At 34.1% G+C, this 144,179-nt stretch overlaps 2 protein-coding genes and 2 long non-coding RNA genes across 4 annotated transcripts; 2 read left to right on the top strand and 2 right to left on the bottom strand.

The window, feature by feature from the left end:
- Positions 1-5,597: 5,597 nt before the first annotated feature.
- LOC138337140 (uncharacterized) lies at positions 5,598-7,822 on the bottom strand. The gene is made up of 2 exons (XR_011210566.1): positions 6,073-7,822; positions 5,598-5,921 (listed from the first exon to the last, which is right to left on the bottom strand). It is a non-coding gene; the product is annotated as an uncharacterized lncRNA (long non-coding RNA).
- Positions 7,823-53,364: 45,542 nt separating this feature from the next.
- LOC101252502 (probable sodium/metabolite cotransporter BASS4, chloroplastic) lies at positions 53,365-84,630 on the top strand. The gene is made up of 14 exons (XM_004242830.5): positions 53,365-53,661; positions 58,421-58,520; positions 64,634-64,741; positions 64,809-64,876; positions 71,511-71,589; positions 73,659-73,717; positions 73,820-73,888; positions 74,739-74,852; positions 80,295-80,316; positions 81,818-81,885; positions 83,226-83,311; positions 83,918-84,047; positions 84,218-84,319; positions 84,392-84,630. The coding sequence occupies exons 1-14, from the start codon at positions 53,467-53,469 to the stop codon at positions 84,455-84,457; spliced, it is 1,266 nt and encodes a 421-aa protein (XP_004242878.1). The 5' UTR covers positions 53,365-53,466; the 3' UTR covers positions 84,458-84,630.
- Positions 84,631-87,275: 2,645 nt separating this feature from the next.
- LOC101252788 (phospholipase A2-alpha) lies at positions 87,276-91,014 on the bottom strand. The gene is made up of 4 exons (XM_004242831.4): positions 90,578-91,014; positions 89,691-89,733; positions 89,475-89,600; positions 87,276-87,609 (listed from the first exon to the last, which is right to left on the bottom strand). The coding sequence occupies exons 1-4, from the start codon at positions 90,701-90,703 to the stop codon at positions 87,434-87,436; spliced, it is 471 nt and encodes a 156-aa protein (XP_004242879.1). The 5' UTR covers positions 90,704-91,014; the 3' UTR covers positions 87,276-87,433.
- Positions 91,015-134,954: 43,940 nt separating this feature from the next.
- LOC112941893 (uncharacterized) lies at positions 134,955-136,814 on the top strand. Its single transcript, XR_003247547.2, has 3 exons — positions 134,955-136,017; positions 136,300-136,418; positions 136,519-136,814. It is a non-coding gene; the product is annotated as an uncharacterized lncRNA (long non-coding RNA).
- Positions 136,815-144,179: the final 7,365 nt, after the last annotated feature.

The raw sequence follows: 144,179 nt of genomic DNA, 5'->3' as shown, positions 1-144,179 counted from the left end.
TGAACAATACATTTGTAGTACATATTACAAACTTCACTCTTTTTTCCTGATATAATTTAAGCAACACACTTATAATACATGCACAATACATTTTTAATACATATTGCAAACATCACTTACGTTCTTAGAGATACAAACCAAAATAATTTTAAGACACATATAATACATGTTTTATTCATGAATGATATAAGTTTAATTCATTTTATAGATCGTTGACTTGTCTTTCGTTAGTTACGTTTTTCATTTATTCTTAATTTTCTTTTATAATTCAACTTTAATATTGTGTAATACAATTTTAAAGTAAATTTAATTTATTTACTTGTTTAATATTAGTGTAATACACTTTTAAGAACAATTTTAATTGAATTTATAATTTATTGGTTGATTTTTTACGTTTATTTACTTGTGAAATTCATTGTTTATACAATTTATTCAGTTTACAGATCATAGAATGCTCTTTCTTTTGCTACATTTTGCATTCATATTAATTCTCATCTAATCAACTTTAATGTGTGTAGAACACATTTTTAATTCAAGTTTAATTCATTTTGCAATTTATTATGTCTTTTTACTTGTTATGATTAAATTACTTATCTAATTAATTAATTATTGATACAAATTTATTTAGTTTATAAATCATTAACTACACTATGAAAGAAAATAGAGAGAGAAAGATTTTTAAAAAAAACAAGAGAAAGAGAGACAGAATGTGCAACAAAAAGAAAAAAGAAAGAAAAGATAATAGAAAGAAAGCAAGAGAAAAAAAACAACGGGAAAGAAAACAACGAAAAAAGAACAATATAAATGAAGAAAGAGTGAGAAAAACATATAAAAACCAAAAAAACGAGAGAGAAAGAGACAAAAGAGAAAGACAAATCTAATAAAATGTATAGTATTGTTATATATTGCTCGAAATGGTAATAATTAAAGAGCATATTTAAAATAAATAATTATTTTTTAAAAAGAACTCACTCAATTAATTAATCCTACTAAAAATGCCTACTTTAACATAAAAATTCATTACTTGAAGACATAGTTAATTATTTTCACCTTTATTTCGACTCTAATTAATATACCTGAAAAGAAGTAAGTATGATAAAATTAATAATATATATTATATTGAAATTAAAGAATAAATAAAATTAATTCCAATATATTTTTTAAAAAATATATATATTTTGAAAGATGTTAAAAAGTAACTTTACAAATAAAAGGAACAGGATGATATATTTGTATTTAAAGTAAATTAAAAATGTTTACTAGATTATAAAAGTGTAGTTCTTCATTAAGATATATAATCAAGTTTGTACTTTTACTTGATTTCAAACATATTAATCTTAATATGTGAACTGATGAGTTTGATTTAAAAAATTGAGGACGATCTAGGTAATATGATCATTTCATATACATTTCGTTTGAAAAAGAGAAAAAACATAAAATCACCATTGAAGTTGTTCTGAATTTTCAAAAAAACATCTTAACTTTGCGGGTGTTTTATAACCCCATTGAACAACTTCACAATAGTATGTATACGTCATTTTTCACCTAATACCACTTATACAAAAATATTTGTAAGTCACGCATGAATAGTCACTTGACACGTGTTAAAAGTAATTTTACATTATTTTTATTTGATTTCTTTTATTTTCTTTTAATTTTCTTTTTCCTTTTTTTTTCTTTTTTCCTGTTTCTCTTTCTTCTTCAACCTCATTCTCTTTTCTTAACTTTTGTCATTACTTTTGTTGTGTAGAACAACCGCCAAAATCGCTGTGGCAGGACAAATTTTCGACAACATTATTAATTATTTGTCAAACTACCACCAATTAATTTATTATGAAAATAAATATTGGTAAATAATCAAAATCTAAATACTCAAAATATCACCAAGTCAAAATATGACATTTAAATAACTTCCTTCTTCAACTTCTTACTCTCAAATTGAGTTTTTCATAGTTTCGCTATTTTCTAAATCTAAAACTTGATTTGTAGGAGGAATAAAATCACTAAACTAATTGATTTTTCAAAAAACAAAAAAATAAGAATGAACACAATAACATTAGCTTTTTTTAAAAAATGGAGGAAGGCATAGATAGGGAATATGGGGGAAAAAATTGAAAAGTAAAAACTATTCATAATAAAGCTTTAAAAAAATCAAACATGGGTTTTTATATTTTTCTCAAAATAAGTCAAATTGGGAGTGCCACATGGCAATTGTACGTTGGTCTGAAGCTGTATCAACAGTCCTTCACGCGCCCAAATTTTGTGACAACACGAGTGGTGTTAAAATTAATAGCAATGGCATGTTTATTGTGAATTTAGATAGTTTGTGGGGGTAATAGAACACACGCAAAGTTAAAGTGTCTTTTTAAAAATTAGATACAACTTTAATGGTAACATTATGTCTTTTCTCTTTTAAAAATTATAAATTGTATTTTTAAACTTCATTAAAAAAAAATTCAAGTGGTAAATTTCCTCCACAAGTTATGCAACTTCTATAAAAACTATAAATTATAGTATTTTTCTAGAACTAAGTCTATGACACAAATAAATAGACATTAACTCATTCTTCATTTTATTCACTCCTCAGTTCTCTCTCCTCCCATGTCTTAAACCAATAAATTTATCGCCCTTTAATTTTTATTTGCGTCCTAAATAATATACACTCTGGTATAGAATCTTATTAGAAAAATCAAAAATGCAATTTTTTTTCAACATTAAGAACTACATTTCAATCAATTCTCAATATAACAACCCTACTTTTGTAAAATAATTATAAGGCAAAAGTAAAATTTTGCTATTTCTTAGTAAACACATAACTTCTGAGACTTGCTGGGAATAATAATTTTAAGACACATATAATACATGTTTTATTCATGAATGATATAAGTTTAATTCATTTTATAGATCGTTGACTTGTCTTTCATTAGTTACGTTTTTCATTCATTCTTAATTTTCTTTTCTAATTCAACTTTAGTATTGTGTAATACAATTTTAAAACAAATTTAATTTATTTACTTGTTTAATATTAGTGTAATACACTTTTAGAAAAATTTTAATTGAATTTGTAATTTATTGGTTGATTTTTTACGTTTATTTACTTGTGAAATTCATTGTTTATACAATTTATACAATTTACAGATCATAGAATGTTCTTTCTTTTGCTACATTTTTGCATTGATATTAATTCTCTTCTAATTCAACTTTAATGTGAACACATTTTTAATTCAAATTTAATTCATTTTGCAATTTATTATGTCTCTTTACTTGTTATGATTAAATTACTTGTCTAATTAATTAGTTATTGATACAAATTTATTTAGTCTATAAATCATTAATTACACTATGAAAGAAAATAGAAAAAGAAAGATTTTTTAAAAAAAAAAAGAGAAAGAAAGACAGAATGTGCAACAAAAAGAAAAAAGAAAGAAAAGACAATAGAAAGAAAGCAAGAGAAATTAAAACAACAGGAGAGAAAACAATGAAAAGAGAACAATATAAATGAAGAAAGAGTGAGGAAAACATATAAAAACTAAAAAAAGGAGAGAGAGAGAGAAAAGAGAAAGACAAATCAAATAAAATGTATAATATTGTTATATATTGCTCTAAATGGTAATAATTAAAGAGCATATTTAAAATAAATAATTATTTTTAAAAAAGGACTCACTCAATTAATTAATCCTACTAAAAATGCCTACTTTAACATAAAAGTTCATTACTTTAAAACATAGTTAATTGTTTTCATCTTTATTTTGACTCTAATTAATATACCTGAAAAAAAAGTAAGTATGATAAAATTAATAATATATTATATTGAAATTAAAGAATAAATAAAATTAATTTCAATATTTTTTTAAAAAAAATATATATTTTGAAAGATGTTAAAAAGTAACTTTACAAATAAAAGGAACATGATGATATACTTGTATTTAAAGTAAACTAAAAATGTTTACTAGATTATAAAAGTGTAATTTTTCATTAAGATATATAATTAAGTTTGTACTTTTACTTGATTTCAAACATATTAACCTAAATATGTGAACTGATGAGTTTGATTTAAAAAGTTGAGGACGATCTAGGTAATATGATCATTTCATATACATTTCATTTTAAAAATTATAAATTGTATTTTAAACTTCATTAAAATATTTTTTTAAAGTGGTAAATTTTCTCCACAAGTTACGTAACTTTTCTAAAACTATATGTCGCGCCCCATTTTCCCAGAAAACGGGTTTTGTGCACGACCTAACAACTCTTTTGGGATTTTGAGTTTTGGAGTCGCCACCTAACGAATTAAGGCGCGTTAGGGCATCTATCTAACCTAACTACGTCTAACTAAGGTCAACGAGCCAGAGATTAGGGTAAGAGTTCAAATTACCTCGAGGGGAAGGTGTTAGGCATCCCTCGAGGTCCACAAGTGTGGGTCCCGGCCGTATCTCATGCAATCTATGTGGGGGTACAAGTAGCAATCAAGGTCGTTTAATTTATTAATTTATTTAATCTTACTAAGTGATAACAAATATAAAACAATTAATACTATTAATTTAAGCATGCAAGGCTAGGTGATGACAATAAAAAAAAAAGTCTTATTTATATTTAAGCATGAGACTAAGTTATAAACAAAATTTATAAATATTAAACAATTAATATGTGAGAAAGTAAGGTTTTGAAAATTGAGCAAGTTTTGAATATGAATTTTTATTTTAAAAAAATGTTTGTTTCTTTATAGGGATGATGTCACGATATTATTGATCGCGCTCCTCCACCATAGAAACAATTTTGATTTGAGGTCGGTCTAAAAATAGTTATGTTTTGAAAAATGATTTAAAAGATTTAGTTCACACATAGGCAAATAAACATTTACATATAAATGCACATAATTCTTTTTGAAATTCATGGGTAGGTGGTACTTCCGAGGATGCGTTGGGTTTAAAAATTGGAACTAGACCTCGTAGTTCCTTTGACTTTTCCACTAACGATAGGTTAGGAGATAATGCTTATAATTTGTTTCAAAAATAATGTCACAATCAATCCAAAATTTCAAAGGAAGATTGAATAATGACTTTTAAGAAAATTATGTTGCAACACTTTGTAAAAAAACTAGTAAAACATTAAGATAGTAAATTTATTAAATGCAAAGGTTTTGATATGCAATATTCAAAAGCCAAGTAGTTTGTTAAATGCATGACTCTTATTATCATTATTTTAAGGAAACAACATATTGCAATAAATGCGAAAATTGTCAAGAAAACAAATAGGATTACTAATCAAATAATATTAACTAATTTTAGGGGGAGGGCACAAATATGCACAAACGAAATTTATTATCTTTTTATGGATATGTTAAGAGTTTATTTACAAGCCTATAGACATGATTTCTAGGTGTTCAAAAAAAGTAACATATATATGCCTAATTTTGTAAATTTAAATGTTATGAACAAATTAAACCTTAGACATGGTTTCTAAATGACAATATGATGCTAAATTATAACATTGTTAAAACACCTAATCAGCCTACTAAATTATTATGAATTTATTTTTAACATTAAAAAAAATAACGGAATCTAATTTATTATTTTTAGACTTTATTAACAAAAGTGTCAAGCAAATTGAAAATTGATTAGATTATAACACCTATAAACATTAAATCTAGGTGGTTAAAGACAAACCTATAGGCATGATTTCTAAAAAATATAACGAACAAATAAGCATATAAATCCCCCTCCCCTAGACGACCCCCAAATAAATTTATTATATGATCTTTAAAATTACAATTGTTACATCATTCGAATAAAATAGCGAGAAAAATAAAATATATATATATATATATATATATATATATATATATATATATATATATACATTCAAACAAATAAATAAATCCTTCTTCAGTTAATCTTCAACTTGAACTTCAAATATGAAACCTGTCAAAGTAATTAAATAACTACACAAGTAATCACACTTGTTAGTTAAGGTGAGACAATATGCAATCGTTTAATGACGAATTCTACATACAAAACAATAGCTTACACAAATTGTGAATGTAAAGATAGTATGAATGTTAAGAATACTAACCCGTTAAGCAAAACGAATTGATTCAACCTTTACTCGAACAAAGTAATAAGATAGCAAAGAAGAACCCTTCGAAACTTCGTCGGAGTATTAATGTTTTGTTAAGTAGCAAGAGAGCAAATGAGAGAAGGGAGAATGATGAGAGAGTTTTGTGATTGAGAGTGAATGAATGTCATGAATGAATAAAAGGAGCTCTTTATATAGTAGAGGAGGGGGAAACAAATAAGGGAAATAAATATTTAAAGAAATCAATTATAATACAATTTTCCTTATTTTAAAGGATATCCAAATCAGAAAATATGCTATTACCAAATATAAACAAGTAAGAATAAAAATTTAAAATAAAAAATATTTTTCTTTAAATAAAAAAAAGTTTAAATCAGATTTAATTTATTTTACCAAAATATGAGCAACTAAATATGACAAGGAAATAATAAGGTTGTCATAAACAAACAAGTAAGAATTAATCAATCCAAATATCAATGGGAGGAGGGATTAATTTTCTTTAGATAAAAATATTACAAAACAAAAATACCTTAATATAAATCATCCATAATTTTACCAAAAATAAAGCTAGTACGTATCTATTTTGATTTATTTAAGATAAGCAAGTAAACAATTAAAGAAAGCCAATTTATGCAATGTAAAATGATATAAGGAAAGGCATATTTTCATGCAGATTAGAGATTTATACTTACCATAATGGAAATATGTAATAGTCTCAAGAAAAATCAAAATTAGAGCTAATGAACGACATGCATATTAATATAAAAAAAATTGTAGAACCTTAGCATAATTAATTAATTCTGAATCAGGCAATCAATTATCAAATCAAAATAAACTACGATTGAGATAAATGTACCATTCATTCTAAAATTGATGAGCAACATAATCATTTACCAAGATATACACAAGAATTGATGAGTACTGCTTGATATCCAAGATATTCAACAACTTTAATCGTTCTAAAATTAGTGAAATAAGCAAATTCCGAATTTATTTAAACTGATATGAACATGTATGAGTTATCCAATCATATTAGAAATTAATTCATAATGATTCTCAAGTCAAACATATGAACAAAAATTTATAGAAAAAGGATCATAAAAAGTTGAACGAATTGAAAGTAAGCAAAGAATAATGAATGGAATGTATTACCTTTACTGATCTGCTTTGCATATAATAAAATAGGTTGCTACACGTTACCAATGACTGGTGGCCGGAGTTTCGCTGGCGGAGAAACGTTCGCTTGAGATCCCTTAGAGCTTGCTGCTGTTTCTCGCGGGCTGGCAGTCCTGCAAAAAGGATAGGAAAAAGGACGATGGAGAAGAGGAGAGAAAGAGGGGGGGGAGAAGAGAAGAGGGAGCGACGGGAGAGGGGAGAAAGACGAAGAGGAGAGAAAGAGGGAGAAGAGGGACGACGGGAGAGGGGAGAAGAAGGGGAGAGGAAGAGAATGGAGAGGGAGAAGAGAGAGGGAGTGGCTGGCGGCTGTTGTTGTCGCTGCTGCTGGTGTCGGCGTTGTTGTCTTCGCCGGAGAAGAGGAGAGACGGACGAATAGAGAGGGGGGGAACGGGAAGAGGAAGAGAGTGAATTGGAATTTTTTAGGTTTTAGGGTCTTTTTGTGTTGAAGAAAGAGAAAGGGAGATTTAATCACAACCGTTGGTTTAGATAGAGATGAAGGGTTAGGATTCGATCTAGGATTTATTTTTTAAGATGGACGGATGAGATCAAAAGATCAAGTCTTGAAATTAGATTGACAAAGATATAGACTGGCTAAAATTGGAATAACACTTGGCTAGAATTGGAATGAAAGAGAGGCTATGATTGTAATAAAACTCTAATTCAAGTGGCTAGAATTGAAAGAAAAATTGGAATAGAATAGGCAGAATTTAAAATTTAAGGAAAGTGTAGAAATTACTATTTAATTAAAATACTACATATATTAAAATATTTTTATATAATTGAAAATCATTTAAATTTTAACATTTGAAATTCATTAATAATTTTAAAATATTTTAATAATATATATGATAATTTTATAGAATAAAACATACTAAAATATATAATTTTCAAGCAAAGTCGATTTAAAGATTCTAAAATTTAAAATACGTATTTAATCGAATAGTATTCCTAAAAATGGTCAAAGGTCGGTCAAAATTGGGTGTCAACACTATAAATTATAATATTTTTCTAGAACTAAGTCTATGACACAAAGAAATAAACATTAACTCATTTTTTATTTTATTCACTCCTCAATTCTCTATCCTCTCATGTCTTAAACCAATAAATTTCTTGCCCTTTATTTTTTATTTGCGTCCTAAATAATATACACTCCGGTATAGATCTTATTAGGAAAATCAAAAATGCAATATTTTTTCAATATTAAGAACTACAATTCAATCAATTTTCCATATAATGACCCTACTTTTGTAAAATAATTATAAGACAAAAGTAAAATTTACTATTTCTTAGTAAACACATCACTTCTGAGACTTGTCCATATAGAGTCAATTTTTAACAAAATTCAGTTACTTAACACTTTTCAATCCAGTTAACATGTTAAATTCAATATCAATCACAATTGTTTTTCTTAAAATGCTTAATTCAAAAGGAAAGCAACCAGTGAGCAAGCTCTTCAAAAACAAAATTTCAAACAATTTCAAAATCATGTTATGTCCTTTCCATTGGTTCTCTTCAAACTTTTTAATTTCATAGCCTTTTTTTTTGGATTGTGGAGATAATTTTCAAGGTATCCAATTTACTTGACTTCTCTTTTTATGTATAATCTCAAAACTTTCACATAACATATTGTTAGGTAGTGGAGCCTGATTAATTTTAGGTTTTCCTATTTATTCTCTATTTTAGGTTTTCCTATTTATTCTCTATTTTAGGTTTTCCTATTTATTCTCTGTAACCAAAAATACTCTGATTTATTAATATAAATATACCTCATCGCCGTGGAAGTTTACTCACGGGGTTTTACCACGAAATATTGGGTTTTCTCTTTCTCTCTCTAGATCTCTCATCTCTTTCTCTTGAAAGTTCTTGTGTTCTTCATTCATCTAGTGTGTGTGCGTGAATTCGATCCTAACAACTGGTATCAGAGCTAAGGAGATTCAACACGATCACTGAAGATGGATAGTTCAAAGCTTGGAATCGAGAAGTTTGATGGATCCGATTTCAGTTTCTGGAAGATGCAGATCGAAGATTATCTGTACTAGAAATATCTTCACGAACCGTTGACCGGGGTGAAGCCGGAATCCATGACGGAGGAGAAGTGGAAACTCAAGGATCGCCAGCCTCTAGGGTTGATTCGGTTGACTTTGTCAAGAAACGTGGCATTCAACATCGTGAAGGAGAAGACTACGTCCGGTCTGTTGAAGGCACTATCAAACATGTGTGAAAAACCATCGGCTATGAACAAGGTATATTTAATGCGTAGATTGTTCAATTTACAGATGTCTGAGAATGGATCCATTTCTGATCATATAAACGAGTTCAATATGATTGTGAGTCAACTCAATTCTGTGGATATTAATTTTGAATATGAAATTAAGGCGTTGATTTTAATGTCCTCTCTGCCCGATTCTTGGGATACTATTGTTGCTGCGATTAGCAGTTCCCGTGGATCTGAGAAACTGAAGTTTGATGAAATCCGTGATGTTGTTCTTAGCGAAAGTATTCACAAACGAGAAGTGGGAGATTCATCGGGCAGTGCTCTCAGCGTTGATCGAAGGGGGAGAAGTAAGACGAAAGGGAAAAATCAACATGGTCGATCAAAATCAAAGAATCGAGGAAATCCCTGAACAGATCAAACGTGACTTGTTGGAACTGTGGAGAAAAAGGTCACTTTCGGACGAACTGTACAAAGACAAAGAAGAAACAGAATCAGAAATTTAGAGATGACAATGATTCTGTAAATTCAGCAGAGGACATTGGGGATGCTCTAATCCTTAGTGTGAACAGTCCGGTTGAATCATGGATTTTGGATTCTGGTGCATCTTTCCATTCGTCTCCAAGCAAGGAGTTGTTCCAAAACTTCAAATCTGGAAATTTTGGAAAAGTTTATCTTGCTGACAATAAAGCCTTAGAGATTAAAGGAAAGGGGGATGTTTGTATAAATACCACCTCAGGAAACCAGTGGACATTGGAGGATGTCAGATATATTCCTAGGATCAAGAAAAATCTGATCTCTGTTGGACAGTTGGATAGCACGGGATATGCAGCAGAGTTTGGGAAAGGTTCATGGAAGATCGTGAAAGGTGCTATGGTAGTAGCTCGTGGCACCAAATCTGGAACCTTGTACACCACTGCAGGGTGTATAAACATGGCCGCTGTTGCTGAAGGTGCTTCCGCTTCATGTCTGTGGCACAACAGACTTGGACACATGAGTAATAAAGGAATGAAGATGTTGGTTGCAAAAGGAGCATTAGAGGGTCTGAAGTCTGTTGATATGGGTCTTTGCGAGAGCTGTGTTATGGGCAAACAGAAAAGAGTAAGCTTCACAAAGACTCCTAGAGAGCCAAAGAAAGTGCGGTTGGAAATGGTCCATACAGATGTTTGGGGACCATCTCCGGTATCATCACTTGGAGGATCCAGATTCTATGTTACCTTCATTGATGATTTCAGCAGGAAGGTATGTGTTTACTTCTTGAAGCATAAGTCAGATGTGTTTGAAACTTTCAAGAAGTGGAAAGCTGAAGTTGAGAATCAGTCCGGTTTGAAAGTCAAATGCCTAAGGTCTGACAATGGAGGAGAGTATGACAAATCAGAGTTCAAGTCATTTTGTGCAGCTGAGTGATACGCTCAAACTTACTTCTCAAATGAGAAGTAAAGCGGTCGCGTCAAGAAAATAACCCAACTAGTGAGGTTGGGATCGTTCCCACGAGGAAAATAGTCTAGACTTAACTCCAACTTGTTATTACTATTGTTCGGTTGATGACTTTGTTAAAAAGTAAAAGCATAAAAGGGGGGTTTTGTACTTCATTCTAAAATAAAAATAACTAACGAACTTGATAGAGACACTTAACAGCTTTTAATGTTGAGTTTTAATCAAGTAATCAAAGTAACTAGGGTTTACGTGTTCCCCACAGGTTCATAACTTGATAATTCTAGCTATAACAATTCTTTCCTAGTATCTTGCATGCAAAGTGATAAGTTATGTATTTCTAAATCCTTGGTCCGACATCTAGAAAATCTCACTTCGCACCTTGGTCCGGCTACGTGTGTTGCTTTCCTAACCCTTATCCTTACCTCATATTAAGCATCATATTCGATATTTGACTCAGTTATTACCTCGTACCAATCAATACTAGCCTATTAGATAGTATACACTAAATCTATGTTAATAATTCTTTTCCTATTATCTACCTCCTTGGTTCGGCAAGTAGCATTAAGGCGAGTTCTAACGTTGATCATCCGTTAAAAAGACTTCTAAGCGAAAGAATTATTAATACATGCAAGACACTATTCTAGACTTGTTATTTTAGCTAGGGTTTATCTCATTATTTGCCTATGGTTCCCACAACCCTAGTTATAGAGTTTAGTTCCTCATATCCATAAACACAATATTCAAATATATTAAACAAGAAGTCATGTACTTACTTTGATGAGAAAGAATAAAGTCTGAAAATTTGCTTGATTAATCAATAAGAGTTACTTGTAAGAATCTCCAACAATCAAAAACTCATAAAAACAAAGTCTAATAATCTGATGTTAAATCTCCCAGGGTCTAACCTCAAAAACGAGGTTTTTTGAACTATTTATAAAAAAGTAAAAACCTAATTAAACAAGGATTCTAATTACTGGAAATCTGCCAAAACGCGGCTGGGTCGACGGACCACGCGACGGAACGTCGTGATCATGACGGACCGTCGTGGGCTCCGTCGCCCCATACTTGGGTGCAATTCTTCTGCTGCTTTCTTCATTTCCCTCGACGGCAAGTGTGACGGACCGTCACAGGCACGACGGTCCGTCGAGGGTCTTCGTTACAAAATACTTCAACTTTTGGAATTTGGGTACTGGGATCACTTCTCTGATCTTCGCGACGAACCTGCAGGACGGATCGTCATATCCATGACGGACCGTCACAAGCTTCGTAATCCCACACTTGGTCAGACTTCCCCCATCTTCCTTCAGCAGCTTCTCTACGCTGCCACCTACGGACCGTCACAAGCACGACGGACCGTCATAAGCTCCGTAGGTGGTCTCTTCTGCATTTTTCGCTCAAAATCTCCGCATTCATCTTTAGACAGATTTCCTGCAAAACAAAGAAAAACTTATATCAAAATTAGCACAAAAAGGGCTTTCGGACACACTAAACTTAAGGAAAAAGTATTAATTATACCGTGAAACCACGGTATATCAACACCCTCAACTTAAATTCGTTGTTTGTCCTCAAGCGATGCACTATGACTCACTACACAATCTTTGTACAATAGTATTCATGTTTTATCCTTTGCAATCATTTGGTTATCAATCCCGACTAATCCCATCAAATCTATGCATGCTATCACTATTAGGCTTGACTTTTGTGGGATTCGAACATGACACAGACTCACCATGCACTAACGCCTATCCTCTTCAATTGCTCACCGAGGTGCTAACAATTCCGATATTGCAACTAGTGTCCTCGCTTTGGAACAAAATCCTCATTTTTCACACAATGATTTCAGTTTGAGTATAAGGATTACATTTCAACACTCGCTCTCAGAACAAAGTCACACTCATTCATACCTATTGCCATAAGCTTGCCCTTATTTTCACTGCCTTAAGTTCGCTATACAACCCTTAGGATCACGATAGGACTTTTTTAGCTTGTAACGTAGGCTCAGAGTCAGGTAGGGTATATTTAGGTATACTTTAGTGACTTTTTGCCCTCCTTGACATGTCGGCTAAACCTTCCGCTCTATATCAATTTATCTCGCCCAGTTTCTCCTATTCTTTCACCTTGCTGTTTCCATTCTTTCTTCATTTGTGTAAGTGACTCGTTTCTTTTCCTGTTTGTAATTCTTGAATATTTCCCTCTTTTTTTTTTCAACGAGTTCTTGAGTCACTTTACTTTTGTTCTTTCTCTCTCTTTGTTCTTTCAACCCCACTTTCCAGAGCATTCCTCAAAACAGCCACCCTCAACTCATGGCTTTGCCATGAGTCAAGGTACACAATACCCAAAATCGGGTCAGGGCCATAACGAAGGTTGTTTATACATTAGCCACCCTCAACTTATGCTTTTGGCATAAGCTGAGGTGCACATGTCCAAGGAGGGACCAGGGCCAACATATTGTTCCCAGAAAAGATCAGTTGGGGTGAAAAAGAAAGGTCTAATTTTAAGCTCAAATTATTTGGATCAACGAAGGATAAATTTCATTTGGTTTCTTTTATTTAGGCTAGAAATGGGCTATATTGAATAAGGGCCTATGATCCTTTCCTAATTGTATGTTACAGCTTACTTTTAGCAGGACTAACCAGGCAAGTTCTAGCTCAGTATCAGTAGTGGACTATTCAACTTTCCTCACACTCACTTGACATCTCATCACTATACCAGATTATCAGACACCTAGTTCGACTTGAAGGTTTAGGGTAGTGCAATGGTGTAACTCTATTTCATGTTTAGATCCACACAATTATCAGTTACTACGCCTTTTCATGCAACCTTTTCCAGTTTTATCGGGATATCATTTCAGCCATCATGCTTCAGAGTTAAACTATGTACAAAAGATATAACGTGCCGGTTCAACAGAAAAAGTAATCAGTATTTTGGGGAAAAAGAACACAGGCAAGAAAACCCCAAAAGAGGATAGTGAGTTGGGCTACTCAGACTTCACCCTAACACTCACTTTCCATTTACCCCACCCCCAACAAAAAAGCATGCAATTGTCCCCAATGCATAAAAAAAATCTAAAGATTAGAGGGGTAGGTGAAGCAAACCTGTGGCGCATAGCGCCGTCGATCAACAAGCTGGTGGGTCTAGTTTCCTAGAACTCACATCCTCTGCAATCTGGACACCCTCAGTGATGTCCTCAGCAACAACTGCACCCTCAGTAGTGCCTCCTGCTGTCTCTACAGTGCGGGAGCTAGACGCCCCAGCCGCTATCTGTGATGCTCTGATCTGGTGTGCCTCCGCCTCAACAAGTAAGGCTCTCCTCGCGGCACTCTCTCTCGGGGAAGATGGGGGAATGTCTGGAGTAGAAAACAGAGCCGCCAATACAGTATCCTCAGCAGGCTCGACAGACTCTGACACTCTTGTCGCTAGGATCGTGTCGATGTCTGCACGAAGACTGGCGACTGCAGCCTGGAGAGTCGACACATCTACCGGAGGGGCTGTTCGAGCTAATACTCTCAATTCAAAGGCATCGAGGCGCTGGTTAACCTCAGCAATCTTCCGCTGCATCTGCCTCTCCATACGCGCCTCAGACTCAGCAATAGACTTCTGCATCCACAGCTGGATATGATACAGAAGAGTGGCCATTTGTGCCTCCAGTTTTTAGACTCGGGCAAGCGGGGCCGGTGTCGGTAGAGGGGCTGTGCTGCTACCCGGGATAGACTCGACCGGGGTAGTGTCCGTGGATGCCTGTGTAGCTGTACGAGCCTGGGCCACCGTATCCGCAAGGTCATCAGATAGTGGTGGCAGCTCTGGACGGGGCCCTCGATGTGGGGCCAACTCATTGGCCTCGTCTCTGATGAGGCCGACGTCAACGGTACCTGGCGGGGTCCTCAACTGATCTATGTGCCATATGGGCACACCTGCAGACCTGCAAAGGGCAAATATCATGCACGGAAAGGGGTAGGTGGTGGTGACCTTGAATGCCCTCTCGTGCATGACTGCCTGGAGAAGCCATGCATAGTCCACCTCGAAGCCGGCTATCATCGCCGCCATCAGCACTGCTCGATCCTAGGTGACTATGTTATCCGCAGCTGTGGGGGAAAGGCAGTGACGCACGAGCAGCCACAAGAACTTGGCGACGAACGTGAGGTTGGCCTTCTTGATGGCCCTCTTCGGCTCGGTGACCCAATCTGCACCCTCTCCGTCGACTGATAAGTGTAGGGCCATCCACCGCTTGGTGGTCTCCCTCAGTGCAGGCTCTCGCAGGAACTGTCCATCCTTCACTACCTGCCAGCGGTAGTCAAACTCGGCAGTGATAGGGGTCCGAGTAGCATCTACACTCTCGCCATATAGGAACCGGCGGATGGCGGGCAGGAAAATGTCAACCTGCACGCCCCAGACTAGAACCTGCTCCAATGGGGCCTGTTTCGCGGGAGCAGCCCGCCTGTCGATCTGTGATCGGAGAGTCGCTACGTAGGACGCGTAGAACTCTCGGACCATCTCCTCACTGTATCGTCCCAAGGGACGGGCTGTCCACTCTAGGCGATGCCTGGTGAATATGTTGTGGATCTCCGGCATCGAGGGGAGACTCCCTGTAAGTACCCGCCGCTCCAGGGTGAGTGTTCGAGTCATTACTCTTTTATCGGTCAAGAACTTCGCGTCGGAGTAAACCTGAAACTGGCCTTCAACGCACCACCGGTTTGGCTGGTCAGAGGCTGGGGTGGGGACCGGGGCTGGTGCACCGGATGTGGAGTCTGAATTGTCAGCCTCATCAGACGAGGCCGACGCTGCAGCAGTGGCGGGTGCGGGAACCTCAGCAGATCCTGAAGCTTCCTCGGACCAGGATGCTCCCAAGGAGCCATACGCTCCTTCCTCGTTTGTGGCCGACCCAAAGGGTGTGCCGGTCAGTGTGCGCTCCTCATCAGAGTGGGAGGCAGTGACTACGCCGTACGCCACCGTCTTGGGTGTGGCTCTGGGGGCACGTGTAGCACGGGAAGGAGCGGAGGTGCCTGGGGGCATGTATTCAGGGTCCCGCTCATTATCAGACCTGATGATCAAGCGTGCAGACGGGGCGACAGACTTAGATCGCCCGCGTGCATAAGTGCGGTCTTGCTTGGGTGCCATAGTCGATATTACCTGTAAAGGGGCAATGTTAGTATGAGTAGTGGCAATCAAATCAGGCAAGATCATATGACATGAAACTTTAAAAAAAATGTGTTAGTAATATTGAAATTGTACCACACGACGGGACCTATAAAGGCTCGTCGTGACTATGACAGACCGTCATGAGGTCCGTCGTGTTATACTTGGTATATGTATATATAAGGAATCCTGAAGGAGGGGTCGCTGACCATCATGACGGTTAAGCAGGACGAACTGTCGTGGGTATGACGGTCCGTCGTAAGGGTCCGTCGTTGGACACTTAGAAAATGATGGGAGAACCTCAGAAGAGGGTTCTCTGACTATCATGACGGTCGTGCAGGATGGACCTTCGTGGGTGTGACGGTACGTCGTTGGACACTTCGAAAATTTTTGGAGGCCCTTATCATAGGGGTCTCTGACCATTATGACGGTCGTGTAGGACGGATCGTCATGGGTGTGACGGTCCGTCGTAAGTGTCCGTCGATGGACACTTGGAAAATTTTTTTTTGGAGACCCTTATCATTGGGGTCTGACTATCATGACGGTCGTACAGGACGGACCGTCGTGGTTGTGACGGTCCGTCGTAAGTGGCCATCGTTGGACACTTGGAAAATTGTTGGAGACCCTTTTCAAAGGGGTCTCTGACCATCATGACGACCGTGCAAGACGGACCGTTGTGAAGACAATGGTCCGTCACAGGCGTCGTTGGGGAGGGTGCTAGGGCTTATGCGACGAACCCTACGACGATCCGTCGTGAATACGACGGACCGTCATCGGGGTCTCGTTCTGAATATCAGAGACAGAACTGTAGGTACCCTAAGCAACCCCAATGAACACATATGGTCGTGTAGTGTTGTGGACCTCTATGTGTCTATCCCAACTACCTAGGAAACTATTAATGTGAAATCATATCAAGGTAACAAGAGATGACTAGGAACGAAATAATAACTAATAAACAAAAATACAAGAGAAATGAGTACAAATTTAGAGACACATCTTGGAAATGGAGAAAACACAAGTGGGGAATGATTCAAGTGGCAAGGTAGATACCAAAAACAGCAGCACCGACAAGTAACCGATAGTAATAACGTTGGGGAGATTGTGGAAGTAATGATCAGTGGGGGAAGTGTGGAAGTGGAAAAGAGAAGGGAGATGAGAGGAAGTGGAAGTAATGGGGTGGAATATGGAGGGATGGGGAGTATAAACGGTCAAATTTTGAAAAGGGGTCCAGCCGGGTCGGGTCGGGTTAATTTCATTAATCGTGCGACGGTACCCCGACGACGGTCCGTCGCACATGCGACGCCCCGTAGTGGTGTCCGTCGTGTGTGCCCTAATTTCAAAAATGACAGAAATACGTACCTGGTGTGACAGTGCATACGACGGTCTGTTTCACAGGCGACGGTTCGTCGTTGTATCCGTCAGTGGCTATTGCGGAGTAGTTTTCTGCAGAATTTCCTGGTGATGTGCCTGCAAATTTAAAACCCATTTATAGAAAAATGCTACCATTATTAAAAAGACGACAAGTATTGGGTTGCCTCCCAACAAGCGCCAGATTTAACGTCGCGGCACGACTGGGGCCACTTGATTACTCAGACTTCATCAAGATGGCATGCCTCTATCACTTTATTCCCCGATGCTTTATGCCAAAAATAGAGTTTTATTCTATCTCTATTCTTCTTAAACCGCACTCCCTCCTTGGCTTTAACTCAACTGCCCCATGAGGGAATATTTGGGTAATCAAGTAAGGGCCAGTCCATTTGGACTTGAGCCTACCTGGAAGACAAGGCACCCCAGAACTGTCTACAAGTACCAAATCCCCAACCACGAACTCTTGTTTTGCAAATTTTTGTTCAGTCCCCTTCTTCATCTTTTCTTTGTGGGATATGGCAGATACCGATTGGAGCTCACCCCTCTGCCTCATGGTCCTACAAATGTTGAAGGTTGCTTCTTCATTATTCAACCGAAATGTCATCTGTCCCTTCTCCATGTCAACTAAGGCTCTACCTGTAGCAAGAAATGGCCTCCCAAGAATAATGGGCACCTCGAAATCGACTTCGCAATCAAGAATCACAAAATCTGCTGGAAAGATGAATGACTCCACTTTTACTAGCACATCATGGAGTATCCCTATGGGCTTTTTCACAGTCCGATCGGCCATCAGTAGCCGCATCGCAGTGGGTTTTGGATCCCCCAAACCCAACTTCTTGTAAATTGAGAGGGGCATTAGATTTATGCTTGCCCCCAGATCACATAATGTTTTCGCAAAATGTAATGACCCAACTGTGCAAGGAATAGTGAACGCACCCGGATCTTCTTTCTTTTGTACTAGGGATCTTGTAGCGATAGCACTACAATGTTGCAATCTATCATCATCCTCAAACATGACCGATCTTTTCTTGGTGACCAGATCTTTCATAAATTTGGCATAACCGGGCATTTGTTCTAGAGCTTCTACCAAAGGGACATTGATAGAGAGCTGCTTCAACATTGTTATGAAGCGGTATTTACCATCCTCAGTCTTTTTCACTAATCTCTGAGGGAAGGGTGGTGGTGTCCTAGGCATGGGGATTACCTTAATAGGTACTTCTGCATCTGTTCCATTACTTTCATCTGTTTCACCACTACCCTTTACCACATTATCATTATCCTTTCTTACATTTTTCTCAGCAGATGGCATGGGTGGGTCAATGGTTTGCCTACCACCCCGAGTAGTAATTGTCATACAGTGTGCATCATTCTTTAGATTTTGGACAGTGTTTCTAGGAAGAGTGCCCGGTTGCCGTGTGTTCACTGTCGCAGATAATTGAGCCACTTGCAATTCGATCTGTTTAATCGAAATTGCGTGTGTGTCCACTTTTTGCCCAATACTAGCTAACTCACCTCTTAATTCTTTAATGTGCTCATCACTAGCATCGAACCTCCTCATCATTTTGTGCAACATATCCTCAACTCGTGCCATACTATCTCCACCATCCCTAGGAGTAACTTCACGATTTTGAGGAGGAACATAGGGTCCACTCCTGTCGTTTCTATTACCATAGTTACTCCTGTTGAAGTTGTTGTCGCGGTTGTAGTTACCATCTCGGGCATAATGACCCTCACGGTTGTAGTTACCATAGTTCCGACCCTGGTTACCTTGACCTTGGTGCCAATTATCCTGATTTGAGCCTTGGGCGCTTAGTCGGAAACCCCCCATTTGTTCATTGACTGCATAGGAATCCTCCTCATAGTAACATTCACCGTTAGGGGGGGTGGTTTAGCCAAGTAGTTGACTGATTTAAACTTTTCTGCACCCCCAGTGACATGTTTTAGTACCAACCCAAGCTCAGTTCTCATCTGAGCCATTTCTTCCCGAATATCATCTGTGGCTGGGTTGTGAGTGGACTGCACTGCGAAGGTGTTTCTCCCTGTATCGGACTTCCTAGTACTCCAAGCTTTGTTGTTACGGGAGATTTTCTCTAATTTCTCAGCAATCTCAACATAAGGGCATTCTCCATAAGATCCACCTGCTATAGTGTCCAACACCGCTTTATTGTTATCATCCTGTCCCCTATAGAAGTATTCCTTCAGTGACTCATCATCAATACGGTGATTTGGGACACTTCTCAAGAATGAGGTGAATCTATCCCAAGAACTACTAACTGACTCTCCTGGTAGTGCCACAAAGTTATTCACCCTGTCTTTGTGGTTTAATTTCTTGGAGACCGGATAGTAGCGTGCTAAGAAGACATCCCGTAATTGGTTCCAGGTGAAAATAGAGTTGTATGGGAGCTCAGTAAACCACATAGCATCCTCTCCCGTCAGTGAGAGAGGAAACACTCTGAGACCTATTACATCTAGATCCAAATCAGGCCTCCCCACACAACTCTTACACACTGCCCTTACCTTAGCTATATGGGCATGTGGATCCTCAGAAGGTAGCCCTGAAAACAAACCTCTGGCAGTGAGCATTTGCATCAGACTACTAGTTACCACAAAAGTGTGGCCTGTAGGTAGAGGAGGCAAAACCAGTGGCCCGTCCGAATCTGCTATGTTATCATAGCCTCTGTAGTATGCTTGGGGCCGTGGAGCGGGATTCTGTCCCCTCTGTTGATGTTCACCCGGAGCATCGGGTAACATCTGACCATGAACATCAGCCGGAGCTGGGATGTTCTGGTTTGGATCCTCATCATTGATTCCCAAGTTACGATTCATGTTTCGCAGTGTACGTTCTAGCTCGTGATCGTAGGGGAACAACGGTTCTCTTCCTCTCCGTGTATTTGGCATACAAGGAGGATAATTCTGAAAAGGAATAAAAAACAATAAAACAAAGTAAAATCAAGAAAATATCAACTAAACTATAGTAAGAAGTTCAAGTTAATCTAAAAGCTAAATTCCCCGGCAACGGCGCCAAAATTTGATACGCACAAACTTACTTCTCAAATGAGAAGTAAAGCGGTCGCGTCAAGTAAATAACCCAACTAGTGAGGTTGGGATCGTTCCCACGAGGAAAATAATCTAGACTTAACTCCAGCTTGTTATTACTATTGTTCGGTTGATGACTTTCTTAAAAAGTAAAAGCATAAAAGGGGGGTTTTGTACTACCTACTAAAATAAAAATAACTAACGAACTTGATAGAGACACTTAACAGCTTTTAATGTTGAGTTTTAATCAAGTAATCAAAGTAACTAGGGTTTACGTGTTCCCCACAGGTTCATAACTTGATAATTCTAGCTATAACAATTCTTTCCTAGTATCTTGCATGCAAAGTGATAAGTTATGTATTTCTAAATCCTTGGTCCGACATCTAGAAAATCTCACTCCGCACCTTGGTCCGGCTACGTGTGTTGCTTTCCTAACCCTTATCCTTACCTCATATTAAGCATCATATTCGATATTTGACTCAGTTATTACCTCGTACCAATCAATACTAGCCTATTAGATAGTATACACTAAATCTATGTTAATAATTCTTTTCCTATTATCTACCTCCTTGGTCCGGCAAGTAGCATTAAGGCGAGTTCTAACGTTGATCATCCGTTAAAAAGACTTCTAAGCAAAAGAATTATTAATACATGCAAGACACTATTCTAGACTTGTTATTTTAGCTAGGGTTTATCTCATTATTTGCCTATGGTTCCCACAACCCTAGTTATAGAGTTTAGTTCCTCATATCCATAAACACAATATTCAAATATATTAAACAAGAAGTCATGTACTTACTTTGATGAGAAAGAATAAAGTCTGAAAATTTGCTTGATTAATCAATAAGAGTTACTTGTAAGAATCTCCAACAATCAAAAACTCAGAAAAACAAAGTCTAATAATCTGATGTTAAATCTCCCAGGGTCTAACCTCAAAAACGAGGTTTTTCGAACTATTTATAAAAAAATAAAAACCTAATTAAACAAGGATTCTAATTACTAGAAATCTGCCAAAACGCGGCTGGGTCGACGAACCACGCGACGGAATGTCGTGATCATGACGGACCGCCGTGGGCTCCGTCGCCCCATACTTGGGTGCAATTCTTCTGCTGCTTTCTTCATTCCCCTCGACGGCAAGTGTGACGGACCGTCACAGGCACGACGGTCCGTCGAGGGTCTTCGTTACAAAATACTTCAACTTTTGGAATTTGGGTACTGGGATCACTTCTCTGATCTTCGCGACGAACCTGCAGGACGGATCGTCATATCCATGACGGACCGTCACAAGCTTCGTAATCCCACACTTGGTCAGACTTCCCCATCTTCCTTCAGCAGCTTCTCTACGCTGCCACCTACGGACCGTCACAAGCACGACGGACCGTCATAAGCTCCGTAGGTGGTCTCTTCTGCATTTTTCGCTCAAAATCTCCGCATTCAGCTTTAGACAGATTTCCTGCAAAACAAAGAAAAACTTATATCAAAATTAGCACAAAAAGGGCTTTCGGACACACTAAACTTAAGGAAAAAGTATTAATTATACCGTGAAACCACGGTATATCACTGAGGGAATCAGATTGATGAGAACAGTTCCTGGTAAGGCAAGGCAGAATAGAATTGCTGAGAGGATGAACAGAACATTGAATGAGCGTGCAAGGAGTATGAGGATACACTGTGGGCTGCCCAAAACACTTTGGGCGGATGCTGTGAGCACAACTGCATACTTGATCAACAGGGGACCATCAGTTCCTTTAGGGTTCAAGATTTCAGAGAAGGTGTGGACAGGAAAAGGACTCAAGTACTCACACTTGAGGACTTTTGGTTGCACTGCTTATGTTCATGTTGATCCAGAAAAGAGAGACAAGCTTGATGCCAAGGCTGTGAAGTGTTACTTCATAGGATATGGTTCTGATTTGTTTGGTTACAGGTTTTGGGATGACAAGAACAGAAAGATCCTGAGACATTGTGACGTGACATTTGATGAGTCTGTCCTGTACAAGGACAGAGAGCAGAAGGTTCTAGAGATTACAAAGCAAGTGGGAGTTGAGGTTGAGTTGGGGAAGAGTAACCCCAGAGATGTCGAAGAAAATACTCAACCAACTCCTACTGAAGAATCTGAAGTGGAACAAGTTACACCTGAGCAGGTGTTAAGGAGGTCATCCAGATCCATCAGGGTACCAGATATGTATTCACCTTCATTACACTATCTATTGCTGACTAATGAGGAGGAACCAGAGTCTTTTGATGAAGCCCTACAGGTGGAGGATTCGATTAAGTGGGAGCAAGCCATGGATGATGAGATGAGGTCACTTGAGAAGAATGACACATGGGTGTTGACTAAGTTACCTGCAGGGAAGAGAGTTTTGCTGAACAAGTGGGTGTTCAGAATCAAGACTGAACTAGATGGCAAAAGAAGGTTCAAGGCTCGTTTAGTGGTTAAAGGATATTCACAAAGGAAAGGTATTGATTATGCTGAAATATTCAGCATTTCTCTCCTGTTGTGAAATTAACCTCTATTCGAATTCTATTGAGTATTGTTGCATCAGAAAATTTGCATCTAGAGCAAATAGATGTAAAAACAACATTTTTACATGGAGATCTGGACAAAGAGATCTATATGCAGCAATCGGAAGGATTTGTGGTTCCAGGCAAGGAACACATGGTGTGCAAGCTCACCAGGAGCTTGTATGGACTAAAGCAAGCACCAAGGCAGTGGTACAAAAAGTTTGACTCCTTCATGACCAAGAGTGGATTCTGCAAAGCTGAAAAGGATCCTTGTTTTGCTTCAAGAAATACACTGATTCATATGTCTTTCTACTCTTGTATATGGATGATATGTTGATTGCAGGATCTAGTATGAGGGAGATTAACAATCTGAAGACAATGTTGTTTGCAGCGTTTGAGATGAAAGATTTGGGACCAGCAAAGCAGATTTTGGGGATGAAGATTTCTCGGGATAGATCTGCTGGCACTTTAAATCTATCTCAGGAGTTGTACATTGAGAAGGTGCTGAGCAGATCCAGGGTTAATGATGCTAAACCCAGGATTACTCCATTGGCAAATCACTTTAAATTGTCAAAGGAGCAGTCACCCAAGACTGCTGAGGAGCGTGATCACATAGCACTTGTTCCATATGCTTCAGCAGTTGGTAGTTTGATGTATGCTATGGTCTGCACTAGACCTGATATAGCACATGCAGTGGGAGTAGTTAGCAGGTACATGGTGAACCCTGGGAAAGAGCATTGGGAGGCTGTGAAGTGGCTTCTGAGATATCTGAGAGGTACATCCAGTACTTCACTTTGTTTCGGCAAAGGAAAGGTGACTCTACAGGGTTTTGTGGATGCTGATCTTGATGGGGATGTTAACTCTAGCAAGAGTACATCCGGGTACATTTACACCATAGGTGGAACAGCAGTGAGTTGGATGTCCAGGCTTTAGAAGTGTGTTTCTCTTTCATCTACTGAAGCTAAGTATGTGGCAATAGCTGAAGCTGGGAAAGAGATGATATGGCTGGCAGATTATCTTGAGGAATTGAGCAAGAAGCAAAGCGAGAAGATTCTTTACTCAGATAGCCAGAGTGCCATACAGTTGGTGAAAAATCCAGTCTATCATTCGAAGACAAATCACATCAGAAGGCGATACCATTTCACTCGCAGGGCAGTGGAGGATGGTGATATGTGCTTGGAGAAGATAGAGGGTGCAAAGAACCCGGCAGACATGTTGACGAAATGTGTTGCTGTTGAGAAACTGAGGTTATGTAAAACCTCGGTTGGTCTTTTGTAGTTGTTGCTACAGATGTTGCGGTGCGGTAAAGATGTTGATGATGAAGAGATTTTTTTGAGAATGTATTTTTTGGATGACTGAGTCAGTCTCCAAGTGGGAGAATTTTTAGGTAGTGGAGCCTGATTAATTTTAGGTTTTCCTATTTATTCTCTATTTTAGGTTTTCCTATTTATTCTCTATTTTAGGTTTTCCTATTTATTCTCTGTAACAAAAAATACTCTGATTTATTAATATAAATATACCTCATCGCCGTGGAAGTTTACTCACGGGGTTTTACCACGAAATATTGGGTTTTCTCTTTCTCTCTCTAGATCTCTCATCTCTTTCTCTTGAAAGTTCTTGTGTTCTTCATTTATCTAGTGTGTGTGCGTGAATTCGATCCTAACACACATATGTCATTATATAACTTATTGAAAAACGTATATTACTATTATTTTATCATAGTTAATATCATTTTAAGAAACTTATATAAATTATTATACTAATACCTCATGTTAAATTACTGCAATATATATTATAGGAAAAGACTCATTTCTGTCATCCGCTAAAAGTTTAGCTCATCTATTTCATTAGCGTTTAGAAAAAGGTCTATTCATAGCATTATTTTTTAACGGTGATTTTGCAAAATCACCATTAAAAAATAATGGTATGAACGAGTCTTTTCCTAAATGGTAATGACATAGATGAGCCAAACTTTTAACGGATGACATAAATGAGTCTTTTCTTAAAGTTCTATGGCATATTTGAGTCTTTTCTCTATATTATATCAACTTTTGCTGATATTTTAAATCCTCTTTGTTTCAGAAAAAAAATTTATTCATCATATTTATTAAATACTATAGAAATTTTTTCTTCACTATACGAAATTGTTCTCTTAATTTTATTAAATATTAAGACACAAAGTCATAACTTTTTTTCATCCTTTTAGTACTTTTTACAGAATGAGACGATTCATTATAATTTTCATCAAGTAGTTCATTATTTTGTTTGTTAAAAACCTATTATGTTTATTATTATTTCCTATCATGTTTATTTGAAAATATCATAATAATTTATTTTTTTAAAGACCTAATCATATTTCTATTATAAGATTATAATACTGTAAACGGGCCTTTCATTATCTAGTAATAATAGAATGATGAACTGTCCATCCTAAGAAGTCATAAGGGACTTGAGGTCCTACAAGAAAGTTCTTAACATCAAAAAAACTGGAAAATGAAAGACTGTTTATTGAAAGAAATGGAAGGTCCTGTAAACATTAATCCAAATTGCAAACTTCTACCTTGAATGAAAATTTTGGTGACCGTCTGATAATGTGAATTGTTGTACTTGTAATATTGTATGTGTTGTAGTGCATGATAAGGAAAAGACAATAAGATTTCTTTTAAGCACACCTGAAGTTATCATCGAGTATGATTATCGTCTTATGACAATCAAAGAAATTATGAAATAGAGAAAGGTATGATGCTCACCAATATATTGAGAAATGACTTGTGTCTAGTGATATTGTTGTCGTTAATATCTTATTTAACGAGTTTTATTCAATTGAAGTTGTTTAGTAGCTAAATTATTTATGTACTAAAATTATCTTAATTAATATTATTATATTTGATAAATATAGATTATGAGTTGATTTATATATTAATTTATTTGTTATATATTATTTTATTTAGAATATAAAATGAATTAATAACTACATTAATAATTAAATCTTATCTAACTAATATCATATGCTAACCAATAACAAAATGACTCTTTAAAGTAAAATCTAGTAATAGATGGACCACATCACATGCTCGATGTTATCATCGAGAATAATTGTGGAAAAAGTACATAATTAGACATAATTAACTATCATATATACATATTTTTATCTATAGTTTAAAAATATCACTCATAATATCACTTTTTGATAATTATACTATATATTTAAATTAAATTAAATTAGATATACAAATTCTTAAATGTGGTATCGAATAATTATCTTAAAATTTAAATTTCTTAATTAAATGTACTTTAACAATTCAACTTCATCAATCTCCTCCACTAACTGTCACGATCCAAAATCACGAATCGTGATGGCACCTATGTTCTCAACCGATAGGTAAGCCAACCCAATAAAATTTCACCAATTCAACTTAAACGTGAAAAGGTAAGTATAACTAAATTCTAACATACTAAGTATTCAAAATAAATGCGGAAAATAGAACTACCACCCAAATATTTAGTGTCATAAGTATAAGAGCTTCTACAATAGGATACAAGTACAAATTAATATGAAAGCTAAACATAAGAAATATCCTATCAGAATACCAAAATAACCTAATAAAATAAAGGTAGATTGAAGGTGTAGGCCGCAGAATGTCCCAAACAGTGCACCACAACTCCAAGACAATCCAACTCATATTCAAGCTCAAAGAACGTACTCGAATCTGAAATCTCATCTGGACCACAAAAGAGTGCAGCAAGTGTAGTATGAGTACGAAATCACGTGTACCCAGTATATCTCATTGACAGACAACGATGAAGTAGTGACAAGAGTTTATGTAAGAAATCAGTTCTTTATGTATACAAGTTTATATTATATGTACCAGTCAACTCCATCAAATAGAGGAAATCAAATATCACGTACTTTTCAACCACCAATAAAACTCATAATAAACAAAAATAAAGGATGTAATGAGATGCAATGCAAATGTGACACCATGAAATGATATGCTTCAGATTCCAAGTACTGTCTCAACCATATATATATGATATTCCTCAAAAATACATCGAGAGTGATCCATGGGGGACTCACGAGGTCCATATACCGACACGGACGATCTCCACGTGTCTGTGCGGACGATCTCAACGCACTAAAATAAAATAAAATAATCCCCAGCATGGACGATCTCCACGTGCCCAACTTATAATCATAACCAATAACTCGAACGGATGATCTCCACGTGCCCAAATTATAATCATAACTCGGTCTCAATACGGACGATATCCACGTGTTAGATATTTACTCATACTCAATCTCATGTCAATGCATGTGCACAATATGATATCAAATTAGGGGATGATGATGCACCTCAATCATTCAAGTATCAACATAATACATAACCATCTCAATTATCACAACTATACGAGTGTAATGAAGAAAACACAATCACACAAGGATTTCAAGTTAATAATATATCAGCTAATGCTCATATGTTTTGGAAATTCTCAAATTACAATCCACATTCTATAGTAGTAACTTTCTCTTTTATAACACCGGTACTCGTACCAATGCCCGTCACACCATTGATACGAGACCCCCATCTTTCGCCCTTACCCCTTTGTCTATTTTCATTTTTTTAATATTCAATTAGGAAAACGTCCTTCAACAAGTCTAAAAAGTCTTAACATTACCTCGAAAGTTGAACATGTTACAAGAATCCTCAAGATATTGCATTTTCCTTTCACAAAGCTTCAAACGTTTCCAATCTATCAAATATGCACTATTTGTGAGTAAGCGAATTTGTAGCCACCCATTTTACTGTAAGCCCAGCCTAGGTCCAGACTCACCTTAATCTATAGTTAAAGTCATAATTGTTATCAGAACGTAATAAGCCTCTTTTTTCTGCAGCTTCCCTAAATGTAGTTTAGCATCTTTCATTCATTGTACGAAGATCTTCGTATGATGTTGGTCCTCTTACATTCATTAGAAGCAACCTAAGATGATATTTTTCTTCTTCGATTGGATGACATGTGACAATACGCCCGATAGTAAGTCGTTGTTTTCGACGCGATCACATTTTGTATAATGATGACCATACAATGTGTTGGGGAAACTCTTTATATAGTAAATTCAGATTTATAACATCATTGTTGATTTGTTCATAAGAAAGAATTCTGTTAACACCGTTTTTTAATCAATGGATTGTTTATTATTTGATCCACAGTTTGGTTATTTTTGAAAGAAACAAATTGTTGTCCATCAAGGTGCAATTGCAACTGGAAAACACTTGGAGTCATTTCACTTATCGCAAAAGCAAGCAGACGCCATGCAGCAGGATTCATAGCTTTGGCAAATGCAAGTTCTGGTGTGGCAGCTTCAATACTTTCGGGAGGACGAACAGCTCATTCACGTTCCAAAATTTCTGTTGACATCGATGGCAATTTCAATTGCAATATTAGTAAACAAAGTTCGTTAGTGATTCTAATTTGAGATTCAAAACTAATTGTTTGGGATGAAGTCTCAATGGCAAAAAAAACATGATTGAAGCTCTTGATACACTTCTAAAAGATCTTATAAATACAAAAGCACTGTCTGGTTGAAAAGTAGTAGTTTTGGGGAGAGACTTTTGATAAACACTTCCTGTTGTTCGTAGTGGAAAAAAAGAAGACTTTATAAATCAAAGTTTATTATACTCCCGTATTTGGAATCATCTTGAAAAATTGGGCTTATCTGAAAACATGCGTGCGAAAAATGATCTAGCATTTTGTGCATATCTAATGAGAATTGGAAATGGACAAGAAAAAACTAACAACTGCAACAAAATTGAAATTCCTTATAATTTTATCCTTCCTTTTACGGATGAAATAGAATCTTTAAATCTTTTATTTAATGTTACTTATCCTGATTTGCATACGTACTATTCTAATCCATCTTTTATGACTTCCCGTATTATTTTGACAACAAAAAATGATTTTGTTAATGAAATAAATGACATGCTTATATATCAATTTCCTGATGATGCTACAGTATATATACAACTATTGATGAAACTATAGAACCAAATGATCAATGCCAATTTGAAGATTTTTTGCATACCTTACATCCTGCTAACTTACCACCTTATAGATTAACTTTGAAAAAAAATTGTCCAGTTATATTATTAAGAAACTTAAATCCTACTGAAGGTTTATGAAATGGTACACGATTGATATGTCATGATTTTAAGTCAAATGTTATTAGTGCTACTATTTGCAGTGGTGATTTTAAAAATAAACATGTCTTTATTTCAAAAATACCATTACTAGCATCACAAGATGAGAAACTTCCAGTTCCCTTCAAAAGAATACAATTTCCGATAAGATTATGTATTGCTATGGCTATAACAAATCTCAAGGTCAAACATTAGATTTTGTTGGAATATATTTGCGTGAACCAATTTTTTCACATGGACAACTTTATGTTGCTTTATCTCGAGCAAAATGTTCAGACAATGTAAAAATATTAATACGTCCACCAACTGCACAGGACAGGGATGGTCATTCTACATATAATGTAGTTTATGACGAAATCATTCGAAAAGCATTTTCATGATACTTTTAAAAGTAATAAGTATAACAAGTAAGCATCCTTATGCTAGATGTTGTGAAATTTTGAATTCCTTTACTTTATTTGTTTTTAAAGGTAACTAGAAGTTACATTGGAATCATATCAATTCAACATTTGAAGTTTTAAATTTCATCTTTCAGTTCAGATTGTTCCTGTCCAATTAGTCAAATTTGAAATGGTTGATTTTGACTAACCTAAATGCCAACATTGAAGGAACAACTTTTCCAATAAGGGTAACTATTTTTATAATTCTAGCTGAAGGAAATAACAGAGAAGACCTACCTCTTAATGTTTCAAATTTTCTTATTTCAGATTATACAAGTGAAAATAAGTGATGATGAGGTAATCAAAATTTTCAGTCATTACGTTAAACCAACTAATGCTCCTAACTTTTTTCACTGTTCAGTGAATTTTTCTTGCTTATCTTCTCTATTTGTTTGTTATTTAACTTCTCACACCTCATTTTGATGTTGAATATCTATTGTATTTTGGCCTTTCGCTGCTTCTTTTTTTGTGTTGTATTTGAGCCGCGGTTTGTTCTATTTTTTTCAGCAGATTTCAGTCAATGGTTGCTATATGTTTCTTCTTCAGTGTTCCGACATTCAACCTATATGTTTTTCTGAGTTTATTTGAGATTTTGTTCTTCACTCTTTTGGATTATTTTTGTTTAATGATGTTGTTAGTGTACTGTATAAATTTGAAAAATCTGTGTTGTCGGCTTCTCCTTCTTTTTTGATTTTTCCTCATTTTAGTATGTTTAATGCTATTTTTTTACTTTGTCAAGTGTTTTAACATCTTTTTAGGACGCTGAGAAAGGCAAAAGAAGTATTATACGTTATTTCTTCACTTATGTGTAGGTCGCTGAATCTATTTTCTTAGCAATTTGCTGATTACATTTTACAGTTTACACTTTAAGTTTACGTTTTACTTTAACATACCCCTCATTTTATCTCACGTTTTAGGCTTATGATTTTGATAGTTGATTCCTTTATATAACTTATAACTAAGATTTAAAACTGTTTAAGTTAAATATATCTGCAGCCCGTTCATTTGACATTTTCCATAAGATGATTCAAAATTAGATAAAGCTTAAGTTTGATTAGGATTACAATTTATATATATACAATTTATCCTCCTTGCTAAGCTTGGTCTATTTTCTTAATTGTTTTTTCTAATGATTTGAACCCTTGATGCACATAGTGCATCCTGAACATTAATTTTTCTCAATAGTTTTGAAGCACATAGTTATGGTATTTCTACATATTTTGGGGTTAAAATTTAAAAGATAAAGAATAGGAAATAGTTAAACTTGCAGATGAAGTTTGACTTTTTTCAGGGACAAAAAAATGTTGTTAAGTCCAACTTTGTCAGCGTTGCTGTCACTCTAGACAGATTAGAGTGGAGAGCAGAGTTAAATATGAACCCCTTCATTTTATGGATATGCAATAGTTCTCTTAATTAATTATTCTGCTCATGCATGATCTTTTTCTCATTATTTTGTAGTATCAACTATCAACTTCTTAAATACTAATTTTTTGGCCAATATGATATTTTGCAGATAATAAATATGGTCATGGGTTTGACAAAATTCCCCAATGAAGGCAATACTTATGTGTTATGAAAATTGATTAGTTTCAACAGCTGATTGTCTTGACAGATGTTAATGATGTTGAACTATCTACTAAGGGTGAGTAGATGTTTATCCTCTTGATATCTTTTTTTCATTTAGTACTTTTCTAATAAAATTGATAAATTTTACAACACTCGGGTGATTCGTTCAGCAAGAATTTGAGTTGTCGAATTTTTTGGTGTTGCCATGAAATTACCAATTATATCAAAGGCTGAAAACTCAGAATAAGCTTTCATTGTTGATCTTTTTGTTGTTGTACTAACTTTTCAAAAAAAATTAGCTACTAATATAATCATTTGAGGGATATATATCTAGGAATAAGAGATGTCTTATTAAATGTGACTATATTTGTTAGCACATCAGTGCACAAGCAAAAGCCTGAAACAGATTTCAAATTTATTCATTTATTCATTATGTATATAACTAGGAATATGAGTTGTATTTTTAAATGTAACTTAATCTGTTAACACAATATTACAGGAAAAGAAACACAAACAGAATACAATGGACAACTAATTTAGTGGTTCAGCAAGAATTTGAGTTGTCAAATTTTTAGGTATTGCGATGAAATAACCAATTATATCAAAGGCTGAAAACTCAGGGTAAGCTTTCATTGTTGATCTTTTTGTTGTTGTACTAACTTTTCGAAAAAAATCAACTACTAATATAGTAATTTGAGGGATATATATCTAGGAATAAAAGATGTCTTATCAAATGTGACTATATCTGTTAGCACATCCGCGCGTGAGCAAAAACCTGAAACATATTTCACAATTAATCATTTATTCATTATGTACACTATTTGTTTAACTAGGAATAAGAGATGTCTTTTTAAATGTAACAAAATCTGTTAACACAATATTACAGGAAAAGAAACAAAAAAAATACAATGGACAACTAATTTAGTCGTTCAACAAGAATTTGAGTTGTCAATTTTTTTGGTGTTTCCATGAAATTACCATGACTTTAAGTTATTTTTTAGTTTAGAAAGTGTTCATCAACATAAAATCGTTTAAAAGCATTTTTGAAAGTCGAAAAGGTACCAAAAACAGGCTAAGAGAGAAGCTTAAGACGTTAAATCTCTCTGTGAACGTCTCCTCAAGTTTTTTGTTCATTTGGGATGCCTTACTGTAGTATTCTTCATGATGATTTAAGGTAAATTTACATGTTCCTCAATCTGACTAATATGACCTATTTTCTCTTCAAGGTTTATTATATTCATCAAGTCCCTGATTCTAATATTTAAAGAGTTGTTTTAGCTCCTTCTACTTCTTGTACTATGCTTCAACACAAAAACACAAGACCAGAAAATCCACCATTGTTGATGCAACTTCTTCCATTATTAATTTGTCTTGTGATTTTTATAGTATGAGTAAGTTCCTTCTCTTTGTGCTTTACTGCTTTTATATATTTTTGTGTACGAGTTGAAATATTTATTTAAAATTTTAAAATTGGGTGAAGAGAGGAATTCTCCTCCCATATCACTACCAATCAATGAAAAAATTAATATATGAATAACAATCTCCCCCCCCCCTCCCCTTCTCCTACACTTTATGAACATTAGAGGGAATTAGATATTCAATGAAGTAACATGAACAATGAGATTCTGTAGCCAACCCTAATTTATTCGAGTTGATGCTATATGCTCTCATTTTGACAATTGTCAAGATTCATTTATAGGATTATTTGGTTTAATATAATTTTAGTATCTGAATGTATTAATTCCTTATTATCCAGTTCTATATACGTTTGCATGTTAACATGATTATGTTAATTTATTAAGATATCAATTTGCTTTCTAATTTTCTCCTTTCTTCTTTGTTGACAATAGTAACATCAAAATTCGTTTGAAAAAATAGTGTTCCGTCTCCACTTCTTCATTTCTATAATCTATTCATTTGTTCTCACTATAACACAGTTGTGACATTGAGATCTGTTCTATTGAATATTGAAAGCTTGAGTCTCATTACTATATGTCAATGATTTTACTTGATTTTTGCAGGAATCTGTCTTTTCTCAATATCACTTACACATGTTACATTATCTGTTTGCCCATACTCAGAACTTCACACTATTTACGCCCAGCAGTGATGGAGCTTAGTCTTGAAATTGTAAGTTCCTTCATAACCGCAATAGTGCTCATCATTTGATAATTCATGTTTTACCAAATGAAACATGTCACATTACATTCATTGAGATGTCGTTGACTTATTCAAATGTGTATGTGTCACAATTCAAACTTCCAACATCTAACTTCTTAAAATATTGTGATCTTCACTTCTTCATTAAGGTTGGGATTTGGGTCTAGAATGAATATATTCATTCAGGAATTGTGTTCATTGTTACTCCTCTATGTCAGAGAGTAAATTTTATAGCACATTTATTGATATGTATTTTATATATTTATATGTTTGATTCATGGTATGATCTTATGCGCTTATTATAATAATAAAAAGTTCTTATAAGGCAACTATTGCACGTAGACTATAAATTATTAGTACTTAAACATGAATGAATGTTTGGTACTATCATGATGCAAGATTAAAATATGATCAATGTTATTTGATGGCACAAATAGCTCATCTCTTTCTCACATGTATATGCAAATGCTCTATTCAGATTACAGAATTCACAGTGAGTTGTCTTGTGAGTTAGTTTCTAGTGAGTTAGTTTCCATGGAATTTGCATTCTATGTACTTAAATGAATATAAAACTGCTTTTACTTTTCTCTTGGTTGCCTTTTGCTTCAACACTTAGACCTCATACTGTTGAAGAATGCAGTCACAACTTCAGTAGAACATTGGACAAATTGGAACATGTCAATCACCAAGTATATCTGACCTGGTTCACTAGCAAATTGTCTGGTCCTTTCTAATTTAAAGAATAAGTCTTACTAATTTTGTTATGTCCAGGTAAGAAGATATCTATTATCTCAAATAGTAATTTATTGATTTTTACAGACATGACAGCTTTACATACCAACTATAAAATTAAACTTGGACAGGAGTTAAAACTTGCTACACGACCATTTTGTTACCTCAAAAATAATATATTTGTTTTCAGTTTATTTTTATAATATAGTTACAATAACTCTTAATTCTCAAACAAATTCTCAAAAAATCCTAGGAGGCAACTTCACAGCAATCACTCAAGATAAATACACAATACATATACTTGAACAAAGATAAGTGATTTCTGCCATTTTTATTTTCTATTCCATATTTATGAAGTCGGAATTTCATTTGTGCTCTTCCTCAATCAATTCATTTAATAATACAAAAAACAAAAGTAAATATAGAAAATTACACCATCTCACTCTCATCCACAAACACAAATGACAGAACTTCCAAATTTATATATCTAATGATAATAATATAAAATTATGGAGCTCAGAAACAAACTTGGACCAAAGGCTATTCAAATTCTACTGTCAAATGTAATAACTTCTTTTTCTGGCATACAACATTAAATTTTACTATCAAATATAATAATTTTTTCTCTTTTTTGGCACAATCTCATTGGCTGCCAAATCCATCAATTTTAAAGAAGACACCTGTACTTTTACATAGTATAACGTGTCTACTTTGTATTGTTTGTTTATATATATACATTATTACTCATTATTCATCGTTACTCATGAAGCACAAATTTGTCATCCTTTCGTTTGAAGAAAAAACTATTGCTCCCTTTCTAAGGTATTTTTTCCCCTTTTCATGTTTTCCCTCTTCCCATTTTCAATTTTTCTTGCAGATTTTAGTTGTCACCGAAGGAGAAAATCAATATGGGACCAAATTAAACTTGTTATTTTCACTTAAAATTCCAGTTTTATTACTAGCAAACAGAGTTGAGGATATTATATTTTCTAATGTTTCACTAAGTTATAGATAATTATGTTCTTGCATGTTCTGAATTTCATTACAAATATTCCTTTTGTACTTTCATTACAAATTATATACTTTTAGTATGTGGAGGACAATATGTTCTTGCATGTTCTTCCTAATTTAATTGTTCATGTTCATGCAATCACATAAAAGAAAGGACTTTCACTCAATAGTGATGCTATCTTGCAGATACTACTGCTTGGTTAAATATTTCTAACAAACATGGTACTAAGATTGAACATCGATCAAATAGCATTAACAACACGAGATTGGATTTGCAAAGTTCAAATTGTGGAAATCGGACGCCAAAGAGAAAGCCCTGACAAGAAATGTAGATTCCAAAATTTGATTTTGGAAGATGAATTGGTGAGCTCAATACATTTAATCTCATGAATATTCTCCTTTTTTAATATTTACCTCATATGAAAATTTTTGTTTTGTTTTACTCTTAGTAAATAGTTTGACTTATTCTCAGATCTCTACAACTCTTACTTTCAAGAATGCCAAATAAAGGCAGTATTGTATGCCGATGAAATTGAGTAGTATGCAGAAATGCTTAAACTCATGAATATCTATCTCATCTCTACCGCAAGAGTCAAAATCTCCCAAACTTCACACGGCAAGCCGGTACATAAATTTTACTGGGTTCTTGACAAAAAAACAGTAATTGAACATATCACACCATCTAATGGAGTTGAGAAACCACTTCCGCCACCAACCAAGCTGAATATCACAACCTTTGACCGCATTCCTCACATGATGCTTGATTCTGCTGTTGAAATCGGTATATCCATCCTAATAACTTTTACAACAGTAAAATATATCTGCTTACTGATACACACACTTACAACATTTCATTCTTTATTATATACGCAGATATACTGACAATCGTTCTTCGTTGTGGTCCTCAAAAATACGCAGGTCGCAGTCATCATAAGTGTCGAGAAATTATCATTTGTGACAATCAGTAAGCACATTTTGCCTTATATTTTCCTAATTAATGAAAATATTTTGAATAAGTAAACATTTTTATTGTTTATTTAAACGTACCATCACTTATCATCTGGTCGTTATCATGGAACTTTAGGAAAAATCAATTTCTCCTCACTCTATGGGAGGATTTCGGAGAAATTGAAGGAAATGAAATCGAAGCAAAAATGGAAAAAGAGACGGATCTTATTGTAATACGGTGCAACAGAAAAAAATAAAATCCGTATATATCTATTCTAATAATCAAAATAACATTACTTTATATTATTTATATACTATAATTTAATTCTTATAATTTATAACTAATCACGAGAATAGAGGTAAATCTTTTATTTAAAGTGTCTTGTTCCTCCTTGATTTGTATTCAGTGCCTAGGTTAGTTGCTGCCCCTTTCTTCTTTTTTATCTTTTTTTTAAAATAATTATGTACTAAATTTTATCAACTTAATTTAATTATATGAGCCAAATGGTAAGGGTAATTAAACAAAAAAAAATGAATTTGACCTATCTACCACTCAAGCATATTAATTGTAATATATATGTATCAACTAAATATTCTTAATTATCGAATAGTTTTGAAATACCTTTTTAAATTTTTTGAAAAGAATCAAAATAGTCCTTACTCTCAAAATCACCAAGCGAGTCGTTACGCTAACAATATTCTCTCCCCCACCCCCACATTCTCCACCGTTTTTTCTCTCTTCCTTGATCCTTTAAACACATAATTTCTTCAGGATATCTACCAAAACGATTTTCGTTCATCCTCTCAACACAGAATGAGGATCACTTATATTTAAATATTAATTACTCAATATTAAATATTCTTATGAACTATTCAAACAAACAATTTCACTGCCAAAACTTGTAAATTTTATATATACAAAAAAAATTAAAGCCAATAACAAGAGCACTATTGAAGTAACCAAAATCATTATTACTATTATACCTAGACTCGAGATCGACACTCATATTTTCTTGACTACAACAGTCGTCAACATATTCATAATTTGTTTATTTCATGTATTTGATGTAATATTTTTATGTATTTAAACTTTTATGTTAGTATATCTAAGTTTTTATCTTCTTTATGTTAATTTGTATCTAAGTTATTGATGTCTTCAACTTGATTTCTGTTTTAATATACCTGGTATGTATATGAATATGGATATTGTGAAAACAATTTCACCATCACAATTTTGAAATGGAGTAAAATGGCTATTTTGAAAACACAGAGATCAAGATTGAAGAAATCAAATTGAATTAATGGAAAGAGGAGGTTTTTCTATCACACTGCTACATCAACTATGGATGACTCATAACACGCCGGTTTGGGTTCTGAGAGGACCAAGTATATGATTGTGGTTCCATGGGAGGACTAGAAATTTGCATTGTAATCATGTACAACATGTAGTCATACTATGTTACTATGTCAGTATTCAATTTTTTATTCATCTAATTTCAGTATTGATTGAAAATTTGAATAGGTATACTTTAATTTAGTAAAAATAAATTTAATTAATATTTTATAAAATACTTAAATTTAATTAATATTTTATAAAATACTTAAATTAATCTTAATATTAACAATGTATTGATACTTGTCATTGCTCATGATTTGACTCTCAAAGAGTACTTTTAAAAATTAAAAAAAAGTTACTCAAACACAATTTGTTTATCAAAAATACTTTTCAAGTGAAAATTAACCCAACACATTTGCTTTTTTTTAAAAAGCACTTATCAAAAAGCTATTTAAAAAAATATTTCTAAATATAAATCGTTTTAGTAGCAAAGTCAAACAGACTCTTACAATCATATACTAGGACTAGTGATACTTGTATCATTTTTGGTCGACTGGAACAGTGTAATTATGTTACTAGAAGTTTTAGATTAAATAATATAGTAGATAATAATTTTTTAATATTGTATTATCTAATTTATTTTTTATAATACGTAAATACTTTTCTAAGTTGTGATTTGAAATTTCAGTGATATACCTAAATCTAACTAGAATCTTACAACCCTTTTAAATTATTTTTACGAAAGAGGGTCAACCCTTAAACTATCTGAAATAGCTCATATATACCCTTAAACTCTATTTTGGCTCAAAACTAGCCTTCTCGTTAAACTATTGGGTCAAAAGTGCCCTTCTAATTAACGGAAATTGTTAAATGCCATGTGGATGTCATATGAATGTCACATGGCACCCCCAATAGATTTCCACTGCCACATAGACTATAAGAAAAAGGGTCAAAAGTACCCTTAAACTATCCAAAATAGCTCAAATATACCTTTAAACTATATTTCGGCTCAAAACTACCTTTCCCCTCAAACTATTGGATCAAAAGTGACCTTCTTATTAGCGAAAGTTGTTAAATTCCACATGTGCCACATTGACTAAATCCCTAAATCTTAATTACTCATTTTCCCTCATTTCATTATTGTCCAGAAACGATTTCACTCGTTCTCCCTCATTTCGCGGCTAGGGTTTCATACTTTTCTTCATTGCTGGGTTTCAAAGTGGATATTCGTGGTTATAGGTTAGTAAAATTTTTTCTTATTTTATTGTGTTTACAACTACGATAATCCACTTTGAAACTCAGCTCCGAATAAAGTTATGAAACCTTGGCCGCGAAATGACGAGAAAGTTGTGAAATTCTAACTATCATACTTTAAAATTGTAAACGCAATAAAATAAGAAAAATATTTACTAACCTACAACCATTAATATCCACTTTGAAACTAGCCCCCAAGAAAGCTACGAAGCCTTAGCTGCGAAATTAGGGGAAAGTTGTGAAATCCTAACTATCATGCTTTGAAATCGTAAACATAATAAAATAAGAAAAAATATTTACTAACCTACAAGAATGTATATCCACCTTAAAACCTAGCCACGAAGAAAAGTATGAAACCCTAGCCGTGAAATGAGGGAGAACGGGTGAATATATCATTTCTGAAATAATGAAATGAGAAAGAAAGTCATTAGAATTTACGAATTTATCTATGTGGCAGTGGAACCTTATTGACATGCAATGTGCTATCCACAAGGCATTTAACAACTTCTATTGATAAGAAGGGTACTTTTGATCCAATAGTTTGACGGGAATGATAGTTTCGAGCCGAAATATAGTTTAAGAGTAAATATGAGCTATTTTGGATAGTTTAAGGGTATTTTTGACCCTTTCTATTTAGTCTGCGTAGCAATAGAATTCTATTGGCATGTAATGTGGCATCCATATGGCATCCATGTGGCATTTAACAACTTCCGTTAATAAGAAGGGTACTTTTGACCCAATAGTATAACGGGAAGGGTAGTTTTGAGCCGAAATAAAGTTTAAGGGTATATATGAGCTATTTCGAATAGTTTAAGAGTATTTTTAATCCTTTTTTCTTATTTTTAAATGGAATAAACGAAAGTTTTTATTATGAATGAGGCACATCTCACACTAGTTGTATGAAGGAGTATTTTATTATTATTATATTTAAATTCCTCGGTACTACACTTTGTTTTTCCTTTTGTCTTCTATTTCTTTTTCTTGTTTTTCTCTTTCCTCGTTTTCCTCATTTTCTTTTTTTTCTTAAATTTATTTTGAAACGCATAATTACTATCTCATTTTGTACATATAAAAATAATTATTTACTTATTTGTTTTAATCGTTTTTTTTTAAAAATTATTTTATCATTAAAATTAAAAAGGCATGAGCATACAAAAATTCAAGTTAATTTTTTAAACGGTCTCTTATATCATATATATTGACCACTAAAATTGTTCCTATTTCTTTTTTTTCATTTTTGTTTATAGTACTTTAAAAAATTTCACCTTCATATTTCGTATCATTTTAATTTCAACTTTTAAAATTTATCCAAAACTTATTTTTTACTTTATTTGAAATTGATGTTTGATCACGAAAATTTAAAATGTAACTTTTCAACTTGAAGATATACTTCAAATTTAAAAAATAAATTAGTATAATCTATTTTTAAACTCAATTTTGACTTTTGATATTATATTTAAGTACATTCAAACATGAATATTATTTAAATATTCTTTTAAAAAAATAAAATACAATTTTATTTTCAAATTTTGCTCCATATATTTCAAATATAGTAAAAAAAACATATTAAATACTATGGTCAAATGCCAAATATTTGATAATGTTTAGTTTAATAACAAGTGTTTCACTATTCTTTTTTTTAATGTTTAGTTTAATATTCATGTTTTAATGTACTTAAATATAATATCAAAAGTGAAAAATGAGTGTAAAAACAGATTATACTAACATGATTTTTAAATTTGAAATATACCTTCAAGTTAAAAAGTTGTATTTCAAATTTTCATGATCAAACATCAATTTTCAAATAAAGTAAAAAAAAAATTTAGATTAATTTTAAAAGTAAAAGATAAAATGATACGAAATATGTAGGTGGAAATTTTTAAAGTACTATAAATGAAAATCAGAGAAAAGAAATAGAAATAATTTTAGTGGACAATTTTTATGACATAAGTTAGAATATGCAGAATTAACTTGAACTTTTGTATGCTCATGCCTTTTTTATTTTTAATGATAAAATAATTTTTTTAAACAAAAGAAGATTGGTTAAAACAAATAGGTAAATAATTATTTTTATATGTACAAAATGAGAGAGTAATTAAATCGATTTCAAAATAAATTTAAGAAGAAAAAAAAAGAAAATGACAAAAAAGAGAAAAACAAGAAAGAGAAATACGAGAAAAAAAGTGTAGGTCCCACGAATTCAAATATACTAATAATAAAGTACTATCTCATAAAGCTAGTGTAAGTTGTACCTCATTCATAATAAAATTTTTCGAAATAAACATATACATGATTTTTTGAAAGCAAGGAAAGACCTAAAAAGTTGGACACCTGCCCTTTTTTTTTTTGTCTATGTATAATCAATAGACACATGTAGTTATTTACATTCAGGTTTCCGCCCTATTGTACTTGACATGCTTCTTAGGGAGAACAAGCATGAAACCCGCTGCATATGGCTTATGCGTGTCCCTTCACCTGTTATTAATATTGCGAGATTCGATACAATGAAAGCTTTTCGCTGTCACGACCCAAATCCGGGCCGCGACTGGCACCCACACTTACCCTCCTATGTGAGCGAACCAACCAATCTAAACCTTAACATTTCAATATAATATAAACAGAAAGTAATGCGAAAGACTTAAACTTATTAAATAAAGACCAATTCATTAACTTCTAAAATTCAACATCTATTATTCCCCAAAATCTGGAAGTCATCATCACAAGAACATCTACGATCAAATGACTAAACTAAGAGTATTCTAAAAGCTAAAAATACATAAGAAGCTAGTCCATGCCGGAAGTTCAAGGCATCAAGACTTGAAGAAGAAGACCCAGTCCAAGCTAGAAGCATTAGCTCACCCTGAATATCCGGTATGACGAAGACTGGCTAGAATCACTGCTGAGTTGAAGATGACGGAACGTTTGCTGCACTCCACAAATAACAAGAAGAAAACATAAAAGTAGGGGTCAGTACAAACCACGAGTACTGAGTAGATATCATCGGTCAACTCAAAATAGAGAACAGTATATATCAAGTAATATCATAAATCAACTATAAAACTCAACATGTAGCAACAACAGGTACTATAATCATCAATAAGTACCATCAAGTTCATCCATGAGGGCTCAAGCCTCAATACCATACTCATTTGGGAATTAAGTTCATTAGATTGGATATATTATCATCTTTCAAGATTCATTATCTTTCTTCCTCTTGTGTCGGTACGTGACACTCCGATCCCATACTACTATGTGTCGGTACGTGACACTCCGATCTCCTAATTCTACGTGTCGGTTCGTGACACCCGATCCCCTATATGTGTCAGTACGTGACACTCCGATCTCCTATATGTGTCGGTACGTGACACTCTGATCCCCTATATGTGTCGGTACGTGACACTCCGATCCACTAATACTATGTGTCGGAACGTGACACTCCGATCCACTAATACTATGTGTCGGAACGTGACACTCCGATCCCCTATATGTGTCGGTACGTGACACTCCGATCCCCTATATGTGTCGGTACGTGACACTCCGATCCCCTATATGTGTCGGTACGTGACACTCCGATTCACTAATACTATGTGTCGGAACGTGACACTCCGATCCACTAATACTATGTGTCAGAACGTGACACTCCGATCCACTAATATCATTCTGTAAATCATCAAGCCTTCTCTATATCAAGGCATCATCAATCCCATTACTTTAACTCATCAAGCCTTCTTCTATACCCAGGCATCATCATTAATAATGTATATTAAAGTTTCTTTTCAAGATTTGGGATTCAATATTTTTATCATGCTTATCTTATCACAATCACATAATCATATTCATGCAAACATACAATTAAGCATATAGTAGGGTTTACAATACTACCAATGCATATCATTCTCTATTAAGAGTTTACTATGAAAGCATGAAAACCATAACCTACCTCCACCAAAGATTAGTGATCAAACAAGCAAATTTTTCTCCAAAGCTTTGTATTTCCCCTTCTCGATCGTCTCTCTCTCTCTATCGATTCCCTTCTCTCTTTTTCTGTTCTTTTCTTTTTCTTATTCAAATCCTCTTTCTTTTACCCTAGTTAGTATATAATTAAGGATAAAAGATGGCAATAATGCCCCACTAATTAACTTAAGGTTACCTCTTTTAACCCCCAAGTAATTAGACTTATTAACATTAACCCACTAACTTTATAATTAAGGCAAGAATAGTCAAAAACGTCCCTTAAAACGTATCAAGAAATCCGACCCAGACTGGGATTGCACAACCTATGACGGGCCGTCGTGCCTGCGACGGTCCGTCCTGCAGGTCGTCGCAAAGTTCAGAGACCCAGATTTCCACCAAGGGTCTGTGACGGCCCGTCGTACCTACGACGGTCCGTCCTGCACTTCCGTCACGACGTTCAGAGAATCGTTCCCTGTACCAAATTCTCAAGAGTTGAAGTGTTTTGAAACGGTGGATCACGACGGTTCGTCGTGCATGTGATGGTCCGTACTACAGGCCCGTCAAAGAGTTCAGAGAGTCGATTTCAGCATCCAAATTTCAGATTTTCTAAATGTTTTGAAACGAGACACCCTCGACGGTCCGTCGTGCCCATGACATTCCGTCGTGGGTTCCGTCGTCTCAGCCTGTTTTTCTAGAAATAAAATCTGCTGCACAAAATGACTAAACAGGTCGTTACATTAGATACCAATTTACCCATCGTTCGTCCCCGAACGATCACAAGAAGGAAAACAAGGGCGAAAAGGAGTACCTGAATCTATAAACAGATATGGGTATTTTTCTCGCATATCCGCCTCCTTCTCCCAAGTGGCTTCTTCAACCGGTCGATTCTTCCATTGCACCTTGATGGATGCAATCTCTCTTGACCTCAACTTGCGAACTTCTCTATTTAAAATAGCAACAGGCTCCTCCTCATAAGACAAGTTCTCATCAAGCAAAACTGAATCCCAACGGATAATGTAATTTCCATCTTCATGATATCTTTTCAACATAGACACATGGAATACCGGATGCACTCCGGACAGCCCTGGAGGCAAGGCTAACTCATAAGCCACCTCCCCTACTCGCTTAAGTACTTCAAATGGACCAATATACCTTGGGCTAAGTTTACCTCCCTTACCAAATCGCATCACCCCTTTCATTGGCGAAACCTTCAACAAGACTTGTTCACCTTCCATGAACTCTAAGTCTCTAACCTTTCGATCTGCATATTTTTTTTGTATACTTTGCGCCGCTAGAAGCTTTTCTTGAATAGACTTCACTTTCTCTATCGAATCCCTCAAAAGGTCAGTACCCCAAGGTCTAACCTCGAATGCATCAAACCAACCAATGGGAGACCTACATCTCCTCCCATACAATGCTTCAAATGGGGCCATATCAATACTTGAGTGATAGCTATTATTGTATGAAAACTCCGCTAAGGGTAGGAAGCTATCCCAATGGCCACCAAACTCTATCACACATGCACGAAGCATATCCTCCAACACTTGAATCGTCCTTTCAGACTGACCTTCGGTCTGAGGATGGAACGCAGTACTAAGGTCCAACCTAGTACCCAATTCCGCATGCAATGTTTTCCAAAACTTAGAAGTAAACTGCGTACCTCTATCTGATATGATGGATAGTGGAACCCCATGTAATCGAACGATTTCTGAGATATAGATCTTGGCTAACTTCTCTGCATTGTAAGTCACCTTTACCAGAATGAAATGAGCAGATTTAGTTAGCCTATCAACAATCACCCAAACGGAGTCATACTTACCCATTGTCCTTGGAAGGCCAACCACAAAGTCCATTGCAATTCTTTCCCACTTCCATTCCGGAATGGGCATTCTCTGAAGTGTTCCTCCGGGCCTTTGGTGTTCATACTTTACTTGTTGACAGTTTGGACACTTGGCAATAAAGTCAACAATATCACGCTTCATTCTACTCCACCAAAAGTGTTGTTTTAGGTCATGATACATCTTGGTTGCACCCGGATGTATAGAATACCTTGAACTATGAGCCTCTGTCAAAATAGTGTTGATCAAATCATCGACGCGGGGTACACATACCCTTCCCTTGATTCTCAAAACACCTTCCTCATTGATTTGTGCTTCCTTAGCCTCCCCTCGCAATAATTTATTTTGGATTCGCCTTAGTTTCTCATCATCCAACTGTTTTCCCTTAATTTTGTCAAGAAAAGAAGATCTTGACTCCACACTAGCCAACAATCCTCCCTTCTCATTTACTTCTAATCTCATCAAGTCATTAGCTAGAGTCTGAACCTCTCTAGCCAATGGGCGTCTAGAAGCTTGTAAGTGGGCTAGACTTCCCATGCTTCCCACCTTTCTGCTTAAAGCATCCGCTACAATATTCGCCTTCCCCGGATGATACAAAATAGTGATGTCGTAGTCCTTCAGTAGTTCCATCCATCTCCTTTGTCTCAAGTTCAAATCTTTCTGAGTAAAGACATACTGTAGGCTACGATGATCCGTATAGACCTCACACTTAACCCCATATAAATAGTGTCTCCATTGTTTTAATGCAAACACTACCGCAGCCAATTCCAAATCGTGGGTCGGATAGTTACGTTCATGCACCTTTAGTTGCCTTGAAGCATAAGCAATCACACTCCTCTCTTGCATTAGTACTGCACCCAAACCAGAATAGGATGCATCACAATAAACAATGAAGTTCTTACCCTCTACTGGCAAGGTAAGGATAGGTGCGGTAGTCAACAAAGTCTTGAGCTTCTGAAAGCTTTCCTCACATTCGTCCGACCATACAAATGGGACATTCTGCTTAGTCAAGTTCGTCAATTGGGAAGCAATAGAAGAGAATCCCTTGACAAATCGACGGTAGTAGCTAGCTAACCCAACAAAGCTCCTTATTTCTAACACATTAGTAGGTCTTACCCAATTCTTCACTGTCTCAATCTTAGAAGGATCCACCATCACTCCATCCTTAGAAACCACGTGCCCCAAGAAGGACACTGCATCTAGCCAAAACTCACACTTAGAGAACTTGGCATAAAGTTTTTTCTCCCTCAAGCTTTCCAATACCATTCTCAAATGCTCTTCATGTTCCTTCTTGCTCTTTGAGTATACCAATATATCATCAATAAATACGATCACGAAGAGGTCCAAATATGGCTTAAAAATCCCGTTCATCAAGCTCATGAACGCAGCAGGGGCATTCGTAAGACCAAAAGACATCACTACAAATTCGTAATGCCCATACCTCGTTCGAAAAGCAGTCTTTGGCACATCCGTTGCCCGTATTTTCAATTGATGATAACCGGATCTCAAGTCAATCTTAGAGAAGACACAAGCACCTTGTAACTGATTGAACAAGTCATTAATGCGGGGAAGAGGATACTTGTTCTTTATGGTTACATTGTTTAGTTGTCTTTAGTCTATACACATTCGAAAACTCCCATCCTTCTTCTTTACAAACAAAACCGGAGCACCCCAAGGAGATGCACTTGGTCTAATAAAGCCTTTGTTTAACAACTCTTGAAGTTGGGCTTTTAACTCTCTTAACTCTGCGGGAGCCATTCTATAAGGGGGTATAGAAATGGGGCGTGTGCCCGGTTCGAGATTGATACAGAAGTCAATATCCCTATCTGGTGGCATACCAGGAAGATCTCCAGGGAACACATCCAGAAACTCAAGGACTACTGAAACCGATTCAATCGAAGGCACTTGGGTAGTGTCATCCTTGAGATGTGCCAAGAAAGCTAAACACTCTTTACTAACCATTTTCTTAGCACGAAGAAAGGAGATGATACGCACCGGATTGGAAGTGTAGTCACCCTCCCAAACTAACGGATCTGTCCCAGGTTTGGCTAACGTCACCGTTTTAGCATTACAATCCAAGATCGCAAATTGCGGAGAAAGCCAAGTCATACCCAGAATTACATCAAAATCATCCATTTCCAAGATAACCAAATCTACATAAGTGTTGCTCCCCACAAATTTCACCAAACAAGACCTATATACCCTTTCAACTACCACAGACTCACCCACCGGAGTAGAAACACGAATAGGCATATCAAGTAATTCACAATGTAAATTTAGACCATTAGCAAATGAGGAAGATACATAAGAAAACGTGGATCCATGATCAAACAATACAGAAGCCATGCAATCACAAACCAGAAGATTACCTGTGATGACAGCATCAGATGCCTCCGCTTCAGACCGCCCAGGGAAAGCGTAACAATGGGCCCTATCGTTCGTCTGTCCGTTGCCCCTACCATGTTGTGATGTAGTGGCCCCAGTTTGCCCATTACCTCTGCCGTTTTGGTGACCACCATTACCTTGACCACCACGTCCTCCAGAATAACGACCTCTACCATGACCACCTCTACCTCTAGCTATTGGGGGTCTATAACTTTGTCTGGGACAATTTTTCCTAATATGTCCAATCTCCCCACATCCATAACACTCTCTGGAGTCAAGCATAGGCCTCTCGGAGAAGTGTTGACCGGTCTGAGGTGGTCCCCCAACTACAGTCTGTAGTGAAGACTGAATTGGTCGGACTGAGTAACTTCCCGAACCTTGTCCTCTAGTGTAAGAACCATTAAACTCACCTCCCTTTCGAAACCTTTTTGATGTCGATGTTGTGGTGAAGTCGTCTGGCTTCACTCCTTCCACTTCTATCACAAAGTCTACCACTTCTTGGAAGGATTTTGCCGTTGCAGCTATCTGTAAGGCTGAAATCCGCAATTCTAACCTCAACCCCTTCACAAACCGGCGAATCCGCTCTTGAGGACTGAAACAGAGTTGAGTGGCATATCTGGATAGTGCATGAAACTTAGCCTCATAAGCATTAACCGACATCCTACCTTGCTCTAGGCTCAAGAACTCATCTCTTTTCCTATCCCTCAAAGTCCGGGGGATATACTTCTCCATAAACAAGCTAGAGAATGAGGCCCAAGTCATAGGTGGTGCCTCTGTTGGTTGACACTCAATATGTGACCGCCACCACATTTTGGCGTTCCCTTGAAACTGATAAGTCACAAACTCCACACCAAACTGTTCTACTATACCCATCTTGTGTAGTAGCTCATGACAGTTAACCAGAAAATCATAAGCATCCTCCGATTCAGCACCCTTGAAGACCGGAGGTTTCAATTTCAAGAACTTACTGAAAAGTTCATGTTGATCATTTGTCATTATAGGCCCAGTAGTCAGACGTGGAAATGTGCCTATGTCCAATGAGGCATCCATACGAGGAGCCCTAGTGGCTGCATGTTGTACTTCTAAAACCGGAGGTGTTGGCGTAGAAAACACTGGAGGTGCCTGACCTTGATCAGACAACCCACTGAGATAGGCGAGAACCTGATTGATCATCTCTGGGGTAGGTTGGGGTGGCAATCCCTCATTCTGCACTTGTTCAGTTTCCCCATCCTCCCCTTCTCTTATTACTTCCTCAGTCGGTGGAGGAGTCACTGCCCTAGTATCAAATGGGCTAGGTGTTTGTCCTCTTCCCCTAGAGGACGTCCTCCCACGACCTCTACCACGGCCTCTTGCCGTTGTTCTTCCTCGAGCCACAGCCCCAGTGGTTGGCTCAGTTGTTTCTTGTCTGGCCGGTGTTAGTGTTGGCGTATTCGTTGCTCTAGTTCTAACCATCTGCGAAAGAGAGTGAAGATGGTCAGATACCAATTCGTATCGCCTAGATACCAATTGGACTCAAGTAGTAGCACGAAAGAAAGAATGAGAGAGTGAAATTTTTCCCAAAGTCTTATAGCCTCTCAAAGAAAAGTAAAGGCGTCCCCCTACCGTTCCTTAAGACTCTACTAGACCTGTTCTTGTATGATGAGACCAACGAACCTAATGCTCTGATACCAAGTTTGTCACGACCCAAATCCGGGCCGCGACTGGCACCCACACTTACCCTCCTATGTGAGCGAACCAACCAATCTAAACCTTAACATTTCAATATAATATAAACAGAAAGTAATGCGGAAGACTTAAACTTATTAAATAAAGATCAATTCATTAACTTCTAAAATTCAACATCTATTATTCCCCAAAATCTGGAAGTCATCATCACAAGAACATCTACGATCAAATGACTAAACTAAGAGTATTCTAAAAGCTAAAAATACATAAGAAGCTAGTCCATGCCGGAAGTTCAAGGCATCAAGACTTGAAGAAGAAGACCCAGTCCAAGCTAGAAGCATTAGCTCACCCTGAATATCCGGTATGACGAAGACTGGCTAGAATCACTGCTGAGTTGAAGATGACGGAACGTTTGCTGCACTCCACAAATAACAAGAAGAAAACATAAAAGTAGGGGTCAGTACAAACCACGGGTACTGAGTAGATATCATCGGTCAACTCAAAATAGAGAATAGTATATATCAAGTAATATCATAAATCAACTATAAAACTCAACATATAGCAACAACAGGTACTATAATCATCAATAAGTACCATCAAGTTCATCCATGAGGGCTCAAGCCTCAATACCATACTCATTTGGGAATTGAGTTCATTAGATTGGATATATTATCATCTTTCAAGTTTCATTATCTTTCTTCCTCTTGTGTCGGTACGTGACACTCCTATCCCCTACTACTATGTGTCGGTACGTGACACTCCGATCCCCTAATTCTACGTGTCGGTTCGTGACACCCGATCCCCTATATGTGTCGGTACGTGACACTCCGATCCCCTATATGTGTCGGTACGTGACACTTTGATCCCCTATATGTGTCGGTACGTGACACTCCGATCCACTAATACTATGTGTCGGAACGTGACACTTCGATCCACTAATACTATGTGTCAGAACGTGACACTCCGATCCCCTATATGTGTCGGTACGTGACACTCCGATCCACTAATACTATGTGTCGGAATGTGACACTCCGATCCACTAAAACTATGTGTCGGAACGTGACACTCCGATCCACTAATATCATTCTGTAAATCATCAAGCCTTCTCTATACCAAGGCATTATCAATCCCATTACTTTAACTTATCAAGCCTTCTTCTATACCCAGGCATCATCATTAATAATGTATATTAAAGTTTCTTTTCAAGATTTGGGATTCAATATTTTCATCATGCTTATCTTATCACAATCACATAATCATATTCATGCAAACATACAATTAAGCATATAGTAGGGTTTACAATACTACCAATGCATATCATTCTCTATTAAGAGTTTACTATGAAAGCATGAAAACCATAACCTACCTCCACCGAAGATTAGTGATCAAGCAAGCAAATTTTTCTCCAAAGCTTTGTGTTTTCCCTTCTCGATCGTCTCTCTCTCTATCGATTCCCTTCTCTCTTTTTCTGTTCTTTTCTTTTTCTTATTCAAACCCTCTTTCTTTTACCCTAATTAGTATATAATTAAGGATAAAAGATGGCAATAATGCCCCACTAATTAACTTAAGGTTACCTCTTTTAACCCCCAAGTAATTAGACTTATTAACATTAACCCACTAACTTTATAATTAAGGCAAGAATAGTCAAAAACGTCCCTTAAAACGTATCAAGAAATCCGACCCAGACTGGGATTGCACAACCTGTGACGGGTCGTCGTGCCTGCGACGGTCCGTCCTGCAGGTCGTCGCAAAGTTCAGAGACCCAGATTTCCACCAAGGGTCTGTGACGGCCCGTCGTACCTACGACGGTCCATCCTGCACTTCCGTCACGACGTTCAAAGAATCGTTCCCTGTACCAAATTCTCAAGAGTTGAAGTGTTTTGAAACGGTGGATCACGACGGTTCGTCGTGCCTGTGACGGTCCGTACTGCAGGTCCGTCACAGAGTTCAGAAAGTCGATTTCAGCACCCAAATTTCAGATTTTCTAAGTGTTTTGAAATGAGACACCCTCGACGGTTCGTCGTGCCCATGACGTTCCGTCGTGGGTTCCGTCGTCTCAGCCTGTTTTTCAGAAATAAAATCTGCTGCTCAAAACGACTAAACAGGTCGTTACATTCGCTCAACCTTTCTTTCGCCTAAACAATTTCATTGCCTCACTCCGCTCGCCTACAATAATGTATTGAGCAAAATTTGAAAATAAAATTGTATTTTATTTTAATAAAAGAATATTTGAATAATATTTATATTTGAATGTACTTAAATATAATATCAAAAGTGAAAATGAGTTTAAAAACAGATTATACTAATTTGTTTTTAAAATTTGAAGTATACCTTCAAGTTGAAAAGTTATATTTCAAATTTTCATGATCAAACATAAATTTCAAATAAAGTAAAAAATAAGTTTTAGATAAATTTTATAAGTAGAAATTAAAATGATACCAAATATGAAGGTGAAATTTTTTAAAGTACTATAAATAAAAAAATGAGAAAAAAAATAGAAATAATTTAAGTGGTCAATATACATGACATAAGTGATTGTTCGAAAAATTAACTTGAATTTTTGTATGCTCATACCTTTTTATTTTTAATAATAAATTTTTTTTAAAAAAAATAGTTAAAACAAATAGGTAAATAATTATTTTTGTATGTACAAAATGAGAGAGTTATTAAATTGGTTTCAAAATAAATTTACCAAGGAGAAAAAATGAAATTGAGAAAAAAGAGGAAAGAGAAACAAGAGGCAAAGAAGAAAAACAAAGTGTAGGTCCCACGAATTCAAATATAATAATAATAAAGTACTCCCTCATACAACTAGTGTAAATTGTATCTCATTCATAATAAAATTTTTCGAAATAAACATATACATATTTTTTTTGAAAGCAAGAAAAGACCTAAAAAGTTGGACACCTATCCTTTTTTATTTGGTCTATCTATAATCAATAAATACACATAATTATTTACAATCACACTTATATATATATATATATATATATATATATATATATATTTATTTATTTATTTATTTATTTTTAGTTCTTTCTTTATAAAATATTTATTTTAATTTTTTTCTCACTTTAAATTCTATATTTTTTTCTCTTTACTAGTTTCTGATCTTTTTAACTTTTACTTATTTTAAAAATATTATTTGTATTTTCTAAAATAAGAAATCAAAAAGTATCCTTTAATTTATAATCTTTTTTCATGTTTTATTTGATCTTGTTCACTTATTTTGGTATATGTTCAAAATTAGCTTATCTTAAGTATAATTTTTGCATGAATCAAAGGGAAAGAAATAAAATAATAAGAATAAATAAAATCAATAGAAAAAAAGAAAAAAAAAATTAAGTGAAGGTAAAAAATTATGAAGAAAACAAAAAGGTTAACTACAAGCCAATTTTTGTTTGCTCAAATTTTTTTGTGTATTAACTTAATTTAAATAAAAGACAAAGAAAATAAGAAGATTTTTTTTAAAAAAAAATTAAAAAATAATAACTAAATACATGGTGGATGAGTGTGGTACAAATATAATCAACTTAGGCTTAAGTCATCGACCGCCCCTCAAAGTTGTCCGCATAATTCACTTAGACACTTCAACTAAGACTTGTACCTATTGAACACATAAATTGTTCAAAACATGTACCTATTAGACACAAAATGCTGATATGACAAAAAATGTGCATTGCACTTCCCTGAAGCGCTTGAAAAGTCTTAAAATAATGTCTTTTTTATTTTTATTTTTTGTATTTTTTCTTCTTTTATTGACACTCGACATTATACTTAACTTAAAAAATATCTTTCTTCTTTTATTTACACATTTTTCAAAAAAGAAAAGCACCCCACTCCCTACCTATCACCTTCTTCATAATTTAATTTACAAAACTTTCTTTATTTTAGCTCCAACATTGTTTTTTTTCTTTTTTTTATATACAAAAATTTATACCTTCCAAATATGAAGATAAATGAAAATCAACTATGAAGATTCAAATTTGAAAGAGAGTCTTTGTATGATTTATTTCAAATCTCATAAAAATAAGGAATCAAATATGAAGAAGATGAAAGAAGATAAATGATTTTTACGTATAAAAAAATTAAAGATATTTATTTATCAATTTTCGAACAAAGAATTTTATTCAAATTCATATGTGTTCATTAAATTTATCAAAAATGATATCAACAAATTCGAAAGAAATATATCTATATATATATATATATATATATTTAAATAATATTAATCTTGAAGTTATTTGAAAAGAATAAGATTTCGTAATTTGAAAAAGAATGTGTTTAGGGAAAGAATATGAAGATGAAAGAGGGTTGGGTGGGGTAGGGTAAGGTGGGGTAGAATAGGTTGACATTTTCAATTTTTTTTCCTTTTTTAAAAAATTAGATATTAAATGTGTTTTTTTAAAAATAATTTTCGAGGCCCAATGCCAAATGTTATTTTTTAATTAGTCATTTTGCCATGCCACCACAAGTATTACACACTCTTCACAGTTTTTGCTGATTATAAAAAAATGTCTAATAGGAACGATTTTTGTATAGGTAAAAGTGTTCAATTGATACTAGTCTTAGTAAACATGTCTAAGTGAATTATGCGGACAACTTTAAGGACCGCTAATGACTTAAGCCATCAACTTACTTGGTTGAATATGTCACATCAATACAAAAATAATACGAAAATAGAGAAAAAAATTGAATGATAGGATCCTCATTAAGTTATGACGCGTGCTTTAATTTTGATCATAATTTAAGAATATATACACCTTGTCTCATGAAATAGTAATTTTATACCAAACTTATAAATTATGTTTTTAATAATTTTTAAAATTCACAAGTGTAAATATGTGATGATTTTCTTAAATAAAGTGAAATATGATTTCCAAAACCAATTACAAAACACACTTTAAAACTACACCCCAAAAATATTTGAAAATGTATTTACAAACCTAGCTTAGTGGATAAAAAGATGTAATTTATAAACTTTTCCTCAACTCGTACTCTCAATCACCAATTGGGTGTACCATTTTTGTGTTCACTCACAATGGCGGGGACTCTCCAAATTATATTCCTCAATCCTCCGGTAACCGGGAACTCACTGTCTCGGTGCCGGAGTTCTCATCTTCCGACGACTCACTTCTCGTTTTCTGGCAACTGCCCTTCGATAATCAGCTACAGGTTGCATCTTGGTTCGAAATTCAGTTCACCTGTTAGAGCCAGTTCACAATATTCAAATAAGGTGAATTTGCATTCCTTAGTTATTGTATGTTTTCTCCTTCAATGTTGGAGGGCTATATTTAGCTTTTAAACAACTATAATTGTTACTCTGTCAATTTCAATGACACAAACATCCACTTATCTTATTCAGTTTTTCACTCACTTCGTATGTGGCTGCTAGATAGAAAATAATTATCTTTTTCTTGTATAGATTCAAATATACTGAAGTTTTAATGAGTTCTTTGTGCTTATACACTTAAATTCTGTTTTAGGAAAGTTTATGTTTTAACACTGGCATCAGAGCTCTAGTTGATCTTATAGGACCAAAAAGTTTAACCTACAACGCAAATGACATCCAACAACCTACCTTTAACTCCACCTTTCACTTTCACCAATAAAATGATCAAGTTTGGTCTGCGAAGATGTCAACTCTTTTAGAAGCCTATGACTCTGGGAAACTGTGATAGAAGATTGATCAGTGCCTGTTCTACCGGTAAACCCTACCATGGCTCAAAACAAGTTCAACAGTGTAGAGAAGGCAAAGAAATCCGAAGTCAAGTCGTTTATGCAGAATTTTGAGGCATATTCCATTTTCTATAGAACCATTGATTGTAAAACAACAAAAGAGGCTTGGGACAAATTGAAATAGAATATCAAGGTAACAATAGAACACATCAAATGCTGGTGTTGAACTTGAAAGGGAGTTTGAGTCTCTGAATATGCAAGAGGATGAAACAATCAGTAAGTAAGCAGATCAAATCTCCTTAAGTGTTAATAACATTAGGCTTCTTGGTGAAGAAGTTACAAAATACGCAGACAAATGGATTGCATAGAAAGTTCCTGTAACTCTTCCCGAGAGGTTTGAATTTAAGATCTTCTCTCTTGAAGAACCCAATGAATTAAGAAAACTCTTATTAGGTGAACCAATGAGTGCTCTTCAAGCACAAGAGCAAAGAAGGACTATAAGATAGGATAAGTTCACTTAAGGAACTTTTTCTGTGCAAAAACAATATTCTGGTAAAGGGAAGCATAAGTTCAGCCAAAATAATAAGGGAAAGCAAGATGGTGAAAATAACATTGGAGATGTAAAGGAGAAATTTCCTCCGTGCAAAGATTGCAAAAACAACACATTTGGAAAAGCACTGCTACTGATGGTGGATAGCTGAAGCTATATGTGACAGCTGAAAGAAGATGGGGTAGATATCCAAGGCTTACAAATAAAAATAAGGCTTCTATAACTTGCAAATATAACTTGCAGAAGTTATTTGATGCACATGAGGAGTAACTCTTTGCAGTTTCATACTTTTCAACAAATGAATTCCCCATTTCTTGGCTTCTCGATAGGGGTTGCACACATCACTTATGCAATGATGTGGGAATGTTCATCTTCCTTGATGATACTTACAAATCCAAAGTAAAAGTGGGAATGGTGAGGCCGTAGAAGTCAAAGGTAGATGTACAATGACTGTTTGAACAACCTCAGATGTGTTGTACACACTTGATATGATTCAAAAATTATTGAGTGTTGGACAAATGTTTGAAAAGAATTATTCACTGGATTTTGAAAATTGTGAATTTGTTAGTCTTCTGACCCTCTTGGAATAGAATTATTATGTCAAGATGAGCAACAAACTGTTTTAGTTGATTAATAGTTGAGCATGTTTATTGTTAAAGAATGACAAAAGTCCCACATTGGTGGTTAATGAGATGAGTGGACTCCTTACAAGGCTTGGACAATCCTCCTCCCTTGAGCTAGCTTTTGGGGTGTGAGTTAGGCCTAAAACCTAATTTAAACATAGTATCAGAGTAGGTCTCGTCTCACCCGATGTTGGGATCCCCAAAATCATAATTGCCCATGCACCAGATGCTAAGCACTGGGCGTGAGGTGGTGTGTTAAAGAATGACAAAAGTCCCACAAATGAGATGGGTGGACTCCTTATAAGGCTTGGACAATCCTCCTCCGTTTGAGCTAACTTTTAGGTGTGAGTTAGGCCTAAGACCTAATTTTAACACTTATACTAGTACTTCACAAATTTGTAGAAACATATGGCACAAAAGGTTTGGTCACTTTAATCAGAGAAGCATCACATGGATGACAAAGGTAGTTAGTGGAAAATATGCTTGAATTTCTTTCAAATGGTCAAGTATGTGAAACATGTCAGCAAGGAAAGAAAACAATAGAATCATTTCAAGCAAATCAAGTATGAAAGCGAACCAAAAACTTCAGCTCATTCATATGGACATGCCCAATGAAAACAGATTCCATGAGTTTATTTCATGAAGCTGAAGAGTGAAGTCTTTAATGTTTTTACTTTTTACACAGTTCAAAGCTTGAGAAGAAACTTAATGTAGTTACACTATTAAAGCTTTAAGGTCTGACAATTGAGAAGGAGAATATACTTTTGCTCAGTTTGTAAAGTTTTGTAATACCAGTATACCACCAGTATAGAACGCCAATTGGCATTACCATACATAATACAACAAAATGGCGTGCTTGAAAGGAAGAATATGACTGTAATGGAGATGGCCAAGTGATTTTTGCTTGAAAAGAGATCCCAAATCAGTTTTGGACAAAGGCAATTAATACCTCAGTATATTTGTTGAACATATTGCCCACTAAGGCCTTGCAGGACATGACTCCGAATGAAGCTTGATGTCCGACAAATCATCAATAAACCATCCCCGAGTCATTGGGTGTATATGTTATTATCAAGTTCCTGTACATAAGAGGAGTAAGCTAGACAACAAGGCTTAGAAGGACATATTTATGGGCTATGGTTCATCATCCAAAGGCTATAGTATTTTCTGTTGAAGATAGAAAAACTAGTTCTCAGCATAGAAGTGAAGTTTGATAAAGTAGCTACTTATGATTGGAAAAATTAGGAGACCTCTTTCCTGATTTATTTTTAAAAGAGCAACCTCAACTTGCGGAAGATGAACTAATGGATGACGTACTAGTGCAGTGAACCAGAACCTTAAAAGACGTCTATCAGTGGTGTAGTTTGATTATATCTAAACCAACAAGCTATGGTGAAGCACAAGGTTCTCAGGCATGGAGGAGAGCTATGCAAGCCAAATAGACATGATCGAGAAGAATGGAACCTAGCAACTCATTGACTGGCCTAGAAATTCAAGGTGGTTGGTGTAAAATGGATTTTCATGACACAGCTCAATCACGATGACTCAATTTGCAAACATAAGACTAGATTGGTGGTGAAGGGACAAGCACAACAATATAGTGTGATTTTTCATTTCCTAGAAAAGAGGATTAGGTATATCTCTTAACGAAGGCCTTGTATGACCTAAAACAAGCCTGTCACGAAAGGATGGACAATCATCTCATCCAACTTGGCTTTAGTAGAAGTCAAAGTGAAGTTACTTTGTATGTGAAGTTCATTGGAGGTGAGTCCTTAGTTGTTCCAGTTTATGTGGATGACATGTTTGTGACAGGAAGCAAAATTGAACTAGTATATCCCACAAGCCGACCTGACATTCTGTTTGTTGTAAGTTTGCTTTCTTGGTTCATGCATTTGCCTAGAGAACAAACTTCATAGCCATTAACAGAGTGTTAAGGTATATAAAAGGAACCATCAAGTATGAATTTTTTTCCAGCATCTGCAGAAGTGACTATAAATCTGGTTGGTTACTCTGCTAGTGATTGGGGTGTCTGCTTTGATGATTCCAGATGCACTTCTGGATGTTTGTTTTGTTTGGGCACAAGTTGTGTTAGTTGGAGCTCTTGGAAACAAGAAACTACAGCTCAATCAATAGCAAAAGCTAAGTACGTTGCTGTTGCATCTTCTGTGAACCAAGCTATCTGGCTAAGGAAGACATTGAAGGACTTGGGCCATGAACAAACAGAAGTTACCAGGATCATAAGTGATAACAAGTCAGCAATATCCAGTATTTCATGGTCGAACTAAACAAATTTAATTTTATTAGAGAAGTCCAACAATTTAATAAAGTGTTGCTTGTTCATCCGAGAACCAGCTAGCTGACATTTTCACTAAGTTACTGCCACAGGAAACGTTAGAAAATCTGAGGTAAAGAACTGGTGTGTGTCACAAAAATGCCAAGGAGGAGTGTTAAGCAATTGCCATTTTTCCTTCCAGCTAATTGTTTTTACTGTTTTTTTTTTGTTTATTTCAGTTTAGTGCATTCCTATTTTCTAGGAAAAGACTTGGTCAACTTTAGTTGCTTAAATTTTTAAAGACACTGGTCTTTTATGGCTGTTAGTTGTACGTTTTCTTATTCAGTTTTTCATCAACTAATATGTATCTGTCAAAACATAAACTCTTATAAAACTGAATGAAGTATAAAAGCACAACAAACTCATTATAATTCCATCATATCGTTAATGAGTTCTTTGTGTTTTTATACTTCTTTCAGTTTTAGGAGAGTTTATGTTTTAATAGATACGTATCAGTTGAGAATGTACTTTAACATGTTAGCTATTTCTAGCAAGTCCGATGCATTTTAGTAGTGTTTTAGCCTTTCAGAGATTTTTAGGTTTAGAAAATATAGTGAACTTCTATCACTTTTTATTTGTCATTCTATAATATTTGCATGAGATGAGTTTAAATGTAGTAACATGATCAGTCATATAGCTGGTCCCAACATATTTGGAACTGAGCGTAATTGTGTATGATCTATATGATAAAAGAGTTGTGTATTTTAAATTAATGGTGTTCAAAACTGCAGAAATCAACTTTAGATGGTTAATTTTGAATGAAGGGAGTAGGTTACTTTTCTTTGCTGATAAGATTTATGGTATTTTTCAGGGAAATGATTGTGGAGACAATCTTCTGCGGGCTACTGCAAAAAACTTTGATTGGGTAAAACCACTTTCTGGTTTTGTATCCAACAATTTTTTGCCTTTAGGTCAGCTTATCAAATCTTCCTTGAGAGAATTTTGATATTGTGGACTGGATTTCAGATTGATATATTGTATTTCAAGCTAGACGATGATGTGTGGCTTGGATTTAAGGGGAACTTTTGGAACATTATCTACCTTAATTGTTTAGTCTCGGCATTGAATTTCATAACTTTTGACCTGACAATTTGAAGAAACATGTCTTGATAGTTTATTAAGCGCACCAATGCTCTTTGTTTTTTCCAGTTTCTTACATGAACTTATTGTTAGAATAGGAATAAGTATTTCTTACTTACAATAGGAATTATAATAGGAATAAGAATAGAAATTCTAGTTGGAAAAGGTTTCCAATGTAATGTCTATAAATAGGGTCTTCATGTAACAATTTAGATACGCAATGCAATAATATTTTCTCCAATATTTCTCACATGGTATCAAAGCAATTGTGAGGAAAAAAAATTAAAAAAATTAATATTTTCCGGTAACTTAGTTGCTGTCCGGATAATTATTATTTTCCGTCCTCTGTTTCCATTCCTAAGACTACAGGTGAAGCACTTTCTCATTCTGGATGGAGGCAGGCTATGGTTGATGAGATGTCTGCTTTACATAAGAGTGGTACTTGGGAGCTTGTCTCCCTTCCTGTAGGTAAATCTACTGTTGGTTGTCATTGGGTTTATGCAGTCAAAATTGGTCCAGATGGTCAGGTTGATCGACTTAAGGCTCTCCTTGTCGCCAAAGGGTATACTCAGATATTTGGGGTAGATTATAGTGACACTTTCGCTCCTGTGGCTAAAATAGCATTTGTTCATCTTATTCTATCTATGGCTGCCGTTCGTCATTGGCCTCTTTATCAGTTGGACATAAAGAATGCTTTTCTGCATGCGATCTTGAGGAAGAAGTCTATATGGAGCAACCACCTGGTTTTGTTGCTCAGGGGGAGTCTAGTAGCCTTGTATGTTGATTGCGTAGGTCACTCTATGGTCTGAAACAGTCTCTTCGAGCTTGTTTTGGAAAGTTCAGCACAATAATTCAGGAGTTTGGCATGACTCGTAGTGGAGCTTATCACTCTGTGTTTTATCGACATTCTGCACCAGGTCGATATTTCTATTTGGTTGTTTATGTTGATGATATTGTTATCACCGGTAATGATCAAGATGGTATCACCAATTTTAAGCAGCATCTTTTTAAGCACTTTCAGACTAAAAAACTTGGCAGATTGAAGTATTTTCTAGGTATTGAGGTTGCTCAGTCTAGATCAGGCATTGTTATCTCTCAACGCAAGTATGCCTTAGACATTCTTGAGAAGACAGGAATGATGGGATGTAAACCTATTGACACTCCGATGGATCCGAATGTTAAACTTCTTCCTGGATAGGGGGAGCCACTTAGTAATCCTGAAAGGTATATACGGCTTGTTGGAAAGTTGAATTATCTCACAGTGACTAGACCAAACATCTCTTTCCCCGTGAGTATTGTAAGTCAGTTTATGACTTCCCCTTGTGATAGTAATTGGGAAGCAGTTGTTCGTATTCTTCGATATATAAAGTTAGCCCTCGGTAAAGGACTACTCTTTGAGGATCAAGGTCATGAGCATATCATTGGATATACAGACGCTGATTGGGCAGGATCACCCTCTGACAGACGTTCGACATCCGGATATTGTGTTTTAGTTGGAGGTAATTTGGTGTCGTGGAAGAGTAAGAAACACAACGTGGTTGCTCGTTCTAGTGCAGAATCAGAATATCGAGCAATGGCGACAACAACTTGTGAGTTACTTTGGCTCAACTAGTTACTGGGAGACCTAAAATTTGCAAAATTGATCAGATGGAACTTGTGTGTGTGATAATCAAGCGGCTCTTCATATCGCATCAAATCCAGTGTTTCATGAAAGGACTAAGCACATTGAGATTGACTGTCACTTTGTCAGAGAAAAGATACTCTCAAGAGATATTGTTACAAAATTTGTGAAGTCAAATGATCAGCTTACAGATATGTTCACCAAGTCTCTCATATGTCCTCGTATTAATTACATTTACAACAAGCTAGGTGCATATGATTTGTATGCACCAGCTTGAGGGGGAGTGTTAGAATAGGAATAAGTATTTCTTACTTAGAATAGGAATTAGAATAGGAATTTTAGTTGGAAAAGGTTTCCAATGTAGTGTCTATAAATAGGGTTTTCATGTAACAATTTAGATACGCAATTCAATAATATTTTCTCCAATATTTCTCACATATCTTAATGGTTTATTAAGCGCACCAATGCTCTTTGTTTTTTCTTCCAGTTTCTTACGTAAACTTAGAAAGACATGCATTGGAACATTAGGTACTTCTTTAGATTAGTTTCTGGGAATTTCTTAACACGTGTTCATGGACTTGGAATATTGTGTGTATTATCCAGTTAGTGAATCATAGGTGGTTCATTTACCTTTTGTGATAATGATTCATAGGTTGTGCTTAAGAGGATATATTTCTGGAAATGAGATACATTTTAACAATTTGGGTCTCTCCGTAGATAGATGATTATTGGATGATGTATCAAAGGATTTTTCATTTGTATATATCTATCAGTCTGAAAGTTTTTCATTTTTTATTTTAATGTTCTTGTCTACTTAACAAGTGCCTAGCCTTAGGTTTGGAATAATATTTCAGATTTCAAGAAATTTGACCTTTTACAGTTCAGTGACTCACAAGCTTTCAACATGCTACATTCTAACTCAAGAGGACGTTTTATCGAGAGATGCACTAGTCTTAATCTTGCAGTGTCTGTGCATGACGTGCCTTAATTTCTGGTGTCTTCTAGTGGTTTTCTCCATATCTTCAGCACTACAACAACGTACCCAATGTAATTCTACAAGCGGGTCTAGGGTGGGTGGATGTACACATATTTCACCTTACCTTTGGTGGGGTAGAGAGATTGTTTTCATCTTTCTGGTACACCCTGGGGTCAAAAGAGAAGTTTTCGAAGGGTCACAAGAAAAATATGACAGCAAAATAACAGGATACCAAGCACCACGAAGCAATGGATAGTAATACACATTGAAAATAGAAACAACATGATTACTAAATAATACTACTAATAAGGAGAAGTGTACGCTGCCTCTCTTGCATAAAGTGCGACAATACTCAGTTACATACTAGCCTTCTACCATAAATTCTCGACCTCCATTTCTTCCTATCTAGGGTCATGTCCACAGTAAGTTAAAGTCGTGCCATGTCCTGTCTAATCAACTCAATAACCCTCCTCCGTTCTTCTTCTGCCTACCTATACATCTCCCAGCTCCTACTACAACTAACCTCTCACATCTCCTTAATGGCGCATCCACACACCTCTCTATTTGCATGCCTGAATCATTTTAGTCTTGCTTCCTCATCTCCGTTACGAAGGCCACTCCCAACTTGCCCTGTATAACTTTGTTCCTAATCATATCTCTTCTAGTATGACAACACATTCATCTGGATTTTTTGATTGGCCAACACTCTGCCCCATACGTCGAACGATATTGGTCTAGTTACCACTTTATAGAACTTACATTTGGGCCTTTGTGACACGTTCTTACAATACACTAGATATGAGCCTCCATTTCGTCCATCCCGCTCCAATTCGATGGTTTTTGAACCATGAATTTTGCCCTATTATAACATGTTTTCTTGGTTTGCCAAAAAGAGAAAAGAAAAAGAAAGAGAAAAGAAAGAAACCTCTATTATCAAGTTTGCCTGATTGTGGTTTTATTCTATGGAGACTCATTAATATCGTTCAATCAACTATTCTTCAATCCCTATTTAGTTAGGATCCAGAGTATGAATCTTTTGTATCCAATTCACCGTCTTCAGGTCTCTTACTATATTCAAAAAAGATTTGTAATAGTTTGACTATCTTTACTGTCAACCTAACACAATCATCCTTTTGTTTGTGTTTGGGACTGGTTATACCTGGAGAAAGCTCACATAGAGGAAGTTGCAAGACAGATTAGCAATCAAATAAAATGCTGAAGGAGGTTAGTAATAGTGTAGTGCATATGTGAACAGTAACATGAACTTGTTTATAGCTACATATCCTACGCGAATTTTGTATTCAGGACGAATAAATGCAGTAGGAATAAGTTAGATTGTTTGTGGTAGGTCTGATTTTTGGATGTATATACAAGTGTTACCTTATAAAAAAAATTATTCAAATGACGAATCGTTTGAACCACTGGAAACTAGACTCAAAAGGACTACAGTTTTTGTTCATAAATCATCTCCAAATTCGTTATATAGTAGGAGATACTCTCTTGTGGAGTCATGCCATGCGTTATGCAAACATTTCTTTCCCCCTAATTCTTTCCAAACCAAATCCAAGATACTTCTCCCACACCTAGCATCCTTATAACCCTCCAAACCACATTGCAACTATATTTTCATTTTGAAATGATATTATTCTCATTTATAGCAATTGTTGGCATGGAAATAAATTTGTTAACGTACTTTAAGGAGTTAAAAGCTTAGGAAATTATTCCAGGTTGTTACACGTCAGGACCTGGAGCATTATCGTTTGCGCAACTCATAATGATATTAGAGGCCACTTGTTCTTCGAATAGTCTCTGTAATAATTTCTTTCCTCCTCTATTTTAGGTTGATCTCCCAAACAGTAGCTAGGTCTCCAATCAATTGTTTCTGAATGATGGTTCTTGTAGTAGCTGAGAATTTCCCCTTTTATAGTCTTCTATCACCTCATCCTCCACTATCAACATGCCGATTTGGTCGTACCTTTTGTGTTCATTTGCCATTTTTTTATTTCGTACTCCTGTCACCCTGTTTCAGCCAACTAATCCTGGATTTTTGTCTCTAATGTATTTATTCATACTTGGAAGTATCCTCCAACTCCATTTGTAGCGTGGCCCTTCTTAATAATTATTCTTCCTGCAAAATCCTGCTTTCTTGTTCAAAATCCAACTCCAATACTTAATATCTGGTTTCTTCTTATCAATGTTTCCGTAAGTGTCAGCATTCCACCCCTTCAGTTTGGCCTTTAATAACCCTCTTGGCAAGAATAAAATCTATTCTGCCCTCAACACAGAAATAAGTCACCAGTCTTTCACAAGGTCCAGCAATCCATCTACATCTAGCCTCGAATTTTTAAATTTGAAGTAGGACGGGTTTTTCTCTCAATCCCCTCAGAGAAGCATAATAGGAGAATGATCTGATGATATCCTAGTAACTGAATGGGTATTGGGTAGTTGGAATAGAAAAACAATATGTTTTTACTTCTTTCCTTAAATTTTGTTTCTATAAGAATGAAATAGGTGATGCTTCAATCAAAGTAAAACTCAATTTTTCATTAGATGATAGTTTGTGCTGCAGATAATAAATTATAATAGAGAAAATACAAATAAAAGATGCCTTTAATCTGTATAGAGCTGATGTCACATGTACTGAATTTAATAAGTTTAATAGCTTCACACACTTAACACCTCTCCTCGGGGCATCAAGATGAAGCAGATTACTCTGCATCCATAAACAGATGTGCAGCTCCAGATCAACAGCATAAAATTGTCTGATTGTGATAAGAATTTATGTCTATGTTTGATTGCTTTGTCCGTCTCTATCTGGCTCATTATCTTTTCAAGAGATTGAACATAACTAATTTGTCTTTTATTGAAAGCATTATGCCCAATGAGCTGATGCAGAAAGTGTTCCTGCACAGAGTTGGTTGGACTTTATGTATTATTGGAACAGCCTTATGTACTGTAAGGGTTTATGTTCTTGTAGTTCTTAACTATACCAATTGTGTTGTCATTTTGGTCACAGTGTCTACATAGCTCTTGAATGTTTTACCATTTTGAGAAAGAACGAAAATCGAAATGGCTGTCAAAGGCATCAACTTCTGCCAGCCAAAATAACCATGAATCCTTAAGTGTGAACAACCGTAGAGTATACGGGCACAGGGATTGTTGATTACCATGAGTGACACCTGATTACACTAAAGTGTGTTGTTATCATGGTCTTCTTGATATTCTGGAACGTTATTTCCGATGTGGATGTTATTACATATCTCCTCTAAAGTTCTGAATTAGTTTATGCTTACTGATGGAAAGGATTCGTAGCACCAAAACTCATGCGTTCTCAATCACTTTTGCAGCTTTAATTGGTGGAGTAGCATTAGGGCTTGCTAATCCTACCCTTGGTTGTCTGGCAGATAGATATTATCTGTCCAAAATTAGCACCTTCGGCATATTTATAATTTCAGGTAGAGTTCTGGCTTTTCTCTTTGTCAATTTTGGTGCCTAGTAATTATTTATCTTCTTATGATACAGGGATTACATTGCGTAGTGATGAAGTAGGTGCTGCTGCTGAAGCTTGGCCTGTTGGGCTATTTGGTCTTGTATGAATTCAAACTCTTCTCTATGCCATTGTAAATTTTGTAGGTTCTCCTTGTCATCTCTGTCTTCTTTTTGTGTTCTTATGGCTGAATTTAATGATAATGGAACTTGAACTGCTTTCACTGCTATTTTGGATATTGATTTGTACTTCAAAATTCTTCACTATGTATGATGTAAGAAACACCAGATTGAAACTGTCACAACCCAAATCTGAAGGGGTCACATCGACACCTAGAAGGTTATGTCAATAGGAAAATTGTATCTCTGATGCTACTGAAAAATATAACAAGTACTAGTAAGTGACAAAAAAATCTACCATAAATCAAACTGTACTACTCAATGTGATTTATATTTATAATGCACCCAGTATTTACGTTATGGAGCATGATTCTAGATCTCTAATAACTGATGTCAATTAAAAAGTCGATAGCTAAAAATAGTTGACTCTAGCACCCCAAAGGAGCAGTGGGGCTCACCAAACTCTGGAAACACGGGCAGCTACTAACTCATCTGAAGAAGTAACTTTGAGTTTGCATAAAAACATAAGGGGTGGGTCAATATACTGACCCAGTGAGGTAACCATCCATAACTGTTAGAATAAAAGTTAGAGAATAACATGTATGGAATACTGAATCTGAAAACTAACAGTAAGTATTTGCTGAAAGTAAATCTGTTTCACTTTTTTTCTCTGTCTGTTTGTAGCTGAAATATCTTCTGACTCTGTATCTGAGATACACACTTCTCAAGTATCTGAAACCACACGCACTACGAATTCTATCCCTCTGGTCCGACCCCAACTAAGTTTCATATGCCTCGTATGTACATCATGAGGGTCTAACACCACCCCCAGTCGGATAAAATCTGAATTTACCATCTGTGAGTACCATAATCTAATATTGTCATACATCTGTGTACGTTATGTGATGACGCCTCACGGCGCAAATCAAACATCTACTCGAACCCTTCGAGCTTTCCCCCAAAATGTCATTTTTATCAAAAACATATGCATTTTATGGTGTGGCTTAGAACACTTGAACAATAGTTAGTTAAATAGCATACATGGGTCTAAAATATTTTTTCAAAAATTCCAAAACATACTTTAAAAAGTAATCATAAAAAATACATTATATGGAAATCAATTAAGCTAATCACTTCTTAACTAAAGCTGAAAACACTTTGACAAAAACATGTAACTGTCCCCACATATGCAAGGTCGCAATACATATACTCAACATTTTTTAAAAACAAGAACTTATACATTCTGTCTTCAAACATGAACATTTTTGTAACTTATGGAAAAATTAGTAACAGATCTTTCAACTCCTCCTGGCTTGACATTACTATGGTTTGATCTCACGACTTATCAATAGCAAACCCTTCGAGAATCTATCAAGAACAAAATGAAAAAGGTTATTTTTATATTATATTTATCCTAGTGGTGTTTCTCAAAGACTAGGAAGCTCTAAGTGAAGGCTGCTATTATTAAATAGTATTGCTTTATGCTTATATTGCAAGAATAAATAGAAGAATTTGTATGTATGTATGTATGTATATGCTTGCATGCAAGAAAGTGTGTTGAGCCTTGAGAAAGGTGTTTTTCCATTAAAAAAAGTTAAAATTAAGTTAGAAGTAAAGGAGGGGGAGTTGGTGAATACTAACGGAGGTGTGAACTTGTAACAGTGCAATTGGGTTCGAGGCGAGGTGGTTTCCGAGAGCTATATCTATTGTCGCTAAATAGGAGACCATAGGTCAGTTAGATTTAATCCAGGAGCATTTTGGTAGCAGGTTGGTGTTCGATTCATTTGAGTCAGTTGCAATGTTGCTTACTTTAAAAGAATTATGAAGTTTAAGGAATCTTTGGTCACTAGGTAATTGCTATGGCGTTTGAGGAGTTTCTAGATTAGGTTCAAATTAAGTATGCTGCCAACAAAAAAATTTATGTTTGTTTCTAATTTAATTAACACCAAATAGTAATATAATTACTAATTGTTATTAATTACTTTTTACACTTCAATCATATGTGCCTTGTGAGTTAATAATTTTTTACTTCCCCTGTTTCAATTTATGTGAATCTATTTTAGTCCGTTCAAGAAATGCCCCCTTTCTAAATCTAAAAACCGTTTAATATAAACTTTTCATTTTACCCTTAATGAAACACTTCTATGTCCATACAAATGTTCTTCTTTTTTTTTTTTGGTTAAACAACAATTTATTTATTTATTATTATGCATCATTAACAAACATAAGTGGTTGCATTCCTTCTAGTACAACACTGTTTTGGCCGAATAAGATAGTTACAACCCAAATTACATAAAGGCTTTATATGCCTAGCTAAAGTAGTTCCAAATTTGTTTGCTTTATTAGCTTTCAAAACAAACAACTCCGAGGGTGGGGAGTCCACAAAATGTTGGTTCTTTGTTAGCTTTTGGCCTTTTTTGGCTATAGCAAGTTAGCCACCTTGTTCTGCTCTCTAAATTCATGCCTGATTGGGAGGTTACCTTGCTGGTGGAGCAACTCCCTGCATTTATGTTAAACGTTTGACTTTGAGTATTATTTTTCAATTGTAAAAGTTCAATCACCTCTTTTGCGTCTGTAGCAATCTCCAGTTGTTGCACCTGCACCTTATGAGTTAATCTAAGGTCATATGATAAGGAGTATAATTTTGTACCTAAAGCAGATTTCATATTAATTTTGTACTAAAACCTGATATCCATTCTCCATTTTTTATCGCAAAGAGAGACCTCCTATCCCACCCTTTTTTGTACTATGTGAATAGGTAACCATCAATGTTCAATTTTTCGACAACTGTTGAGCCAATCATTATCATTGGAGTCCTTGATATTTTGGATCTATCTGGCCAGACCTAGTTTCTCCCAATAAATTTTTGCAGTAGTGCTTTAAGATCACAAGCTTCAAAAGTCTCATTATCAGTCATACTAGCATGTTTAAGACCACAAGTTCTGATAATCTTAAGTTCTTTCTTAAACTTTGTGCTCATTCAAATAGGTTCACATAAATTTAAATGGATGAAGTATATTTTATACCAGCATCCAGGTAAGCTACTGTCCAAAACAGTTTTTTCCGCTCCGCATATGGCTCCATATCTATTCAAATCAATGAATATGAGGGTTGCTTACATCTATTGGACTGATCTCTAAAGTTTATATTTTGGTCAAGATCAAAGTCAACTCAAAAGTTCAACTATAGGTCAATGAGGTAAAACCCGAAACAAATTACATGAGTGGATTACCCATAAGCTCGAGAGTTCAAATCAATTATTAAAATATATACTTGACTTAGTTTACTTGGTCAAATCTCAATGTGGTGATTTTTTTTATTTTTTTTTGATAAGGTAACGACTTGTATTCTATTTCCACAAAAACTGAAACCTGCCACGACAAGTTACAGGTTTCCTAATTACAATTGAGGAGTATCTAGAAGATCTTCAAACCTTTTAACAAAAAATTACAATAATCCTAAGACATCCCCAACTGATTCTAGATCTTCCCTATACTCCTGTTTACACCAAAAGTGAAACAAAACTAAACACTTCATCTTCATCTTCTGGATATTGTTGCTCTTTATGGCACCTGAGGTTTCTTTCTGTCCAAGCAGCCCACCAAATGCAAGCTAATATTATTTTCCAACTATCCTTATGGTTTGACGTGCTAGCATAACTGCTCCAGATCTTCAAAGTCTGATCTATTTTTTTTGGCATTACCCAATTCAGTCCCTTCTTACTTAGAAACGTTTCCCATAGTTGACGGGTAATCCTGCAGTGTATAAAAAGGTGGGTTACAGTTTCAGCCTTTTCTTCACAGAAAAAACACCTTGGACTTGGATGTATTCCCCTTTTCATGAGGTTTTCTTGGGTTAAAATTAGCTTGTTTGGCCACAAGCCAAGTGAAGCAAGAAACTTTATAAGGAATTTTGACTTTCCGTATAAGCTTCCAAGGCCAGTCCTCAATCTGATAATTATAAGGGTTAAATTTTTTGTAGGCCCCTTTCACACTGAAACTACCTTGACTATGGCCCTTCCACTCCAATCTATCTTGGTCAGTTGAGGTTCCTTTGAATTGCTCCAATTTGCTGTATAACTCAACTAACCTCAAAATCTCCCAGTCATTGAAAGGTCTTCTAAAGCTCAAATTCCGTCCCTAATTTGACCAGACTTTAGCCACAGTGGCCCTTTGTTGTTGGTTTAGGGTAAATATCATTGAAGGTGTCCCTTAGGGGGGCTTGATCTAACCACTTGTCTTCCCAGAAATGTACTTCCTGCCATCTTCTGTTCTTATGCTGCAATTTTCTCTAAGCTTTGGCCACAGGTTTCTGATGGATCTCCAAAGGTTGATTCCATAAGTATCAGTGACCATTCTGGTGGTCCAATGATCTGCCATTTCATACTTCAGCTGGATAACTTCTTTCCAGAGAGCTGACTCCCTAGAAGCAAATCACCAGAGGCATTTCATCATAAGACATTGGTTCTGAGTTTATAAGTTCCTGACCCCCATACCCCCTTTTTGTTTACTTCCAATCAGTGCATCCCATTTCACCAAGTGGAACTTCTTGGTTTCACTGTTCCCTTCCCAGAAAAAAATTTCTTCTTAGAACATCCAATCTCTCAATGACAACATCAGGGATAGGGAAGAGGGACATCATAAAAGGTAGGCATAGAGTCCAAAACACTATTGATTAGTGTTAGTCTTTCTCCTAAGAAGAGATATTGACTTTTCCAGTTCACCAACCTCTTCTCGCACTTCTCTACCACCCCATTCCATATATCTATAGACCTATTCCGATCTCCCAAAGGCATTCCCAGATAGACAGTTGGTAGCTTCCCAATGCTTCCACCAAGGACCCCAGCCAATGAGGTTAGGTTAGGAACCTCATTAACTGGATATATGAAGCTCTTATTTCAGTTTATGTGTAATCCTGAGATTGCTTCAAAAAGAACAAAAATGACCCTTAGAATCATGATTTGGTTCTTATTAGCCTCACAAAAGATCAACGTATCATCAGCATACTGCAAATGAGTAATCTCCAAGTTTGGACCTTCCCTGTTTGCAGCTTTGAATCCCTTCAGCCAGCTATTTTCTTGAGCAATTTTCAACATATCATTAAGACTTTCCATGACAATGATGAAGAGGAAAGGAGATAATGGGTCTCCTTGCCTTAGGCCTCTCTGTGAGGAGAAGAACCCTGTAGGGGAGCCATTAATAAGGATAGAGAATTTGACTGTGCTTATGCAGAACTTCATCCATCTTATCCATCTGCCTCCAAATCCTCTTTTGGGGAGGGTCTCTAGCAAAAAATTCCAATTGAGGCGGTCAAATCTCAATGTGGTGATATAATAACTTAGGGGTGAAAATTCACCTTAGAACACTATAAATCTCATGCTTCGATGATGTTAATCCATATTAATGATGATATAATCTCAAAAGGATATTAGATACACTTACCCTAACGTAGTGGATAGATTTCCTTGGGTCTCAACCACACACCACATTTCCCAAAACATCTTACCAACCTATACAAAGTGTTGAAACATGAAGTGAACGCAAATACTCAAAAGGAGGAGTTGAGTTGTTTCTTGTTACACCTCATAACTGATCCTTTTGTCTTCTCTCTCCCTGCATAAGCTGATTTATACTGTTGGGTATTCTGGCAATACACTCTCGACACAAGCTTTTTTGCGAGCCCATTTGTTTGCTATGCACCTCTTTTGCAATGCAAGGAAGGGTTATGCTGTCTAAATCCCTTCTTGCGAGGGGCTTGTGATTGACAATAGGTCATTGTAAATGGCCTTTGCATGCCCCTGCTGATGCTCCCACACAATGAAGCTCGCGACTAAGATCCTGACTTTGCTCCAAGGCCTGAGCTCACAATGGAGCACACGAAGGACTGGGGTATTCTGTTAGGGGTTGTTTGGTAGTTGATTAGAGTTATTTAGGTATTAGTAATACATGGATTAGTTATGATTATGTATTGTTTTACGCAGGGATCAGTTATGCAGGGTTTAGTTATTCCTATATTAGCTATTCCATCTTCTATCCTGCATAAAATAATATTTGATTCCCTCATAACTTATACATGTATTAGTTATGCAGGTTTCTAATTTGCAAACCAAACATTGTATTAATTTTATACATTGTCAAAGAAAGCTACCTAACATGTTATGCAGGATTGATCATGAATAACTTACCAGCTGCAAAACGAGCCCTTAATGGTTCGACCACTCTCCTTGCCCAGGTCCTCCTCGCTCAATACGAAGTCACCATGAGAGGGGACTGGGAGCTGACGTTGGTCTGCCATGTAGGTTTTGCTTCTTTTGGCTACCTTGCCACGTCGAATCACTTCCAATCAATACCATATTCATGTTATCATAACCTAATTCCTTCAGTGCCCTCATGTCTGTCCATACACATTTAGTAGAAACTTAAATCATTTTATGAGGTACTTAATATTATAAGTTTATGGGGCTTTACATTTTCTGTGAATGACTGCATCTGGATGGATCTATACCAATTTTCTTTGGCTCTTTTGGTATTATACTCAGGAAGGCTATATCTTAATTTTGTTTCTGGATCATTTTATGTTTTATATTTAACTAATTCTAGCATATTCGTGTTGATGCAGGTTTCTATTTTGTTCTTCACTCCTCTTTTATCCAAGATTATTTTGCTGCTAAAGCTTCAACCTCAAGAATTTGTCACAGGTTAGACAGCTAAAAATACTCAACCTTTCCATGTGGTAGGCATGCAATAACATCCTAAACACACGGAAGGTGGGATGAAATGAGGAAGACGATTATGATAAGTGATTGTTATTCATTTTGACGCTCCTTCAGAGAAAAACCCTGAATGTCATTAAAATACATCAAGATTAGTTGGTGTAGAGACTTCATTGTTCACTTTGAAGTGTCTCTGTATGTATAGGCATCCTGGCGTTTCTTATGGAACAGGAGTTGTATTACAAGCCATTACACACACACACATAGACAGGGGGAGAGAGGGGGGGGGGGCTAATGTTTGTCAGTGTGGTTGAAGGAGGGAGATGATGTTCTCGAAATTCAGTTCTTTTTCGTGTTTATTACAAAGTTTGAAGCCTTTGATATAGCAGTGTTAAGGCTTTTGAAATTTTCCTTTTTGTCACTAAGCTGTAATTTCCACATTTTTTTTTGAACTTGATAACTTTTATATTATATCGCAGTAGTACATGGGTAGTACTTAACCTTATATACAGATGAACTCCAAACTCCACTGTTCGAAGTCTATATTGACCCTAAAACATCAATTATAGAGACCCCACATAGAACACACCAGAACATAAGGTTATCCCCCTCTTCATTACATTATCCTGTGTCAGAGCTTTATCCTTAGCTAGCAACCATATAAAACATGAGACTTAATAAGGAATTTTGCATTTCCAAATTTGTTTCCATGGCCAGGTAGGAATCTGTTGACTTGGTTGCTCCATCAACATGTAGGCTGCACCTACTTTAAATGTACCTTTGCTGCTTCCTTCCCATCATAATATATCCGCTTCTGCCAAGAGTCCATTGAAACTCTTCACAGTCATGAGTTGTCTCCAGAAATGGTAAATTCCAACCTTGTGTGGTCCAAATCTCTGCTATGGTCCTTTGTTGTGAGAAATAGGTTATATGTGTCTGCGAAAAAGAGTTCCATATTACCCAACTCATGCCATTCTTCCTTCCAAAATTTAGTCTTGTTCCTATTCCCCACTTTCACCTTGGAGTTGAGTTTGATTTCTCATAAGCTGACTCCATAAGGTGAAGTCACATCCTTGGTCATCCAGCTATCTTCAGCCCATATCTGGCACCTACCACTCTTTTCCACAGTAACTGATCTTCAATTGAGTACTTCCACAGCCACTTCATTCTGAGTGCTTTACATTGAAATTTCACTTTATTTTCAATCCCCCATTTTCTTCCCAGTTGTCACAGATTTCCATTTTATTAGGTGAAATCTTTTCTTCTCTTTGTTACCTTGTCACAGGAACTTCCTTCTCATACCATCCAAACTTTTGATGACACATGCTGGAATAGCAAACAGTTACATCATTAATGTTGGCAGAGCATCAAGGACTGAGTTGATGAGGGTCAATCTCCCTCCCGTAGATAGGTACTGTGTAGTCCATCTAGCCTTTTTTTTTCTCATTCTTTTTTATCACACCATTCCAAATTTCAATAATTGGACTTTGCTCCCAAAGGCATGCCCAAGTAAGTTGTTGGCAAAGTGCCAACTTCACCACCAAATATTGAGGCTATACAGTTCCTATGATTGACTTCATTAATGGGATACATGAAGCTTTTCCTCCAATTATTGTGCAAGCCAGATACCCCTTCAAATAAGACCAGAATCACCGATAAATATTTTAATTGATCTTCCTCAGCTCCAGAGAAGATGAGTGTATCATCAGCATATTGAATGTGTGTCACTTCCAAGCTTTCTGTTCCATCTCTGGACACATCAAAACCTTTCGACCATCCTCTTGTGTTAGAACTCAGGAGTTGCTTTTGGTTTTAGTACCTTCTTGGTACTTTGTCAGTAAACCTTTACCTTATCAAAAAAGAACTCAGAAGGAGTTATATTGATCTTTATCCTAATTGTAAATGCATGTCTTTTAATCTACAGTTCTTATGAATAAAGCTTTCTGTCTGGCCATGAAGAAAACCGAGTTCAGCATAAATTTCAGTGCATTTTAAGTTTTTCCTCGTTGCATTATGGATCTGTTGATTATGGTTATAATTTTTTGGTTCCTCAGGATTGGCCATATTTAGCTGTATGCCCACAACATTATCTAGTGGAGTGGCACTAACTCGTGTAAGTTGAATGTCCTATGCTTTGCATGGTACTGCCTATGCAGAACCAAACATGGAAAATAGTTGGTTGTTAAATTTGATTGCAGTATTCACTTAAATACAGTTAGCAGGAGGAAACTCTGCTCTTGCGCTTGTGATGACTTTAATATCAAACCTTCTAGGCATTCTGATTGTAAGTTTTCCGAGCTATGAATCCGAATGCTGTAAATCCTTTCCATGCTATTAAGTTTCATGTCAATTATCATATCTCCTTCACTTTATCTGTACATAACACTAGCAAAGTTGGCTGTCTTATTTTATGGCATGTTTTTTTATGTCCAATCGTACTCATGCAACTTTATTAGAAGTTTTGGACTATTGTTCTATGAAATGCTTGAATTTCTGTGGAAGAAGATCATATTTATTAAAGCTTCAAGAATTCATCTTTTGTGGTATATATGCTGAGTTTCTTAAATTAATACCAAATTTCCTGCTAGTCACATCTTTCTTTTGCATTTTATAATAATAGATTCTTTCTTAAGGAAATCTGTAGTATTTAGGTGTCTTCTAATTGTTATACCATTTATCTTCATGTTTCTCATCACTCCTTGAAGTTTTCTCCTAGAAACACAAATTTGGAATAAGTAAATTGGAGAACGTTCAGGTGTCAATTGGTATTAGGTGTTCTTCCTTTTTCATAAAATCTTTCTCGTTATATGTAAATGTTTCTTGAAAGTAGTCAATGTCACCTTCTTGTGCAAGGGGAATTAACTTGTTGTGTTAATTCCATATTGAAACATCCTTTACCTTTTGAAATGAAGCAGCTGAGTTGAAACCAACATGGCAATCAAGATTTATTTTTTGATTATTTATTTCTGTTTACAGTAGAGCAATTGATGGTGACTATTGAAACAAAAGGATTGATATACTCATCTGCTCCATTTGATACGCATAAGATATATTCCACATTTAAGCTTGGAAAATTTGTGCCTCGCTACTTTCTGCACTTTTAACTATTCTTTTTATCCTCAATGTCGTTCTAGGTACCTTTTTCGATCTCCAAGCTCATAGCTTCTGGTGTTGGTGTGTCTGTTCCAGCCGAGCAGTTGTTCAGAAGCCTTGTTCTCACACTTCTAGTTCCTCTTATCATAGGGAAGGTATTAACAGAAATCATATCATTCATCATACTCTGTTGAAAAAAATTAGAAGTTCTTTTACAACTCCACTAGTTCTTGATAGACAATCTTTATTGCAACCATCTTTTAAAGGTTAAGCAACAAGTAGTCTAGTCTAGCCACTACGATGTTGTAGTTTCTTTACTCTCGTTTGGGGAGGGGGTTGTTCATATCTTAGTTTACTTCTAATTCAGCTTGTATCTTGTTGGACAAGTTCTAGACTATGGCTTACCTTCTGAGCTTCCCCCATCTCTCCTGAGTTTCCCTTGTTTTTTGTTTTTCAAAATCGGCTACTTTAAAATCTTTTCTTCGTATATGCATTGTTTCAATGATGTCTTCACTTCAACATTTAGTATGAACAATCCAATATGATGAGATAATGAATGTTTGGTTAATCAAGTTGGTTTGTTCCGGAAAGCTAGGGAGATTATAACGCTTTAGAAAGATGAGAAATGTTTCCAAGAGTACATAACATTTCTCATAATATTTATGCACTTTATCTCCAAATACTGGAGACCTGCTGCAGGAATCCAATGTGTAGGTGACAAATGGACTAATTTCAACCTGCTTTCAACTTCCTGTTAGCAGTTTTAGCCAAACATTTTCTTATTGTGGAGAGAATATAGTTCTCCTGGGAAGGAATAAAGATAGTGTAGTATCTTTTCCTTGATTTGATGTTTTCTGCTGGCTAAAAGGGAGATCAAGAGGACCAGCATGTGCTTACCTCTTGTGATTGTGATGTATGATTTTCTTCATAAGATGTCGAAGAGAATCCTCACAGGCCGCTTTATAGAGCGATCCGCCATTTGCAACTTCATTGGAGTGGGTTTAGGGTCTCCTAGACCCAACTTGTTGAAAATCACAAGGGGCATCAAGTAGATACTTGCCCCGAGGTCACACAGTGCTTTGTTGAACAAGTACACCCTGATGGTGCACGGAATCATCTTTCTTTTGTAAAGAAGAAGATCCATAAGGATTTCTTAGAGTCATCTTGTTATCTTCAAGCTTCTTTTCCTGGTACTAAAAATATTAATCAGTCTTGAAAAGTACATATAACTTGCTTAAATTGAAGCCATCTTCCATATATAGTTTCATTTAGTGCTCAAAAGGCCCAAGTCTAAACAGAAGGGCAAAGATAACTGAAAAGGTTATATCTCATTCATTTATGAAGACTGAATGTTGTTTTATTAATGAAGGCAGCAAGTTATTACATAGAGTTACAAAGAAAGTAATAAGACTCCTAAACGAATTGAACGAAAGTAGTCTAATTAAATAATAACTGCTGAACTAGTAAGACAATCCTAATACGACTAAACTACTAACTGGCGTCCTAAGACCAGATGTTCTAATATGCCCCCTCAAGTTAGACGATGAGTCACTAAGCGTAACTTGAACAAATTAGACTCAAAAGCAGACTTAGAAAGTGCCTTGGTGAGGGTGTCTGCTATTTGATCGAACCATGGACATGAACAACACGAACCCTTTAAATGTCAACATAGTGGCGAACAAAGTGAAAGTCCACAGCAGCATGCTTAACACGACTATGGAGGACAGGATTCTTGCTCAAGAATGTGGCTCCAAGATTGTCACAATAAATTTTGGGTAGCTGATGTACTGGAAAGCGTAACTCATTAGGAGATTGGTGACCCATAAGGTTTCAGAAAGTGCATTAGCCACTGCCCTGTATTCGGACTCAGTGGAGGAGCGTGAGACAGTATTTTGCTTCTTTGATGACCAACTAATCGGATTGTGACCAAGAAATAGGATGCAACCAGATGTAGAAACTCTGTCAACGATGTCCCTACTCCAATCTGCGTCAGAGTACACATGTAGATTGAATTCATCAATGGGAGACGCGTAGGCCGAGTTGAATGGTACCCCGCAGGTATCTAAGAACACGTTTTACAGCCTTCCAGTGAAGGTCTGACAGTGCTTGCATAAATTGAGAAAGCTTGTTGACTGCGTAGGCTATGTCAGGTCTAGTGAAGGATAGATTCTGAAGCCTACCCAAGACTCGGCAATAACGTGTAGCATCAGTCAAGTGAATTCCATCAGACAAGGTGAGTAACTCAGATGCACTCATGGGTGTGTTAACACTCTTGCAGTCGGTCATTAGCTCATCATTCAAAATTTCATTCACATAATTTGTTTGGGTGAGAATTAAACTGTTGGAGCTGCGTATCACTTCAACACCAAGAAAGTAGTGAAGATTACCTAAATCTTTAATAGAGAACTTAGAAGCAAGGGAAGTGATAACCTGATTGACACTTAAAGTATTGCTCCCAGTGATAATAATATCGTCGACATAGACGAGGACGAACAACGTATCACCTGCACCATGTCTGACAAGTAGTGAGGCATCAGATTTTGTCTTAACAAAGCCTATGGATGAAAGATAACCCGTGAGGGCATTGTACCACGCTCGAGGAGCCTGTTTCAAGCCATAGATTGCCTTCCGTAGCCGACATATATGCATTGGTTTGTCATCACTAGTAAACCCCTGAGGTTGTGCCATGTACACTTCCTCTTCCAGGTTGCCTTGGAGGAAGGCATTATTGACATCTAGCTGGCGAAGGTGTCAGTTGTGACGAAGTGCCACAGAGAGAACGATGCGAACTGTGGTGGGCTTGACGACTGGGCTGAATGTGGCATGAAAGTCAACGCCTGGCCTCTGAGTAAAGCCTTTTGCAACTAGGCGCGCTTTGTATCTGTCGATGGACCCATCAACATTTCTCTTGATCCTGAAAAGCCACTTGCAGGATACAATGTTTTTGGTCTAGTCAGAAGGAACAAGTTCCCAAGTCTGATTTTTAATTAAAGCATCAAATTCATGTTTCATTGCATAACGCCACTCTGGATATTTTTGTGCTTGTTTGACAGTAGTGGGTGTGACAGTGGGGTTCAATTTGGCTAGGTAATCAAAAATCTTTTTTGGTTTTGTGATATTATTTTGGGATCGAGTGACAACACGGGTAGGAGGAGACGGACATTGAGGCGGTGAAGGAGCGAGTTCTAACTCGAAGGTGGGACAGGCTGGTTGAGGAGCCATATGTGTTGGTGGGTTGGTGTTTCTATGGTGATAGACAAGGAGAGGAGACGAAGCTGCTTTGTGTGTTGGTTGGTATCGGCGTTTGAGAGTTTGTAGGGAGGCGTGGTAGTGCTAAACGCTGGGCAGTAGATATAGAAGAGGTGTTCTGGGAAGCAGGAATTATTGAAGATGAGGAAGACAGAAATTTACCTTGAGAGGGAGGAGTTGCTAGAGGTGAATCTGTTGCGTCTGCCACTGATGCATCGTTGGATAAGGACAACGAGTTTGAGTTGTCTCCGGACTGGGCTGGAGAGGAAGCAGATGGTGATGGAAAATCTGTAATAGTGCGTGTTGCTATTTCTAATGGAGTTGGCTATGGGAAGTTTGGGTGTGGGGTCTGAAGAACTTGGCATTGTTGGTGTTGCCCATTCCAGGTGAGTTGATTTAATGGCAATGTTGGAGAACAATGTCTTAAATGGAAAAACATCCTCAACAAATCACACATCTCGAGATAAGTAAACCTTTGCAGAAATTGGGTCAAAACACTGGTGACAGTGATGGGATAGTGAGAGTCCAAGATAGACAAATGAGGTAGATTTTGATTCAAGTTTATTTTTGGAGTATGTTTTTAGCCATGGATAACATAAACAACCGAAAATTCGTAGGGAGTTATAATTAGGTGATTTTCTAAGTAATCTTTGGAATTGGGATTGATTATCGAGGTGAGAGGTTGGAAGACGATTGATGAGGTAGACAGCGTGATGGCATGCAAAGACCAGAATTGGGGTGGGAGAGATGCCTCATGTAAGAGTGTTCTTGTTGTTTCAACAATATGGCGATGTCACCGTTCTGCAAGTGCAACTCGTTGGGAGGGGTAGAGAGGTGTTGAATGCCGTGAAGTGAAAGATAGGAGTTAAGACTTTTATACTCACCTCCGCCATCAGTATACAATGATAAAATTTTAGTGTCAAAATGTTTTTCCATCATAGCATGAAATTTTTGAAAGATATCTTTAACTTCACTTTTCTTTGTTAGTGTGTAGAGCCAAGTGTACTTTGTATATTGGTCAACAAAAATACAATAATACAACTTTTTATCAAGAGATAAGACTGGTGATGGCCCCCATAAGTCACTGAAAATAATTTGAAGTGGTTTAGAGCTACACAATGATAATTGAGGAAAAGGATGTCGATGAGCTTTATTAGATAAACATGAATTACAATGAAAATTTTTGTCTCTCTCATGAAACTGTAGCGAGAATTTGTTCAAAATAAACCTAAGAACTCTAGAGTGAGGATGACCAAGACGTTGGTGCCAAGTAGTGAGAGGGCTGGATGTGGAGATAATGTGAGCTTGGGGATGTGAGAGAGGCCACTCATATAGTCCATTGTTAGTCCGACCGTGCACCAGTGGCTGCCGTGTTTTCAGATCCTTCACAACAAAGTTAAAAGGAAAAAATTCAATAGACTTAAGATTGTCTTGACAGAATTTAGAAACAGAGATAAGCTTGCTTTTGATGGAAGGGGCACACAAAGTGTGAGTTAGCTTAAAAACATTATTTGATGCATTTAATTTAGTAGAACCAGTGTGAGAGATAGGAATTTTGTTACCATCACCCATGGAGACATCTTTGTTACCGCGGTACGGTTGTAGGTTGTGCGGCTCTGTTGTGATGTGATGGGTGGCTCCTGAGTCAACTATCCAGGGATTGGTCTCCGTTGTAAGCCCAGCGGCATAGTTGGCTTTTGCTTCAAAGTGATTATGAGATCTCGAGCGGCAAACATTGGCGGTGTGGCCAATTCTATTACATAGTTGACAACGAATAATACTGTTTGGATTTGAATTGGATTGCCCTTGTGGTGGAGCGCTTGGACGCAAGTTCTGGCGCCATTGTTGAGAGTTGTTGGTCATTGTTGCTGATCTGCGTGAGGAGAAAAAAAAACAAAAAACTGGATCGTACTCTTTAGAGTGTGAAGAGCCCTTATACCATATGAAGACTGAATGTTGGTTTGTTAATGAAGGCAGCAAGTTATTAAATAGAGTTACAACGAAAGTAATAAGACTCCTAAACGAACTGAACTAAAGTAATCTAATTAAATAATAACTGCTGAACTAGTAAGATAATCCTAATACGACTAAACTACTAACTGGCGTCCTAAGACAAGATGTTCTAATATCATTTATTGAAGGATTTTCTTTTCGGGTTGTGATAAGAAAGCATTTTGTTGGAACTATTACACCAAGAGATATATGGAGTATCCAACCTAAAACATTTCATATGGACAGACTTCCTTTAATAGATAGCATCAAGATGTTTCTTATTCTTCATGTACCTTTGAAGTTTCGACAACTAATTAATGCCTTCTCTTTTCTCCCTTGTTTTCCTCCCTTTACAGGCTTTACGAGAATGTTTCAAGGGTAAGTGATCTGCACTCATCGAAAAAGTTAGATGTTGTATCCGAACTATCTCATAGCTTGAATGGTTTCAAACCTGCCTTTTCCCATGAATGCGTTAATGCCCAATCTGGACCACCATCCTAAGTGCTCTCAACTATTGGTTTTAATAATTTAGCTTTTTATACCACGGAATTTGACTTTCCTCTTCCTTACAAGATCTTGTGGAGGGTATGTTAAAAGATCATTAATGTAATTACATGAGGCACACAGATTAGGAGAGGAAAGGACCTAGGCTATTTTCCCTGTCCAAGGCTTCAAGCTCATGTGACATGCACAGGTTAATGTTTTTGGCACTCTTTTTCTCTGGTTGTTGGTCAAACTCAGCCTACAGGGCCTGAGATGACAGTTACCCTTCTACTTTGCTTCTTTATTCTGAAAATCACTTTGATTGAAGTATTGTACCATTGATGATACAAGTTTTGTTAAACTCAGATACATAATCTTAATTGACTTCAAATTGCAAAATTTGATCTTTTAACATCTAGTATTTGAATGCATGAAGTGTCTCATTGCTAGAACTAGACTTCCCATTGAGAAACTCCATACCATTTAATACTGTATTGGATGTGTGATATGAATTTGTCATGACCCAAAATCTGTAGGATCGGTGGCTGGCACCTGACTTCCTCCTTGCTGTGCGAACCAAAATCAGTTATATCTAAATCATTCAACCCCAATAGCATTAAGGCTAACATAAGCAAATCACCAAATAGAGCATAAACTTCATAACCAAATATGTATCCGAAATACGTAACTGCAACACAGGTCTAAGCCCCAACCACAGAGTATCCAAATATTTCATATTAATCATAACACAGTTCTAGCATATACAATATGCAGGAACCACCAAATTAAGCATGTCTCATATCATGCACATAGATCATAGCATTTATTCTGTCAACCCAGTATAATGTCCTAGTTCTTCTGTATATGCTTGTCACTTCATATACACATACATAACATGTATCTCAAGAAAAATAGTATGCTTATTCTTTGGGAAAGAAAACTCTTAAGAGGTCAAAATCTGTACTTACCTTGGTCCAAGGTAGTCGACTCTGATCTATGCTATGGTTTCAATGTGATTGGACAAACCCATTGGAATCAGCTATTGAAATCAACCTTGGTAAAGCCAAGGTGACCCGAAAAGTCAACCATTGGTCAACAAACTCAAATCCGCAATTTTGGTATTGCACCAGATACATCAGAAACAGTTTTACACCTGGTTTAAGTTTTCAACTTATCCGAACCCCTTGGATCTCATCCTAAACCATCCAACCAAGTAATAATTAACAATAACATGTTACCAGTTACAAAAAAAATAATTAACAATAACAACCTACATGTATGCTATGCTCAAAACATTATTCTGGAACATAAATACAGAATACACAATATGAGGGGTCTGGTTGTTGCATCAAACTGCCTAATGTATTACTAACTTTTTAAATAATTTCTATTGCAGGTGTGGCTGAGTTTTCTGATCGAAATCGTAAGCTTTTATCAATGATGAGTGCTCTCCTCCTCAGTCTAGTAAGATCCAGATTCCAATTTACTATATCCTAGTCTATTATTGATGCATTTATCAGGAAACAATATTCCAGACGTGAAATCATTAGGACTGATGATGATTAATATTTTTGGAAGTCGAATAAAACTTCTCTGAGTGGATTAGGGCTCTTGTTAATTCAGTTTTATAGGACTTCCGCCATTTCTAGTTTGTTAGGACTCTTGCTACTGTAAACCTCTATTTAGCAGAGTTGACGTTATTAATAAAACAAGTTGGATTTTATCAAGTCACAGAGCTTCAGAACTTTCTCAAACGAGTTCCCAGGTTTGCAGTTCCCCGAATAAAGTGCAAAATTCAGCAATCATAGGCAGATCAAAGAACAAGAACAAGGGCTTGGACCTAAGTGTTGGGCCTGACTTTCCAGTTAATCGTCCAGCAACTCTGATCCGAAATTAACAACCTTAACAATTTGGTACCAGAGCTTGTCACCATGGACGAGAATACCGTAGAAACAAAGTCAGGAAGTCTTCTATAGGAGGCCCAAACTCAAACCGAAGAAAATAGTAGTTGTAGAAGCAAGGATGAGCTCCAAATTCCAGCAACTGTCGCAACAAATTGAAATGTTAATCTGCACCAGACACGTGCAATTGAACCGTTCATCTGCACCACCACACGTGCAAAGGGAGTTGAAGTTGAAGACAGTAATGCTGCGCCTGTCCAACGAACCAGTAACACAAGTGAACAGCTAGGTGTGCATCTAGGAGGAAGAAACAACAACAATAACTTTGTTACGGATGACAACAACAAGATACACTAAATCAGACTTCACTACTTATGATGGAAGTGAAGATCCCCTCTTATTTGGTTTCACCATTGTGAGAACCAACGCTCAACCAACCAAGAAAAAGTAGGCTTATCTTCTTTTCACGTGGTAGGGAAGACGCAAGTGTGGGTTTATCAACTGGAACAAGAGGAATCCAATTTAACATGGTGTGTCTTCAAAGAATATTACACTCTTTGAAGATGCTCTAAAGATCGTCTGCCATTCTTTTGCATTAAGCAACGTTAGTCTTCAGATGTTCTCTGAAATGACCATGGTAGTTCTCATATCTTCGTTTGTTTTTTGTTATGGAATAGGAAATCATGTTTGTAATGTTATGTTATGAGCTGTTTATGCTCCCCCCTGCCCATGCATTTAATTCATGTTACCTTCTGAAGTCAAGGAAGTGTCTTTGAATGAACTGATTGCCAGAATGTTTATATGGACAAAAATTTTTACTCCCATCATACTTTAGCTTTAGTTTGTTTCGTTTTGTAAAAAGAACTTGTAAAGCACTGCCTAATGAGTAGTTTTTTAATTCAGGCCCCTTTTATACAAGTGAGCAGATCGAGGTCGTTGCTTTTATTGGTTAAGCCAGCGGTATTTCTTCTGGCTGTTGTGTTAGGAGTGTATGTTTCCAGCTCTCCTTTCTCTTCGTCTTTGTTAACTTTTGATATTTAATTTGACTCATTTTTATGGCATTGTGGACTGATATAATCAATGCAAAATGAATTCTGGCTTAACTTTTGATGTTTAATTTGACTCATTTTTATGGCATTGTGGATTGATGTTGTCAATGCAAAATGAATTCTGGCTTACATAGGTATATGTTAGGGAAACTTTTGTGGACTAACAAGTTGGCACTGAACATGACTTTTAATATCTGGGGTTGTTTTTTGGCTCAAGTGTCTTTTGTTGCACTTATACATGTAGCACCTTTTGAAGAACCAAGAAATCCTTTGTCTTTGGCAATGATCTCTCTATAGCTTTGTTGGCATTTGTGCTAATACCATTAGTTCATGTGGAAATATTACTATAGTTAAGAAAGCCGTGTGCTTTTATTCATTCTCCTCCATCGATCACAATATTTGGTGGCCTTTTCATGCGCTGACTTTACCTAATCACCTGGTCAACAAAAATAGACGGAATAGCATGTCCATCCCTGATTGGCTCAGGGTATAAGCAGATAGCTTGCTTCAGTTTTGGAGATCACTGACTGATAAGGTTTTTTGCAGGCTTCTACATCTCAGCCTCTTTGCTTTCAATGCTCTGGCAATATCATTACTCTCCACTATTTCAGGGGGTAGTGAATCATCTTTTTCAAAGAAGCAAAATATTAGTGCTGTTTTACTTGTTGCAAGCCAGGTAAACTACATTTTATCTTTCTGCTCATAACAGCTATATTGCATCAGTCTAGAAAGCTTGATGCAGAGATTAGAGAAACCCACAATTCCAAATTTTTCTTCTTCTTTTTTTTTTACCTTTTTCATGACATCATCGAGGTGTCCTAATTTCCTTCGTCTTACTATTACAAGAAAACTCTGCCTGTAATGGTAGCAGTAGTAGAACAGCTTGGTGGTGCTCTTGGTGAATCTGGTTTATTGGTTCTTCCATGCATAGCGGCACATCTGAACCAGGTTATTCTTGATTTCTTCAATTCTTTGATTTTGCATTTCCAGTTTGCTAACACGAAATATCATTTGCTGCAGATCATCTTCGACTCTTTTTTGGTGAATGTTTGGTTTCAAAAAGAGCATGAGTTGAAGAGTGCTTAGATCAAATTGTCAGTCAAGGATTATAGCTTCATTTACAGTTTGTGCACGACAAGCATTTTTTAAAGTTATCCTTTCATATATATGTTGGCTCAATTGTGAGAATACTGTTATCCAAATATAATAGTCTTTTCTCTTGAAGAATAATAATAATGCATCTACTTAAAGACTATAAATGGTGTTGCAAGGTAATTGTTCTATAGCTCAAACAGGTTTATTTTCTATGTATGTACCTAATTTTCTTTCTACTTTCACTTCATTTATCCCTAATTTGTATAATTGAGCTCAAAATTACTGTAACTATTGACAGTGGCTTTTCTTCATCAAAATCTAAGTTGATTGATATACTTAATTCTCAAAGTTTATACATTAGAAGCACATTTTACTTGCACTAGATTTAGATGTGAGTGAGTAAGGAGTCATCTTATATGTTTGTTAAGTTCCTTGTTAAGGGTGTACATGACCGGGTTGGTTTGGATTTTTCAAATATCAAATCAAACCATTTGTGTCGGGTTTTTGAATTTATAAATCAAACCAAATCAATAAAACTCGGGGTTTTCAACTTCGGGTTTTTTCGATAAATTATTCATACAAACATATAATTTACTTGTACATTAAATATTTCTTTAGTCCTACCAAAATGCAAGTATCTAAGTTATTTATCAAGAAAAAAAATGATATGATTAATGATACTAAAATATCCAACAAAAAAATAATAAAATCGTGTAATAAATACTGCAAATTAATAAGTCATAATGAAATTGATCATAATTTAAAGTACTAAAGCATGCTAAAATAAGTTTAGCACGTATTAGTTACGTGACTAAATATTAAAAAAAAGTAAAAGTAGATCATTTATTTTAATTGTCTAAATATATTAAAACTAAAAAACAAATATTCAATATTATTGTCATTCTTAGTGTTGAATTGATTTTCTTTTTGCATTAATATTAATTTGATTTTTATTTAAGCTTTATTATAATTATCAACATGTATTATAAACTAAATATTTATTAGATCATTAAGAATTCTAACTTTCAAACGGAAATAAATATATTAAAAGATAAAAACTATGAAAAAGGATATTTAAAAATTATATCAAAATAAGTATTTTTACATATAAAATAAAGTTTTAAAATTATATATATAATGTCGGGTTGGTTTGGTCTCGGGTTGGTTTTTTTAGTTGAAACCAAAGCAACCCAAATTTAGTCGGGTTTTTTTTTCCAACACTAAATCAAGTCAAACCACACGACTAGTCGCGATTTTTTTTTGATTTGCGGTTTGATTCGATTTTCGGTTCGATTTTATACACCCCTAGTTCCTTGTATTTCTAGAGCAACTACACGTTTTGAAACTTAATGATCACATTGATGTAGAGCGGATGTTGAAAGAGGTTGTTCCTGATTGCTAAATTATTCATTTTTCAGTTGGGATTTGGACCTAACTCAACCTCCGAAAAAATTATAGCTAAAGAAGGAAAGATTATCCAAATCCATGAAATAATGGTATAGTGGGATGGATAACATTCCTTCACTTTCAACCAGAAGTCTCACACGTTATAGCTCAAGAGATAAAGATTGTAGAAGTCCATATAAGCATGAAATTTTAATCCATTATAACACCCTTCTCACACCTAGAAGATCATGTTCGATTAAAGCATGGATCGGGAGCTCAAACGAGGATGAATCTGACTTTGATCCTAACTCACCCTCAAAAGCTAGCCCATGAAGGATCCTACCCAAGTCCACAAAACCAAATTGTCCATCCATTCTCCAAACTATGTGGATATTTAATTCACTCTAACACTTCATTCACGCTCAGGCACAACTGAAGCGTGGATCGAAAACTCAAACGAGGATAGACTCAATTCTGATATCATGTAAAGATATAATACTAGAATCTAACTCAACCACATAAAACTCGACAGTTCTTCTCTCATAAGCTAACTGTGAATTGAGTTAGATTCATATGTTATATCTTTACCATTCATAAGAGACAAGATAAACTCTTTATCTTCTCCTTTCTTTCTTATGCATGATAATTGTTTGGGTCATAGTTACTAATTTATGACAAATTCTTAATGCAAAAGTAAGCTAAGATTGTGTAGCAGGTAGGGGTTGGCAGTTAGGCCTATTATTATAATTTCTACATTATGTTATAGACTGAAGTAAAATGTAGTGTCTATATTCGATGTTGTACTTATTTAAAATTTAATTTTGGATTTGTTTTGTCAAAATTGTAAAAGAAAAGCAAATAGATGTTGACTATTTTAGGTTTACATATGTCATAATTCAATCTGATTGAACTTTAAAATTACCAAACAATCCACCCTATATCTTGCATATCTTACCTATCAACATTACTAGAAAATTAAAGATTAGGGAAAATTTGTTTGATAAAATATGATTTTTTTCATCGATCAGTTTCATTGGAAAAATGCATAGTGAAAAATAGATTCTCATTGAAAAAACATAAATATTCTTAAGTTTTTCATTTGAAATAATTACAATTTCCTTCCGACCAAATTCAATTGAAATATAAGTCGAATAGCCACGGAGCATTTTTCAAATGAAAAATGGTAAAAAAAAATTTAGCATGTGCCTCTTATTCTACAATAAAAATAACTTTTAGCGGCATTAAATATTGACGCATTACCGGCATTAGTAAGTGCTATTAGAACCAATATCGCTAAAGACTTTAGGAACATATACAAAAAGAGTGACAATTGCCGCTAAAAGTACATATTTAGCGATAATTAAAAATTAAATGCCACTAATGATCATTTTTATTGTAGTGTTAGAGTTTGTTTAACAAGCAATTAAAACCAAGTTACTAAAATAAATGAAGCATTATAATACATCTAAGACACTTAATTTGGTCCCCATAGAAATTACAAGCACAATGATAACAACAATTTTCTTCAAATGTAAAAATAAATGAAAATTTAGAAAAAATTAAAAATGTTTTTTAAAAATACTATGGTTTCTTGAAAATTTTTCCAGCAGCCACAGCAGCATCAATAACATCAGTGATAACTCTAACAACTGTAGTAATTGAACATGTATTTTCTTTGAATGTTGGAGATCCTGATTTTGTGAACTTAGCTACACAACTCAAGAAGTTCTCATTGCACTCCAAATTTAGATAATTATCTGTCACATCAAAAAATAACAAAAATAGCTAAGAAGAATGAATTCGGGATTTAGAATCAATCAGTTCGTAATGAATAAAGATTTGCTAGTGTGTGTGTATATATATATATATATATATTCTCTTTAAATTATGTGATATAGTTTGACTTGACACAGAGTTTAAGATAGAAGGATGTTTGTGTAGCTATAAATTATTTCATTAAAGATAAAGTCAGAATTTTAAAGTTTGGTTACCGAATAAAACAATAGTCATTCTTTCTTAGACCCACTAAAAAAAAGTGAATCATATAAATTAGGGGGGAAAAAATTGAGTAACTTTTTTGGGATAATTATATCTTTTTGTACCATCCTAAAAAATAATAAGAGAAATGTATTTGTTTTGTATATTAAATATAATAAAATGTATTTGTTTTGTATATGAAATATATAATAAATATACATTATCAGTTATACATATTTTATATCTTAATGTAAACATCATTATTTAATTATACATATCTGCATGGTTCGAGCCAAAGAAAAATTGAAGTAAGATTCGTTTATGCCAACAAACTATCACTAAAAATTATTTTTAAACCCTACTTGTGGAAATGAAACAAGTTATTATGATTAAAGTAACATAGCATCTAAATATCCACTACTAAAAAAAATATACAATTACCTCTAAAATATATCGATAATTCCTAGTTAATTCATTATTAAATAATTCTTAACTAATTAATTTAATCACTAATTTATAAATAAATAAAATTAGTATGAAAATTTACTGTTTAGCTATGAAATTATATCAATCAATCGAGCTTCATAATTTGAGTATGATAAACACCAACTTTGATGTGTCAACATATGCATTATTGACTACAACTACCTCACATAATTCAAAATATATTATTTTCTCTAGCTAGGTGTATTGCAAAGCAACTTCCTCAGTAAAACCTTCTTTGTTACTTGTCACTTATTAATTTATTATTTCTTTCGTTTCAATGATATTTTTTAAAATTTTAAAATTTAAATAAATTTATTTTTAATCATAAATTTTTCATATACTTTTCAAATGCTTTGAATATTTAATTTTTGAAAAATAAAAAATATCATATAAATTAAAATATAGGGAGTATTTTTTGGAATTGGACAAGTGACATTTTGGAATATATCTAGACACATACGAAAAAAAATAGAATTTAATTTCTATTTATTGGGGGTTGTAAGAAGATGTTTACATAATTAAGTCAATCAAAAATAAATGTAGCTAATTTATATGCTAAAATATATATTATTAATAAATATAAAAAATGATAAATAATATATAAATCATTTACAACTTCATTGCATGACTTCAAATTTTTTAGAGATAAAAGGTGTGAATTAGGAACTATGAGTGTGTTTGGTATTAAGGAAAAATATTTTCTATAATCTTTTTTTCTAATGTTCAATTAGTTAAATATTTTGAAATTAAAATATGTTAATAATTAGGAAATTAACTTCCTTAACTAAAGTAAGAAAATAAATTTCACAAATAATAATATCCAACGTCAATTATATTTTTATCGTACCTTTGACACCTCATTTTCACCTTTTATCCTACAACTCTCAACCCCACCACCACAAACCCCACCTCACATGATATTTATATAGCGTTTTATATAAATATCTAAAAAAAAATAATTTAAAAATCACTTATATTTTTAAAGATTTTTTTTTTTGAAAAAATATTTTTCATCATCAGCCGAACACACCCTACGTATCAACCTTCAACGCCATATATTTAAAAAGAGCTCTATATTATATATAAGATAAACGTAAACAAAATTTTTACATTTTTACTGTCATTATAAAATTCAAAACTCGTAAAGTAAATAACTTACTGTCTTTGTGTTGTATACATAAATCATGCTTCATACAACAAGCATCAAGTGCATCACATGGTTGTTCCCCAGGGCATCCACTATACATAATTCCACAATATTTACCATATCTTAGAAATGGAGGAACTGCAATGAAATCATTATTAAAATTTTATTAACTATAGAATTTATATAATTAAAAGTAGAAGTAGTTTTAAATATTGAAACATAGTGTACCTGCACAAAACTTTGATTCACATGTTCTACTGCATTCTTTTTCCTTAAAAAGTTGAATTAAAAAGGAAAAAAAAAGTTGATTAGGATAAGTTTGTGAATAATTAACATGAAATTGTTCTAAGCAAAAAAAAAAATGATATAGTGGATGAATAATAATCTTCTTTTCATTTTTAATCAGAATTTTTAAGTTCGAGCTTTACTTTAAAAATATCTATTAAATTGGGTCCACCCCTACCTTACCCATAGGGGTAACTAATTATCCCATTAGTTTTATCTAGGCTACTATATATGGACAAAAGCAATTCATTTGCTTTGTCAAAATTTTCGATGATAGTTGACATTAGTTGTGATTAATGTAGATCTACTCAATGGGCTAAAGTGACCTTATTTTGCCTTATCAATTCTAGGGAAACTCTGAATATATGCATAGATATTTGTACATATAGATCTTTTAGATGCTAAGATCCAAAGGTGATTGGAAAATAATTCAGATCGTACGTTAAGGTTTTTAAGCAAATCACTTAGTGAAAAAGAAAGTGATCGATCGATGATAATCAGGAGGTGGGCTTGGAAGCGGTCGCTATGGGTATTATTTTACAATTGAAGTACTACACTAAAGAATGGAAAATTACGGAGCTTCTCTACTACATGACAGATATCTGAATTAGTCGAATTATTAAATTCTGAAATATCACGATCAATCATGCAATCAAGATTTAAAAGAAGATTCAAATTATGAAGAAGTACACGAAAAAATTAATAAAGATTCAACATCATAATATTCGTATGTATAAACAATGTAATATTCGATGACCCTACCTAGCTCCGCCTCCCAACATGGTTATAGGAAAGCATGAGATGAGAGAGATATAGAAAGAAAAATTTACCAAGGAGAGGCCAGCATTAGTTTCAACACCAACGTTAAGTGCATGAATTGAAATTGGGGAATTAAATAAATTGGTGAAAATTGCTATGATGCAAAATGCAAGAAAGTGTAGAGATAATTTCACCATTTGAACTAAGCACAAAGAAAGAAAAAAAAGCACTAAAATTTTAATAATTTAATAAAAAGGCTCTGATTTATAGGAAAAAATGGTTGGTGACAAAACAAAAATATATGTGTATAGAAACTGAAGCCTTTCTGGCTGAGTTGATGAGATGATATTTGTCTTGTAACGTCTCGTGACATGATTTTGGCACTTTTTGGACATGATTTATAAACACTATCAATTATTTTATTTTATTTTAACAGTGAGAAGGATGTGAACCTCAATTATTTGATTCAATATTTACTAGGAGAGATATTTTCAAAAATATATGTTTCAGTATTTTAAGTTGTGTAATCCAAATATATATAAAAGAAGGGACTAATTTGAGTCATTTTCAATAAGTTAAAAGGATATTTTTATTAAATAGATGAAAGAAAGAGTGAATTTGATTCAATAAATAGAAGTAGAATATTTTTAAACCATTTCTAATACATTAAAAGATATTTGTATAACTTTTTCCGTTTAAATTATAAACTTCTTTCTACAAAAGGTTGTGGTAGATATTAAAATTTTGTGGGACTCTACAAGATGTGTTTGATTCCAATTAGAATTCTTGGAGGCTACTCAACCTTAAACTCTAGTTCAAGTTTATATAAAGACTGTTATATTCAATTAAAATGACATCTCGAATGTCTCATAAATTATTGTTTTTTCACAAAGAGATCATGAACACCTCGAATATTGACTTTCTTAAAAAGCAATCTCGAATATATCATAAGCTCTTAGGTATTCGATCAATATCTCATAATTTTTGGGCATTCACAAAAAGAAATCATAGAAAGTACAGTTTTCTAACAAGAAGATAGAGAAAACCCGTGGATCAAACGCTGCAGATTTCTCTAGAAACTACAAATTTTAAGAATTCAAGCATTCAACTCAAGATCAAGACCATCATATACAAGATCAAGCTCAAAAAATTTCTTGAATTTAAGTACAAGACAAGATCAAGTTGAAGTTCATCAAAATTATATTGAAGATCAAGCTTGAAGGCCCCTGAATTTAATTAAAATTTAATTAGCACGAGTTGAGATCAATCTCAAACTCAAAAACCCTTGAACTTATATTCGAAAAAATGGATTAGGGGATCCATATATATTGTAACACTCATATTTTAAAATTATACACTACGATCATTGCAGTATTTTTCAATTCTGATTATTATTTTCTCGACACAAATTTTACTGTCTATAAATCTCAGAATTTATAGGCAATAAAATTCTGAGGATTGTAGACAATAATATTTTGAAAAATTATAGATAATGAAATTCGCGTTGAAAAAATAATAATCAGGACCGAAAAGTATCACAACAATCGCAGTATTTGATTCAAAATATAAATGTTACAATCTTTATGGAATTGAATATATATTCAAGAACTCTTGAGCTTCATCATAAACTTGTACTTGGATTCAAGTGCGTTAGAGTTTGATCTTGAATATAATCTTGATAAACTTGAACTTGACTTGTACTTGAATTCAAGGACCTTCGAGCTTGATCCTGAATGTAATATTGATGAACTTGAGCTTGATATTGACTTGTCATGCGGAAGTTAGCAAAGCAAATCTCAAAAGTCCACGAGTAAAAAGACAAACGAGAAATATACCTATAAACACAGACATAGTTTGGTCAATCGACCTACGTCCACAAAGAAGATGAGAAATTCACTATATAAATATGATAATACAAAATATAGAGAGAAACAACGTAACCTCAACCAATTCACTCGAAATACAATGAGATTCACACAAGTGATAACGTATCACTTGTGTCCCACAAATTCTTTCCCCTAACCAAAACTCTCAAAGCCCCTAAGACTACATTATGAATGTTATTATGTTAGAAGTAACATGTCTTTATTTATAGAGTTCTAAACATTTTGCTACAATAAAAGGACTAGTCAAATATGACGACTTTATATTTTTCTTTAGAAGAAGAAAAACCTATATATGGTAAGAAACTCAGGGCAATACCTAACATCATCATTCGCTTAGTAATCAAAGCAATAAGAATAAGTTAAAAATAAACAAAAACAACTAACATAATACATGACTTAACTTGGCTTTAACGGGCAACTATGACCTTCACATTGAGTGCGCACAATAGGCACTTAAACGTATATAAAATTGAACAAGTAGATACATTTGTCCTACATGACATAATACATGTAGGTTGTCACGTAGGACACTATATTATCATGTAGGATGCCATGTAGGACGAATTAGTCTATTTGTTCAATTTTAAACAACTTTAAACGCCTACTTATGTACACTCAAAGTTAAAAATACAGTATCCAACTAACATCATGTTAAGGGTCATGTTTATGGATTATGTCTTATTTTTAAATGTCGAAGATAAAACGACTAATATTTTGGAGCTAACCAGATTTTAAAATATACATATTATAGTTTATTTGACCAAATTTCTAAAATCGATTTATTTTGAAAAAAAAAGTGTATTTCAAAATAAATATACTTTCGGTGAGCATCAATTGTACTTGACTAATCAATTTTAAAAATAATTTTGAATTGGAATTAGTATTTGACCAAAAAAATTAAAAAAATCGTCTTCTATATATTTTTTAAGTGATCTTTTTTAATTTTTCACTTGATATTTGATATATATATATTAGAGTCTATTAATTCAAATCTAAGTCAGGTAAAACTTAATAAGATAAACCACTCTCAATCAATCATTTTTTCATATTCAAAACTCATATTCAAAACTTCTGATTAACGAAGAGGACAATCCCATCAACCACGTCACATAATTCATCCAGAAATTGACGAAAGATTATCTAATTTTAGGGATATTTGTATACCAAATGGCTTTTAATTAAATATTGATGCTTGTAGTTACCTTGTTGTATCTCGTGGGGACATATATGTCCAAGAATTCACGTGCCAATGTGACAGACAATTCAACTATTCAATTATGCACATGTACTTATTTACTATGCACTATATTCTCGTCCGTTAAATTTTACTTGTATATTATAATTCATTTTAATATATAAAAAATAATTGACTTTTATTCATAGTATTAACTTTCTTTTAAGACTAAATACTAAATATCAATGAATGTAAGTATACTAATAAAATACTCATATATTCGTTATTTGTAAAAGAATATATAAAATTCAAAGTGAACATGTAAAAATAAATAAAGAGAATATTAAAAATATCATTAACCGAAGAAATAGATTTATTTTCTTTATTTTATTTTACTTGACCAATTTGTTACTTCCTTTTACAAATTGCTAACATGGACATCTATATAGTAATTAATTTTATCTTTAATATAAAAATCATGTAAAATAAAACTATTTGAAGGGAACTGTTAAAAACGAATAATTATTTAAGTTATGGTAGAGGGTTGTAGTCATGATTTATACATGTTAACTTTCTTTATTACTATAATAATTGTTAGAAGTTGTCATAATTGTGGTGAGTAAAAAATAACGTGGTAAAAGAAAGAATAACGTCTAAACACCTCTCTGCTTAATATAACATTATTACAAATGGATTTCAAAATATTATATTTTAAACCAACCCCCCCCCCAGCCCACGCATCCCACCACCCACCCACCCACACCCACCCCACCCTATTTTTGTCATTTTCATTTCTTTCTTTTTTTTTAAAAAAAAAAACATTTTTTGGTCATTTTAAACCCTTTTTTTCGGAAGTTCCTTCAAAGGTGTAATGACCCTGAAAGTCATTTATGAAAATTTTCACAAAATTACCGTTTTAGCCATCTCATAGTTGTCTCGAGTCACTTTTGATCAATTTGTGAAACAAATTTGGAAATTTTTGAGTTATATATTAATTTCAATTGTCTAGTTGACCAGTGATGTTAAATAAATAAATTTTTATTAGGTGGCTAATGGGCCAATTCTGTAATCTATATAATACCCTTGCCACATGGCCCGTGTGTGAGAAAAAAAAATAGTGAGACTTATTAATATTGATTTATTTACTAGCTAACAATTATTACCCTAAATAATTAAAACAAATTGAGGAGAGGAATTACTTGTACGACGAATAGCGGCCGTAAGCTTCAGAATTTCATTAAAATGCAGGTTTGATTGATGTTAGTGTTGACGAGTGTAAAGAAAATTGAAAGTGAAAATGGGTGGCTATTGGTGTTAGTATTACTCACTGATGTATTGAAATTTGGAGAAAAGTGAGGGACATAATAATAACATATAGAGAAGTAATGATTGAGGGATAATGGCGCTATGACTTTAACTAGTAGGTTAATTTTCAATTTGTCCTTTTGCACTATAGTAAATAGTTTAATAAATTAATTGAATTTGATTTTAGTTTCTATTGATTACAGATTGGAAGGGTAATCTCTCATTAATTATTAATAGTGTAGTACGGATAACTATATACGTAAGTATTATATGTGAGTATGGGTTGAAACAATTAAATTAGATTGCTTTGTTTTCGCTAGTGTGCTAAGCCGTTAGTTTGATTTTAATTATTTTCTTTTGTTATCATGTTATATATTCAGTTTTGATATATTGAGATAGATAATTAAATACTAAATGTATTGTATTACTTGAATACCATTAAAGTTATGAGAATTGGAGGTATTGAAACTAAATAGGTTTGAAATTTATAAAATGTGAAACTTGATAGATAAGTGGGTATCAAGATTTAGAAAATTTATTATAGATTTGAGTAGGTTTTTCAGTCTAGACTAAACCTATAATAATATGGGTGTTGTTAGTTTCGAAATCTTACGATAATTATGGACTTGAATAGATTGCATTTATTTGGAGGCCAAATGAAAAGGAAAGACTCAGGTTCTGAAGTGACTGTTCGACTATTTGAGGCAAGTGAATTTCTAAACTCTTGTTACGTGTATGAAATGCGTGTATGTCCTTGTGGTATATGTTTGGAAGTAATGGGATTGGTGATGGGTTGACTTGTCCACATTGATTAATTCTAATGATGAAAAGAATAGGGATAACAAAAGGCAATGTGATTGTTGATGTAACTTCAGGTTTGTGTGGTTGTGAACTGTGCGATGTTATGAAAATGGTCATCTCCTCATTATTTGTGTGAACTTGTCATCTACATTATTCTAAGGCATTAATTGTGACAAGTGTTATGTGCATTGAGAAAGAATGAGTAATTAAGAGGATGTACCATTTCGAGGGATGTATCACGCGCCGCGATGGATACTATATTTCGAGAGACGTATCGCGCGCCGTGATGGTTACTATTATCGAGGGTCGTGTCGTGCGCCGCGACAGATGCATGGAAAGATATGTCCCCCATGGGTCCCGGACTGAGAGACAGCGGGTGTGCATCACTAAGTCAGACATGCATCATTATACTTGACATTGCATTCCATTGCATTGCGCCTACTTATCATTAGTGAATTTGATATCGTGTTTTGCTGATCTTCTGATTGCCTTTCTGCGGAACTTGTGATTGATCAATATTGAGCTTGTCATTGCGGATATGTAGTTTGTTGAAGTATTGTTATTGAGGATATGTAATTTGTTAAAGTGTTGTTGTTGAGGATATGTAATTTGTCTAACTGTTGTTATTGAGTTACGTGCTATGTAAACTGTGAGCTGTTAGGTTGGGTTGATTTTAATGCAGGTTGTAGTTGTGGAGGTTCAGTTGGGGGTGGTAGGAGTACCCGTATTTCATCCCCTTAGCCTGTGTTTAGAGGTTTACTTGTTGAGTACTGTGTGGTTTGGTACTCACCCCTTGCTTCTACAAAAAAAATTTTTGTAGGTTATGAGCCTGGATTTTTGTTGTACTTGCCATTCTCTTCTTTTCCCAGGCTTCTTGGAGATTTGTGAGGTAGTTGTTTCCATCTCATTGGACTTTCTTCTCCTTAATTATATCTTGTTATATTTTAGAAACAAGTTCATTTGAGACTTGAGTTTTCATTTGAATCAATTGTAATATTTTAGAGGCTTGTACACGTGACTACCAGGTTTTGGGGTTTTTATTAAGTTACTTATATTTTATTTCCGCACTAATTGTAATGGTTGAGTTTTAGGCTGACTTGTCTTGGTGGGATAAGAGGAGTGTTATCACGTCCATTTTTGGGTCTTGACAAAAGGGGATTCAATAGATAAGTAAAAGAAGTATCGTGGAGGGAGGGGGCGGGGTGTGGAACCTGACTTCCACATTACAAAACTAAGAGTGAGGGCTGAGGGCACATTCTTGGGGTCGTTTGGTGTGGGGGATAAAAATAAATAGTGATAGAACAAAAATTTTGTATCTTGTTTGGTTGTCATGTTCGGGTAACTTGTCCCTCCATTTATATAATACTGATGGGATAAGTTATTACATATATATATGGTGGTTGGGGAATTGGACACCCTTCGTCAGAAAATTACACTATATTTATAAGTAAAATAATAATTTAAATGGTTAAATAACATATTTTGGACACTCTTGAAAAACAATAAAAAATTTCTAGCTTAGTGATTTCAGTTGTTCAATTCTTACTAAGTTCTTTGCAACTTGTAGTGATTTCGGCCCGTTAATTGACTTTGATTTTTTTTCTTCTCATTAAAAATTTAAATAAAATTTAAAAATAATTATTTAATTTAAGTTAATAAGCAAATCCTATTCTTTTCATTAAAAATTTAAATAAAATTTAAAAGTAATTATTTGATTTAAAGTTAATAAGCAAATCCTATTTACTTCAATAAAGCTACTAAAAGTGAAAATACTTTATATAAATTTCTTTTAGGGAAACTTTCACATATAGCTACTTAAAAATAATTGATTACTCTCTATAACTATAGTTTAATAATTACAATTTATAGCTACATGTTATTTGGAGGAGAGAGGCGAGCGATACTGGGAGAGAGAGGAGAGAAGTGAGAGAAAGGCGGAAAAGAGTGGGAGAAAGGTGAATTGTACATGCATATTGGTTAGATAATTGTATATTATACAAATGTAATTGTATATATGGAAAGAGAGATCGGGAGAGGGAGGAGAGAGGCGATCAAGACTGAGAGAGAAGAGAGAGAGCCAAGCGAGATTGAGAGAGGTGAGCGATAGAGGACAGAGAGTGGGACATAGGTGAATTATATATGTATATAATTGTATATAACTGTATATTATACATATAAATTTGTATAAATGGCAAGCGAGATTGGGAGAGTGAGGAGAGAGGCGAGCGAGATTGAGAGAGGGAGGAGAGAGGCAAGCGAGAGAGGGCAGAAAGTGGGAGAGAGGTGAATTGCATATGTATATAAGAATTATATATTATACATATTTATTGTATATCCTGGCGAATTATACATATACAAACATGACTAATTATACAAACTCGATGTCAGCCCACGTAATTAACGTATAATGTTAGTCGCGAGTGGTAATTATAGCAAACTATAGCTATGATGAGTAATTAAATAGTATAAATTTTCTTATCCGCCTAATTTTCCCTATCTTTTAATATAACTCGTTTGATTCTATTCTTTATTTTTCATTTCTCGTTGTTGGTTATCAGAGGTTTGTGAAATCTTGAAGCATAAACGTGATTTCACTCTAAACTGAAATATCACTTTCCTATCAGATAAACGTGAACATTAAATCTAAATATTATGTAGTTTGATTTTAAAAAATTTAGGTACACCCAATCCTTAAATTAATTTACGAGCTATGAGATTTTTGGACACCCTTCGTAAAATTTCTGGCTTCGCCACTGTATGATGGGATAAGTTATTTCACAATAACTAACCGTGTGATAGCTAATCCTAGGGTAACTTGTTCCGACCAAACGATAGTCTAACTTATCAAAATAAAAGTAAAGAAAATAAAGGAGCCTTGCTATTCGTCACATAACTTACAAAAATTTCTAGGATTCATAAAACTAAAAGCAACCAAACAAAATTCAGTATGATCAAGTTTAACCACTTTTAGTTATAATTCATTTAGATTGAGGCATTAACATATCTCTAAATGTATATACTTTATATAAGATTGAATAGGTACGTCCTTATACCTTTTAATTAGTTACATCAATAATTATGTTATGAGGAACTTTCATATATAGCTAATTAAAAGTAGTCTAATTATTTTTTATAGCTATACTTTGATAATTACAATTGTATCTAGATGTTATAGAGAGGAGAGAGGAGAGAGGCGAGCGAGAGAGGGAAAAGAGTGAGAGAGGTGAATTGCATATGTATATTGGTTAGATAATTGTATATTATACATATGTAATTGTATATATGGAAAGAGAGATTGAGAAAGGGAGGACAGAGGCAGCGAGATTGGGAGATTGGGAGAGAGGCGAGCAAGAGAGGGCAGAGAGTGGGAGAGAGAGGAGAGAGGGGGTAGAGAGTGGGAGAGAGAGGAGAGAGGCGAGGGAGGTTAGGAGAGGGAGGAGAGAGGTGAGCGAGAGAGGGTGAAGAGTGGGAGAGAGGTGAATTATATATTCGTTAGATAATTGTATATTATACATATGTATATTCGTATAATCTGGCGAATTATACATATACAAATGTCGTTAATCATGCGAATTCGAACTCAGCCTACATAATAATTAATGTATAATGTTAGTCACTAATGATAATTATAACAAACTATAGTTATAATAAATAATTAAATAATATAAGTTTATGTAATTTTTCCCTTATATTATTAACTCTACTATTAGTGAAATTGTAAATCTAAAAATTCATAGTGTTTAATTAAATAATTTGCCGAACATAAAAAAAGTTTTTAAGCTAAAACATATAAGTTGGGATCAATAATTGGCCGAACATAAAAAAAGTTTTAAAGCTAAAAAATATGAGTTGGGATCGTCCAACTTTGTCCTGAGTTTGCTTTGGTTTAAAAACACTTTTTAGAGTTATTAAACACCAAATGATTTTATTTTCTTTTTAAAAAATAAAACCTTAAAAACTTATTTATCAATCATTTATATTCACCCAAATACAAATTAAAGTGATCGGTCCAGTTTAATCCGCTTTTTATATATAAATTCAATTTATTAATTTATAAACTCACTAAATTAATAAATAAATTAATAATATATTCGTTATCGATATGCTCGTTCTAAAGAGTAAAGAATATGGTTTAGCTATGGTCCTAACTTATAATTCAAGCTCAAATATTATACTATAAGTGGAGAAAATTAATTCTTAGTAATGTCTGTATTAATTCTCAGTAATGTCTGTATGTCTAATTTATGCGGCATAGGTATTCTATTCAGCAATACAACGTCATTTACGTATTATTCCTTCCCACTAATAAGAGCGATAGAGAATCTCAAGTACCTACACAAAAATGCTTGAAGCTAATACTATTATTTTCTAAGATTGACGAGAAATATCAATTGAACCTTTTTTTTTTGAAATAATAAGCACCAATATATAATTATAGATAAAAATATAGGTTTTTTTATTATTTTAATTTATCAATTGTCGATTATTATTACCAAGGGTCCATAATTAAATCAATAGACCAATAAAAAATATACAAATCCTTGAAAATTATCAACACACTAATTCGATACAAAATAATCAATGATCCTTTTTAGATTTTTATTTATTAAATAAATCTTGACACGCCCCTAATAAAAAGAGACTTTTTTCGTTTGGTAATTATATGAATCACAGTCAATTAGCAGACTATTTAATTTAATATTTTTCGTTTCAAAATAAGTAAATTATTGTGGTAATGTGCATCTATTAAGAAAAAAAAATTAGAAATAAAATAAAGATTTTTTTACTTTTGTCTTTTTAGTTGTTTTTAAATTATTTCTGAAAATATAAATATTTCAAAGTAAAATTATAAATATAAGTCATTACTCTCTTGTTTAAATATCCAAGAAGATATAAATGAAGGAATAAAAATTCACTTCTTTATTTATTTTAAACTATAAAAAGAGTGTGTGTGTATATATATATATATATATATAATGATGCCGTGTCTACGACTAGGCTGAGTCATAATCCAATAAAGTTAAATAGTTAAAAATTGATTAGAGATGATTGTTTGGTAATTAATGGTAATTTTTTTTAATATAAAAGTGGAAGAAGGTAAAATTGAAAACATCTTTTTTTTTCTTTTTTTTTTTTTGGTTAAATAATTGAAAATATCTTCTTTTTGTCGGGGTAAAAATTGAAAATATCTTATACATTGGTTGGTGGACTCCAATCCATAAAAAAAAATATCTTTTGAGGTTGTTTTTATTAGATAGACTTTTTCCAAGTTACATGACAAGTCTTTTGTTTTATTTTGTTTTGTTCTTCTTTTTAAAATTCACCTTGAAAATTATGAAGCTTTGCTTGGAATTATTGGTAATTATACATCATTCTAGAATAAGAAATATATTGACTTCACCAGCCACTTTGAAGGGGCATACAGTTTGCTCTATTTTTTTTAGCATTACTAGTGATGGTCTCTGTCAATACGAGCTCAATATGTAGAGATGAATCCGTATATAGATAGTGTATATGTATATTTATCAATTTTAAAAAAAGTTATGTATATATATGTATATCTATTTGAGAAACATAAACTAAATATAGCTAGTAATATCTCTGTAAAAGCATGGAAGGGACTTGGTGTTGCTTGTACAAGTCAAGGCATCCATCCGTGCGACTAGACGACTAGGGTTCAATCTCAACTAAAAGCTTATTATAACATTAAAATTGCAAGAGGTTTAAATTCATGATCATTCGGTAGAACTAATCCATCTTGATCATTGAGTTATATAACTCAAGAAAGTTAAAGTTGATTGGTGTATATTTATTTCAATATTAAAAGTAAAATATTAAATGCATATGTTTGCAGGTATAAGTTGACAAGAATGTGGTCACTATTTTGGTGTAACTTTTGTAACCATAATTATATCATGATTTACCACTAAATTCTTCTATTATTCTACTTCATTATACCAAGAATGTTAGGATATTCATTTACAGAATTTACTATCCATTACTGTTCATTGTAAGGAAAAATTCTTCAGCTATAAATAATGATGTCTTCCTTTAGATTGAATACAACAAGAGACGAAAATGTATGCCAAAAAAGATGAGAAATGTGAAATAATATTTTAATGTGTTATAGTGAAAGAGAGAGTTGAGACAATTAAAATATTGTAAGTCTTCAATACTATATAAAAAAGAGAGATTCATACGAGTTCGAAGTCAAAAGAATAAAAAAGAATTGCCGAAAATTTAAAAAGGATACATCATATTTTATTTTTAACCAACAATGCAAAATCGCTACTTTCGAAGCGATTTTCCTCTAATATTGCTAAAATTTTAAGAGTAAACTTAATTTCTTTTATCGATTTTTCATTTCTTTAAAATACTTCATTTCTTTAAAATACTTTAAGTTGTTAAATATTGTGATTTATATTCTTTATATAGTTTGTAAATATATAAATTTGGTTTAAAAACCTAAACTTCTATTTTCGAATTCACAGTTAATTAAAGTTTAATATTTGAATTTTAAAATTTTAAATGTATCATATAAATTGAAACAAAGAAAATATTAAATTTATTAAAACTTTAATTTGAGTATATATTTGTATTAATATAAAATAATATTTTAAATGAGTTTCCACTAAAAGAATTAAAAGAAAAAGTTGCAATTCAATTAACTTTTTCATTTCCTCCCTAGTAGGTTATTAGGAGGTATGGAAAAAAAAAGTTCATAAAGGGATTAATTTTAATATAGTTTCATAGCTCAATCGGGAGATAATTTTTTTTTTAATTCTCACGGTTTTTCTATCATAACTAAAGAACTTTAACATACATTCATTAAAATAATAAAAAAGTAGAAAAACCAATAGACTAAAATGTAACTTTAAATATAATCAAAACTAATAAATTATTTGTATTTTCTGATGTGTGATGTGAATTTAGTAAAATCTCGACTTATTTATTAAAAAAATATTATTTCAATGTCGTTTGAAGGACTAAAAAAGTTTGTTGGTTCACTGAATAAAACGAAGAAAGGAACGGAAATAGGAGGTGTGATGGAGCTCATTGAAAAATATGAAGAGGAAAAAAATGAACAGTTAAGAGCTAGAAATGGTGAAGAAGGAAGAAGAAAGAAGTGACGGGGGCAACATTTTAAATTTTAATTTTAGAAAATGCATTTGTAATTAAGTACTTAGGGGCCGTTTGGTTACGGTATAAGAGGGCATATTATTCATGTATAAAATATTGTATTAATTTTACAATGTTTGGTAAAAGTTTGTTATTAGGATAAAAAGTCAACAGAACTTATACTATGTTTGGTTGCATTTTTGTAGTCCTACATAATTAATATCAACATAACTTATGAGAGAATTTATGTATAAAGTTATGCAGGGTAAAAGGTGGAATAAGTTATGGGAGTATTAGTTATACATGTATTAAAGTGATAAATTACATATTTACCCTATTAATTTATTTTATTGTTTTTAATTGAAAACTTTATTGTTTTCCTATATATAGGGTTGTTGTTTTTATTTTTTTTATATTTAAACTATTTTTATTTCTTTTGATTTATTTTAATTTATTTTAATTGAAAACTTTATTGTTTCCTATCAACATGTGTTGTTTTTATTTCTTATTATATATAGATTATTTTCATTTCTTTTTGTATACTTACCATTTTGATTATTTTATGCAAATATAAATATTTTTTAATATTAGAAATTGATTGTATATTTTTTAACGGTACATATGTTAATCAAATTTTAGCATTATATATTACTCATTATATTTCACATTTTATTAGCATGTATTATTATTTTATAAATGATAAATATTAATAATTATTACAAGTTTAATATTCAATATATAGTTAATAAATCATGTTTTGTAATCTTTACATAACTAAATAATATCTACGTAACTAATATCCACATAGCTAATACCCGCATAATTAAACACAACATAACTAAACTTGCATAACTAAACTCTGCATAACTAATATCTCCATAACTAAACTCTGCATAGCTAATACTTGCATAACTAAACCCGCATAACTAATACCTACATAACTAAATCCTGCATAGCTAATATATGCATACAGTGACGGATTCAGAATTTTTTAGTTATGGGTGCTAAATTATTTCTAATTTGAAGATACTTGTAAAACTGGGTGCTCAATATACATTTTTGTACAAATTACTAGATTTTCAATATAAATAAGAATATCGACTCCAAAATGTAATGGGTGCTTGAGCTTTAATATAGATCCACCATTGCATGCATAACTAAACCCTGCATAGCTAATACATGCATAACTCTAACCTGTAACCAAACAGCCCCTTAATGTAAATTAATATTAAGAAGTCTTAAAGAAAATATTGTGAAAATAATTAATTAAAAGATAATTAATGATGTGGTGTTGACATGACTATATTGTGGCACTTACATGACTATGATGTGATAAGTGAGAGTGATATAATAATTTCAGAGTCATTTTTAATTCACTTCAAAGATTTTAGCGTATTTAAACGACCGTCTAATTTAAATACTAAAGTACATTATCCGACCTAGTTGAAGGATTTCTTATGCATTTTCTCATTAATTTTTTATATATATCATTACAGTACTATTATATAAGCCATTAACAATTGGACGAACACCAGCAATATAAAGTTGTACTATGTGCTAAAAGAAGTGTACAAAGACTTCTTTAGCATTTCAATTTTGAAATTGGATCTCTGTTTGGCGAATTTCAAAACTGGGGCATTCCTGAGTAATATTGAGTTTTATTTTTCTTTAATTTTTCGTTGCAGACTTGTAGTTACTACCAAAGTGTGAATTTTTTTAGTTTTATTTAAATTTTCTTTTTGCCTCTGCTTATTCTATTCCCTAATTCTACATATGCATGCTCTTATAGCTAATACTTGCTTCATCTTTTTTCTTCTTTCTTTTAGAGAGTTTGAATTGATTTATTTTAAATACTTTGAATATTAAATAACATTTAAGCATTTTTGGAGTGCTTCAATGGATAAAAAAGTTTGTATAAACACTTTGATTTCAAGTTAAATAATAAAATAAGTCAAATGCCTTAGGAAGTAAGTTGATATTTCTACGGAATGAACTTTGGCTTATAAGTTAAAAAGTAAAAGCCAATCCAAACAATCTATTAATTTTAGAGATTGTGTCATGTGGTAGAGTGCAAACATGCAGTAATGTTTACAATGATTTTTTATTTATATTTTTAACGCACATCAAATGTTTGAAAAAAAATGTCACTTTTAGAAGTCGGACTTTCTTTGCACAATTATGCAGTAAAAATTTATATGAGCACTAGACTAACTCAATTCAAAGGTAACTCATGTGAGAGGACAACTCCAAAAGGAATGTCATGTTTCGAGCCTACATCCTGATTAGGAATGGCACTCAGTGACCATTGGTGGCCTCGAGCGAATTCTTGGCCAAACCTACTTAACTCAGCGGAAGACAATAATCATACTTATAAGAATGAAAAAACTTAACTGAACTGAACAATAATATTATCTGGAATGGTTTAAAAGTTTAAACATTCAAATTGGCCAAAATGACAATCAAGTCTTTAACATAAGAATGAAAAGTAAAGACTATTGAACTATTAACTGTCTATGAAACCTCTAAACTGACTAAGATGAATGTTGGGACAGACCCCACAAAATCCTAATGATCTAAGTTAGAAAAGCAATAAAAGGGATGTCATGCAAGGAAGCTCACCAAGTGACTGTAAAGTGCTCAACGGGATCAACGGTGCGCTGCGTGCTGATCTTAGTTACCTGCGTTTGCATCATTAAACGATGCAGACCAACTTACATCAGTACATTGAATGTACGGGTATGCGAGTTGGAATGCTAAACATACTTTAACTTGAAAAGGAGTAAGAAGGAACACTTACCTTGGCTCTGCTCGACTCATGATAAAGACTGGGCAACGGACCGACCACTGGACCGAAACGGGACGAGTTGACCGATTCGTTGACAGGTATCGGGATGAATCGGACTGGAATTACCGGGATGGATACTCGATTCATCCCGTCCCACTATATACTGGGATGGAAACGGAACAGATCGGAACGGACCCAAATGGAATGTGATGAGATAAACAGGATGACACATCTAGTTATTTCAAAAAATGATTTTTTTGAATTAAGAAAATATAAATATTTTTTTATTTTTTAAGTTTAAAATAATAGTTTTTAAATTTATGATGTAATTTTTCACTTAAGTTGTTTTAAAGATATTTTTTATAAAAATTTTACTTATTCAGTTTGCAATTAAGTCAAATTAAGTTGTCAAGATTTAAATATTTGAACTTTATAAGCTATTACTTATCATTTATTAATATGTTATAATTTATAAGTAATATTTATAACTGTAATTTAAATAAATTAAATTTATAATTTTAAAAAATTAAATAAAAATAAGGATAAAATAATCACACAAATTAAAAAATATCAATTTAATTTATTTAAATTTGTATTATGAGCGCATAGTTTATGCAACCACCTTCTAGGAAGGGTTCTGTTTTAACTAAGTCTCAAATGTTATACTAATGTAATACTAATAGGAGGTAGTTGGGTTACTTGGTATTATTTATTATTTAATATAATATATAAATTATAATTTATAAATATATAATATAAATTAATTAATTAATATATAATATAAACTAATTAATAAATATATAATATAAATTAATTAATAAATATTAATTAATCGAAACCGGACCAGAGTGGACCGAAATCGAAATAAATCAGTTTTGGTACATCGGTACCAAACTTCGTTTCCATTCCGTTCTGTGTCCCGATTCGAGATGTCCCATTTTATCCTTTAGGCAACCGAATCGAGACGAATCAAAACAAACTGAAATGGTACCGGACCGGTACCGATACGTCCTGTTCCATTGTCCAATCTTACTCATGATATACTATCTCTTATTCAATATACGAAGTTTAAAAGTAATTGCAATATAAAGAAATGATGACTGAAAACATGCTATAAACTGTGAATGTATACAAGTATACAAATAATATTTGAGATGTATGTAAAAATATAAATAACTGATGTATATGTAAATACAATACTTCTATGGGGGCTTCTCTAACCGACAAACATCACTTAAGAGCTATAGTGATGATACAACATTACTCCGCCCACACTGCCCGACCATCCTAACTTTGCTAGAGTATAGGACCTAAACTGCCTATTGAATCCACTAATAACTGTTATTATAAGCAAACTTTGCTAATGGTAAATGTTGATCCCATCTAGCACCAAAATCGATCACACACGCTTGAAGCATATCTTCCAATACCTGAATGGTCCGCTCAGATTGACCATCTGTTTGAGGGTGAAATGCCGTACTCATATCTAACTGAGTACCTAGACCATGTTGCAATGCCTTCCAGAAATGAGAAGTAAATAGTGAACCTCGATCTGATATGATAGAAATAGGAACTCCATGTAGTCGAACAATGTGACTGATATAGAGCTCGGCTAACTTTTCTGCCGTATACTTCACCCGAACCGAAATGAAGTGGGCAGACTTGGTCAGCCTATCAACAACAACCCAAATAGAGTCATAACCACCCACTGTGGTAGGCAAACCCACAACAAAGTCCATAGTAATCCGCTCCCACTTCCAAGTAGGAATAGGCATCCTTTGAGATACACCCCCAGGCCGTTGGTGCTCACACTTGACCTGCTGGCAAGTCAAACACCTCAAAACAAAGTCTGTAATATCTCTCTTCATCCCACACCACCAGTAATGCTGACTCAGATCATGATACATTTTCGCCGCTCATGGATAGAATATCGAGAACAATGGGCCTCCTCAAGGATCAATCTAATCAAATCGCCTGTCTTGGGCACCCTAATCCTGCTTCCGATCCTCAAGACACCATCAGAATCAAGGACAGCCTCCTTAGCTTTCCCTCTCAATACTTTGTCTCGAATGAGACATAATTTTTCATCATCAAACTGGTGTGCACGAATTTGCTCGACTAAAGAAGATCGAGCCTCAATAAAAGCAATCATCCCATCACTCTCCTCTGAGATCTGTAATCGGACAAGACTGTTAGCTAACAATTGAACATCTCTATCCAATGGTCTCTCCTCAACACTAAGAGATGCAAGACTCCCCATGCTATGAGTCTTCCTACTCAAAGCATCGGCCACAATATTGGCCTTCCCCGGATGATACAGAATGGTCACATCATGGTCCTTCAGCAACTCAAGTCATCTCCGCTGCCTCAAGTTCAAATCTCTCTGACTAAAGATATACTAGGAGACTCCGATGATCAGTGAAGATCTCACAATGCACTCCATACAAATAATGACGCCATAACTTAAGTACAAATACCACAGCCGCCAACTCTAGATCATGAGTAGGGTAGTTCTTCTCATGGGACTTCAATTGCCTAGAAGCATAAGCAATCACTTTCCCCTTCTGCATTAACACACCACCCAAACCAATTCCTGAAGCATCACAATACACAGTAAAGTCTACACCTTCCTCAGGTAGAGTCAACACAGGAGCAGAAGTCAACAAAGTCTTGAGCTTTTGAAAGCTCTCCTCACACTCATCGGACCACTGAAAACTCACATCCTGTCGAGTCAATCTAGTCAATGGAGCTGCAATAGTAGAGAAACTCTGAACAAATCGTCGATAATAGTCTGCCAATCCCACAAAACTCCTAATCTCCGTAGGTGAAGTAGGTCGCGTCCAGCCTCTAACTGCCTCAATCTTGGCCGGATCTACTCTAATACCCTCCTTGGACACCACGTGTCCCAAGAATGTCACAGAAGTAAGCCAGAACTCACACTTTGAGAACTTGGCATACAACTTCTTTTCTCTCAACCTTTGAAGTACAATCCTCAGGTGTCGGATATGGTCCTCCTCAGTCTTAGAGTAAACCAAGATGTCATCGATGAAAACAATCACAAAAGAATCAAGGTATGGTCGAAACACCCCATTCATCAACTCCATGAATGCTGCAGAGGCATTAGTCAATCCGAAGGACATCACTAGAAACTCATAATGCCCATACCGGGTCCGAAAAGTTGTCTTAGGGATATCTGATGCCCTAATCTTCAAGTGATGATACCCAGACCTCAAATCAATCTTAGAGAACAGTGATGCTCCCTGTAATTGATCAAATAAGTCATAAATACGCGGAAGAGGATACTTATTCTTCACTGTTACTTTGTTCAACTGTCTGTAATCAATACACATCCTCATAGTCCCATCCTTTTTCTTCACAAACAATACAGGGGCACCCCAAGGTGATACACTAGGGCGAATAAAAACCTTACTCAATAAATCTTGCAACTGATCCTTCAATTCTTTCAACTCTGCTGGGGCCATATGATATGGAGGTATAGAAATAGGCTTAGTGCCCGGCTCCAAATCAATAGCAAAATCAATATCCCTATCGGGAGGAACACCTGGAAGATCAGAAGGAAATACATCGAGAAACTCCTGAACCACGGGAACAGAGTCCATGGAAGGTGGTTCAACACTAGTATCCCGAATAAAAGCTAAGTAAGACAAACACCCCCTCTCCACCAATCTCTGAGCACGGATAAAAGATATAACCTTGCTAGGATAAGAGCCACTAACACTCTTCCACTCAACCCTCGAAACACCAGGCATTGCTAAAGTCACAGTCTTAGCATTACAATCAAGGACAGTGTGATAAGGAGAAAGTCAATCCATACCCAAGATGACATCAAAGTCTACCATCCCCAGAATGATTAAGTCTACCCAAGTGTCATACCCAGCCAAAGAAACAAGACAGGATCGATACACTCGATCCACCACTAAGGGCTTGCCCATGGATGTAGAAACACGAATAGGTACAGTCATGCTATCACATATCATATCAAATTTAGCAGCAAAATACGTAGACACATAAGAGAATGTAGAACCTGGATCAAACAACACAGACGCAGGTCGATGGCATACTGGGATAATACCTGTAATAACAGCATCAGAGGTCTCCGCCTCAGGTCTCCCGGGGAAAGCATAGCAGTGGCCTCCTCGTCCACCTCCATCCTGGGTGGTACCTCTACCCCCACTCTGCTGAGCTGCAACACCACTACTAGAAACTCTATCACCTCTACCTGACTGAACTCTGCCACGACCTCTACCCTGTGGTGCTGGTGGTCTAGTCTGGAATGAAGAATTAGGTCGAGGCCCACCACGACTATATATATATATATATATATATATATATATATATATATATATATATATAGATGTATAATAATTAAATATATATTACTTTTGTTACCTAGTGACTATATAGTGGAATAGCCCAATTAGCAAAGAAGGGGCTTTGCCACCTCGCCAACCCCGATTTGAACCTTTACAATAACATTTAATTTTTATTATTAATTCAAATTGACAATTTTTTATAATTAATTTTTATTTTTTTACTTTCTCTCGCACTAATTATTAATCTATTGATTTGAGTGTGACGTGTTTATTTTATTTTATCAATTAGTGAGTACTGAATTATGAGCGTCAAATAAATATTATTAAGAATATATTTAAATAATAATTTTTAGAAAAAACATAAGTTTCAAAAATATTTTTAAATTAAAGGTTTTCTCGATTTTCTTAAACGTTTTCGCTAAGTAAGATGAATAGGCTGAAACTACAATTTTTATTATTTCCCAATATATATCTCCAATAACACATAAAGTCAATGGAAGATGAATATATTATGTTAATATTATTAGATGGTTTATACAAGCTCAAATTTTAACATGACTTTTTTTTCTCAAAGTTTCAGCAAATAAGACATTTAATTCCCAAAAGAAAATAAAAATTGAATTGTTTAGTTATCTCTGATCACATTATATCTAAAAGAAAATATTACTATAGGCTTATTTGATCGATTTGTTTATAAAATTAAATTAAATTAATAATTTGAATCGTAACCAAAATTAAAGCAACCAGTCCTTTTATCTTACTTGAATGTTATGACACCCCCGACCTTCAAATCCTAGATCCGTCTCTGCATGATGACTACATGCTTTACATGGAGACCTGAGATAATCTGAACTCGCATCCCTACATCAGTGCTTAATACTACTCCCAAAATATTTATATACTGGCTTTTTCTGTTTTAAAAACATATTGATTCTGTGATTTGATATTAGTGCTCAAATCTTAGCTTTTAAATATCCCTCTTGGAAATCATAGTTTCCTCTTCCTTATATTAAATTAGTCATAGGCTCTGTAGAAGTCTAGCTTCCTTTCTTTTTCAAAAGTTTTAAAAAAATTAATTTAACCTCTGAGAGACTACATAGTTCCCTTATAACTCTTGAGAAATGAACTCAACTTTATGCTCTTTGCTTACTCGAAATTTAACTTTTAGGGAACTTCCCTTATAACATTTGAGAATTTAACTCAACTCTTTACGCGAACCTTAAACAAAGTAAAAACATTTGTTTAAGACTCTTTAATGCTTTAGAAACTTACTTTTACTTGCTTCTTAACTTTTAGACTTGATTCTTAACTTTCTTGATTTTGATCTTAACTTTCTTTGAATTAGATTATGGATTCAAGGATCATGATCTCATGTTTATGGATAATTTCATGATGTTTATATGTACTTTAGAGTGTTGGAATCAAATAGGAATGATAAGTACATCACTTAAGAACTAGTACGAAAAAATTCGAAAAGAACAGGATCTCCAGGGGGTCGTGGCGCTCTGAGAGGCGCAGGGTGCCAGGGCCAGTCGGATAGACCCTGGTCTGGGCGCTCTGGTTGGCGTGACACTCCAGGGCCTATCAGACAGAGCCTGCCCTAAGGGGCTCTGGTAGGTACGGCGCCCCAAGGGCTATCTGACGGGACCTCCGATTTTTCTTCTTCGTTTTTCATCTCAAAACCTCCTAAACTTCCATGGATCCCAGTCCAAACACTTAAATAACTCATTACCCAATAGATTAAACTCAAAAACAGTCCGAAAACATGAATCTAACCTACTAGAAATCAACTACAATTCAACCAACAAGAACTTCACAACTTTTCATCAAGAACTTTTTCATTTATAAATTCTAATTTGTTGTATTAAATCAAATTGAGGTGTGGGTGAAAGGACCCAACATTGAATGATCTCACATACCTCGATAAGGATCACCCCCGACGAAATCCACGCAACGATCTTAGCGTTTCTTAGACAATTCTTGATCTTCCTCTTCTTTTCTCTTTTCTCCCAAGCCCTACGTGTTCTTTGTGTTTCTAAAACTGATTTGTGACTTGGTTTACCCCTAATATAACCTAAAAACGACTTAGAAAATACTATGGTGAAAAGACAGTTTTACCTTCATTAAAATTCGGATTGAATTTTCCTCAGCTCAATAGCCCAACTTTCGAAAGGTATATCCCCCTCATGCGACATCAATTTTTCACAAATTTGGCGGCGTTGAAAGATCTTCCCAAGGTCTTTCCAACCATATAGTAACTCATAAAACTCCTTCTGAGCTGGAAGTTATGACCGTTTGAAAATGACTAAAACTCACTTTTGAAAGCTGAAATTTTTTCAAATTTTCCTACTTATTTTCAAAAATGATAATTCTTGATTATTCTTAGTTAATTCAAGTTACGATATGTTACAAGGAAGTAGTTTATATCCAAAAACTTTGTTGTTATCTTTTCAAACTGCATTGAAAATTGTGAGAAGTATTAGACGCAATAAGTGTTTTCTTATGCATAAATGATTCCAAAAGTATCGTATTGTCCTCAACGTCATTATTAAAATTATTTTCTTCGATGATATCCACAATATCCTCTTAATTATAGACACCTAAACAAGTAGTATCATTTTCTCCGAGCAATCTTACATACTATTGACATCCATTTATTGTGGTAATTGAGATTATTGATCATGAACTCATATCCATGAATATCATTTTGATAAGAGGGTTCACTTAAATTCTTTGACGCTTCATCTTCGAATGATGTAATCAAAATCAACCTATATTAGATCTCAAAAAAACTCTTTGTAATCAAAATTAACCTATATTGAATCTCAAAAACGCTCTTTAAATTAATAGAATAATTTCATAAACCTTCCCTCATATTTTGCTCTATTACATTGTGCTTCCTCGTGATTTACGATATTACGTAATACTTCACTTATTTTGAAAAAACTATAACATTTTTTAAAAACTTATTTTTTTCCTAATGGAAATAAAATACTTTTGAAAAATTTGTCCCTTGAACAATATTAATTCTTTCAATTAAAATATCATATTTAACAAAAAAATAATGTCTAAAAAATGCATCTCTTTTGCTGAAAATTACTTTTCTCTACTTAACACGAGTTCCACATTTACTTCCTCACCTGTGAGGCCAATTGCTCAATGGTGCCTCTTGAAATTGCATTTTTCTCTACAAATTCACATTTTAATATTGTTTATCTAAAATCAATCATCACAACCAATATATATGTCAGAGAAAATAAAGAAGGATATTTTAGCACAAGAACTGTGTTTTTCAATTATTTTTTAAGAAATATGAGATAATTCCTTCAACTCCTTAATAGTCCTCCCAATTAGTTGTAGAACCTTTTTATTCCACGACAATAATGATATAAATTCAGTGTCATCAGTAATATGAAATTTAAAGTCAATACATAAAAAGTACAAAATAGAGTGTTATGTAAATTTTATTTATATTTTAAAAATCTATATTATTTACACCAACATGTGAATAAAAAATATAACTGCAGCATTGCATTTTACGTAATAATATTTGTCTCCCAAAGGATCAACCTTTGTGATACACTAATTGCAAGCCAAGAATGATCATTTGTGACCAAGGTTCAAACAAACGATCATAATGTGAAGTCTATTATATGTACTATAAAAATAAATAGATTATAATTAGTAAATTTATATTGAAGGAATATTGATTGTATTGAAGTGTTAACCTAATAAGGGAATACATGGAAGATATATATAGGAGATATAGGAAGGAGTACTAATCCTAATAGGACTAGGATTAAGGAGTACTAATCCAAATAGGACTAGGATTAAGGAGTACTAATCCTAATAGGACTAGGATTAGTACACAGTAAATACTAATATTATTTAATACTATTTATTTATACTATCTATTATTATCTCCCCTCAAGCTGAGCTGAGCGGAAGCGATTGGAAGCTTGGAACTGAGGTAATCGTGCTGTCGGCTCGGGAGAGGCTTGGTGAGAATATCAGCCGGTTGTTCTTCAGTGGGTACATACTGCACAGTCATGGTGTCGGCCTGAACTTCATCGCGAACAAAGAGACAATCGGTATCAACATGCTTCATTCTGGTGTGTAGGACGAAATTCTTGGCCACACAGATGGTTGATTTGTTGTCACAATAGAGAGCAGGAACAGTGTGAATGGCACGGAGTTCGCGAAGAATATATGTGACCCACATGGTCTCAGCAGCGAGAAGAGCAAGGGCGCGGTATTCAGCTTCAGTCGAGGACCGAGAGACCTTGGGTTGTTTTTTTGTACACCAGGAGATCAGGTTCGGCCCCTAAAAAACGAGAAACCCCGATGTAGATTTTCTGTCATTTTTATCATTCGCCCAATCTGAATCTGAGAACCCCCGAAGCTCCAAGTCCCCGGGTCGAATGAGTAAACCACGACCAAGAGTGCCAAAAATGTACCTGAGAATGCGTTTTAGACAATGGTAATTATGTTCACTTGGTTGATGCATGCGTTGAGCAACTCGGTTGATAGCAAACTGGATGTCAGGATGGGTAATGGCCAGATACTGTAGAGCCCCAATGAGGCTGCGGAAGTGGGTGATATCGTAAATGGGGTATCGGCTCCATTCGTAGACGAAGAGACTGCCATCGGTGTTGGTTGATTGGTGCATTTTTCCAATCCAGCTTTCTGCAATAGATCTCAAGCATATTTTGACTGATGAAGAAACAAGCCGCTGCCTGTCCGAGAAACCTCCATTCCCAGAAAATAATGTAACGGGCCAAGGTCCTTCATTTTGAAGGTAGTATGCATAGCTCGAGTGACATCCTGAATGAGAGCTGCAGTAGAGCCTGTAATAATGATATCATCTACATAGACAAGAAGAATGACTGTACCGTGTGCTGAATGTCGAGTAAACAGACTCGTGTCGTGTACGCAACACGTGAAGCCGAGTCTCTGGAGGAACGTTTTCAGACGTGTGTACCAAGCACGGGGGGCTTGCTTGAGCCCATACAGAGACTTCTGGAGTTTGCAAACATGTTGAGGGAAGCTGGGATCAACATAGCCCGGTGGTTGCGTCATGTAGATAGTTTCATCAAGCATGCCATGAATAAAAGCATTGGAAACATCCAACTGATTGATGAGCCAATTGTTGCGCACGGCGAGTGACAGTACCAGGCGAATGGTTTCCTGCCGAATAACAGGACTGAATGTCTCGGAGTAATCAAGCCCATACTCCTGATTGTAGCCTTTAGCAACCAAACGAGCCTTGTACCTGGAAATACTGTCATCTGCATTGTGTTTAATTTTGAACACCCATTTACAGCCCACTGGGTGCCGCCCATGGGGCTTAGGTACAAGAATCCAAGTTTTCTGATCAGTCAAAGCCTTAAACTCGTCATCCATAGCATGATGCCAATAAGCATTTTGTGAGGCAACAGAGTAGGTTGTTGGTTCACTATCGGGAAGGGGTGTATTTGGTAGTATGGTAGCCTGAAAGGTTTTGGGTTTAAAGATACCGGCTTTGCCACGGGTTAACATGGGATGAGTATTGGGGGGTGGCACGAGCGGTGGTGATTCGGGGGTGGCCGGGAAGGACCCAAAACGGATCGGGCTGGAGATGTTGTGGGTATGGGGTGGTTCGGGTTGGTTGTGAGTGTGGGTGGTGGTTGCGGGTGTATTGTGGGTGACGGTCGAAGGGATGATGAGGGGTGGTTGGGTAGTGGGTGGAGGTGTGGGGGAAGGTGGTGAGGGAACCTGTGAGTATGTTGGAAAAAGGGGAAGGACGCCAATGAATGATGTATTTGTGGATGAGGAAATAGACTCGTAGGGAAACTCATTTTCGACAAATTTGACATGACGAGATATGTAGACTTTATGAGTTTGTGGGTCAAGACAGCAATAACCCTTGGAGGTAGGATGATATCCCAAAAAAATACAAGGACGGGATCGGGGTTGTAATTTGTGAGTAATATGAGGGCGTAGCCAAGGGTAGGCAAGACACCCAAAGACGCGGAGGTTGGTATAATTGGGAAGTTCTTGGTAAAGGAGTTGATAGGGTGATTTGTTGGAGAGGGTGTGACTGGGCATTCTGTTAATGAGGTAGTTTGTGGTGGCTAGAGCTTTTACCCAAAAGAAGACAGTGAGATGAGATTGATGTAGAAGAGTAACCACCGTTTCAATGAGATGGCGATGCTTACGCTCAGCCACTCCATTCTGTTCGGGAGTGTATGGACAGGAGGTTTGATGTATAATTCCCAGGGATTGCAGAAACTGGCCAAAGATGTTATTTACATATTCCTTTCCATTGTCACTTCGAAAAAGTTTAACATGAGAATTGAATTGTGTTTTGACCATTTTTCAAAAGTGACAAAGGTTGTGTATGCCTGTGATTTGTGTTTTAGTGGGTACAACCAAGTGTATTTTGTAAAATCATCCACAAAACAAATATAATAGCGAAAACCAGCAAATGAAGGAACAACAGTAGGACCCCATAGGTCAGAATGAATAAGTTGAAAAGGTGCAGTTGTACGCTTCTCAGATAAAGTAAAAGGTAATTTATGAGATTTAGCAATTGAACAGGAGTCACAATTGTTTACATGAATGGAAGAAAAACCTAATTGAGACATTAAAGAATTTATTATTTAAGTAGACGGGTGACCTAGACGACTGTGCCACAACAGACTGTGGCCATTAGCCGAAAGAGCCACTGGAGCCACAGGAACGCTTTCTGAAACTGGGTGGGCAGACGAACTTGTGCCAGGAAGAACGTACAGACCATGCTCACAGGGGCCCTAAAAAATTACCCTCTTGGTAGTATTGTCTAGGATCTGAAAATCATTAGAGGTGAACAAGAGTGAGCAATTATTATCTTTTGTGAATTGGTGAACTGAAAGGAGATTGGGTTTAATAGAAGGGACGTGGGTAAGGTTACCTAGGTGAAAGATAGCGGTAGGGGTTTTAATGGTACCCGTGCTAGTGTGAAAAATATTAAGGGACTCACCGTTGCCAACAGTAATACCATTGGAGCCATGATATGGATTTGGAGCGTTAAACTTGGATAGATCAGAAGTAACGTGCATGTTGGCCCCAGTATCCAACAACCATTCAGAGGAGGGGTCGGCTTGAGATGCATAATTGGCACGGTTATCACTATTTCGGCTCTCATCATACCGAAATCAGCAACGAACAGCGGTGTGTCCTGTTTTCTGACAGATTTGACAAGTTGGACGATCCCGCTCGTAAATGCCCTGCCCGCCGCTGCCGAAGGAGTGCAGGCTGTTGTTGCTGCCGTGCTGCTGACCGTCGTACAGCGGACGACTGCCCTGCCGACCGCCGCGCCCGCGGCCTCCGCTGTTTCTGCCGTAGCCGCCGCCGTAGCCGCCGCGACTCCCCTACCGGCCGCCACCACGCCCTCCGCGATAGTTCTGGCTTGCGGTGAGGGCGGTGGCCGGCTCCATAACAGCGGCTTCTCGGAAAAGAAGTTTGCTCTCCAGATCCACGTTGATTTCTTCACTTTTTAGCCATGAGGAGAAAGCAGCCAGGTCAACGGGCGTTGGACTGATGCGAACCGCCTGTTTAATGGAAGAGTAAGCTGATGGGAGCCCCCGAACGACGCACATGACAAGATCTTTTTCGGGAATGATTTCGTTCACGGTGTCGAGGGCTGTGATGATGGTGGAGACCTCGTCTAAATACTCCGCCATAATTTTCGTGCCTTTGGTAATTGTGTGGAGACGATCACACAATTGAAAAATATGAGAGTGGAAAATTGATGCATAGCGCCACAGGGCTGAAGCAGTTGTGTAGGATCGAACGTGTTTCTGAACCGTGAAAGAGATGACCGCAATCAAACATGATCGGATCTGGCCATCCACGGCTTTCCAGGAGGCATAGGCCGGATTGATTTTTTCTGATTTGTCCGTTGCGGTGATGAATGCCGGCGGCGGTTCTGTGCTTCCATCGACGTATTTGAGAAGGTAATTGGCCTCAAGGGCTGTAAGAACAGTGATTTTCCATGTAGGGTAATTTATGTCTGATAATTTTTCGGGAATCAGGGCATGAAGATGCCTGAGAAGGAGTTTAACGCCAGAAGGAAGTGAATCGAGAGGATCCACCTCGGTTGTCATGGCTGCCGCCGCCCAAGTAAAGAGAGAGAACGATCGGCGCTCTAAAGAGAGAAAAAAAACCTAGAGAAAAGAAGATTTAGGTTTTCTGGCTCTTGATACTATGAAGGAATATTGATTGTATTGAAGTGTTAACCTAATAAGGGAATAAATGGGAGATATATATAGGAGATATAAGAAGGAGTACTAATCCTAATAGGACTAGGATTAAGGAGTACTAATCCTAATAGGATTAGGACTAAGGAATACTAATCCTAATAGGACTAGGATTAGTACACAGTAAATACTAATATTATTTAATACTATCTGTTATTATATATATACAACTTACTTTAGTGCATTGAAGAAAATCTCTAATATAATTTAAGAGACACTATTCTTGTAAACAACTCTTCCGAAATTGAAATGTATTGTTGTGAACTTGTTTGTAAAACCTTCTCATATTCATTAGATGTAATTAGCCTGTGAGTTTATCATAAAATTTATTTATATAATTTGTTAATTTTAGTTCATCTTGAGTAGTTAAAAATATGGAGGAGTTGTCAAACTTGTTTTTAAAATTCAAAATTGTGGTAGATCTGCATTAATCCATAATTTGATCTGTTACCAATAACTACGAATGAAATAGGCATTTATAAAATAAATTATAAGATTTATTAGTTAGATAAATATATTTGTAATAATGATAAACAATATTTTAACAAAATAAAAAACTTTAAAATTCATACGTCTAAATTTGTGTCTTCATTAATTGAAGAACAACAATTAAAGGTTCATTTGTTGATCCAGATAAATGTGTTTGCATTGTAGGGCAAGATCACTCCATAAAAGTGGCAGGAAGCTTGTTTCTCCTATATAAACAATGTTGTAAAAATGATAAATTTAATTACAATAAATTATAAATAATTTTATTAATAATAATAATATAATGGTATATACCCTATTAAATGTAAATTACTGATACTTATATTTCATCTTCGCATGAAAGAACTATTAGTGTCTCCTTGCTTTGACAATTGAATTGGTTCATATGAGACAACGTGTCCAACATCTTTAAAAATAATAATTTTTTTGGATGAATATTTAAAATTTGAAATTAATAATACAAAGAATAATGAAAAGAATAATAATATAATAATACTAATATTTATCAATTAGTTGATTTTCGTCGATGTCGATGTTAGTGCTGAATTTTCACTTCTTCAAAAGTGCGTAACTTAAAAACATCCACTATGAAAAGATGAATCTTCAATTTCAGTCACAATGAATATAAGTTTGTGTTTATGAGAATTTGATTTAAATTTTGAGTGATAAAATGTTATAACATAATATTTTATTCAATATAAATCATGATTATAAATCTTATCTCTGAAATACTTTATTCTTAAGTGTGTTCAATCGCACTATATGCAAACAAAATTTTTATAATCAATAAGCATTAAAATCTATATTAATGTGTATAATATAATAAGAAAAGTATATAATAACATTAAAACACAAATTTGAATTAAATCTTACCTTTTCATCTTGCAAAATCAACTCCATAGTATACAGAATATCATGTTTGTGTTTATGGGCACTGTCTAAAAACAAACAACGCAATATTTTAAATTCCAATTCATTGAGTTATTGATAATTTCAAATATTTTGTTATATTGCAAAGCCATATTTTGAAATTTGATAGTCGACAAAAACTTGTTTACTTTAAAATAAATTGACTCTATGTATATATTACGGGAGTTGAGAAATAGTTTTACAGAAGTTAGTGGGAAGTTGAAAAATCGCTCTTAATTTATGATTGCTTTTATTTTTTTAATTATAGAGTTAGAGTCTGTTTGGCTTAGCTTAAAAGCTGGTCAAACTGATTTAAAATCTGTTTTTTAACTTATTTAGCTGTTTGACAATATTCAAAATAACTTATTTTAAGTTAAAAAATTTATTTTAAGCCAAAAGTTAAAAGCTGAGGTAGGGTCTTTTTTTTCCCAGCTTATAAGCTGTTTTAAGTTGACCACATTTTTACCTTTTTGCCCTTATTATTTTTATACAATCTCCAAATTACTTACCTAACCCTAACATCTCTTTCTTTTATTTTCCCTTTTCACGTGTAGATGATAGACAATTACTATTACTAATGAATGAAAATAAAATAAATCTTAAATCTTTTAAGTAATCTATTCAAATTATAATTATTAAAATGTAAAATAAGTTGCACATATAACTTAAATAAAAATTTATATACCTCTTATAAATAATTTGTGATAATAAAGAAATATGTGAATGATAGACAATTATTATTACCTATGGATGAAACTAAAATAAAATCTTAAATCGTTCTTTAATTTATTCAAATTATATATCTTTAAAATCTATAATAAGTTTATATTCCTTTTATAAACAATTTGTGATAAGAAAAAAATATGTGAATGATAGCAAAATATAATTATTTATGGCTGTAAAATATAAATTAATTAACTTTTATTATGTTAACAGCTTTTATATTTTAGGCATTTTGATTTAAAAATCTGTTTATCAGCACTTATTTGCCAAATACATCAATAATTTTTTTTTAACTTCAACACTTTTATTCAAAAGCATAACTGCTTATTTTAAAAATAAATTTCAACACTTTCAAAAGTACTTTTTTTAAAGCTGCTTTTATTAAGCCTATTCAAACGGACCCTAAGGTTAATTATAGGTTAATTCATATGCTGCTGTGGAACCGAAGAAATTAAGACGTCATTATATATAATAAAATTGTATTCAATTTTAATATTAATATCGCTAATGATGAAATTTGTTTATATTTTTTTTATCTATTTTTAAATTAAAATGTTAAATTAGTGATTACTTGGGAATGCGAAACATGCATATTTAAAACTTCCATCAAATAATTAAAATTACAGAAGTTGACAAGTTAAGATGTATATGCAAATGTTGAAACGTGTTAATATTTTTGTGTATTAGTAGAAACGTGTCAACATTTATTTTAAGTGGTTTTTGTTTTGAATGTTAAATTAGTGATTAAATTATCCAAAGCCGACACGTGTTGATTACATTTTTATTTTAATTTTTAATTTAAATGTTAAATAAGTGATTACTGGGGAATGTGAACCATGTATATTTAAACTTCCATCAAATTATTTTATTTGAGTTTTTAAAAAATATAAAAGTTGACACGTTAAAGTGTATCATGCAAATGTTGATACGTGTTTTAATTTATTTTTATTTTAACTTTTAAATTAGTGATAGATTTTGACACGTGTCAATATTTCTTTTAGTTAATTTTATATTAAATGTTCAATTAGTGATAATTATCCAGAGTCGAAACGTGTTAATTGTTAATACACGTGTCAAAATTTACATATATATATATATGTATATATATATATATATAAAAGCTCGTAAGAATTATGTAAACACTTAGTTTGTTAAAGAACATGCAATAACAAACTCAATTTTGCTTATATATGAAGTAATATAGTTTCCGTGGGAGATTCTCTAATCGAAAACTATCACTATGAGCCTAATTGGTAATACAATGTTTTGTCCATGCTACCGGAACTGCCATATATTTTGTCGTCGCATATAACTTCTTAACTTAGTGGATCTACTAGCTTAACTGACGTGATCATCTAAAAAATATGATCTGTTAATACCCATGATGACAACATAATTTTTATAGAAACCTGAGTTAATATGAACTCTCATCCCCACATCAATTAAAGTGATTTCAATTACTTTAAATAATTGTTGAACACCTAGAAATTGCCAAAGAAGACAAATCCTACTAGCTTAACTGGACGAAAAACATCAATTCGGTTCGGGACGCATCGTGCCAGACCATTTGTTATGGGGCCTCATCCTGGCGCACTGCAGGCGTGCCACCCCAGGCCCCTTGGCACAAATAAGGTGCACCGCGCCTGGTGCTGCCCAAATGTGACTAACGAACATCTCTCTTTGTTTTTCAACGCTAAATCTCCTAAACCTTCATAGTTATTTTCCCAAATCCTTAGGATCATTAATACCTTCAATTCTCAACAAATCTAAATCGAAAAAAATATCGAAAACTAAGAATCAACATCAATGGAAATTCAAATAACCCAATCAAATAGGGATTCGACAAGATTCATCAAGAATTCACTTAAATCATGTAAACAATTCTAAAAACATTGAATTGAAACAAGTTTGGTGTGTTTATAAATTAAACCAAAACGGAAGATCCTACATACCTTAATAGGGATCACTCCCGATGAATTCCACTCGAAATACCTTGGCGTTCTTGGCAAAACCTTGATCTTTCTCACTTTTCTTTCTTCTCTTCTCTTTTCTCCAAGCCCTAAGCGTAAAGTTAATTTTCTAATCTGAAATAAAACTTGTTTTTACCCCAAATAAATCCATAAAATGAAATAGGAAATAAATGAATGAAAAAGACTAGTTTGCCTTCCTTAAATCTGGATTGGGGTCTTCATCAATCCAACAACCCAACTTCCGATAGCATATCTCCCTCATATAATATCAAAATGTGCAAACTCGGCTAATTTAAAAAATCTCTCCAAGGCTTTCGAACCATATCAACAACTACCTCTATCTCATCTTGAGCTAGGAGTTATTGCCGTTTGAAAATGACCAAAATTCTTTTTCTTAACTTAGGAAATTTTCCAAATTTTTTTCTTTTTGAAAATGATTATTTTTAGTTTCTTAGCTTATTCCTAGCTATTTCGAGTTACAAGATGTTAAAATTACTTTCTATTTTTTCCCTTACTAGTTATTGTCAAATTAATCTTTCGAATAACCAAACATTAATCATATTCCCTTCATTTCAAATTAATTGAATTGTTGAGACATTTTTCATTTTTCAAATTAACTTAATTGTTCAATTTTCAAGACTATTTTTAAAATGTTCTTCCAATTTTACCTTCGTTAGTTAGTATTGGAAGTATTTATTAATTAATGTTTAGTTACTTTAATCATAAATTTTACAATAATCAATTAGGGTAAAAATGTAAAGTTTCAAATTTATGGTTTTAATCTTCTTTTTTTAAAAGGATGTGAAGCACCTCAAGAATTCAATTAATTTAAAATGGAGGGTATAATAACTAATTTCAATACTAAATAATTCAAAAAATTCTTGAGCTCATCACACATTAAATCATTCAAAGTCATTAAAGTTTCTTGAACTCATCACATAGAAACTCCAAATGAAGGGTAAATATGTAAGAATATTCTAAAAATAGTCTTGAAGATTGAACAATTAAGTTAATTTGAAATATGAAAAGTGACTCAATAATTTAATTATTTTGAAATGGATGGAGTATCATTTAATTTACTCCACATACTTATGAGGTGTCCGATTAAGTAATTCTAATTGGAGTAATGTAGAAGATAATGCTTATTTTTGTGTCTTATATACTCTCTTTGCCCAACAATACTTGTCCACAACTGGCTTTGCATAATCTTACTAATTACCCTTTAGATGTAATAAATACAATGTTTGAAAAATATAATAGAGAAATGACTATTATGAATGAGAAGGATAAATTAGAAACCAAGCATAAATTAATTCATTGATTTTATAAAGTGGATAAATATAATTAGACATCCCAAAATAATATAGAGGATAATTATTGTTGAATAGTGTAAAATATAGAAACAATGGACCAATTTCCTTGTTAAATTATTCCAAGAATAAGAGTTATTTGTAGGTGTACATGTAAATTTATCTAAGGAAATTAAATCAGAAAATATCCCTAAATATTTCTAATGATTTCTACCTATAATTATGTTATAAGTAGATATGACTATGTACATTTTGTAACACTCAACCTCAAGTTGGAGGATAGATATTTATCATGCCCAACTTATTACAAAGATATTTCACCTGAGCTCATTCAAAGCCTTCATGAATATATCACCCAATCACTCTCCCGTCTTCACATAGCCAGTAGAAATTACGTACTCTTCAATCTTGTCACGGACAAAGTGACAATCGACCTCAATATGTCTTGTCCGCTCATGATAAACTAGGTTTGAGGCAATGTGTAGAGCAACCTGATTATCATACCAAAGTTTTGCTGGAAAAGAAGGATTCAAACCAATCTCAGCTAAAAGGTGTTGTATCCATAGTATTTAACATGTGGACTGAGTCATAAAACTATACTCGATTTCTAAACTATATCGAGATAAAACATTTTGTTTCTTACTCCTCCAAGATGCTAGATTTTCACTCACAAAGGCGCAATATCTAGTAGTCGATTTTCAATGAATTCTTGATCCTGCCCAATCTGGAGTTGTAAAACATTCAATATGAGTTATGTATGTTGTATCTATACAATATGCCAAGGCCAACAAAAATATGTTCCAAGGCAGCCCAATATTTGACTGTTTGTATAGACATAAATTGACTAATAATACTGACTGCATATGTAATATCTGGACAAGTCATAGTAAGATAGTTTAGTTTCCCAACCAACCTTCTGTATCCTTTTGGATCATCAAAAGGTTCAACATCATCCTTAATAAGATGTGCATTATGTGTCACAAAGTTTCGCTCCCAACTTACTAGTTTCTGCAAGTAGGTAAAATACATACTTTCTTTGAGATAAGAAAATCTCATTCTTGCTTCTGACTACTTCTACACCTAAGAAGTATTTCAGTTGTCACAAGTCTTTGATATGAAACTTGGCATGTAAAAACTTCTTGAGAGAAGAAATTCCAGTACAATCATCTACTGTAATCACAATATCATCACATAGACAACTAGAGATTTTCTTAGATGACAAACTTTTACATACTCCCCCTGAGAAACAAACTCAGGTGGTTTCTCTATATACACTTCTTCATGTAGGTCACCATGAAGAAAAGCATTCTTGATATCTAGTTGATGTAAAGGCCAGTGTTGAGAAACATCCAGGGAAATAAACAAACAAATAGAGGTGAGCTCAGCTATAGGGGAAAATGTCAGAATAATCTATCCCATAAGTCTGAGAATAGCCTTTGGCCACAAGTCTAACCTTAAGTCTTGCAATAGAACCATCAGGATTGACTTTGACGGTAAAAACTCATTCGCATCCTATTGCTTTCTTTCCCTTGGGTAAATCTACCAAATCTCAAGTGTGCTTTCATCTATCACATATATCTCTTCAAACATTGCATTATGCCATCCAAAATGATTCAAGGCTTCTTTCAGAGACAACCAAACAACTAGATGCAAGAGATAAGTGATCATAAGATACAAAGTTAGCTATGGAATATGTGGATTTGCACTGACATATAACTTTCCGAAGATAAATCGAAGGGTCCAAACTTTTTGAAGGATCAAATGGAAAAGGATCTGATGATAGAGTTGATGTAGGGTATGTATCGTTAATATCTTGCCTCTTGAGTAAACTTGAACAATTGGTGGTCTTGCTAGTGCAGATTGAATAGGTTATGATGACACAATGGTCAATTGATGCTCAATAAAAAAAACGAGTAGATAGAGGAACAATATTAGCTGATTGTTCTATTACAACATGAGTAACCTGATAGGCTAAAAACTCATCTTCTTCCTCCACACCTGTAGAATTTGGAGGTGCGTAAAAAATGGTGTAGTATCTGAAAATACCACATCAATTGATAGTATATACTTACCAAGTTAAGTAGAATAACACTTATACCCTTTCTGAAGGCGAGAATAGCCCAAGAAAACACACTTTAATGTTTTAGGATCCAACTTGGTAATACATGGTCAAACATCTCAAACATAATATGCGCTTCCAAACACCTTAGGATCCAGTGGAAAAATGATTTGTTTGGAAGTATAATATTATATGATGTATTACCGACCAATACAATTGAAGGCATGCGATTGATCAGAAAACAAGTAGTAAAGATGACATCAGCCGAAAATTGCTTAGGAACCTTCATTTGGAACAACAGTACCCGACTTATCCCAAGCAGATGCCTATTCTTACTCTCGGCAACTCCATTTTGAGTTGGTGTATCAACAGATGAAGATTGATGGAGAATACCATGATGTCTCATGTAAGCCCTAAATAATTCTTACATATATTTTTTAGCATTATCACTCCTTAGAATACGCACTTTGGCATCAAATTGAGTTTTGAATTCTGCACAAAAAGCAGAAAAGTGAGCGAACACTTCAGATTTGCTTTTCATAAAGTATATCCAAGTCATTCGAGAAAAATCATCTACAAAGATGACAAAATATTTATTCCCAATTTTGGAAACAACATGACATGGTCCCCAAACATCAAAATAAACTAACTAAAAAGTCATCTCGGCTCTCTTATTAACCCTTGGACCTAATAAGATGCGATGGTTTTTTGCAAATTGACATGACTCACATTCCAGTTAGAAGATACTCTGAAATTGAGGTCAAAACATTTTCAACAAAGGTATTGAAGGATATCCCTATCAACAATGTACCTTAAATGGAGACACGACACTAGAGCAGGCAAAAGATGGAACTCTCAGTTATCAAATATAAAGATCATCAGAAACATATCTTTTACCAAGAGCCTAATTTACTATAATATCACAGAATAAACAATAATCAAGAAACAACGTGATATAATAATTAAATTCTCTTGTAACTTTTCCAATAAAAATCAGATTAAATGTCAATTTTGGTAGACTTAGTATACATGGCAGAGTAATAGACGAGGTTGGTTGAACAGTACCGAATCCAACATTTTTACAAGTTGATCCATCAACTAAAGTAATAGAAGAGGCTAATTCGTGTGATTTACAAGTTGATCCATCAACTACAGTAATAGGAGAGGCTGATTTGTGTGATCAAAATCAAGAGAAAATATTATGTTTCCCTGTTATATGATTTGTAGCACCTGAATCAATTATCTATTTATTAAAAGAGTTGATAAGACATGTTTTTATCTAACCTAATAGAGGAATTAATAATAGCGGATTCCTTCAAAGATTTTTTATATTGAGAAAATTTGGCAAACTCCAAAACCAACAATCATTTTGTCAGATAATGAACATGAAACAACAACTTTTAACCGATCTGTAATTTTACCAACTATATTTGAAAGTGTTTCAAAATCCCCAAATAAACATTCAACAGCTAAATAACAAAATAAAAAAATAAATTGACAGTAGCCAAACTCGATGTCCCTTGGAAATAATTTCAAAAATAAGCTTCAAATAGCCTCCAACAAACAATATCAACTTACAAGTTGCTTGAGCAACAATTTCGTTGTTGCACTGTACACAATTTTCATATCAAGTATAATTAACAACAAACAGAGAAGTCTAAAACCTGACCAAAGAGGGTCAATAAATTCTGTTTGGAGGGTTTTCTTTTTGGAGAATTTTTCATATAATTGGGAAATCACCACTAATCAGCCAGATATGACAAGTCGGTGCTGGAAAAGAAAGTCGAACCAATCTTGGTCCACTTACACATGGAAGAAACTAAATTCAAGCTCACTAACTTCTTTCACGGACACTGACCGGATTATGGCAAGCTCATTGCTCCAATGAGCTGACTGGCAAAGAACATAACATATAATGCTCTGATACCATATAAAATATAGTGACAATGGATCAATTTTCGCGTTATATTATTCCAAGAATAAGAACTATTTTTAGGTGTATATGTGAATTTATCTAAGGAAATAAAATCAAAAAACATCTCTAAATATCTCTAAGTTTCCTAGAGATTTCTACCTATAATTATGCTATGAGTAGATATGACTATGTACATTTTATAACAAGTAGTAATAAGTGTAATACAATTAAGTTAAAATTCAAATTCATTAATTACCCTTAAGGGATCGTTTGGTAGAGTGTATTAATATAATGGAAAAAAGAGTGCATTAGTAATGCTTGCATTAACAATGTATGTATTAGTTATGCTTGCATTAATTATATATAAATATTATATTTATGCATTGTTTGGTTTGATGCATTAAAAATATAATGCATTGCATTTAAAAAAATTATTTACAAAGATACCCTTCACTATTATGGTTGCAAAGATATAAAAAAGGTATTGAGGGGCAATTGTGTCTTTAATTAAGTTAATACATGCATTAAAAGCATTAAATTGCTAATACCTAAAAATTCATGGTATTAGCAATACACGCCTTAGGGGTCATTTTGTTACTTTATAAGAGACACATTATTCATATATAAAAAGTTGCATTAGCTTTATTATGTTTGGTAGCAGTTTTATATTAGGTATAAAAGTATAACAAATATGATATGTAGCTACGAAATTATTGGCTACGACATCAAATTCGTCACTAATTATTCACTTTTAGTGACAAAATTTACTTTTCGTGCTTAAATATATGAGACACATACTTTTAGTGGTGAAATATAAGAATTCGTAGCAAAGTTTTGTCCACTAAAATTTCCCGTCAAAAAATTATTTGGCATCATTTTGTTAAGTAGTATTAGTCACGAATTAAAGTTATTGGTTACACATTATTTCGTCACTAATAATGTATAATTGGCGTCATTTGTTAAAAGAAAAACTCCTGAATTTAAAGTTATCAGTGACACATTATTTCGTCACTAATAATGTATCTAATTCATGAAAGGTATGTTGCTACAATATCGACAAATTAGAGTTTGTAGTTAAATATTATAAATTGTAACTATGAAAATTTATATTTAATTATGACATTTATTTCGTTACTAATAATATAAATAATTGGTGACCAATATTTTATTGTATCTAATCAATCTATGATTTAGTTACAACAATTAAATTGTCACAAAATATGTAAGGTGTTGATAGCGACGACTTAAAATTTATAGTGAATAATTAAACTATTTGCTACGAAAAAAACTCATAGCTAAATACAATTTTTTTTGCTACAATTGTTCATAATTACAAGTGACAACTTACCAAAAGAATAATACAAGTGCTTCGTAAGAAGTAGACAGAGTCCATTTGTTAATTGACAAGTGAAAATATTAAAATCAATGAATTCGATCGATTTTGTAAAAACGAAAAAGTTCAATACATCAATTTTCTTAAATTACACAAATATAAAATATATCATTTGAAAAATACAATTCGGGTTATAAATAGTGTGAGTGGGCACGGTTCTACCACTAGATCACTAATATTTGTTGGTTTAGTACTTTTATTTTTGTTTGATACACTTTCATTGATAAGCACGATAAAAATAAATAAATTATCAAGTCTTTGTGCTGATTTTTGTGCATGTCTATTGATTTGTGATTGGTAAACTACATAAATTAAGTCGATCTACTTGCTTATGTCTGTAAATATGTACATATATATTTAATAGTAATTCTGCATACGTACGTAGAGTAACTATACAAAGATAACATCGACTTACAAACTTAGATTTTGCAAAGGTGAAATATATTTCATGAATTTCTATTAGCATTTTCCATCAGTGTGAAAATTAAAATAAACTAAAAAATGAAAGCACAAATAAAAGGAATGAACCAACGATGATTTAAAATATATTATGATGAAGTACTATATTTATTGGTACCGATGTTCAACTTGAATTGATTATTCATTTTTTTAGTAAAGTCAAAAGTTCAATTTTAAATAAATTTATTATTGTACTGAATAATTTTTAAAATTTACAAAAATGAATAAATAAATGACAAATTCATACTGAATATATTTAAAGATATTTTAAAAAATATATAATTTAATTAAAATATAATCTACATTTGAATGAATTGTGAGTGGTAATTTCAAGCATTTGTGTATGAGTATAAATAATCGTATAATATGTTGTTTCTGCAAAAGTTAAATTTGAAAGAAGTGAATCAAGTATAAAGCAAAACAAAAATGAACGACAAGAGAGAGTTGGTCTGATGGTAATGACTCTTCACTTCCAACCTTAAAGTTGTGAGTTTGTCACAAGGCAACATAATGTACGAGCTCTTGGCAAGGGTTGAAAAAAATTGAGAGATGAAATGTATATAATGATAAATTTTATCATATATACATTTAAGAATAAAATATTTTTTTTTGTATATGAAATATAGTCATTAGTGACAAAATTAGATTTCGTTCAACTATGAAAAACATATAACTTTAGAGACAATTGATTTCGTCAATAATTGAAGAAAAATAATTAGCGACAATATATTTTTGTAAGTAGTTTTAACCTTTTTAGTGACAAAATATGGGGTAATGCACAAGCATCCCCTCAACCTATGCCCGAAATTTCAGAGACACACTTATACTATATTAAGGTCCTATTACCTCTCTGAACTTATTTTATAAGCCTTTTCGGCCTACGTGGCACTAGCTTTAAAAAAAGGTCAACCAGCGTTGGACCCATAAGATAGTGTCACATAGGCCAAAAAGGTTTGAAAGTTATTAATAAAATAAATTTAGGGTAATAGGACCTTATATAGTATAAGTGTGTCTCTCAGATTTCGGACATAGGTTGAGGGAGTACTTGTGCATTATCCTACAAAACATACTGTTAACTACACAAAATATACTTTTTACAAGAAATAAATTTGTCACAAATGTTTAAGCATTTGAGGACGATTTTTTTTTTAGTTAATATAATACTTTTAGCGAGGAAGCACTAAATCATCTTTGTATACTTTTAGAGACACACATTTAGTGATGACTGAGTGACAAATTATTTTTCAATCACACAAGATTTTTAGTGACGAAATATAATTTATTAATGACGAAATTATTTGTCCCTAAGAATCAAATTTGTTGTAGTTGTCAACATAACTTATACCATGTTTGGTTGCATTTTTTGTAGTGCTACATAATTAATACCAACATAACTTATGAGGGAATCTATGTATAAAGTCATGCAGGGTAGAAGGTGAAATAAGTTATGTGGTATTAGTTATATATGTATTAAAATTATAAATTACATGTTTACCCTATTAATTTATTTTAGGGAAAATGCACAAGTACCCCCTCAACCTCTGCCCGAAATCCCAGAGACACACTTATACTATACTAAGGTCCTATTACCCCCTGAACTTATTTTATAAGTAATTTTCTACCTCTTTTCGTCTTATGTGAGACTAACATGAAAAAAAAAGTCAACCAGCTTTTTTTTGGGGGGGGGGGGGCTGAACTTATTTATAAGTAATTTTCTACCCCTTTTCGTCTTATGTGACACTAACATTAAAAAAAGTCAACCAACTTGGGGGGGGGGGGGGTAATAGGAACTTAGCATAGTATAAGTGTGTCTCTGAAATTTCGGGCATAGGTTGAGGGGGTGCTTGTGCATTATCCCTTTATTTTATTGTTTTTAGTTGGAAACTTTACTGTTTTTCTATATATACGTTTATTGTTTTCATTTCTTTTTATACATAGATCATTTTTATTTCTTTAATTTATTTTATTTTTTTAATTGAAAACTTTTTTGTTTCCTATCTACATGTGTTGTTTTTATTTCTTATTATATATAGATCATTTTCATTTCTATTAGAAGTTGATTGTATATTTTTAACGGTACATATGCTAATAAAATATTAACATTATATATTACTCATTTTATTAGCATGCATTATTATTTTGTAATTGATATATTTTAATAATTAATAACAAGTTTCATATTCAATAGTTAGTAATTCATGTATTGTAATCTCTACATAACTAAATAATACCTACATAACTAATATCCACATAGCTAATATACCCGCATAATTAAACCCAACATAACTAAACTCCACATAACTAATACCTGCATAATTAAACTCTTCAAAGCTAAAATCTGCATAACTCTAACCGGTGACCAAACGGCCCCTTAATGCACAATAGAGTGCTCAACTAATGCAGCATTAGTTATACATATGTTGAAAAAGAGTAACAAACGAGGTGCTAGCAATACACAAGGTTAAATGCATATATTATTTTTTCAATATACTCTACCAAACAATCCCTTAACATAAAAATTAAAAAATGAAAGTTGGAATTGATATTTATACCACAAGATCAACTATAAAACAAAGAAGACATTTATACCTCAAAAAAATGTCACTTTTATAAATTGTTTGAGCAACTTTCTTATATTAGTTTATTTTGAATTATCTAAAATTTAAGAAAAATAGTCTTTTAAAAAAGTTGGTTGGGAGAAGTGATTTGTTGTTTAATCAGTTAATTTAAAATAGACTTTTGAGTGATTTAGTGTTTCCTAATAATTTCTTAAAAAATATTTCTAAGTGTAACTTTTTCTCAAAAGTATTTTTAGTAAAATTATATTTTTTTATTTTCTGAAAATCAGTTTCTGTTAATTTAATAATTTTGACCTCTTAACATATAGGACAAACTGGTTATTGCTTCACTAATTGTTAAAGGAGAAAAGACGAAGAACGACGAAAAATTTGGCAAATGAACACAAAATGAATACTCCCTCTTATTGAAGAAAAAACACAAACTCAAATACTAACCACTATAAATCAATTGCTTAATCTAAAAAACTCCAAAATGCATAATGATATAACCTTTAACATTCTTCTAAAACTTGATGTCAAATCGCTTTTACGATTCAAATGCATTTGCAAATCATGGTGCACTTTAATTGAAGATCCTAAATTCATCAAGCATCACTACGATATGTCTCAAAAGGATGTGAATTGTCATAAATTCTTTTTAACTGGTGGTGAATGGAACAATGAGGACGATTATTTCTACTCTGTAGACACTCCACTTCAATATGATTCTGTTGCCTCTCTTATCGAGTCTCGGATTCCAAGAATCAGTCATTTAAGTAGCTTAAGTTTTGTTAGTTCTTCTAATAATGGTATAATTCTTATGGTTTTTCCTTATGATTTAATCATTTTGTGGAACCCGGCCATCGATGTATTATGGACGTTGCTTGAGGCGAGTGAAATTAATGAAAATTAATGAATACATAATTTTTTTAAGGTATAAAGGTGAGTTCGAGATCTATAATACAAATGGAGAGAGAGGCAAAATAATTGAAGTTCCTGAGATTGAGTCATTGTTTTACTATATCAATTGGATTGTACCAGATGTAGAAAGTTTGTTTTCTCCTAAACAGAGACAAATTCAAATTTTTAAGAAGATGGATGCGTCAAATACCAAAAAACAAGAGGAATGTAATCTTGAAAGAATAATTCGAACTTAGTTAAAATGCAAGGAACGATATAAGAAATGCTCATAATCTTGTTGAATTAGGCTAGTTAAATTTTGTCTATTAATCATTTCATGTACTTTTTAGTTTGTATTCGCGTGATCTGATTTTCTTGTATTGTTTTAACTTTCTTTTACTTTATTGTTTCTATAAATTAAATTTGATAACTCTTAATGCAAATATTTAAAGATATACTTTTCAATTTTCGCATGTTAGATTGGTAAATTTTTCCAATTTTAGTATGTTAGATTGGTGAATTTTTTTAAAAAGATATATTCTTTTAAGGAATACAAGTTTCATAAAAATAGAAAAAATAATTACCCAAATATAAGTAGAGAAATAAATTTGAACAATTAACATTCTATGTATGATTAATGCACATTCACCATCCAATACCTCATCTTCGAAGTCACCACATCCCCACTATTCCCAAATGACCAAACCTTTCTCCGTCCACACCCATCTCCCATAATTAATATTTATCGTGATCATATATAAATACTTTTCAAATAACTAATAATTCTGACTTACATACTGAATACAAAAAAATGTGCAAGAAATCTACTCTTTTTTTTAAAAAAAAAATAATATTTTTTCATGAAAAATGAATTTTCCTATATACCGAACACACCCTAGATCCTTTATGGGAATTTGATAAGTGTTTTGCTAAATGAGTTAAATGCGGATCCGAAACTTAAAGAGTACAAAATATTAACAAAAATTCCTAAACGATATATAAAATTTTATATTATCCAAAAGGGTAAAATCGCTGCAGATGCAGCGACTTACCTCACCTGAAAAAGCAAAATCGCTGCCTCGGCAGCGATCTTGCACAAGTTATTTTTTTTAATAAAAAAATGAAATTTCAAAATTTTATTTCTTAAAAATCGATGCCAAGGCAGCGATTTTAATTTTATTTTTTAAAAAAAGGTACATCTCTGCCTTGGCAGCGATTTATAAAAACAAAAAAATTATTTTTAAAATCGCTGCCTAGGCAGCGATTTATAATTTTTTTTAAAATCGCTGCCACACCAGCGATTTAACATTTTGTAAAATTAAAAAAAATATATATAAATCGCTGCCTTGGCAGCATTTTTATAAAAAAAATAAATTTTAAATCACTGCCTAGGAAGCTATTTTTAAAAAAAAAATAAAAAAAATGTTAAAGCATCAATTTTATATAAAAAAATTATAATATTTTTTAAAATTTAAATATATAACTTATAAGAAAATATACATTATTTCAAAAAAAATTAAAAATAAGTAAAGTAATAAATATATTTTCTTTCTAAAAAAAGATATTATATTGAATTTAAATTTAAATAATATTTGAATTCAAATAAAATTTTAAATTCAAAAAATTAATTTTTTTAAATAAAAATTAAAGGCAGCGATTTTATTGAATTTTTTTAAAAAACAAAATGATATATATATATATATATATATATATATATATATGAAAAAAATAAAATAAGATAATCACATGATGGATCACATGTGAATAGTAAAGATTTTGTTTTTGTTGTAAATAGTTGAATAGAGAGTTCACATGTAAGTAGTATTAATATGTTTACAATGCTATAAATTGGTGAATTATCCTTCATATTCATATTGCATTCTACTTTCAATCTTCCAACAATCTTAAATTCTTGTTATTTTTCAAATTTTCTAAAGTTTTTAAAAGTCTTTTCTTTATAAGGTGAGTTTAAATTTATTTTATTTTAATTAATTTTATACTTTTATATGATATTGTTGATATATTCAATCGTTTGATACTTATATTAATGTCAATATTTCTTTTTATTTTTTGTGTATAGATATGCATCCGTCAAATGTATACGTACATCCTGGTCCTGTAGAGCATGATGTATTAAAAATTCAAGTTCATCATCGTTCCGAAGGAATTTGGAATGGTAGCATAAAAGAAGAGAGGTCTTGCTTATATACGCGTTGTGGTGATATTGAATTTTGGCAACATATAAAATATCATCTATTACATTCTCGCATCCTTCAATATTTTGAAAATTGTAGATTTAAAGGAATTCTTGATGTAGGATGTGTGTCGTATGACTCCCGATTAATTTCTGCTTTAATTGAAACGTGGCGTCCAGAAACTCATACTTTTCACATGCGAACTGGCGAGACTACCATAACTTAACAAGATATTGAAATTTTATTCGGAATGGTAGTAGATGGTAGTCCTATAATTTTAAATAGATCTGATTCTTTAGGGATTATAGGTAGACAAGAAATGATATTTGAATTAACAGGATGGTTACCCGATACTAGTTGTTTTTCTGGTGTTAGTAGATTGTTAACATATAAAATGATTGAGTATATCGAAGGTTTGGATGGTATTAATGATAACTCAACTGAGCATGAAGTTCAACAAAGATTTAGATTATATTTATTATGGTTATGTGGTGGATCAATATTTCCGGATAAATCTAATAATAAGATTAATTTGGACATTTTAATTGATATGAGAAATTTAGATTTAATGTCAACTCAAGCATGGGGATCAGCCGCATTATCATATTTGTATAATTGTTTATGCCGTGCGTCAATGAAAAAATCAAATGAAGTTTGTGGATTTCTCTCTTTAGTGCAGGTATACATATTTTTTAATTAAATATTTTTTATATACTAGTAATATGCACTTTTAAATTTAAGTGCATTATAAGTAATGGTGAATTTATTTATTGTAGATTTGGGCATGGGAAAGAATCCCTGCAACCATTGCCAAAGCCTCTAAGAACCAATCAACTTGAGGCAATTGCGCTTGCACGTAAATGGATGCAACGTAGAAATCATCAAAATGAGGCACGAACTGTAATCGGTGTGATTAGGGATGTACTAGATAATCTAACTGATGAACAGGTATTTAATATTATTAGTATCTTAAACTATTCATATTTTATTTTATTTTAAATAAAAATATATTTGGTAGATCTTTAAATGAGGCACTTATGTTTCACTACCCAAGAAAATTATGTGAATAAAATGGCATATACATAGATTCTTGTTAGGTCCTTAAAAGTAAAATATGTTATGACACAATGGTACAAAAAAATTATTTTGTAAGATTGTTCATTTTCACGTACATATTTTTTTTCTGCCAATGTTGTTTTTATAATTATCTTACTTAATTATTTTTTATAGTTTATTTGGCAGCCTTATTCGGAAGATGTTATTAATGGATTGCCTGAGTGGTGTCGGTCACGACAACGTGTCTGGATGACACAGGTGCCACTGATTTATGGAAGATGAATTTTTCGAATGTAAGTATAATAGTTTTCATACAATTTTTTTAACTTTTTATAATTTTTTTTAATTTTATTGCATGTTTATTTGATTATATTATATTATATTGTATTATAGGTAACTGTGTCAGATGATTCAAAATTTAATGCTAAGGCTTCACAAAATTTAGTTCTTAATAGACAAAATCCACCTCGGAGAACATCTAGGCTACACAAATCAACTAGATGTGGAACAGACAGTCACTATCAAAATGAGGAAGATTTTGAAAATGAAGATGAAAATGAAGATAATGAAGATTCGAATTCAGAACAACATTTTTTTTTATGCACCTTTATTTTAAAAGGCTGAAGATTCGAATTTTAAAATATGTAAATTTTGTTGTTTCGTGCAAGTTTGAACAAAGTAATGAGATTCTTCTTTTTTTTTTTTTATGTTTGAACAAGTTTGCAGGATTTAATTTTTTTTATGTCATAGGTCAAATCAATACTTTTTATGTTACGTCAAATCAATATTTTTTATATTAGGTCAAATCATTATTTTTTAATAGAGGTCAAATCAATAATATAATAATAATGTAAAGATATTATATGTACAATATTTAAAATGCACAAGACAAATTAAATTATAATAGGTGCATTATCCACATTATCATCATCGTCATCATACATATCATCACTGTCTGTTAATTCATGCTCGGAAGGTTCATCATTGTGCAACTCACCAACTCGTTCATCACCCAATAGAACAAGAGAGTGAAGGAGTACTGAGTAGGATTGTACAACATTAAAGGTTTAACGAATTTATTGAAAAAATCACACTATTTTGGTATCAGAGCCTTAGATCTAAAAGACCTTATATGAAAAAAGATTATTATTTTAGAAAAACATTTGCTTACCATAGAACTTTATTTTATAATAAACAACATTTAAAAATAGTTAGATTATATAAAAAATCCTTAGAAAGACATTTATTTACATTAAAATTAAGATTATCTTTAACTTATACATATAAAAATTCTGTAAAGACACTTAAGAGAAACTCTTAGACAATCTCAACAACAAATTAGTGAAGAATTAAATCAAGTAGAGTTTGAAATAAAAGAAGTAAAAGAAAGAATAAAAATAATTAAAAATAATCCTTATTACTATAATTCGGTAGGATAATATATGAGAAGACCATATAAAAATACTAGAGAATATAAAAAGGCTAAAAGAGAATTACAAGGCTTATATGTAAATGCAGATACATTACTAAAAGACCTAAAAATTACAAGCTTTAAAAAGGAAATAACTAATAAATTAGATTATATATTTTTCTTAGCTAGAAACTTAGAAAAAAAATTAATAAAACATCTTAGATCTAGAAATATTTCAATCAAAAATACTTTATGAGAAATCTTCCATTTGCTAGAAGTATAAGATTTGAATTTTGGATATTATATAGAGATATAGAACAAAAGAAAAGATTACAAAGAATAGAAAGATCTATAGAAGCATATATATATATATATATATATATATATATATATATATATATATATATATATATATATATATATATATATATATATGTATATATATATGTATGTATATATATGTATATATATATATATGTATATATGTATATATATGTATATACATATATACATATATATACATATATACATATATATATATGTATATATATATATACATATATACATATACGAAAACGAATTTTTTATACCAAACGTCTTTTATTTCGAAAAAACTATAAATAACGAAGAATATATAAATGCTTTAAAATGAGAATTACAACATACTAGTAGTGTTATAGATAATTACAATAAAAGAATAAAAAATATTTATGAATATTATTACCCAACGACTTTAGGATAAAATAAAAATAGTAAAAATAGCTTCATTAAAAAACATAGAATACTTAACTTACAAATAAATATAGAAAAAAGATTTCAAAGAATAAAATCAGACAATCTAATTAAGTGTAACTTTGAGAACGGAAATCATTGCTTACATACAGAAGACGCTCAATATAATACTTTAATAGATTTGATAATCAATCTCAGTGAAAAAATAAAAGAATCAAACAACAAAATTATAAAAATATTTAGTGAACAAGAAGAAACACAAAATAAACAAAAACAACTCTTTAGTAAGATATAAAATAATTTAGATTACCTCAAGGAACAAGGAGTAGATTTAAGTAAAAAATTAAACGAGTTAAAAAATAAATCTAAAGAAGAAATTACTAATACATTAATAATAAAAATACAAGAAATAAAGACAGAATTAGCATCAATAAAAGAAATAGTTCTTTCATGATAGATTTAGTAGAATTAGAAACACATAGAGAAGCAATAAAACTAATAGAAAAAAGAATAGCCCTTCCATTAGATTATAAAAAATTTAATCCACCGTCAAAATCAGCTCAAATTATTATACAACAGAACAATATAATAATAGCACTTTTACTACAACTAAATAATAAGATAGATAAAAACTTTAAAGAAAAATTAGAAAGTAAAAATATAGATATAACTGGAATAGAAGAATTAATAGAAAAATTAAATAAAATAGAAATTACTCCTCAAAAAGAGAAAATAATTAAAAAACAGAAAAAATGGATATTTTTCCAACTAGATCAAGAGATAAAGGACAAGAAAGACCAAGACCAAGTTACTCCCAGAATACGATAAGCAATAATTTTTTGTCAAGAATATTAAATAGAAAGACAAAGGAAGAAAATAATCAACAATTAGAAAAAATAATAGATACAGATAAAGATATACAAATCTTCCAACAAAATCAATTAAATTTATTAAATCCAAAAGTTTTTGTAACGACCTGTTTAGTCGTTTCGAGCAGTAGAATCATTGTGATAAAAATTGACTGGGTCGACGGATCACGCGACGGACCATCATGGACTCCGTCGTCCCACACTTATGTAATTTTCCTATGGGTTATGGGATCAACTCTCTGAACTTCGCGACGGAATTGCAGCACGAACCGTCGTAGACACGACGGATCGTCACAAACATCCCTACTGAATTTGACTCTCTGAACTTTGTGACGGACCTGCAGGACGGACCGTCGCAGGTACGACGGGCCGTCACGAGCGGCATAACCTCGACTGGGTCGGATTTCTGCTAATAGTTTTTAAGGGGTGTTTTGGACTATTTATGACAAACTTTATGAAATTAGTGGGTAAGTTTAATAACTTATTTACTTGGGGGTTAAAGGAGTTAACCTTTAAAATAAATAATGGGTTACTTTTATCATCTTTGATACTTGATTATATGATAATTAGGGTAAAAGAAAAAGAATTCGGAGAAGGAAAAATAAAAAGAACAGAGAGAGGGAGAACGAGCGAGAAAAGGGAGAAGCGAAGAGGAAAGCAAAGGCATTGAGAAGTAGCTTGCTTGATCACAATTCTTCGGTGGAGGTAGGTTATGGTTTATGCTATTTCATAGTAAACTCTAAATAGCGATTGATATGTATTGGGTAGTATTTTAAAGTCTTCTATATGCTTGATTGTGTGTTTGTATGTTGTGATTGTGGAATCCTAAATCTTACCCCTCTCTATTAAGATGATGCATTGACATAAAAGAGGTTTGATGAACTAAAGCAATGAGATTAGGGGATCGGGTGTCACGTTCCGACACGTAGTATTAGGGGATCGGGTGTCACGTTCCGACACGTAGTATTAGTGGATCGGGTGTCACGTTCCGACACGTAGAAATAGGGGATCGGGTGTCACGTTTCGACACGTAGTAATAGGGAATCGGGTGTCACGTTCCGACATGATAGTAATAAGGGATCGGAGTGTCACGTTCCGACACGATAATAAAGAAGAGGATGAATCTTGAATTACGTAATATACTCAATTCAAAGAACCTAGTTTTCCCAAATGAATATGGTGTGGAGGCTTGAGTCCTTATGGGTGTGTTTGGTGTTGTTGCCAATGATTCTTGTACTTGTTGTTGTCACCAGTTAAGTGTGGTAGTTGATTTCATATTATTATTCGATATATATTGCTTTCTATTTTGAGTTGGCCGATGATACTTACTCAGTACGTGTTCCTTGTACTGACCCCTACTTGTATTATACTTCTTTGTTATTTTGTGGAGTGCAGCAAGTGCGCCATCGACTTTGACTCGCCCTCAACTCTAGCCAGTCTCCAGCATATCAGAATTCAGAGTGAGCTATTGTTTTTAGCTCGTGCTGGATTCTCTTTTTCACGTCTTGATGTCTCGAAGTTCGGACATGGACCATTCTTTTACTTATTTTAGCCTCTTAGTTACTCTTAGATTTAGAGACTTGAGAATAGATGATCTTGGTGTGATGACTTCCAGATTTTGGGAATAATAAGTATTGAGTTTTAGAAGTTATTTAATTGATTTTCGTTAATGAGTTTTGAGTCTTCCGCATTATTATATTTTGTTCATTATAATTGATATTCGGTAAATGTTGGGGTTTAGATTTGTTGGTTCGCTCACATAGGAGGATAAGTGTGGGTTCCACTCGCGGCTTGTTTTGGGTCGTGACAAACTTGGTATCAGAGCATTAGGTTCGTTGGTCTCATCACACAAGAACGAGTCTAGTAGAGTCTTGAGGAACGGTAGGGGGATGCCCTTACTTTTCTTTGAGAGGCTGTAGGACTTTAGGAAAATTCCATTCTTTCATTCTTTCGTGCTATTACTTGGATCCAATTGGTATCTAGGTGATACAAATTGGTATCTGACATCTTCACTCTATTTCGCAGATGGTTAGAACTAGAGCAACAACTGTGCCAACACCAACACCGGCAAGACAGGGGTGCGTCTGAGCCAGCCACTGGGGCTGTAGCTCGAAGAGGAGCAGTGGCAAGAAGCCGTGGTAGAGGTCGCGGGAGGACGTTCTCTAGAGAAAGAGGACAAACACCTGGCCAAGCTGGTACTAGGGCGGTGACTCCTCCACTGACTGAGGAGGTAGTAAGAGAGGGTGAGGAAGGGGAAAATGAGCAAGTGCAAGATGAGGAACTACCACCCCAACCTACCCCAGAGATGATTAACCAGGTTCTTGCTTATCTTAGCGATTTATCTGATCAAGGCCAGACACCTCCAGTGTTTTCTGCACCAGCACCTCAGGTTCCGGGGGTACAACATGTAGCTGCTGTGGCTCCCCGCATGGATGCCGCATTGGGAGTAGGCACGTTTCCTCGATTGACTACAAGGCCTATAATGACGAGTGGTTAGCATGAACTTTTCACTAAGTTCTTGAAGTTGAAACCTCCAGTCTTCAAGGGTGCTGAATCTGAGGATGCCTATGATTTTCTGGTTGATTGTCATGAGCTGCTACATAAGATGGGCATAGTAGAACGATCCAGGGTTGAGTTTGTGACCTATCAGTTTCAGGGAAATGCCAAAATGTGGTGGCGGTCGTATGTTGAGTGTCAACCAGCACAGGCACCACCTATGACTTGGGCATCATTCTCTAGCTTATTTATGGAAAAGTATATACCCCGGACATTGAGGGATAGGAGGAGAGATGCGTTCCTGAGCCTAGAGCAAGGCAGGATGTCGGTTACTGCTTATGAGGCTAAGTTTCGTGCACTATCCACGTATCCCACCTTGCTTTGCTTCAGTCCACAAGAGCGAATTCGCCGTTTTGTGAAAGGATTGAGGTCAGATTTGCAGATCCCAGCCTTAAAGGTAGCTGCTGCAAAATCCTTTCAGGAAGTGGTAGATTTTGTGATAGAGGTGGAGGGAGAGAAGCCAAACGACTTCACCATGGCATCGACATCTAAGAAGTTTCGTAAGGGAGGTGAATTTGGTGGTTCTTACTCCAGAGGGCAGAGTTTAGGAGGTTACCCAGCCCGACCTATTCAGTCTTCACTGCAGGCTGTAACTGGGGGTCCACCGCAGACCGGTCAGCATTTCTCTCAGTTTGGAGGTTATCCCCAGACTTCGTCGTTCTCACAGAGGCCTATGCTTGACTCCAGAAAGTGTTACGGATGTGGAGAGACTGGACATATTAGGAGGTTTTGTCCAAACCATTAGGGGTAGAGGTGGTCATGGGAGAGGCCGCCATTCTGGAGCACGCGTTGGTCAAGGTAATGGTGGTCACCAAATCAGATGAGGTGGAGGACAAGTTGGAACCACTGCAGCACAACATGGTAGGGGCAACGGGCAGACAAGTGATAAGGCCCATTGTTATGCTTTCCCCGGGAGATCTGAAGCAGGAACATCTGATGCTGTTATCACAGGTAATCTTTTGGTTTGTGATTGCATGGCTTTTGTATTATTTGATCCTGGATCCACATTTTCATATGTATCTTCCTCATTTGCTACTGTTCTTGATTTACATTGTGATTTGCTTGAAATGCCTATTCGTGTCTCTACTCCTGTGGGTCAGTCTGTGATAGTTGAGAAGGTGTATAGGTCTTGTCTTGTGACTTTTGTGGGGAGCAATACTCATGTAGACTTGATTATTCTAGAGATGGTTAATTTCGACGTAATTCTGGGTATGACTTGGCTTTCTCCAAAATTTGCAATCTTAGATTGTAATGCGAAAACTGTGACATTGGCCAAGCCTGGGACAGATTCGCTAGTGTGGGAGGGTGACTACATTTCCACTCCTGTTCATATCATCTCCTTTCTTCGTGCTAAGAGAATGGTTAGTAAGGGTTATTTAGCTTTCTTGGCACATCTCAGGAATAAGACTTCCCAAGTACCTTCGATTGAGTCTGTCTCGATAGTCCGTGAGTTTCTGGATGTGTTTCCTGCAGACCTTCCTGGTATGCCACCGGATAGGGATGTTGATTTTTGCATTGATCTGGAACCGGGTACTCGCCCCATTTCCATACCCCCTTATAGAATGGCTCCAACTGAGTTAAGGGAGTTAAAGGCCCAACTTCAAGAGTTGTTAAGTAAAGGTTTTATTAGACCAAGTGCATCCCCTTGGGGTGCTCCTGTTTTGTTTGTGAAGAAGAAGGAAGAAAGTTTTCGGATGTGCATAGACTATAGGCAACTGAATAAGGTAACTATTAAGAACAAGTACCCTCTCCCTCGCATTGATGATTTGTTCGATCAGTTACAAGGTGCTTGTACCTTCTCAAAAATCGATTCGAAATCTGGTTATCATTAATTGAAAATATGGGCAGCAGATGTGCTGAAGACTGATTTTCGGACCAGGTATGGACATTATGAATTCTTAGTAATGTCTTTTGGACTTACGAATGCCCCTGCGGCTTTCATGAGCTTGATGAACGGGATTTTTAAGCCATATCTGGATCTCTTTGTCATTGTGTTCATTGATGATATACTGATATACTCAAAGAGCAGGAAAGAACATGAGGAGCATTTGAGAATTGTGTTGGAAGTGTTGAGGGAGAAAAGGCTTTATGCCAAATTCTCCAAGTGTGAGTTTTGGCTAGATTCAGTATCCTTCTTGGGGCACGTAGTTTCTAAGGATGGAGTGATGGTGGATCCTTCCAAGATTGAAGCAGTGAAGAATTGGGTAAGACCTACTAATGTTACAGAGGTAAGGAGCTTTGTTGGTTTAGCTAGCTACTACTGTCGATTTGTCAAGGGATTTTTTTCGGTTGCTTCCCAACTGACAAATTTGACTAAGCAGAGTGTTCCATTTGTATGGTTGGACGAATGTGAAGAAAGCTTTCAGAAACTCAAGACCTTGTTGACTACTGCACCAATTCTTACCTTGCCAGTGGAAGGTAAGAATTTCATTGTTTATGGTGATGCATCTTATTCATTGCAGGTGCAGTGCTAATGCAGGAGAGGA

The sequence above is a fragment of the Solanum lycopersicum genome, chromosome 7 (assembly GCF_036512215.1).
Source record: "Solanum lycopersicum chromosome 7, SLM_r2.1".
Lineage (NCBI taxonomy): Eukaryota > Viridiplantae > Streptophyta > Magnoliopsida > Solanales > Solanaceae > Solanum > Solanum lycopersicum.
This window is presented reverse-complemented; position numbering and strand designations above follow the sequence as displayed.

Excerpts from the sequence above, each read along its gene's own strand:
- LOC101252502 (XM_004242830.5), top strand. The coding sequence starts at position 53,467 with ATGGCGGGGACTCTCCAAATTATATTCCTCAATCCTCCGGTAACCGGG. Across the intron at positions 53,662-58,420 it reads GTTCACAATATTCAAATAAG|GGAAATGATTGTGGAGACAA; the intron begins GTGAATTTGCAT and ends GGTATTTTTCAG. Across the intron at positions 73,889-74,738 it reads ACCTTCTAGGCATTCTGATT|GTACCTTTTTCGATCTCCAA; the intron begins GTAAGTTTTCCG and ends ATGTCGTTCTAG.
- LOC101252788 (XM_004242831.4), bottom strand. The coding sequence starts at position 90,703 with ATGGTGAAATTATCTCTACACTTTCTTGCATTTTGCATCATAGCAATT. Across the intron at positions 89,734-90,577 it reads CTAATGCTGGCCTCTCCTTG|GAAAAAGAATGCAGTAGAAC; the intron begins GTAAATTTTTCT and ends CAACTTTTTAAG. Across the intron at positions 89,601-89,690 it reads TGAATCAAAGTTTTGTGCAG|TTCCTCCATTTCTAAGATAT; the intron begins GTACACTATGTT and ends ATTTCATTGCAG.